This window comes from Struthio camelus, chromosome W, assembly GCF_040807025.1.
Source record: "Struthio camelus isolate bStrCam1 chromosome W, bStrCam1.hap1, whole genome shotgun sequence".
NCBI classification, from domain to species: Eukaryota; Metazoa; Chordata; class Aves; order Struthioniformes; family Struthionidae; genus Struthio; species Struthio camelus.
In genome coordinates this window covers 22,176,337-22,320,515 of record NC_090981.1, presented here as the reverse complement: position 1 = coordinate 22,320,515, position 144,179 = coordinate 22,176,337, and the positions used below count along the sequence as shown (strand labels likewise).

The 144,179-nt window shown below is 37.3% G+C and overlaps 3 long non-coding RNA genes across 3 annotated transcripts; 2 read left to right on the top strand and 1 right to left on the bottom strand.

The window, feature by feature from the left end:
• The first annotated feature begins 29,982 nt into the window (after positions 1–29,982).
• Positions 29,983–43,244, top strand: LOC138064049 (uncharacterized). Its single transcript, XR_011137260.1, has 4 exons — positions 29,983–31,107; positions 36,757–36,786; positions 36,913–37,086; positions 42,671–43,244. It is a non-coding gene; the product is annotated as an uncharacterized lncRNA (long non-coding RNA).
• LOC104142029 (uncharacterized) lies at positions 31,436–141,110 on the bottom strand. Its single transcript, XR_693646.2, has 6 exons — positions 141,038–141,110; positions 132,453–132,504; positions 44,959–45,032; positions 44,476–44,622; positions 32,613–32,705; positions 31,436–31,598 (listed from the first exon to the last, which is right to left on the bottom strand). It is a non-coding gene; the product is annotated as an uncharacterized lncRNA (long non-coding RNA).
• On the top strand, positions 47,325–50,344 carry LOC138064050 (uncharacterized). The gene is made up of 3 exons (XR_011137261.1): positions 47,325–47,464; positions 49,472–49,819; positions 50,274–50,344. It is a non-coding gene; the product is annotated as an uncharacterized lncRNA (long non-coding RNA).
• Positions 141,111–144,179: the final 3,069 nt, after the last annotated feature.

Here is a 144,179-nt window from a genome sequence, read left to right as displayed (position 1 = left end):
ATATCTTTTCATAAACAACTCTCAAATTAAATTGAAGAGAATTTTCATCAGCTAATTATCTGCCTGTGAAATAAATCTATTTTTAAGGGCTTGCAAAACAGTGCTAGAGATTGACAGGGAAATATGTAAACAAGCATAAATGAGAATAAGGAAGATCTTGGTGGTTTTTTTTTTCTTTTTTTTTGGCATCTTAGCTCAGTTAAATAATATTTACCAAATGTGCAGGACAACTATGAGAACTAATGTTTGCACAGTGCTGTGTTCGGCAAGTACCAAGTGTTATCAGAAGCCATGCTCTATCTTTCATCCACAGATGCAATTTTATTCTCCTTTCCCTGGGTCTCAAGTTGGCAATGAATCTTTGCATATTTAAAGTTGATATCATACCAGTGTTCATAATAAAGTAAGACTTAGTGCTCCAACCAATACTAACAGAATCCTTCTTTCTAATTTCAGGTGGACACCAAAGGTGTTATTTTAGGTGGGTAGATTTATAATGTGAAGTTATTTGTTCAGTTTTGTGTTGGGTATGTTCTGATACAGTTGCAAAATCATGCCTGTTTATGTGGATTGACCTTAACTTGTTAATGTAGTAGTACAGAACACCTTGAACTAATACTTTAATGTAGAAAATTGAAGTCAAAAGTCAGATTAGGTGTACATGGTAGGGTGAGGCATCTCTCGGTATTTAGATTTCTATAGAGTACATCCTTTAGGAAAGCTTAGAAATATATACAAATAACTTAAAATCTTAAATAAAAAATACCCTCCCTCTATAATGAGGTACGTGCCTGGCTAGAAACTTGTCTTGGGAAGTTTAAGCTGCTTCCAGATAGGCTGCCTGTGGAAGGGTTGCAACCTAGGCTGCCTGTGGAAGGAAAAAACCCTGCCAGGGGACAGGGCAGTGTGCCCAGGCAGCCGTCAGGGAACGGGCTGGCAGCGGCAACTGAGAAAAAGTGTTTGTGTTCAGGGCAACAACCGGTCCCTGTCGTCGGAGCAGCACCGGGATACTGTTCTTGCTTCTGCTGCCACTTTGAGTGTGTGTAATGGCGCCATCTGTACCTGTTCTGTGTGAAAACTCTGTTTTCCTACTGCTTTAATAACTCAGCTGCATGGCATGTGCTTCACCTAAAACAGTCATGTATTTTATTAGGGAGTCTCCCAGTTCACAGTTCAAGAAAATCGGATTTTGAAGAATGGCAAATGGCATAGGGGAATTCTCTGCTATTTGGGACCTACTCGGTAAGGGTTGACTCTTCACCTATAATATGCTATACCTTTGCCAAGGCTATGATTTGGGGGGGGGAAGGAAGTGGGAGGGCAATAATCCTGATCTTGTGCCAAACTGCAACAGCCTGAGTAATCCTATTTGGGTGAAAATGGCTTGCTTACTTATTCAATTAAATCAATGGTGCTGTTCACGTTTGTAGTTGCAGGCCTATCTCTTGCTGGATACCAGCTTAAATTAAAAACTTTATAGCTGAAAAATAGCAAGTGAAGACATCCATACACTCCAAATATCTGGGTTTCATCTTCGTGAGCCTGATCGATATATGGAAGAACTTGCTTATGCTTATTTTTGTAAGTTAACTCATTTTCCCATCTTTATGAAAATAACTATCTATACAAACTCTAGCTTTCGCAATACAAGCAAATATTTTAAAAATGTTATTGAAGTACACCGCTAATGTTTTTGTCTTGGAGATGAACCTGTTTGGTCTTAATTGATAGCACAGTGAACCTGCAGAACAATGAGTAAAGATGAACAGCTTTTAACAAGCAGCTTTGTAACAAGTGCCATTATATCTTGAAGCCTTGCGGTTTTCTGCACGCGGTTCAGTGTCTATGATTGATTGCCCTCTCCTGCTTCCATAATGCTAGAAGTTGCTGACATGATGTAGGCTGTGTGTTTTATAACTCTAGAGTGGCAACACCGCTCAGAGTGTTTGTTTAACAGATAACGCCACCTTATTCTTGTCCGTTGTGGCTTAATACCTCGCAGGGAGCTTGTCTGGAGGACACATGATAAATTTGGAATTGCGATCCAGTGGGGTGTACTGGTTATGAGCAATAATCTCAAATGCAGAACACAAAGCCGTGTGTTTAGAGTAAATGAATCCCTTGGGGAAGCGAGAAATACTGATCTACTCACCTTGCTGAATATGCTAAAATGATAATAAATAGCTCGCTCTAATGAGCTGACCTGAAACTGAGTATGGGAAAGATGGTGCTGGCAAACTTGTGGGGGAGAGGGGGAAACAAAAAATGAAAGCAGTCATTATGTGCTGTTTCATGATTAAATATCAAGATTATCTATCATAACAATTAGCCTTCTAGAAAGCCTGTGGTTTGAGTACTTTGTTATTACAAAGCTTCCCTCCGGGGCCTTTCATTTCTCTTACATACCTAATTCCTTTTCTAGCCAATCTTCTGGGTTGTCCATTTGCAACATTAAGCGTGGCATATTGAGGACAAAGTGTAAAGAATGGGAAGGAGTGAAGTATACGTTGCTTTTCACTTTAACTGCTAAATGATGACAGTTCAAACATATGTGTGAAGCCAGGAGGAGGACGGGGGAAGCCTTTAAAATGCGGAAGGAGAAGGTGATTTTGGCCTCAGATAAGGCGGTCTGTAAGTAGCTACTGAGGCCTCGATGCCTGGGCTTTTGCCTGCCCTGCCCATAATTGCAGCTGCATGAGTGCAGACTGGCTTGGTGGACAGCGTTCAGTTCTTAAACCCTAGCGATACGGACTGCGCATGCTTGAATGTCTAGCTGGATCACCATCGTCCTAGAGTCAACTGTCATTTGGGTCTAGATTGAGAATGTTGCGCTTTTCATTCAGAAGGTTAGTGAACAGCTGCTAAGACTTGTGGCTAGATCTGGCTGACCTACTTGAAGCAGCAAATTGGTTTATCAAATGGAGCTTTTTTCGCTGTTTGTGATCTATTCACGAAAGCATATTGCTATTTCACAGATGCTTGTTATTTGGGGTTTAAGAGATTTTTGTGTTTTTGGAGAAAAACACCTTATAAGCAGTTTAAAAACTATTCATTGCAATTATTGTGCTTGTTTAAAATTTTACCCTTATAAAAGTTGTCTTACGAGGAATATAAGGATATTTCCCGTTTCAATGATATATAGAATCAACTACATATTTGTAACTAAATTATTTGTAACTAATTTGTAAATTTTTTTGAGTGAATATTCTGTAATGCTCACTCTAATGTTTTGGTATTTGCTGAAGACTCCTGCCAATTGATTTATCCCTTAGGATATTAATGAAAAGCAAATAAATGTGGACAAGCTCTTAGATGAGAAAAATTAGACTTTCTTCTGAAATTTATTTTCACAATATCTTTTTTCCCAGAATTAACTCTTTCTGATGAGCAATTTTGAAAATGATAAGCTACAAGCAAAACAAGATCTGTGTTCTTGCCTCCATCATTCAGCTGTAAGATAGGAAGGCAGTCACCAGGCTTTGCTTACGTATAGTTTGTAAACTGAACATTGAAATACTGTTCAAGTCTGAAAGGAGAAAAACAGTTTCTTTTTTTATCATTGAGAAGTAATTCTGTCCTGTTTGCTCTTAACAAACAAAAATAAATGGGAATGGCTTAACTACAGAGGGAAAAACCCCAAAGTCAGGAAAAAAACCTGTATTTCTTTTTTCTGTTCTCCTTTCAGACATCAGTTCTCCACAGTGCAGATCCCTTTGGGTTGGGATTGAACAAATAGCGGTTACAGTTCTGGTGGTAATAACGTCCCGGCAGTTGCTGAAATGCCTGTGAATTTGGATAGTTTTTCATATTAAATGTCATGCTTATTCATGAGCAAACATCACACCAGTAGTTGAAACGTACTGGTGCTCAGGCATAGTACCGGCTCTTTCAGTGAGGGGAAAATAGGGAGAGACTGGGCCAATCTGAACGTTTAGAAGCACTTATGTGGAAACAAGTATGTGTGAAATTTCATTTAAACTATTATTTGTTACCGCTTTCCTGTATTTCTGAAATACTTCTGGCATTTTTTTATTTTTAAGAGAATAATGGTGGTTTATTAGCTACAGCAGCAGTTACAAACGTTCTACGTGAATCCTCTTGGAAAACCAGATTTTCTTACAGGTTGACGATTACTCTGTGCTCTCCAGAGTGTTGGGGTGGGTTTGGTTGGGGGCGGGGGGGAGGAGGGGAGCAGTGAGAAACTTCTTCAAAACCAGAATTAAAAGTCTTTTGTAAATAAAATGCATCTTTAAACAAATTATTGCTGTAGCACATTAAAGAAAGCAGGGAGATAATTTTGCTTTTTGTTTAGAGTCCAGAAAAATTTGGGAGGTATAACGTTTAAGAAATTGTGTGCAAGTCATGCAACCCCAAACTAGATCTTTGCTTTATACTGCAAGTTAAGTATTTATTCAGTTCTTCCAGCTAGTGTGCTGATGGATCTCTCCATAGCAGCTACTATTGCCTATATTTGCTTGTCCTTTTGCTTGGGACATGGACATCCTCTTAATCCTGAGGGAAGAGGATTACTTTAGACATAGCAACTAAAGGACATCTATTCCTGCATGGGGGGTGGGGGGGTGGTGGTGTATGGTGTGTGCTTGCTTTTTTGTTTTTTTTGTTGTTTTTTTAACCTTCCAAAGGGGAGGTAAAAGATAGCTAAAGAGAGTGATGATACCTGCGGGATGTGGATTATCTTCCTTTCCTTCCCTCCCTCTTCCCTCTCCTTCTCCTCCCATTTCATGTTTTAGTCCCTTTACCGGAGAGTCATGCTCTAGAGTACTTTGGTACGGTTTGATATAATGGAATTAATTGAATTCCTGTCAAATGGACTCTCTTGCATAATTCATTCACTTAGACAGTTGTATATTAAAACCACAAAAAAAGGGTTTGACAAGGAACTGGTATTTGGGCTTTAAGGAGGAGTGTTGATTCTATTTCATGCGAGAGAAATCTTAATTTCTTATTTGAGCTCCTCCAGTGTACAGCTTGGTTGTGATCGGTGTGGCAAATTGATATCCTGAGAGTAAAATGGACTACTTAGTCATAATACGAGTGCCCAAGGGCCTTCAAAAAGCTTTTCTCAAGATTCAGCGCATAATTATCTGTGCACATGTTCCTCCTTCTTCCGAATGTTCAATACAGGGCAATAATAAAAAGTGTCATGGTTCTAAGGAAACATACAATGGAGCTGGTATGCTGGTGAGAAGCAACAGATCTTGGAAATAATTTGCAGTTTTTAATTTTAAGGCAGTAACCTGTGCAGAAATATATATATTTTTATATGGAGATTCAGTGTGGTTCCAGAAGTCTATATTTCATGGCCATTGCGGATTGATTTGATGTCTTTTGATACTAGTTCATATTGCATTAGCAAAAGGCCTGCCCTCTTGTGCTTGGTTAATCTCTTTCCTGTTTGTTGCGAAGTTGGTCTCTCAATGAGAGCTGCAAGTGAACTGAAAGGCAGGGCTCTGGGAGCAGAGAGGCCGTGGATACACCTTACGTAAAGGCCTGTAACTTAGTAATTGATGCTTTCAGTGATCGTCTAAAACCCAGGCTCTAAGCTACATATATTTAATTACACAAACGTGTGCAAATAAACATATATGTAGTCATATGTACACAAACACATGCATGCTATCTACTTCACCCCAGCTTATTAGCTATTTACATTTGGGCACTGACATATCACTCCTGTAATAACTGTTTCAGATAGTGTATTTAAAGTATACTGTCTACACCCTGGCTTTGGTATGGGAAATTCAACTTGGGCTCCTCAAATCTCCTGAGGTTACAAAAGTAATCTTTCAATGTTGCCAGGCTCTTTCTTTAAAGAGTTAGGTACATGCAATACGTGATACAAAACTGAAGTTATACTCCCTTTTTCTGTCTTAATATTCTATTCTAATTGCACCATGAAGCAAAATTTTAGGATGTCATTACCTGTACGATATGACATAGTTGTTGAAGAGATGGCAAACGTGCTTTTCACTTTTCTTATGAGTACAGCTTGTGCTACTGAACTGTATAGATGGTTTCTCTTTTGCTGTGTGTGCCAGGCATGGCAGAAGAGTAACCACTCAGTGTCAAGGAACAGAGCAAAAGAGGGAATGTGAAACTTAGATGGGAGGAAGTTGAGAGGAAACGAATTTACTATACTCATCCATAGGTTAAGCGCAGCAGTTCTGCTTTGTTAACACTTACTACTGCTGAGGCCTTCTGCTTGCCTGTGCCAGCTGGTTGATGCACAGGGGAAACAGGAAAACAAGGAATAACAGGAGGCTGCTCCCTAAGGGACGGTCATAAAAAAAATTAGAGCAATTAATTTAGGGAGTCTAACAACTGCACCATATGATCCAAACAAAAAATCCATCTTTTTATTACTGTACTGTATAGTAGTTTCCATTAACATATATGTGCTGTTCAATGGCTAAAGCATATTCAGAAATATGATGAACATAAGAACACAGAGGTGCATATCCAACACCAAATTACAAGAAGCTGGATTGGTCTTGATTTCCCCTTCTGTAACAAATGCAGAATTTATTCAGCTCAATGCAAGAGGGAATAGTGGGTTGATCAAGTAGTTGTTGTCGTTCAAAAATGCCCAGCACTGCTTGCACAGAGCAGACAAGCGCAGTCAGCAGCTAATTTCCTTTTTCAGTTATTCTGTTTTTTTCTGCTTTAGATTTTAGTACTTATGTTGTTGACTTTGAACATAAGCAACATAAAACCTCAGCAATTCTAATGATGCTTACTTTGATTAAAAAGTTCTCTTTACAGTTCATACGTTTTTAATGTTTCTTTGTGACAAGGTCTTGCACTGAAAATTCACTAAAGCTTTACAGAAGATCTGAGAACCTAAAAATTTTGTAAGCTATATAGGAATATTTAAGGAGGAATGGGAAGGCATGTGGGTTTTCTGATAATCGTAGGGTGACTCAGGCTTTTAGCAGCACAAGATGATTTTTCTCCCTTTTGTGATTGGGGTTAGTGAAGACTTGAAAGTTTTCAAAGAGGGGGGGCGTATATTCTTTTCCTCCATCCTACCTACTCTACAGCAGCCACATTTCCCACTGCATCTTAGCTGAACATCTGCTAGCACAGCAATAGAAAAATATATTGCATGGCCATTTTTGTCAAAATGAGCAGTTAGATTACACCGAAACAAAGTATCGTCTCCACGATTCAGTGCTTTTGTACCTCTTTTAGTGTTGTTTCTGCATGCAAACCCCAATCACTTTACATGTGGGAATCATACAGCTAGAGAAACTTTTCCTTTGCTGAAGATATCGCCTGTAGATCCGATCTGTCTATTAAACTCCATAAACCTCTAATATAATTTATTCCTCTTAAAATAAATCTGTACAAATAAAAGTTGTCCTTGCCTGCAAGTGGTTTCCAGTTCACGTTTCATCAGTTCAAGCCCTGTAAGTCAGGGGGCAAGACAGGCCACAAGCTTGAGCACATCCCAGTATGATGGGGACTCAAATTGTTCACCAGATGGCAGCTGGCCCAAGTGGATTGAGGTAAAAGCACATCTGGTGATGTCAAATAGCAGTGACATCCTCATTGCTCCCAGCATCTTACTGGGCAAGGAGGATGAAGAACAAATGAGAGTCCAGGAGTAGGACAGTATGAAAATACATGGAGCAACGCAACAGTCTCTATCCAAGTAGTCTGCTTGGAGCGTGTACCTTCCTCTTTGCTATTCTTCAGCTTAAGGTTTGGAAACTGCATGTTCTTGTCAAAGTAATTCTTGATACACTGAGTTAGAGAAAAGCAAAGGAAAATTTTAATGTATCAGTTGTGGGGGGTGTGTGTGTGTTCCCCCCACCCCCCCAGTGTAACTATTAAGGCATCCAGCTAACTATGGTATTATTCACACAGGAAAGCTTATTTTATTTAACTGTGTACTTCAGTATAATCAATACCCAAAAATTCCAATTCTGTCATCAAATGTGGGAGTCACACAAACTCATGTGGAAAATATTTCAGAGGAACACTTGCCCTGGGGGGCATCCTGTTTTGATGGTATTGGTAAAAGACCCTGAAATAGTATAGCTTAGGAAATGATTTTATATAATAGCTTGCACCTGGAAAAGTTATGATGAAAAGTTAGAACAGAGGGAAATCAATAACATACCAGCAAAAATTAGTATGCAAATGAAGTCCCTACCCCTTGTTTTTTGTATAGCCTTTGCCAACGCTTACTTACACCTGCAAGTGCCCTCCAGACTGCTACGGGTTTGCAAATACCAGATTATGAACTATTGTTATATTTGTAGAGAACCCCTGAAAAGTATGTGGGAAAGCAAGCTGCCAGAAGAGTAAGTGTGCTATACAGGAATTCATATCTCCACTGGAAAATCTGTAATGGGTGATGAAATCAGGTTAAAAAGCACTGTCTTACAGGCAGTGCAGTACATTTTCCTTGCACTTACTAAGGAAGCATACAATAAGCCAGTATCTGGCATTCCAGTTGTTTATAGGATTCAGCACATCTCTGCAATTAGTTTCTTTTGCAGAAATGGGACTAGAGATTGCTTCCTTCTTCTGTCCTGTCAAGCTGACATTCGTTTCTCTATAGTTAAAATCTCTTACCCTGTGCAGGCTTCCACACAAAATAAGTCAACTGCTTCGCACTTACAGTAGGTCTAATGCCTGGCAATTGATTTCTCCCTTACTCCTTATGAGCTGCCTCCCTCCTCCTCTCCCTCCCCCTCCATCCCACTGAGCGAGTCTTCCCTATCCATCTCATATGTCTTTATATGCATCACTTCTTTGTGTGGAAACATAGTTGTGGAGGCAGAATGTCTCTTTTAAAAATAAAAAAAAACAAACAAACCTAACTTATTGGGATCTTTGGCATAAGGAGAGCACTCGCATGAGGAATCAAATCACTCTAACAGGATGGTCAGTCACTGCCTGGATGGTGGCAAGGGTCTCTAATGCAAAGGTCCTTGCAAAGGCAGCTCCATAGGGATTGGATGAAAGTTCCAGTGAACTCTTGTAATTCAGCTGCCCCACTCTACCATGTGCATGATCCGTTGCTATGTTAAGTGACACACAAAACATCTCCTAACTATCTTAGCTATGTGCAAATAACAGTCCTGTGTGACTATTCCTGCATATGCACAAATAGTTTTTGCTGAGTATTTTAACCTATTTGTGTAGAGTTAACCAGGAGCTGCCTGTCCAAGGTCTCTGCTCCTGGGGTTACTCAGCACCTCACACACATACGACTGTCCCCTGTCAACCAGGCTGCACGTGGCAGCTCCCTGCAGGAAGCTCTCAACCCATCTGAAATCCTCACTGGCAGAGCTCCTGTAACTCTGATGACTTTGTTGAGATGCCACCATAGGCCATTGTCTCCGGGCACCTTGTTGTTTTGGGGCAGCCCGTTGTCTTGCCTGTGCAAAGCCTGGCTGGGGAGTTCCCAGCCCCCAAAGGACCTGATAACCAAGTGCACTGGGTGTGCAGACAGGCACCGCCCCAGCACCTAGCTACACCACAGTTGGAGCTATGGGACAAATTGAATTTCATCCTTATGTCTTGATTATAATTTAAATTCTGCGGATCTTGCCATAAGTTTCCTAGGAAAATATCTTCACGGGGGCCCTGGTGAACACCTGTGCTTCTGCAGACAATACGCTCTTGACCAAGGTCTCCTTCATTAACAGAAGTTAAATGACGTTCTTTAATAAGTCCCATCCCTCAAGAAGGTAGTTCTGATGACAGCTTCCCTTCCTTGTCTTCCAGATCCTAAAATCCACAGGTGTCCAATTTTCTGTTATTTTTACATACTGTGTACAAATTTAACACTTTATACTCTGTGGATTAGGAAATCCAGAGATTGCATCTAGCAGAGTGTTTTGGTGGTTCAGCATCTGCTTTTGTTTTTCCATATTCAAACAATCTGCAAAAAAAAAAAAAAAAAGACCCAGATCTGGGTTTCCCATATCCCAGAAAAGTCCATTGTGTCTAGCTGAGAAAGTTTTTAAGCTAATTTTTCTCCATTGTGACGCTTGGGCTTGTTGAGCAATTTCTCAGTAGCTGTTTTTGGTCTCTCCTGAGCCAGGGATGCTGCCTAAAGTGCTAGCCTCTCAATGAAACTGTAAAGCAGCTGTTACTGCTTGCACTTGTTTCAGGTGGCAATGAGAAATTCTATATTTTTTCCTCTTTTTTTTTTTTTTTCTGTCATCCTTTTCAGTCTCCTAGAACTTTAGGTTTTGTTTTGGCTGTTATTGAGTGCCTGATAGTAATTGTATTTGTTCAGAATTCCTTCATCTTGTTATATTGCACTTCGTTTATTAAGATTTCTGGATAACCTCAAATTGTGTATAAAACCCATAATTTGCTGTGTTGTGAATGTTGGCCTTGGTTATCCTGCTCAGGAGAGTTTTTATTGTTTAGTGTTGTTTTACTCCGGATTGATTTTTTTTCAACAGCTATCAGGGTTTCAAAGACGGATTGTTTATATGCTGCTTCTGGCTCTGCTGCCTCTTACTTCGTGTTAGTTCTTTCTGTCTCTCTCTCTCTCTATTTTTTTTTTTTAAGTCTTCTTTCCTTTCTTAAATGAATTTACATTTTGTGAATTCTTATAATCCTTCTTGAACCTTCTCACTTCTATCGAGCGCTTGGTATTTTCACTTAGCGAAACTCTTTACAGTGCCTATTTAGAAAGCTTAGGAGTTTATTGTTACGACTTTCAAATACATTGCAGAAATGGCTTTGATTTCACATTTGCTATGATTTGGTCATGCCAAATTGCATGTTTTCTTCAAATAACAGCACGCACTAGGCGCTGTGCCTAGCAGACTGTCACTAATGGAAATAAATAACTCGGTCCTGAAAAGATTTTGACAATACTATTTGACTGTAATGGAAGAAAAAAAAAAAAACAAGCTAAGCTGATTGAGCTCAAGGAAAGACTATGCAATATCTGTGATGAAAAGTAAGCACTGAAACTCTATTGATTCCTAAGTCCCGATTGGTTATTTATCCTGAAAAAAGATTTTAACAACAGGTTTCCTGTGTTTAATGTTTTTACTTCTAAAAGTCACAGCAAAAAATGCTGCATGATATCATACTGTTTTTTTTTATTATTGCTCAAGTATTCATGGTTTTATTTGTAGCACTAATTAAAACTTTCTTAAACAGCCTTTCAGGGTTTATGAATGCAAAACCTTAAAGGCTAGAGGCTGTATTTGTTCTTTGGCTACTTTAGGCCATTCTGATTGAATAAAACATCTGTAAGACTGGCAGATCTGTGTATTCTAGGCCTTTATATTATGACATGAATTCTTAAGCGATGTAGACTTAAAGTGCTGTTTGCAATGCCGTTGTTCATAGATTTCCAGCAGCCTGACACAAGGTGTGGGAGCTGGCAAGGAGGAAAAGGCATCCACACGCTGCCTGGTTGCATGCTGCTCGGAAGTTGGGGTCATAAGTAGCGAGATGTAAAAGAGTGTGGAGGTCGTCTTCTGCACCAGTGTTAGCGTGACAGCTGAAGAGCTCCCTGATCTCGGAGAGTAATGTAATCTCCAGACAGTTTTGCAACGCCCTTTGTCATGTTGTATCAAGGTTAGTTTGAAGGCAGCTCAGCTTCCTCTTTGGGAAGACTGACAGCTGCAGACCTGATACAGAAAAGTGCAGGAGGGAGAATCTGTTTCACTGCTGCAGCTCAGTAGTTAGTGAAGAGTTGTTGTAGGAGCTTTGCAACTCTTTGGACCCAAATTAATAAACACTGCATTTTTTGAATTCTAATATTTTAACCTATATAGTATATGCATAGCATTCACGACTAGTTATAACGAGGGGCTGGTGATTGTCAATAAGGGGTGACTGTTACTCTGAATCTCCGTAAAACTCTTTGGAATGAATCTTATTTTAAAATTGGTTAATAAGTGCTTTATAACATGGACTGTATAAATTTACCAGTTCTCATGTAGACTTCTTGTCATCTTTCACAGGAAGTGAGTTTTCTGGGCTGAACTGGGAGACGAGAAAGCTTTATATAAGACATAGTGCGTGAGTCTGTGTAAATATAAAAACTAAATCTTGGCTGTTTCTTCTCCTGCAGAACTTGCCGTTTAAAGGTGGAGCAGAGAAGATGAGGGGGGCATTGGGAAAAAGGCTAAGGACACAGTGTGTGCTGGTAGAAGTTGATGAACCTGACTGCACACAGACAGACGGAAAAACTGACAGCAGGAAAAACTGAGAGAACTTCTCACAGAATTAACTTGCAGGTTAATGCAGGCTGTTCAAACTGCTAAATGTGACCTCCATCAGCAAGTAAGGGAGCTTCTGACTGTTCACTGAGGTTGGAAAATGGCCTAAGGCTTCTTAAGAAATAAGCAGTAGGAAAAGAAGATCTCGTTCGTGGTCTTATGATCTAAAATGGCAAAGACTTGGGCTGTCAGGTCTATGAGTGTAAGAATGAAAAAGAGGAGGATAAACTAATGGTCCATCAGGTTACAATTTAAGAAGAGTTTTGAGTATTGCTGCTGCTGGGAAAATGAAAATCAGGAGTGAGACACCTGGTTGCTTTGCATTTCATTTATAACGTTTGAGGCACAAAAATTAGATTCTACTAGTCAGCTGATGCTAAATTTACCACTAAATGCTTTGCAAAGGAGAGCAAGTATGTTAGTAAATCAGCTGTCTTGTTTTGTTTTGTGATTACGTCCAGACTAGCAATAGCCTACAACTAGGCGAAATGGAAACAAAAGGCTCATTATTTCTATTTGTGGAAATTAATATTCTTTCATTTTGTGCCTTCAGACTAATAAATAACTGTTAAAGTCTACTCAAATTATTTTGGCAGGTGAATAATTAAAGGTGTAATTTTCTGTATATGCTAACAGAGTTTTTACTGTGTTTGGAAAAGCTATTAACACGTATAAACAGAACTGTTAATCTGTAATCTGGGGCAGATTATGTTGTACTGATCTGTAAATAGTTGAGTCCCAAAGCTAATTTAAACAACTCTGGAGCCTTTAATGCATCCATCTTGCTAAAACACTCCAATCTAGGTTAGTGGTACTAATTCAGACTGCAATTACTGTGTAAGAAAAATTAGTTATTAGATGATCAAATTGATACAATTTCAGAGCCAAAGAGCTTTTTTTAATAATAAAGATGTTAAACATGCAAAAATCTGCCATGTGAGTCACCATTCATCATTTAAAGAGCATGCTCATGGAATAAAAGATCCGTTATGGCACCTTGTGGTACCGGTATGCCTTAGACCTCCAGCTGGGACCAAGTTTTGACAAGTTTTGCTGCCATGGCCAAATTTTAATCCCTTTACTTAGAACATGGAGCATAGTATTTGTTCCTGATTTCACAGAAAGGCACCTCCGTATAAATAGAGTATTATGGAATCTGTCAATTTAAAGTAGAATGTGACCGACGTCTGTTCTTATAACTATTATTTTTCCTATATCTTAGCATAATTGAATATATAGCTAGTGAAAAAATCAATAAACGTTTGCACGTGGGTTTTATTCATTGTAGAGTTAAGTCTTAAAATACTTCTGTTTTTTTTCATACGCTGTACATGCTTTCGTGAAAAATCTGTTTGGGATTCAAAAGAGAAAACAATGGAAAGAAATTGTTTCTTGCTCAGTGGTAATGTGCTTACTTGGTAAGAATTAAAGTAAAAAGTGTAGGAAAACACATGAGTACGAGAAAGTACCAACTCAGCTAGATTTTCAGCCTTTAGAAAATGCTAACTAGTGGCACTGGAGACATGCGTCATATATAATTATTAAAGCAGGTAGAAAGTTGGACTAACTTATGAATGTCCTATATATCATCATATTGAATCTATGAATCTACTTTGCCTTTTTCTTGATTGCTTTGGTTTTAAGCATATACTTTTTAATAATCATGCTGATACGCTGAAGAATATATCTGTGAATCACTATTTACTGCTTTACTTCTGTTAGTCTAAAAGAAGGATTAAACAAGTTACAGATTTAAAAGGTGAGGTGCTGTATGTCAAGTCAGATGACACCAGTGATGTAACTATACGATGAACGATACTTGACCGAGCTTTAGGCAAATTCATTAATAGGTCAGTCTTGCAAAGGCAACGCTGCTGTCTAATGGGATACATATTTAAGCACTGTTGTACCTCGTTGTCTTTCCTGCCAGCCAGAAACCTCTTCCACGCTAAAAGTTTAACGGATTTAGTGATTGCAATAGAGAGTTTTGACAGGCTAGCCTGTACAGTTGAGAAAGAATACCTGGTTTAATACTTGGCTGTGTACCTTGAGGTTTGCACTAGAATCCTCTTCAGTTCCTCTTTCTGCTTTTCACTTTCATTTTAAAGGGATTTAGGGTAGTTTAAAATTAAAGACTTTAAAGGCTGTTGTTACTAATTCGTTTTTGACTAAAAAAAAAAAAAAAATCCTTCCTCAGAGAAGGACTTTTCTTAGCCCATCCTCCTAAAGAAGTAAAGCTTATGCAATTATAGTCTTTCATCCTCTCCATAACTGAACGAATAATTTTTATTGATGGCCCTTAAGTTACTAAATTTTTACTTATCTTATGAAAATCAACAGACCGGTTTGAGAGAAACTCAAAATAATGCTTCCCTCAGCTAAAGACACTTCTAACTGTTGACATCGTACTTGTAAGAGGCAGCAACCTGCTGGGTTAGTCAGCCAACAAACTTGTTAATTCAAATCAGTTACAGGATGTGCTGCCACTTGCGCATTGAAGGAAAGAGGAGATCGGGAAGGGAGTTGGGGCTTGAGGGGTGCAAAAGGCTGGTAAAGGGGATGGAGAAAAGGAGGAGGCAATTAATGTCGTGGGAAGGCTTGGGAGACACAATTCTGTACATAGATTTTATTAGTTTTGCTGCTCATAGAGCAGTATGCTTTTTAGTATTGAGGATTATTACCTGTATGTCGAGTGTTTTGCTCTCTGTTCTTGGTAATATTTTCAAGGTCCTCTTCAATAAGAGAGTGGGCAGGCTTGAGAGCAACAGCAGATAAAGCAAGTTGCAGTCCCTTGCTTGAAAGTATAATCTTAAATTAAATGCAACATGAGTAAAAGGAAGGAATTGGGAGGGGAAAAAATGAGTTCAAAAGTAGCAAAATATATAGATGTATGATAAGTAATTGTTCTACCATACCTTAGCAAGCTAGTTCATATTAACTTAGCATCGTGAGTATATTCTTCACTAACGACAGCTGTGGCATAAAAAAAAAAGTGTTAGCTTAAGGTATCGTGAAAAATTAGTCACAAAATCCTCGAGATAGCAGTGATTAAGTAAAAAATGCTTTAATCTAGATACTTCCCTTCTTTTAAACAGGACTTTCATCTGTCTTCACTTTCACTCCTATTAGTGGTTTCTTGCAAACATGTTTGCAGAGATGAGTTTTCAGAAGGAATTTGAAGGACAAGAACAGTTGAGCTGTAGGTAACTATTATGAATTATATAATGAGCTTTCAGTCAAATGTGGTTTTTAGAATTTATGTCTGTTCTTATGTAAAGAAGAATCATTACAAGGATTTTCCATCTTGCAGCAAAGTGGCAGCTGAGAAAAGCTGAATTCCAATTTCATGCTGTACCACTACAGTGGAAAAACTGCCTTTTGAAATGAATTGTTTGTAGAGTTCACGCGTCCATTTTGCCTACTGTTAACATACTCTGGATATGGAAAGGTTTTTCTAAATGCACCCTAAAAGACAAAATCTGAGCACACTTTCTATTCAGAAAAAATATTTTAAAGAATTTCTACAAACCTAGACCAACTAATCAAAATGCTAGTTTTGCAAAAAAAAGTATCATAATAAGCATAATTAATAGCTATTTACATGCAAACCAGTATTTACTAGCTTGTGGGCTGCTAGCCTATGGGATAGAAGCAGCAATGTGGCTTAGAAGTTTACATTTCACTGACTTTTGCTTTGAAATTATGCAGAATAGCATTTAATTAGCTTGGTGTAAACTGTAGAGGGCAAATGCAGTGCAATGGTGATTACAGTCATATGATGCACACAGGTAAAAGGCATATTAGCTTTGTAACTCTGATCTGGTTTCTACTACTTACAGATCACAGAGTAAAGGATACACAAGCTTACTGATATTTTGCTGTTTATTGTGGTGAAATAGCGCAGGTATATCATTTAACATACTTTAGGACCTCAGATGCAACATCCTGAATCTCTTCCTTCTACTCATCTTCCAGGCCCTGACTTGCTACAGCTTTCATGTCTACTATCTGCATCAGAAGTTTAGACAGATGTTAAGGGTAAAGATGTCACTGCTGTTGCTGTGGGTAGACGTTGCCCTTAGTAAACCAATAGTCCGTCATCTCAGGGACAGGCACCATCTGATTTAAAGGGGAAAGAGGCTGTGAATGAGGCATTCTTGTACTGTTATGCTGCTGTGATGACATGTTTGGGTGCAGCAGCTTTTATCCCTGCAAGCAGGCTGCTGTTCCCGATCTCCTTTGCTGAGTTATTCATGCAACTTTCAGCCAACGAGACAGACTGAAGGGCCTAAATTCTCCTTGAAGGCTCATAGACTAGACTTCAGGCAATCCCACAGCTTGTAAAAAAGGAACAACCCCTTGTCCAAAGACCGAGCTGTTGTTGAATTCTCTCTGTTGTATCTTAGCTGTGACCAATACTCTCTCTCCCTGATGCATACCTACAGGAGGTGGGCTAGGAAAAAGGTGTTTTTGGCTTACTATATCACCTCAAAGTAGAAATACGACGACGCTGTCGCCTGAAGTGTGGGTTTATTATCAACAACTACAGAATAAACTGTCTACTACAAACAAAAAAAAAAACCCCTGTGATTGAGCAAGGCTCAATCAGATTCTGTGCATTACTGTTAGGGGAGTTTGGGTTCTGGTGCTTTTGGGTCCTTGATGATAGATTGATAGGGATGATAGGTTCCTTGATGATAGGTCACAGCCTTCAGTCTCTTGTTTTCATCTCTCTCTTCCACCTCATCAGTCATTCTTCTATGCTGTACAGAACTTACTACTTCTGTCTAACCCTGAGCTTTGTCACAACCACCAGTGAGATTCAGCCCTCACTTTATATTTCCTCCAATTTGTTCTGGTCTTCAGAACTGCCTCGGTACGGTTTGTTGCTAGGTTAGATTCAAGACTAGTAACACGTTCTGTTACAAGGCCATCTGTTAATTAGCTCCTCCCTTAGCAGCTTGTGTGGTCAGATGGTTTTTGAGGCTCCCAGCATCATTCCATATCCATGTGTCTTCCACAGATTCTTTAAAGTGCCTGTATAACTTATGGGGTAACTGCTTTCAGCAGTTTCCTTCTACCCACTGCAATCTTCCACCGTAAGGGGAAGAATGGAAAGGGCTATTGAGCAGATAGGACTCTCTCTCCTTCTGATCTTGAGGCCAGACAAAAACATCTTTGCAAATTTTGTCAGCTTCTACTTCAAACAAAATTAGTATGCTTCGTATTGTATAAAACATGGCAGCACTAATATTTAATTTCATAACTTTTTTCTTTCCCAAGGAGATGATGAGAGGGCAAACCCCCAGTGATAGAGGTGTTGTTTAGTATACTACTGGAAGGCATCCTGACTGTCTTCCTGAGCTTGGTTTAAGAATCTCCATCAGCTACAAAATTGCCTGCACGTATATCTAATAGGGAAGGAAATTTAAAGGGAGCCTAAGAAAATAATTGTACTTAAAAAAAAAAAAAAAAATTGAAAGCACTGAACAACTAGATAATTCTCACCACATTCTAGAAGTCAATGGGTTTGTAGGTTCCTTTGACATCAAAATAGAAACAGATAGTCATGGTTTAGTTAGGCTCTACATCTAATGGTTCATTTAGTATTTACTGGATAAATTATGTTTTGAAATATTTTAGTAAATGAACTTTTTAAAATGAGTTTTAACTCTTAGTTTTATTGAATCACAGATCTATTATTACCGAAACATGGTATTTGTTCATAAAATTTGTTGTATTCATTACAATACTGCCTTTCCATTTAGTCATGGATTTCAAAGGGTGATGGATCTCCACAGTAACTAACTAGATCCTTGGTATCATTTGACCTATTTTGTTGGCACGCTGACCTAAAGGAGCACAGCATTTGGGTATTGTAACAACCAGCTTTCACAACGTGAGGCAGATTCAGGGGGGTCTGCTGCCGCTTCAGGACATCTGCCACAGCCACTTCACTTTCAGTCTGTTGACTGAACTTTCTCTCAAATGCAAACAAAAACAATGGAGTGTTTTAGCTCAATCAGCTAATCACTGAGGGATTTAGCTCAGTGAAGAACCAGGACCCCTAATCTGACTAGGAATGGTCCCTCTTGAGTCAATAGCGTTTAAGCACCTCTTCTGGGTTTTTATGCTTCTTACTCTCCCTATCCCTCCTGGGCAGCAACTCTCTATATAGCAACTCTCATTCAGATTTCTAGCAATTTTGCCTGGCTGTATCTGCATGAGACCAGCTGATCTACCGTTTCTTTGAAAGGCTTGTGATCCCTGTTATAGCTTTGAAGTATTATAAGCAGATTAAGATGGAATGTTTGTGAAGACTATATATGATTTAAGCACTGTCTTTCCTTTTTCATTACTAATGAAAATTGTTGATTTGTAGATTTATTTGGATTACACTGTAGTTTTGTTTTAACCACTCCTTGCTTATTTGAATCTTTTCCATGATTTCTCAGATCTATAGTCGTCCTTGAGTGCTCTATGATACATTAAAAGAGAGATGTAATACTGTAACACGCAGAGAGGGCGATGGTGATCTTTGTTTTGGGTTGGATGTAATTTATATTACATCTCACTTAACAATTTGGCAACTTCATTTTAGTCATTTCAGCTGAAAAGACTCCTCTATTTCAAAAACGATCAGTGACAGCTACCTCTTTAGGAATTTTATCTAGGTGTATATCTAGGGTTTTGGGAGGCTTTTTCCCCTTTTTTTTCAGGGGCTTTTTTATGAACTAAATCTTTAACTCCATTTAAATGGACTCAGTGTTTTGAAATCCTCATCTTCAGATATATCCTCTAATGTTGCACCCACAATGTAATGCAGGGTTAAAATACGGAATTCAGTTATCTGAATGAGTTGGCAAATGTTTGTCTACATGACAGACGCTTACATGTGCCATTGATTTGTTAGCACAAAGTCAGAAGTCGGGTTAAAACAGTTAAACCCGATTTGTTTAAAGGTTTCCTTCAAGTGTCATAGCACTTTGTCAACACAGTCCCACCTTTGGGGAGCTCAAAGGTCTGTTTTATTGCAAGCTGCTTTTCTATACATATGAAAAAAACTCCTGGGAACTGTTATCTTTGAAACATTTTTGAACAAAAATTATCCTTACGTTTTCATAACTTCAACAATTATTGGAGAGTTCATAGAAATTACTGCAGAACCTAACATTGTTCGCACTTCCCAGATGTATTGAAATGATGACAAAAAATGTTTTTCCAAATCGTGTGTTTCTGCAGTCTTTACTCTTTGCTCGTCACAAGAAATCATCTGTCAAAGCAACGCTAGATACGCTGTAGGTAAATTCAGACTAGAATAATATCATGACTATAAACATTTAACACAAAGCATGGAATATTCTCCTCAAAGCTTCAGTTTCAAAATTACGAATTTTTAACTTTTAGGAATTTAATCCTTCAGTTCAGCTTCAGGCATGTATAGGAACAAAGAATTACCCAAGTGTTACTAAGTGCTAATTACTAATGACAGCCAGTAATAGATCTGTAATGAGCAAAACGTACTGCACTGATCGACAGCAATACGTTTCAGGTTGCCTCATGAAATTTTATTATTCCCTCATCACGTTCAGACAGACAAGCATACACAAAAATAGCAAAGGGCCCTGCTTCAGTGAAGGTTTGCTCTAGTTCCTTGCTAATGTGAGATCATCAGAGATGCTGTAGTATAAACCTGAAAGGCAGAATTCCAGGACACTCTTAGCTCTATGGAGCTTTTTGATTTTTCTTCTTTCATTTGACAGTATGTTCTAAAGCACCTCCCACTAGTTCATGAATTTCCGTAAAAATTAAATACAATATTTCTGCTTAATGATAGCAATATTGCTATAAATATGAGAGTCCTGTATAAATTTGAACAATATCTGCTCTCATTCATACGGTACAAAGAAAGCTGATTTTTCATTCAAACAAAATTTAGATTACTTGAAATAAAAAAGGAAAAAAAAATGTAATATAATAGAGGTATTATTCATGCTAATTTAACCTGACAAAGAAAATGTTCTGCTAGCTTGCTAACATTGAATTCAGACTAATACACCTCAGAAAACAATGAAAAGAGAGACAAGAAGGACCAGTTTTGTTTATACACTGGCAACCTGATGACTTTTGCAGGCCTTGTGCAATTACCCTCAGAGTCCTTTTGGCCCCAGATTGTTATTCTTTACAGAAGCAGGCTATATCTTAAAATTAGAAATGAAAAGGTGTTTTCAGAATAATTGTGGAGGTGAAGTTGACTCTGCTTAGCAGAGAGAGAGCTTCTAGGGCTGCTGTTTAGCTACAGTTTGATATTTCTCTATAATACAGGGCAATTGCCTTCTTTAGAGCACTACTATGTTGGGGATACATGACTGTGAAGGGGATTGGAGTATAAGGACAAGGGAGTAAATGCACTGAAAAGCAGCTGAACTGTACTGGAGATTTATTACAGTCCCAGAAACCAGTGCAGACCTGAAGTTGCTGTAGTAATCGGTACCCATAGAACTGCCTTCTGTACGACTATTTACAATGGCAGCCTATAGGCCCTTGGTTATCCTGAATTTACTAATAAAATATCAGTAGATGAACTTTACAGAATTCTATAAACAGCCAAAACATTCAGATTTGTGATGTACTGAAGAACTTGGGAGGTCTGAAGCAATGGTGTGCTTTTTAAAGTCTGCTAACTTGAGTTAGTTATTTGAAATTTTCCTAAAGGCAGAGGCCCATCAGGAAAAATAGCGTAGAACTAAAAACAAGTATTACGTGTATGAACTGGCAAGGAGCACTCCTCGCTGATATTTGTCCTTACCTTAATGCTTGGACTTCCTTTTGCAAACAAAACTTATAATTGTGTTTTATAGCTATGCATTTTCTCGGATGAATCATTTCCAACTCATTACATTGGAACAGTCAAAGTCATAATAAAAGCAGTTTTTTTCTATCTGTCAGAATATTGCAGTAAATTAATGTAACTTTTTTCTTCAAGAGTCAGTATCTAATACCATGATGAAGCAGGAGTGAAAAAAATACATATATATATATAAAATCTACTGCCCAGAAGCAGTCTAGCTATGACTCTATCATTTGTTCATCCAGGTCTCTGTCAGAGCTGAGAAGGTAAGTAAAAATGAGGAAAAAAGCCGAGCAAAAGTTCATGTATAAAGTTGATGAATACCTTCAAGTTGTCCTAATTTTAACCTTATTACATTTTGCAACAGTCAACAGTACCAAAAAGTTGGAGAGGTGTACTCTAAGTGGAAATAAATTTGTGTAAAATAGTGTATCGGGTAGTAAGCTCTATCATCTGAATGCCACCCTTTACTTTTATGCATTAGTATAAATTTGGGCAGAACTGATGTGTCAAGAGAAGCAGAATGGGTTGTTTTTCCCCCTCTGATTTCTTATAATCTATTTTTCTGGTTTTGTTTTCTTATATGGGATGTTTAGGTCATCGTGCATGTTTTTCCACAAATCTTTCCAGAATATAAGGCTATAAGTGCTAAATAACCTCAGTGATGTGTGTTCTTAAAGATGCCTATGCTGGAAGTGTATTTACTCAAAGTCTATAGGAGCCCAATGTATTATTTAATCCTTGCATTAGGAGCGTATTATTGAAGTATTATTCAATACCCAGTATTCAGTTATTATTTATCCTGGCTCTGCTGGAATTGATGGAAAAAATTGCGAATGATTTCAAAGACGTCAGGTTTGTACCTTTAGAATTTGACTGAAGAAAGTCATTGAAGTCTGTTCCTTTAAATGAATTTTAACAGCGTCTTATGGGAATTTATTTAACAGCAATGTATATTTGGATGTAGAGAGCACACTATCACTGTTTTTTGCATACAGAAAAGAACTTGGGTTTGTTTTAGAATATGAGTGAATGCAACTAATTACTCGTATATGAAACTATATTTTAGCCATCCTTGAGCTTCTACTATGTTTAACTAGAAGCATTAAACTGTGATGAAGGGCTCTCCACTAAGCAGTACAAGAACCACCATTCAGGAAAGAGCTAAAGTAGTTTTTGGAAAGTATTACGGACTGCTCTATAGGGAACACATTTTCAAAGTGCAGGAAGCAAAGCCTGTAACTTCATATTTTATGTTTTGAATTTCTTTGTTTTAGAACTTAATAACTCGTGCCAGAATTGAAACAAATTCCATCCACAATATTTTTTCCTCGGAAGAAACTGCCAAAAATATTTTTATGAACATGGTACATGGGCCATATGGCACTTTTATTGTTTTTGGCTCTCCAAACGTACAGAAGAAGCAAGGGACATGAAAAAAAATTTGGCTTAGGATGCAGTGCATACAAGATAATATAGGGTAACAAACTGCTCTGTGTTTTGCTCAGATTTTAAAGTAGATATTAATACTTTTAGCATAGATTGCCAGCAGCAGCTCTGGGGAGACTTTGGCAGGATGTTGATTGCCTTAAAATGTTTAAGCTAGTCGTTCCCAACGCGTGACTGGCAGGCAATATGTTACCTGCAAGACCTTCTGGAATTGCTTGTGGCCCCCGAAAATTCACTGAAAACGAACATATAACTGTTCGCTTCACACTGTAAGCAGCACAGTACTGTTATCCAAAGACCAGTAAAGGGTAGAGGCTGCTGGTAAAAATCAGCTTGTACCCATTTTGCCCATAGTAGTTCAAGTGAGGTTTTTCTGCTAAAAGAGTTATGAGTCAGTGGGGCTGCAAATGTCACCGAGAGCACTGGTAATTAGCTGCGTCTACTAGAACTGTCTACTGATTAGTAATATTGCTGTTAAGCAGCAAATTGCCACTTTGGCTTGTTGATGTTGTTTCCTAATAGAAGTGTGAGAATAGAGAAGCTGAGCCTAAAACTGTCATTTAAAATATTTCATGCGAGTGAACTGACCTAGGCAAACCTGCCCTTGCCCTCTGCTCATCTCTCCACGGCATGTGGGTGGATGCACGTTGCGAAGCTGCTCAAGGCAGTTGGCGGGTCAGCTCAATAAGCGAAGGTGTGCTGTGCCTAAGGATAACCATCGTTAGTGCACGGATTTGCTTACTGGAATGTAAAGAGGTCACACGGCTCACGGCAGAGCACGTAGCTGGATGTGTTTAGTGCAGATAGCCTTAGGAAGAAAGCGTGAAGTCGGATACTGGTGTAGTGAACAGTATCACTGCCACGGTGGTAGCAGAGGCAGAAGTATGAAGGTCATGTTAAAAATAAAGATGGGGAAGGGAAGGCTCCTGTGGGGCTTTGAAGGTGAAGGTATTCTGGAGAAGAGGATGCTGAGGCACTCAGCTGGGTCTCCAGAGCCTGAGGTTTATCTCCTATCATGCTTCCCTGTCTCTAAACCGGAGTTAATAATGAGGGGGTAGGAACTCCTGATATAGATGCAGGCAGAAGGTACTGCAGGCATACAATTGTACCCAGTACATTGCCCACGATGCAGAAACAGCTCAGGAAAGGCACGTCCTCCTTGGCTGCTGTTCAGTGACGTTGCTCCTCTCTTGGCTTTGGGGCAGCGGTTGCCTGCATTGGAGGCGGCTGTTTGGCCAGAGGATGCTGAGCTATGGCTCCTCACGCCTGGTGAGGAGCCGCAGTGCTGCACCGGGAGGCCTGTAGAGCAAGTAACGCAGGCGAGCAAGCAAGGAGCCCAAACCCTCTTGTCCCCGTTCCTGTTCTGTCCCAAACAGGACAAGGTGTCTTGCTCCACGGCAGTATGTCCCTCCCTGACCTTTCCCCATTCAGGTAGCCGTGTGCCCTTGCAATCCAGTCGGCTTTTGGCCATGTCATGGCACTGCATCTTTGAAACTACAATAGGAAAAAAGAATAAATACTCTATTAATAAGCAAACGAGAGAAACAGATTATATTCTCAGAACAAGGGCAAGAAAGATTATTGTCAGAGCTGAGATTTGGGGGGAGAAAACTTTCTAAAGGATTAGTAATACTGCTCCATTCTGGTTTTGAGTCTGTCAGATGCTATCTGGTGATTTCCAGTGTCTTTATGTAGATTAATTTGTAAATGAATCTTAAGTTGCTGTGTATTTGGACAGTAATGGAAACAAACAGCACAAAGAGCAAACCTCAATTTCATATTTGTCATACTATGTATAGCAGATGCTGACTGCAAGCAAAATTCACTAGGAGTATGGGGGGAAAAGCAATAAATTTTTAGCATCTCTTTTTCATTCTCATGAATAAGTATTTAAAACACAAATGAGAATCAGTGGATTTAAACAGCAAGATTTAGGTGATTATTAGTACAACTAAGTGTAGTAAACATATGTGAGATGGTGAATCATCTTAGTCCAGTATATTAAACCTATAAATTAAAAACAGATTGCCTTGCATTTAATATATAGCCATTGTTCTTGCGTCACCACTTATTTTGTACTTCTTACCATTCATATTAAGCATGTACTCAATTCTATTTATTTTAATTCATATTAAGTGGTAGGCAAAACCGCTTGAAAATAGATAATGTGCTTTTTTAAAATTTGACAGGTGTAATTGCCTTTAATTATTTTGACATTCATAAAGTAGTAGCTTCCTAATATTTACTACAGATTAAGCACTGGGGAAACTTACTACAGAGGCATGATGTTAAAACTTTACTAAGAAGTAAGCATTAATTAGCCATAACTTCAAAAAAGTCACACCAAGGAATAGAAACTTCCAAGAGGAGGCTTGCAAAGAAAGACTTCCAAACAATAGAAGTAGCCGCTATAAAAACTAAGTGTGTATGTGTATATATGTGTGTATATATATATATATTTTTTGCCAGGTGACTTCAAATGTGACAATAATAAATACTAATGCAATAACTTTCTATGAAAAGGCTTTCAACACCCTAGATTTTGAAAATGGTGCTCACTCCTCCTTGCTATTGGTGCTAGGTGTGTTAAAAGACATTGTAGCCAGAAAGAGATATGTATAATTTAAGTCTTTCTTTTTTGACGACGTTTTCTTACACAAATTACATTCCCACACAAATTGTGTTACCTTTCTATTTACAGTAAATCTTTCACATGAAGACTATTTTTATTTGTGGACTCCTTTTGAAAGACAGGTAAGAAGACAAATGAGTTTTAACAGTGTCCATACACAGAGCTGAAATATCAGATTACTGGACACTAATTAGATGTTCCTCCTCTCTGTGTCACGTTTCGTTGATGAAGGCTAACCCAGTTTTGTCTCATGAGGAAACAATAGCCACTCAATAGCCATTACTATTAAATCCCTTTTTATTTAATTTTTTTCTTCTCTGTGTATTTTAATATCTGCATACGTACTTACATAATTATGATTTGAGTGAAAAGGCAGCAGTATCAGAGTTGTAAAACTGGTAATTTAATCTCTTTGTGTCATCTATTTGTAAGCCTACAGGCTGGCAAGTCACTGACAGACTAGGAAGCACTGTGAATGAAATGCTGTAATTTGGGAAGTTTTTATTTTCACTTTAAGAGAACATAAAAACGAGCAGAGGAAAGGAAGGCTCTATGGACATGGAAGTAAAATAAATAGCGCAGCCTGATTGAACTAGTATGCAGCATGTGGTAAGAAATCTGGTTTTGAAAATGAAAACATGGCCTTTATGTTCAGAGAACTGTTTATCAAGTACTGCAATTTTTGTTTTCTTCTGAGAAGTTTATTTGAGCTGTCTTGCTCTTGAACAGACAAAAACTGGAAGCTACTGCTTTCTAGTAACTGCTGATTCAAAGCGTATGAGGCACCACACACACCTTTAGGGTGTCACGTTTGGTAACACAGGAAAAAAGCCATGGAAGGTATAGGCTTCTATGTCCTTCCCAAGGCAGAAATTCTGGAAACAGCCAAGGTAGAGGAAACTACCTCTAAATCACTCTCACTTTTCATTATGATTTTGAAAAGAAATGTTGTAGCAATGCCAGCCAGTCAAATTTAGCTGATTACAGTACTCCGGCATTACAGGAAGGAATTGCTCTGGCATGCTGAGTAGTTCTCAAGAACGGTGTGAAGTCATTGCAGGAGTGGGTGATTTGCTCATACCCAATTGCAGGGATAACAGAGGCCAGTACGTTGTTGCAGGGTTATGCTGGTCTCCTGGAAAAGCCGCGATCTAGATATGAGATTGCGTCTTGAAAGAATGTGGATGAGCTGTAGGTTTTGCGATGAAATGTTATATATTCTTGGGCCTCCGTTCCCCATCTGCACCAAATATTAGTGCTTCTCTGCTTGCTGTTAAGGAGATAAAACAATTGTGAAATTGCCAGAAAGTGGGGACGTGACCTATAAAACTACATAGATGAAGAAATCTGTGGGATTAGTTGATTGGATTAGCTCGATTGGCAATGAAGGCTTTACAGTGATTTTTTCATTTTGTCGAATTCTCAGCTGATTCTAATGAGATGTGTCAGTTGCAATGCAGTACGTCTATATTTTAATTAAGGTCCTTTATACAGCATGGATTTGTTGCTGCGCATCATGCTGCTTTAGAAGTACTAATCCATTTTTTGTTTGTTTTAATAAAATGTGCTTGAGTTTTTTATTTTTTTAGCTTGTCTGTTATATCCCTGCCTCAGCATTCACACGATACGGTTGAAAGAGGAGAGAGTTGATTGATCAGTCGATTTCAATACATTATTTGCTTGGTTTTGAGAAGTTTTTTTTCTTCTCTCTCCCTCTCTCTCTCTCCCTCCGTCCCCTCCCCCCCCCCCCCTTTAAACTATGGTGTGGTATTAGCAGTTCTGTTCATGAGACAAGAGGAGCTGGCAAGGAGGAGATCTGAGGGGGAACCATTTTCTCCAATGTTATCATCTGAGTGTGACATCTGACACAGCACAGACTGTACTGGAGACTTGCACAATCTCAAAATCCTGTTTTTAAACTACTTTATTATATAGAGTATTAGCAATTTTTTCTCGGGAGATGTGGAGAGACGCTGTTTTACAGTAGTGTATTTTACTTCCCAATTTTAATTGCTGTTTCCATGGAGACTTCTTCCATTCCAGCACTGTTGCGACTGTTGGGTCTTAATCTGCTACTAACAGGGATAACTAGCTAGGGAATGAGCTAAGTAAATATGTCACGCATCTGACTGAATCATTTCCGAAGAAAAGTAGGCTCCTATTTTGTTTATCCGAACTTCTCATGAAAAATTTGTTTTCTAAAAATCTCCAGCTTAAGGCCCCCTACTTCAAAATTTCATTTCCAGAAAATTAAGATTTTCTCTGCTTTCCTGCCTGTGTGCATCTTCGCAGTTGTGATAAAAAGCCCATTGTCTCTGTTTTGACTTTCTTCTTCCAAGCAAGGCAGAAGTCTTGTTTTTCCTAATACTCTTCAGGTAAGAGACAGACACAAATAACATGCCATTTCTTTCAAGTTATATATTACTCACAAAGTGCCTGTGGGGTGCAAACGGGTATTTCAGAGTTAAGGACTGTTCTTTGTTAAGAAAGTTTCTAAATGCGTCGAGTTTTCTGGTCAGCGTTAAACACTGTCAAGGTTCCCTCTAAATAACTTTTTTAATCTTTTGAGTGACAGCTGCCTGCCCTCCTGCTTTAATCTCTTGTTTCGTGATCTGTAATTTAGTCTTGTCCCTTTGCTTGACTCTGTTTCATTACTGAAACTGAGATAAGCCAGAATAGGCCAAGCATGATCTATGATCCTCTGGCCTCAGATCAGGTGCTAATAAAAAGGAAGCTAATGCGTCCTTTTCATAGCATTGATGCCGAAAGCCATCTTCTTGCAGAATGACCCTGATGGTTCTATGGTGAAAGAAATACTTTATTTTCCACACTCTGCTTGTATCACTGCTTCAGGCTGTGATCTCACACCTTATCTTCCAATATGCAGCATTTAATTTTTATTTGACTTTCAGTTCTCCTACCAGCTCTTGATGGGGTTTTTTTTTAGTCTATTATGAAAGATTCTGAAACTGTTAGAAGGCTGCTAATTCTGTTTTTGACTTTTGAGGGGAGAAAAAAGAGGAAAAGCCTGAACCTACAACTATTTTCTATGAAAACTGTGCGCTAATACCTCATCTTTTTGACATGCTTTTCGTTTTGTACCTGGGATTTTTTTCTTTTCACGTAACTGAAGATCGAGCAAAGAGTGTGTTCTGGAGTGAAGTTATCACAGATACTTTGACACCGGACTGAGATAGATGAGCATGCTAATGATGTTTATGATTGCTCACTGGTTGCTACAAAAGGCATGTCGTAAGCTGGAAAATGAAAGGAACAAGCCATTAGCGTTTTTGCTTTTGGTATTTTAACATCCAGCATACATAATTTATCTGTGTGCAGGGAAAATCATTTAAAGACCGATTTAATTGTACATTTTAAATAGGTTAAATAGTATTAAATATTAAAATTTAAACAGTAAACTTTCACTGAAATCTGCCACCATTTTGAATTCATTAATTTGCTCGGATTGCAGCATATCTAAAATACTGAAGATTTAGTGATTTTTTTTAAAGTACAAATTAGAAAAACTCCTGTGAATAGCTTGTGTTTTAAAAAAAAAAAAAAAAAAGTTTGAAATTCTGTATGATAGACCAAAAATTGCTTGGCTGTATTTTCTCCTACTAATTGTTAATTTAAACTGTTGATATGAACAGGAACCCATTCTTTTTGAGGACAAGTCACCTTTTCCTACTGCTTTAACAACATATTAGAACGTGTAAGACAGAGTATAGCTCAATACTTCTGTACGTTTCTCCTTTAAGGCAAATTTTCAGATTTAAATTTTTAAGAATAAATTTTTATGAAAAAATCAGTGTAATTTTAAAAAATGTTTTACTTTGAACTATCGAATCGGATTTTACAGAAAAGTTTATGTTCTGGTCTTTTTACATGTTGTTTTAATTAGAAGAAAAGAGAGCAGGGAAGATATGGAAATCAAAATTATAATTTTCTAAAAACATAGCTAATTTTGAATTACACAACTTTTTTCCTCAAGAGTAAAAAAATTGTTGAATCTGAAAAGAGTATTATCCAGATGTTGGGAGATGGGGTCTGTTTGCTTTCTACTGAAACTTTTGTTTTAAAGAAATAGTAAATGAATTGTGGTCTGTTTCCCCACACATCCGAAATTAGGAGTAGCACGCTCTACACCTGTTTTCATACACTGAACGATGAATATTTAACAGACTAGAGAGACCCCAATGAGTCCCTTCCAACAGCTCTGCTTAGGCGATTCTCTGCCTTGAAGATTTTGTTTGGCTGAATCATTTTGATTGACAAATACTGTGTGCGTTAGTTCCTGGTCAGTGATACCCAGCAGGTAACCTGTAACAAGGATTTCTACGTTCTCTTTCCAGTGCTGTGCTGCAAGGGTGACATGGCAGTTCCACTGAACTTAAAGATTTTTTTTTTTTTCATGTTTTCCTTACAGCAGTACGGGTTGAATTTAAGGATCTTAGTCTGCATTATCTTTATGTCCTAAATATGCTCCTCTGGAACACAGAGATTAATGAACTAAAATCAAGAACAAACGTTTTCTTTATTTAGCATTTTATTCTGTACAAAAACATGTAGTAGAAAGGGTAAGTTTGTTCATGCCCTGATTGAATCAAATGTTTTGTACATAGTTTCATTTGTGATTTTCATTTGCCAGAAGAATGTTATTAGGGGAACATTAGCAGCTGAATAAGTAATTACAAAAAACTAAAAGCTGAGGTGGAAAAAAATGTGTATGTATATATAAAATCATGTATACATATAGTAAATAAAATACTATATAATATAAAATTTATAATATATAATGGTATCTTTTCCTTACCTCCTAAGACATAGGATACTAAAGACACAGACCTCTTCAGGTCCACGTATTTGATAATATAGGATTGCACCTCATCCTGTTTCTCAAAATATTTTCAACAAGGACACTTAAATCAATCCTCCCACTACACATGTTTACATATTTTCAGATATTAAAACGCCAAAATATAGATGAAATAATTTCACTACCTGTTCCTCAGCTGTGTGGAATCTAAGTAAGCTTGAGTCCTTGTTACAAAACAAGTCCTTGTTACTACAGGAGCAAAATTACTTTTTGGTTTGCTTTTAATTGCTCCTAACTCTTTCTTACAAAAGCATCAAATATTTTGTCACCACTGTTACTGATTCTATGTATTATTTGTTTTCGACCTAAGTGCATACTGATTTTACTACTTATTTCCATGCTGTACTAATTATATATAATATATAATTATATATCCAGGAACATCAGGATTTGACACAACTCCTTATTCTAAATATTCTAAAAATTCACCTCTAGATGTTCACTTACTCAGCTCTCCTAGGACATCTAAACAGCTGGTGATACTTAGCACACTATGATGAAATAGGTTTTCAGTGGAAATGTTATTATACGGCATCACTATAGTGTTATTCAGACTTCTCTTATAGCTGCTCTTTAAATTTGCCTTTCATGTTCATCTGAAATAGGAAAGACAGCATTATCGGAGAGTTGCTAGAAGCGAAGGACAAACAGTTCTGTTGACTTTTGTCATGATTTTTAACAAAACACTGATGGAAACGACTAACTGAAAAGGAACTTCATGGTGTAATTCCAAACAAAGGCAACTGTAATAAACGGCATTAGATGACTTCAACTGCCTGAAAAAAATCATGATCTTTATCCTTTTGGAAGTGAAGAAACAAATGGGCCTGAAATGGCTTCTTTTCTACTGTGAATGTTTTCTCACTGAAAATGAATTAGCTCTTGAGCAATGCCTAGTTGCTAATATCTAATATCTGCTACTTTACTATTAACAGGGGAGAATGCTAGAAACATTTGTGCCTTCTATCAGTGCTTAATGATACAGGGCTATAAACGTGCTGATCTTACACGACTTTTGCTTTTTTCACAGAAGTACTTCTCAACGCTTGTAAAGGCAGACTGGGTAAGTTAGAATTGTCATGGGTCAGTTCCAACTCGCACGTCTAATTTTTCTAAGATGCTCACTGCTTTTCATTTTTATGTTTTAATTAGAAGAAAATATACTCCTTTTGACAGATTCATCCATTTAAAGTCATCTCCTACCACTTTTCCAGATTGTAAACCTTATATTTTAACAGCCAAACTGTCTGAGATGCAGATGTTTGCAAAAGCCAACTATATTTTGTCTGTCCCAGAAAGTGTACGATACCAGTACCGCATTAAGCTACGCTTGTAATGGAACAGCCATATGAATACCCAAAATACTCTTTAGTAATAATAAATCTCTGTGATGTTATTTTGCTTTTCTCAGTGTGCAGTAGTTTCTTTGTGCATTATATCAACGATTATGTAAACTGCTTTCTGTGACGAGGCCTCTATGGCTCCTTGGAGTTGCATCCCATGAGGTCCAGCATACTCTCCTCTAAGCAACTCTGGAGATTCGGTGCAAAACTGCTATAGAAAAGAGATCATCTTCATTTTGTGCTGTGCACAACACTGAGCATGTTGTTAAACAGACAAAATAATTTGTTTCATATAAAAATTACATTACAATAGTTTTCAATATAGTGTCAATAATCCTTAGGCTTTATCAATGAAAATTTAAATTGGTAATTTCCATTATAATGACAGTGGAGCAAATCCCAACAGCATGTGGCAGCTTTCATGAACTCTGTTTAAGCAACATAAAGAAGTATTGATTTTTGTTAAGATATTCATAAAATTTGCAGTAAATAGTTATTGTATATTTATAATGGCAAATTGAGAGCAGCTTATCGTGTTTATACTTAACTGCCAGTTACTTCTGTCTTGCTTAGTTAGGTCATATAATGGAACAGAAATTGTAAAGTATGTAACTGATCATTAACACAGGATGAATCACAAATAGTCGTGTATTTTACATGTGAATCCACGCAGCAAATGTTTTAATTTACTGACCCTCATGCTCAAAATCATCTACTACGTAAAAGTACTGATGATATACTAAGAATATGTTATTGCACAGAAGAGCAGAATTGCTTTCTTCTTAATATGCTTGTTATTTATGATTCTATGGATATTAAATGACCTTGAAAGGTATTACTTAAAATTCTTGGTAGCAAAGAAATGTTCTTCCAGAACACCTTTGTACCCTAGCAAGATGTTTCCCATTCTATCTATTATTAAATGTTAAAAAAAAAAAAAAAAAAAAAAAAGCTAGGAGGAACTATAAACTATTACTTCAGGTTCAAAAGAAAAGTTGCAGGTACTGGAGGGTTCTGGAGATGTCTGCAGATGTCCATGCTGTTAAATCTACTGGTTTCGGACCAGAGATGATGTGTGCTTTTCCTAAAGATTAGTTGATCTAGAGGGGCTGCTGTGCTCTCATTTCCTAAGAGCACCAACTCCCAAAGAGTAGCGAGAGTAGGTGAATTATATTCCTGACCTGGCTGTTTTTGGAAACTGGATCCTTAGAGCATAGGTACAAACCTCTGTGTCATGTTCTCTCCCTTGTCCCTAACCAGGGCATGCCCTGGGTCTGTGCACAAAGCCGTCAGATCCATTTAGTTCAGATCCGTTTTCCTGTAAACACAGAAAGATCTACATTTTAATGTAGATTCACTTCACTTAAAAGAAGTGTAGCTCTAATGGATAAAGATGGACATAAGGAAGTACAAACAGCTTTTCATTTGACTGTTAGCAGGGAAAAACGATCAACACTTTACTGACAACGTTATGTTAGAAACAAGTTTCTGTCCTCTTGGCCACCAGTTGTTTGAAGCAAACTGTTGGCTTTGGTTAGTGAGTTGAGTTTATTTGATTTTCAGGGCCAGACACTTTCTTAGCCAAATCTTTCTGTAATCCTGAGCAGCACCCTTCTCCAGACTCTAGCACAGGACCTGGGTGATTCTCATCTGCTCCTTCACCTACTGCCGCACCAGCAATTCGAATAGAACCGGCCTCCAGTGGTTATGTTTTCCCCCTCTGCTGCCTTTGTCATACCAATACAGCTTTTCTATTTCTTTGTTTACTTTCTATGCTTGTCTGGTCAAAATGGCTGTTTTATTGTCTTTTCCTATCTTGCTTTTTCCTCAAAATGCAGTGAGTGCATGTTCAACCTTTGCTTTTTGCCTGAAGCAAAAAAGTTAATCTGAATTAGTAAGTGTGGACTCCTGGTTATATCCATTTGCCAGGAGAAAAAAGAGGATAGAAAAGGCTATATGGTGATTACCTATGTTAAAAAAATCTTTACTAAATGATAATACACTGCATGACAATACACTAATGTATTAATGAACTGCTATACGTGACACACCATCAATTGATGAACCAGTGAAATTGTGAAGCTATCCTGTCTTGTAGATATATTAATTGTCCTGTTCTGCCTTCTCAGAGCTAAGTATCTCAAACTACTATTCATATCAGTCTTTGTGCTCACAGATTGATTTTCTGCTTTGATTGATCATGCTTGCAATCAAAAAGTACAACTATACATGGGAGAGATGATGAAGACAAATGCTTTTTTTTTGAGATTACTTATGCTGCAGAAGAAAAGAGCACAAGATTTCCCACAGTAATAGAGAGACCTGTGAATATTTTATCAGAAATAGTTAATTTAAGCCACCCATAACTGTAGATGGAGGGGAAAAAATCAGCAAAGCATCATTGCTGCAATTGAATTTTCTATAGCTGGGAATTTTTGAGACTAGAGTAGGGGATTCAGTGTTCAAAGACTAGTGTCAGCTGTGCTAACGCAGCAATATAAAAAAGGCTAATTATATTGTACCGTCCTTATTAAAAGTAAAGGCCAAGTAGTACTGCTGTAAAAATCTTCTTCCCTAGCCCATGAGGGGGAGGTGTACTTTTCTAAGTATAGCTGTATAGCTGTGGCAGGGCAGCGGTGACTGAAGTGCCAGGAGATTCCCAACGTAGATGGGTTGTCACGTTTATAGGAAAGGAAAGCCGCAACTCACTTTCCATATTGTGTGACCTTATACAAAATTCTGGAATCTTGTGAAGATCTTGCCCCGCTGACCTCCCAAATGGAGGTTATCCTTCGAATCAGTTATCCTTTGGCTAAAGAGAGAAGGGGGGAGACAAAAGAGCCATGCTGTGTACATCATTAATAACAAAGGCTTTGGTTTTGCTTTGCAGTCTGTCTATCAGTGTCCTGGTATTACAATACTCTCTACAAACCCAAAAGCGTAGCTCCTACAGTTAGGAAGGTACAAAGCCAAGATTTTCTGCAGTGATTTCTGTGTTTAGGTGTGTGTTTGAATGTATATCTTGGATCACAATTCCTCAAAGCTAGGTTCCTTAACGTACTCTGAGGCCGAGGTCCTTGAAGGCCCCTGCTGCTGTGTGTCTGCCTGGGAAGACCAGAGCTGGCAGTTAGCGCAGAAAGTCCTGACCGACATGTTGCTACTCTTTGTTCCCGTCACAAGAACTTCAATATGTATGTATGTCCTTGGTGTCAGCAATGCTGTCTTCAAAGACATTGTAAGTGCATGAATACAGCAGCTTTTTTTTTTTTTGTCATTCTAAAGATAAATGGCAAAGATCTCTATTGAGCTAACAACAGAACAATGCTCCTTTCAACGCAAAAGCTATGTACAGAAAAGCTATGTAAAGCAGAACTATCAAGAACTGTTGTAAATATCACTGAAAAAGTAAAGAATATCTTTAATTCTAGGGCAAGAAAGGGCAGTAATAAAAACTTACTTTATATGCGTTGATAATGTGAATTGCAAATGATGAATTTGCACTATAATCTTGAATGACAGCTATGCTTTTTAAAACCTTGGCTATTAGGAGGCTTGAAGAATGCTTTGATCTTACTTTGCCTTGGGTACGTGGTATTAGAGAGGAGTGTCAACAAAATTCACAGCTCTGTTGATTTTTCTGACTCCTCTCTCTCCCAACCATACCTGATAAAGAGAGGAAGTCATTAGTAGAAAGATTTTGTCTACTAGATCAAGGTTTGCACAGAATGCTTTGAAACCTCTACCACCTTTTAGGAATGACAGCAACTAGTTCTTCTTTTATTCCTTCTGTTTGTTCAGGTGTTAGAAAAGGTCTGCTTTGTGCTCGCCGCTCTGTGTGAAGCGATTCAGTACGTCATTTTTAGAATGCTCATGTAACCATTTTTAAGGCCATTTGGGGAAGTATTACCTGCTTCTTAAGTTCAAACTTCAACTAAATGAGATAAGTAATTGAAGCTCCCAGTCCCTGGTAGACTGGGTATTTATTTCGCAGGCAGCAGTTACTAATATTCTACAGTCCTTGGTTCCAGGCCTCACCCTGCTCTCCCTTCCCTACCATGATGCCCAAGGTTCAGTTTGTTCCTTTTCCCTCAAGAAGCCTGAATTCCTGCCTATACTGTGAACGAGCAGTAATGGGTACCCAGCTGCGTTTGGGCAAAATGGAGATGATGTGCAAGAGTGAGTTTGTGCAAAAGGTCTATACAAGCCTCAATGTTTGTTTCTCACGTAACTTTAAAAACTGCTGGCAAGACCAAGTTATATATTTGATTTTCATAAATGGCATCTATCATTCAGAAAATGTATCTGTTGCTTTTCTAAGTGCAGTTTAATTGATTTTTCTCAGAAACCTACAACAGCAGCAGAAGCAACCAGAGTTGTGTCACTTCTGGTCTGAAAATTTTTTATCTTCTACAAGTTGGCAGAGAGTCACATTTAGAATCACAGAAAGTAGGTGCTTGCAGCACGTTATATAGTTCCTTGGAAACAGTAACTCCAGAGATATAAAAAGCACGTTGCCACTCCACATATAGTTGTAATAATGCAAATATATTCCACGCTGCATGATGGAAATGGAAGAACAGCCATGAGTTATGCATGTCAACCCAAAGAGAGTGCATATAACTGATATAATTGATTTAGTATATTGTACTTATCTTTGCTTATTAACTTTGAAATTTTCATAAGCCAAGTGACTTCTATAAACTCTACTGGGGCTATTTTTTATCTGCTTCTTCCAACTTTAAATTGTAGTGCCTCAACTACCATGATGATTCCAGGGCGCTCAGAAAACTAATTAAAAACAGTGAAATAATTTCAAGTAGCCTTTCACAGCTAATAAAATCAAAGTTTCAAAATTTAACTTATTCCAGTAATGACTGTTGTAGCCATCTGAAAAGTCAGAAATAGCTTTCAAATGTGAGATAGCCTCCTTGTAGCTGTGCACACGCCAATTATTAGTCCCTTATATCCACCATTTGTGCATAGCTAGTCTAGACCTAGTTGAAATTATTGAATCAATTTGTATGCAGTGGTTTCGCCTATGGGAAGAAGGAACATTTTTGCTGCCAGCTTGCAGCATCCTGTCCTCACTCCAGTGAGTCCTGATAGGAGCAAGGCCCCATCGTAGGAATTTACAGAGGGTTAAGTACAGTAGTATTTCTAAGTTTTTATTAGCCTGCCTGTATAAGTAAATGTCAGCATAACTTAACTCCTAAAGCCTCAATTAAAAAAAAAAAATCTGTTCAAAGCTTTAAATACTTGCATGACTGTATGAATTATACCCTAGGTGAAAAGAACTGGAGTGATTTTGAAGGAATTTCTATATGAATGCATCTACATTAATTTATTTTTCCCTGGTTTCTGTCTTGTAGATATCATTTCTTGAAACAACATTGCTTTCTGTGAGTACATGTAAATCATTTCACATTCTTTTGTTAAACTTCTCGAATCTTCAAGTTTTGTTCCATACTCAGCCCACCTCTCTCCACCTCAGCAAACATGGTAACGACACTCTGGTAACATTGTAGGATGAAAAACTTGAGGATGAAGAACTAGAGCCACAGGGATAAGAAATATGAACAGATGCATTTTGTTTTCATTTGCCAGCGTTGATATGAATGCCTGCAAAGAAAACGTGAAATGTCTATGATGATGCTCTTCTGCAAAAAAAAAAAAAGGGATCGAAACAAATACGTACTGGGGTAAGAGCCTTTAAAGCATATATATTTTTAAAAAGTATACCACTCTAACAAACAAAAATGCAAATGCAGAAATTAAAGATTCTTATGCTAAAGCTAGTTTTTCCTGTGCTGTTAGCCTGCTTAATAAAAGAAGTTCCACGTAGTATAGCATAATCTATTTGTGTAACTGTAATTAATATGGTAGCACTTCTCATCTAAGCTAGAAGTTTAGTTTGAGGAGGCATTTTCTGAGGAAAAAAATTAGCTTTAAGAATGTGAAAAGTTTGACTCAATCTATTTGGAGTAACAGAAATAACAGCAGAATAAATAGGTGGAAGAAATGCTGCTTGTTTCTCTTTGAAGGCTGTCTAGCTGGTCTACAAAAGTAACTCGTTAGGTGACGAATGACTTGATTTGGAAAAAATAGTTTTGACTCAGTTTTGGAAAATCTGAGTACTGAATATGCACGTGTATGTATTGGTGTTCTGTAAATTTCTGAACTTGAATATGAGGGGATATATGGGGGCATATTAATATACAGGGCTGATTTGAGTCGTGAATGTAATTATTTGAACTCGTTACTCTCTGTCATTTTTTTTCCTTATTCTATCCCAATAAAATGTTATAACATCTTAACGTTAGAAGTATCCTAAATAGCCTCTGATGTTTTTGCATGGAGAATAATCGATGCATATGTCCTTTGTGAACAAACCATGTATAAAACAGGAAGGAATCATGCGTTTTATATTCTGTGTGGCCATGCTTCTAATACGTGCTAATATGGCCTTTATACTTCCATTTAGAGAGGACTGTTGCAAGTATGTGCTTGAACATTTGAAAGTAAACTGAAAAAGTCATCTCAGATAGCCTCAGATTTTGGCACTCCTTCTGCAGAACGGCCTATCTGGATCTCATTTTCAGCCTGCTCCTTCAAAACGCAAAAGACTTTCCTGATACTGAACATGCCTTGTCCCAAACTCTAGTGGCAGCTGGAAGGTGAAATGGAGAGACTAGTATGCTGTGTGGTATCAGACACCTGTACTGTGTTCCTTGTCAGGGTAAACCCGTGACACGGGATTGTGAACATCAAGAATGAATAGGCTGGCTAATGCAGCCAGGGAATCAGTGCTGTCCTTATCTTTTGCATAGATATGAAGAGCGAGAGCAAATTCAAAATGCTGCGTGATGTAGAAGGGAGATAGGAATTCGTAAGGGAGGCTGAAGCTGTCTTATATCCGTGCCTGTAAAGCAACTTTGTTCTGTATCATTTGGCTCATCTCGCCTCACACCTCGCATATTTCAGCCTTTAACTTTCAGTTGAAGTTCTTCTGGTGGCTTCCTTAGAATCTCATCACCATATTGTTTCTGCATGATGTAGCCTACAGTTTCTTATGTCCTAGAGTACAGAAAGGAAAAATTGTAATGCCTAAGTAGTTACGGAGGAGATGGATGGAATGAGGGGGAGTGCTCAGCAGTTTCAGATTCTGAGTTATAAGATCAGTTTCCTTTTTATGTAATACTTCCTGACCTCTTGTCATCTTACAATATTTCGATGTTTTGGATTACAGCGTTCCTCATTACAGAAGTGACTGTCTATCACAAAGATTGGTAGTGTGATGTCAGAATTGAGACAATAGAGAAGTTTGATGAAGATCACACAAGTAAGAATATACATCAACAAGATGAGGAAAAAACAGAGGAACCGTAAAATCCCTGTTATGTAGAATTTTAATCAAGCATTTATTGGTATTACCAACATGGGGCCATCTCTAAGGAACAATGAACCTTTCACACAATGGCACTGGCAGGTTTAGAGGTCCTGCCATTAGCGCTACTGAGTTTTGCACCTACTGTACCTACCACTACAAAACAGTCATTTCCAGAATTTATCTAGAAGTATTTGCACTAGTGGCAGAAGGAAAACTGGGAAATCAGACTCAGCACTGCAACCTGAAATTATCTGTAAATGAGCAATAGCTTAACACTTAGATTAAATATAGAGGTCTCTTTCTATAAATGCTTTGAAACATTTGATTTTCATTATTCTTAATATAAATGCTAGAAAAGAGGAATTCAGAGATGTAAGAAAATTCTGAAGAGTGCACTTGAAAGAAGCAAGGTTGTTTATATTTCACAGTGCATACTTACTTAACACACACGGTAGTCTTTAAAGTTTACATTCACAGGGACACATAATAGAAAAAACTATTTTCAGTAGTACAGCTGGTAATCTAGGTCACACTCATTGTCGCTGAAAAAAAGAGGGAAAAATACCTTCAGATGCATGGAAAAGATTGGCTCAGTGGAAGAATTTTTGTTTGCAAACCTTAAGCAATGTTGATGTTAAAGCTGGCAGGACTTCTTGAAGTAGTACTGCACCAACTTCAGTCCTCCAACACTGCTCTAGCCCTGTCTCTTCACATCCTCTCCAGTATGAGGTGTTGTGTCAGGTACCTTGCAACTCGGCTTGTGTGTCTGGGACTCTGGTGTTGAGGGGATTAACGTACAGTTATAGAAAACAGCATAAAACAAGTATAAATTGACTGTCATAATGTTGAGGAATGTTAGATAGCTTTCTATTTTTTTTCCTCTTCTTCCTTAGCGTTAGGATAGCATTTTAATTTGAATTTTAACAAAAGAAAAGATGAAGATTAAAGGCTGTTAGGACACTTTAGGTGTCTTCAGAATTACATGAATGCTAATAAATTTTTATATTGTGACACAGTACAGCTAAAATTTTGGCAATAACTCTTGTCATGATTTCAAATGGCATTAAACATGAGAAATCTGGTTATGAAACAACTATCTTTCTTCATATTATTATACAATTTATATCTGAAGGTGGTTTTTTTTTTTTCAGACTTCTCCCTTTTTTATAGCCATAATCTACAAATACTCATGCAAATACATGTCACTCAAATAATATCATTAAAATCAATAAGAATTCCTTTACATAAAGAACAGGCAAGGCACCTCTACTTATGCTCAATATTTAAATATTTTGTTTCTGTTTCTGGGGGAGAACTTCTTCCTCTACAATAGCATTAAAGATGTTCAGACATTACTTGCTCATTGATGACCCAAGGGTGCATATGCAGTCTCAATCTACTGACACAATTAGATGTCAATCCCCTCTGACTCTGTTTTTTTTTTTTTTTTAATGTGTTGCAATGGTGTTCCTTTAAGCATTATTTATGAGAAATAATGCTACTAGCATTGAAAACAGAAGACTGTATCACTTCATCGTAGAAGATTATCAATGCTTTTTCAGGCCAGAGAGCAGCCTTATTTTGAAACATAACGTATCTGAATCTGCAGAGTAAAACCCAGAGCCTCTCTCTGTTACGTACAATGATAAACACAGGCATCCACAGTCCAGGGTCTAGCGTAACGCATTATCGTAACCTTACAGCTTTCATATACACTTTCATACTTGAAATGGGAATGATGAATTATGTTTCTTGTATAGTGATATTTCTGTATTACGTTGTCCATGAAAATGGTCTCAAGACCTACATGAACTTTCTGCTGAGGGCTTTATTAGTCTTTCGTGACAAATGTATGCAATCCCATCGAGCTGAACTAAATTGATTATGCTAAACTACATTGATTTGTGCTAAGTCAAAAACTTTCTTCTAAGATTGGCTTCATTCTCATGTATGACCAAGAGTGTGTCGCAAGAAAGCAAATTAGGTAGGTGACCCTATTGCAGAGGAACAGACCAGTAGGCAGAATGGAATAAAGAGCTGATCCAAAAACTAAGCTTTCTTTTCTTCTCAAAAATAATTCTAGTAATTTTGTTGTTTTTGTTTAATGGGTAGACCTTCAGTTACCTGTTTCCTTTAAAGACTGTGGGGTTCATTCCCTTACTCTTTTTTTAATTAAAAATTCAGTTCTATATTTTATTCATATATGACAAAGGATTTCATATTGGTGCATTCTTCTCTTGAATTTTCATTATTTCTTGGCTTCTAACTCTAGTCAGTATGCAGTGTAAAATATATATTTACCAGCTCCCTGTATAGGCCCTTATTGCAATCTGTGTATAAAATGACTCATTCCACTATCAAAGTGTCGCAAGTTTGATCAGACGCATACATTTTTAATGTGCTCCAAGCATCTACTCTGCACAATGTTACCTTTGTTTCTGTCAGATGTTCTCAGTACAGTGAATGAAATTAATTTCTGTGCAGAATTGCGCTCTGTAGAGTTTTAAAAACTCAGAAAATGTCATGCCTGTGTAAACAGGGAAGCTAAATTAGTGTACCCTGACCCAGCTGCAGAGAGCACTTGACTGTCAATTTTCAGTACTTCAAAAACAAAGATTTTAATGAGATACATGGATTGTCAAGAGCGGGTATCTGTGATTTTTGTTGCTGCTAAGCTTGTAAAGACCTGAATAAGACATACAGCACTGATCACTGAACAGGAAACCTCATGCATAAAGGCCATGTTTCACTGGAAATAATCCAAGCTGGTAGCCACATACTTGACGTGTTTTACGTATTTATTGATTTATGTGTTAACTGATGTACTGGGAAAAGCTAAATTCAAAACCTCAGTTGGTAAAGAGTGATACATCAGTTAAGCTTTTTTGTTTTAAAAAATGAAACTAACTATACAGTTGAAGCAGTATATTCTTATATTTTGATCTTAGATGTGCAATGCAAAGATTCAAAGTTATGAATTGGACTGCTGATCTTAACAGCATCATAGTAAGCTCTCTGGCATATAGCACTAAGACTAAGAAAGCCAATTAAGAAATAGTTTCAGAACCCTACATTTGTACTAAAACAGCTGCTGTGTTCTGGTTCTGAGACGTGAATGCAGGAAGCAGTCCCTGTGAGGCCTCTCTACTGTTCCTACCTGCCCACAGAAACAGAGCTGACTTTTTTTTGATAGTAATTGCTATATCTCAGTTATTTAATATAACGTCCGGCATGAATTTTGCAATACTAACACATATTTCTTCTTCTTCTTGTCCAATTCTTGTGCTTTATGCTCTCGGCTTATCCTCTTGTGCATTAGTTTCACCAATATCTGTTTCATAAAATTTGGTAATGCTTTTCACAAGCGCACTGCAACTAAAATAACAGGAATAGCATGTTCATCTCTATATCTCAAATGGATATATTTATGATATTTTCAGATCAGTTTCTGCAAAGGCTAGTTTCCATGTTTTATCAATTTAATAATGGTCCACACATTTTTATTGTCATTATTTGGACCTGTACGTGTTTTTGAGGGTTTTTTGGCATTTAGACTTTGTCTTTGTGAATGATTAAAACTCTTACGGTAAGATTAACAGAATCTAAAAGCATTCTAATGTGTTAAAAACATTTAGATAATCAGATGTATTTCTTTAATGAATAACTTTAGGAAACCTCAAGAATCAGGAATGCAGCTGCTGCAGTGGTCTTTGAAGCAGTCTATTATAATTCTAAGTTAGACTTGAACAACATAGTCATATAAGGTGAAGAACAAAGATATGAGATGACTGAAAACTGGTGTTAAAAAGCTGAAGACTTTTCACTCACAGATATTATTTTTTCATATGTAATAAAGAAATTCAAATAGAATCACAAATTTGCTTATTTTCCTCTAGTTCTCATTTCTAGTTGCTATAGAGCAGAGATTTATTAAGGCAGCTGTCAGAATTTTATAAAAATAAAGGATGGTGACATGGATTTCTGACATATTGAGGAATGACTCGGACATAATACAGAGTTGCTCATTCAGTAATCAGCATGTATTCTGGTAAGTAGACTTTTCTTCCTTTCCTTTTTTTTTTTTTAAGGCCCTCAAGGAGGCCTTCAAATCTGATGTGTGTGCTGTCAAGTGTTTCGTCTATGAATTCATTAATTTTGAATAAATACAAGCGTTTCTGCTTATCCTGTTATATGCTGCTATGCTTTGTCAAGCACAGAATCTCTCTGTGTGTAGAGGACATCAAAGAAGATCCTCAGCTAGAACAAACCAGCAGAAGTACGTCATAACAGAAGTGCTGTATGGTTCATTAGTGCCATCAATACCATAAAAATAGCCCGTCTCCAGTATCTTCTCACCTAAAGCCATCCAAGTTAGGCACTTCCTTTCTCGCTCTCATGACTTAAGCTCTTGTTCCTCTTTTCAAAACTCTTCAATACAGCTGTGCACTTTCCTGTTGCCTCTTCCCTCAGATTCTTTTTGATGTTAAGAATATATAGTACAATATATGGTAAGATTATGTTGCAAATTTCATGCATATTTAGTGTCTGCGTGTCTCACACGCATGCAAGTATTACGGGTAGTTGCGTCAAAGTTGGTTAAAAATCTGGTGCATAGCTTTTTTTAGTTTTGGCATGTAACTGATTCATCTAAAGAAAGCACAGAATCTACTGCTCCTAAATGTACTTGAGACATTTTAATTGTGGGCATTAAATCTTCCTTCTTTGAATTGGAGAGCCTTAAATTTTTATGTCACTGTCTTGTGAAAATGCATTTTCTTGTAGTACTGAATTTCTGAGGTCAAGTGTTAATAAGTTTTCTTGCTGCTTATTATTATACAACAGCATATTGTCTATAGGGGGATCAGAGGCCCACTGTAATAACTGTGTTATGGAATGAAAAGGTATTTCTCCCCTGAATAGCCTAAAGACTTCATTAGTAACTATACTATCTGATATTAAATGCACTCTTATCATAGCCGTTTGTATCGTCATTGGCCACAAATGTTATTCTCTTTTTAATGACTCCTTTGCTTCATGAATTATTTTGAGCTGTAGGAACAAATTGTGCTATTTCTATTAAACATAGTGTCTTACAAAAGCAGGGAACTTTTCTGTCTCACAGTGAGTCACGGAAAGCCTGTCTTGAAATGGCAACATTTGGAGTTTATGAGACTAACGAGACAATCAAAGCAAAAATTTGTTAATGTAGTTCTTTTCTTAGTATCTTAGTTTCTAGGCAACAGATATATTAGCTACTTTCCCAAAACCATATTTTAAAAATGGCCATCAGAATATATGAAACATCATCGAGATGAGTTAGATAACGGGACAAAGAGAGAGATGTTGCTCCACCTTGACCTAAGCCTCTTTCCACCACTGAGTTTTCTTGAAAGGCTGAATCATTTCCCTCTCACTAATTACTGCTTTATTGGCTATCTCCTCCCTATTAGGATTGCATGTTATGTGACCATTAAAAGTTTCACAATTCCTCTTCCTGTGCTTCTTTCTGAATTGTCTTTACTGTTTAAATTGTATATTCTTGAGTCACTTTGTATATTGCAGAGTGTTGCAAATCAAGGACTCTATGATCCTTTCCCTATTCTTCATCTTTCAGGTTTTTAAAGAAATCTGCCCCCCCAACCCCACCTCTCAGTGTTTGCTGGATTTGCATACCACCATTGTAAAAGGTTCTCTTCCTCACCAGTCCCAAAATAATGCTGTAGCATCCCAAGAAGACCTCATCAGAGCTGTTCCACGTGTGACCGAGGTGGGTATGATCTGCATTGGTTTCTCCAACTCTCTTCTTTTTCCTTCCATTTGGAATGTCAGTGTTCAGGCCAGGTCCATTCTGCAAGTGAAAAGATTAAGAGCATTTGTTTTATTTGTTTCTCACTGATGCTTTCAAGCCTTTTTAGCCTTCTACCTTTTCAGGAAAGAAAAAAAAAAAAAAGAAAATTCTGCATAGAAATGCTTAGCATTATAATGACCAGGTAGGTCAAAAGGGGAAGAAAATGAAAACCTGCAGAAAGCAGCTTCAGTAGAAGCATAGTGTTAGTGTATGGTGTCCCTGAGCGATGACAACTAACCACCCCAGTGCATGGAGGTAACTTGCAATTCTGAGTTCTAAAAGGCCTTTAAGCTACTGGTAGCTGGTACTTACTAAACAAAACGCTCAAGTACTTACTTATGCTCTGATATCAGTTAGATTTCTATATATTCTGCTTGATGATCTACACTTATCAAAGTGTTTCACTGAATCTGGAAAACAAAGAACAAAAAGTAAACAGTGGTAAGGCTATTAAAAAAAAAAAAAAATTGACCAGGCACTGAAGAGCGATTCATCATTGTGTGAAAGCACATAGAGAAACACATACTTGAGGCATTGTTCTTTTGACAAATCTGAGTGACAGCACTTTCTGACAGTGCAGTCTGGCAGTACTGCATCCATTGCAGCTACGGGTATTATATTAACTCTTTACAAACCTGTATCAAGAGATCATGAACCTCTGGTGCCTCATGAAAGACCTTCAACAGCCCAGTGAAATGGCAAAGGGAAAATGTTATTTAGTACTGCTCCGGCATGTTACATCAAATATCTTCTTTAGAGGGTTGACAAACTTGAAAAAGTATTTTCTCCTAACCAAAATATTTATCATCAAATGTAAGGAGTTTAGAAAAAAATTCTTTGTCCCATCTTTTTAGTTAAGTTCTTATTGCTCTCACCTCTGAGTAAGATGAAAAAAATTGCTCCACTCAGTTTAATTAATGTCAATTAAATAGCTTAGAAAGCTGAAAACATTCTGAAAGGGTGTGATGCAAATGTGTGCACATCTAATTGCTTACGCTACATTGCGCTCATGTCCAAATAAATACTGGCATTTGTGGCCAAAATTTTTTTACAGAAAGGAAGCTTATATATGAAGTGCCTAGATTTTCTAATTGTTAATGAATTAAGATGATTTCTAGATGATTTACTTGAAAATATGTTATGTGTTATGACAGTACACTGTGGGGCTACTAATGGCAGTCTTCACCCGTCTTGCCAGTTCCACGAGAGTCTCTGTTAATGAGTCTGAAAGTCTCATTCAGTACGGACTCCATTGAGGCCAGTGAAATACAAACGGAAATAAATATTCCATCCTCATGTACTTATTTAGAACTGTATATTTCCTCAGCAAAAATTACCAATACAGTCTTTATTCTGTATATTAAAAGGAGAACCAGGTTTATCTGTACTCTTTTATTCACACTTTCTCTCCTGTTAATCTTAGTCCTCCTGATTTTTTCAAATGCAGGTAAATGATTTTTCCTTCTTTCTGAATACTCACAAGCCTCTTAAATACACGTGGTTTGGTGTTACAGGCAACCAAGATAAATGAACGTACGCTGTTATCCCTGGCAGAACAGCATAACACCATTGGGCCCAACTGCCTACGTTTTAATATACCTTCTATATAGCTTTACACTAGCATAACAAAAAATTTATATACTCAGTGTGACTTATAATAACCAAACTGTATAAATGTCATTTTTCTGTCTGTACAAAACTTCAAGCTCAACACATATTTCCTCATCTAATATGTACCTCAAGGGTACACGAGACACAAACACTTGTCTCAACTCCCTCACTTGTGGACTGAAAACTCATTCCTTTTCTTTGCTCTGTTCTTCAGCCTTGGCACGTTATTACTTTCCCGCTCTCGTTCAGAGGGCTTCCCCCCAGACTACAGATCCTTTCCCAAAGATCAGTTGTCACAACAGAGACTGTTATGATTATTCTTATTTTTCTTAACATCATCATGAAAGTACCTCTTGAAAGCGTAGTGGGGAGTATTTTCTCAAAAGCTTTTTAGTGAAACTCAGTAACCTCACAGAGATGGCTTTTAAAAAACTGTATAAAAAAAAAAAGAAAACTTAAATTTACTAAAATATTTACTCAACTTTTCTTCTCCTGTCAAAAATGTTATTTAATTGAAACTTAAATCTACATGTGAATTTTAACATATCGGTCTGGTCTGGAGATTTGGAGGAGGATGCAGGGGAGTAAAACTCTCTCATTTTTGGCCTTAGCTTGTGTGATCCTGCTTCTCTAGATCTTGATGGTTGGGTTTTTATTGGTGTTGGTTTTGAGTGGGCTGGTTCGCTTGATCTACTTGGAGTAAACAAAGAGGTAGAACAGCAAAAAGAGCAGGGGCAGGGAGCAAGAAGAGTATGCAGCTCATGCTGCCACTTAATGTTGAAAGACCAGATAAACATCTTGCCGTGCCAGGGAAGAGTTTCAGCTATTTCACAGAGCAGGAATTTTTCTTTGGGTGGATTGTGAATGGAAATTGAAACAATCTGGAACTAGAACTGGGATAATACTTATTAACTCTTCCCAATAAAAATCTGCATGAAATAGATATTTTGATGACTAAAAGGTTTTGTAACCACTGCTTCAAACTTATGATAGATTTCAGGTACTGACCTGTGAATTTAAAGCATTGCTGTGCTTTTTCATAATAATAATAATTCTGTACTAGTAATATCTGCTTCCTTTTAGATTTTGTTTAGATCTATTTAGATTTTGAGCATGATTTCTGCCGGTATGCCAAGCAGTCTTGCACTTGCACAGCAGTACTGCAATCACTCTGCGCACCGAAGGACTCAAGTCCTAATGAGCTTCCTCAGAGGAGGTGGTGGTTTAGGAGGTGAGTGGAACTTAAAAGTAAAAGGTTAGAAGTGAAGAGAGAGATCTTGCTGCTGGCAGAAGGGTGATGCAAGCTAAAACATCTATTATTGGTTTCAATTGATGTGGAGATGACCTTTCTCCCCAAGAATACTGTGGACATACTTAAAAGACTTATCTTTTCATGTGCTCTGGAGTAACTGATGGGCTGAGAAATAGCATGCTAAGAAGTCTTCTTGACGGTGTTGTCTTGTTTATTTTCTAATTTCAAATTATTCACACGATTAAGTGTAGCAGCTACCATTCATTTGTGGAAAAAGGACAGCCATGGGTTGGTTTGTTGTTTTGGAGGGAGAAGGGCTTGTTTATGTTGCTTGTATTAGCGACACAACCTTCAGGTTATCTCTTTATATAAGCTTGCTTTAAAACCTATTCCCCACTGACAAATTCAGACTGCCAAATTCTGATGTCAATAAGTTAGAAATATTTTTTCAAAATATCATCTGCTACTGCTGATTTTTCTTGAAAATTTGTCTCAATGAGCTACTGTCCGTATGTTTAAAAATAATACAGTTCGTTGCATATACATGTGTTCAAGGCTAAGAATATGTGAGACAACCAGACAGAAGTGAGGGCATGTCTGTTACAACAGAGGTCTTTATGGTTATGTTTTAATTACGATTATCTTTTTATGTTTATGTTGGGATCTGACTTAAAATGGAGAGTTACAGTGTTTATGGCCAGATGTAAATGGTTCTGACCTCTTTTTTTTTTTTTTTTTTAAATATTTCAAGAACTCTGCCCTCTATAAACAATGATGTTTTCATAGAGTATTTTCTTTGACATACTTATTATTGTAATACTTATAGAGAAAGCATCTGCTTTATACAATAAAATGACTAGCCTGACACTGGCACAGACTATTTGCTCATTTGTTTGCTATCAGTGGTCAAGAAGATAAGCTCCTTAAAATGGCAATAGGCACAGAAGCTAAAGTTGGTAAACCGATTTTCCAGATCTGCATTGCTGGTGAAGAGTATTGCAATATATGCTTTAAAAAAAAAATCTGTTTGTGTCAGTTTATAGCCTTTCTATTTATTTAATTTTAATGGTAATTTCTGATTATTGTTTCAAAGTCTTTGCTCAGTAAATAAGGAAGGGAACCATGCGTTCCTGCAAAAGTCAGATAAACATGCAGGTGTGCATCTTCTGCCAGGTGTGTCTATGAGAGAGGGACATGCACAGAGACAGGTGGAGGGAAAAAGAGAGAGAGATGTTAGGATAGTGTTGTAGTCACAGCAGTCACTGGGAACAGGATGAATGAGATCCAGGTACTTATATACCTTAGCAGTACGTAAGCACTCCCAGGTAAGTGCTCTAATCGTTGCTCTATCTATCCACCCTGGAATGAAACGTGTATGAAATGGTACTGCACGGGCCAGCTCTCATGGCCTAGACGGTTGTTTTCTCAACCATCTTGTCTCTTTCGCTGGCTAATAATTGTTTTTATACTCTAGTCTGAGCCTACTTTATCTGACACAATAGATACCCAGGTTTTCATAAGCAGCAGAAAAGCATGCTGTTCGGACTCGATGGCATTTTCTGTCTGTCCTTAGCAAGTAAAGACTTGATCCAGGAAAGCACTTGAGCATATGTTTAATGAATTAAGGCTTATTTTCTTCCCTTTGGTGAATATGCTAAAGATTAATAATCAGATGCTTATGTAATTATTTTTTCATGCAAACATCACAACATACGGTATACATAAACATGAGCACAACGTGCAGGGTCTTGAGATTTAAATTGGATCTAATAGTCTCTTTGGGGAAGAGACCAAAGTGTATGTTTTTTTTATTTTTTTGGTAAGAATTCTGGTTTGATTCAAATATCCTCTGTTGGGGAATCTCGCAGAGTGGGTAAGAATTTTGATACAAGACACTTACTGGAAGATCACTCATCAAATAAAGATATACAAAGCTAAAGTAAAATATTACGCTTTCCTAAAATATCTTTATGTATTTTCTTACAGGACCTACCAATGAAACAGTTGAAACTCAAGTATGCTTACATAAGATATAATCATGGAGAGTTTAAGAACACAAGTTCATGGGGAAAAAAAGTCAAGTCTGGGGAAAAGATGGTGCATCCAGTTTTGCCTCAACAGCTGTGTCAAGGAGACAGCGCTTCTGTGGCAGAAATAAATCTGATGGCTTTCCCATAGTTAAAGAGTGCTTCAAATTATAAGGATATATATGAGGATATATATATAATCCTCAGTTACTAATGCAGTGAGTCTGGCACCTTTGCATTAAGTCCAGTGATGATACATGGGTGAACTAAGAAGAATTTGATCACAAGAACATCTCATTATGCCAAGGTATGTTGCACTGCTTACTTTATGTGTGATTTTGGTTCATTCTCGCTACAAAGCACAGCTGTGGGACATGCACAAAATCTCACTGCAATCTAAAAATGGTTAAAATTTGTAATTTTAAATTATTATACCTGAAATGTCGTATTTAATAAATGTATTGGAATCCCAGTGGTTAAGCTGTCTGCGGAGAAGCTGTGAATGCACATCGTTAGTGCATCACAGCTGGAGAAAAATAATTAGAAAAGAGATGTCTATGGCTTTAAAAAGTTTTTAAGAGTAATGTAATACACTTCACATCAATAAGATATTAAAGATTACCCTTTGGAGGAAAAGGGAGAATTCACTGCACTAGAAGGGGGGGGGGAGGGGGGAAAAAGGAAAAAAAAAAAAAACCCAACACAGTAAAGGAGCTACCAATGCCTAACAAAGGACTTTCTTCCCTTATTTTTCTTATTAGTACTGTTTCTTTAGAACTGAATACGAGCAGTATTTTCAGTATATCATCTTTGTGTTCTGTTTAAAAACTGGGACTTCTGGCATCTTTAGACTATGAACAGAAAGGATTCAGAGTCTGAAGCAGCATCACAATGGTATCAAGCTACACGCGACATCTATTTTCATAATGACTCAAGAAAAAAAGACATTAGCTCTAATAATTTTACTTCCTACCTTACAAAAACTGCTGGATTCCCAGGTCGTCAAGTCAACCTCGATGGTGCTTTTGCTCCCTTTCATGAACACTGGTAAATTCATTGAAAGGACCTGGTATGCCTCATTCCACAGCAAAATATTTATTTCCATTCCTCCTAGGAGGAGTTATTTAAAAAAAAATTGTCTTCCACATGTATTAGTTGTAATATTGTATGTTTGGGGATTCAGCAAAGCACACCTCTGTTAGTAAACTTATTGACTAGAAAACGCCTACTAGCATCTCCAAAAGCATACTTCAGTGCTTTCCTGAACTGGGGCTTGAATTCGTAAGCTGAGCCACCACTGTATCATGACAGTCCCATAAAAGCTGATCCTTCCAAGAGGCTCTGCTTTTTTTCTAGAAGATTCCACAAGGAATGCATGGGTTTGAGATGACCACTCTTTCAGGCTAACAAATTTTGCAGTAAATTTGACCTTCTCGTCCTCATTTATGCCAACTTCCTGGGAGTTAAACTAATGACTTTGCAGGTGGATTTGTCAGGCGGTTCCACAGAGATTTATGTGGCCTGTGCTGCACTGTGAAGTTTAAAGAGTGGCTACACTACGGGGCAGAGGAGAGGAATACATGAATGAGAGAGACGAGGCAAAATGTGAAAATAAAAGAAACAGGTAACTGTTGCCAGAAACGGTAGGAATGTTCCTACTTGAATGAGATAAAAATGGAATGAGGCAATGCTACCAAGAACGAATAGCATCGTTGCTGGTTATGATGTTTCCCGTCTTGCCTATAGCTTTCACCTGACCTGCTGCTCTCGTTCCCCACAGTATTTCCAAACAGAAACAATACTCTTCAATAATGCGATCAAGCGATAAATAGCGATAAAGCTCTTCGCAGGGGTGGCTATAGTAACCTTAACTTTGAATTACCTGAGTTCTAGACTTCTGGAACTCAATTTCATTCTCCATGAGTTATCATTTTTCACTAAATTGAGCTAACTTAATCCTTCTATTTTTGTTATTAGATTGTGTTTTATATCTCTGGAGAAGACCTGCCAATTTTTTTCTGAATTAATAAAAATGAGGGAACTTTGTGGGAAAGCTGGGACCTTCTTAGTTATTGCATCTCTAGCATGAGACATTCTTAAAGGACTTCTGGCACTTTGAACAAGTTCTAGCTCTTAATGACATTTTCATGAATTTAAATGTAGAAGCACTGCAGGGAACTTTATCACAGCTTCAAATCAACTTGATTTTTTGGATGGATTTTGCCAGAGTAGTAATGAAATATAGGCTTTTTGAAAATCGATTCTGGGTCACTTTGATTTGATTTTAAGTTAAGAACATTAATTTCATGTAGTTCTGTAAATGGTTAATGGCTCTGTTTTTACAAAATCATTGTGATATGAATTACTTATGAATACAGTAAACCCTCTATTTTCTTAAACAGATAGAACTGATGATAATTAAGACTTTAAAACTGGCTTACTGAGGAAGCAGCTATTAAAAAGATAACATTAAAAGCACTATGTACTCAGGTTATTTTTGGCATTTCCTTTTCTAAATTCTGTATCTACAAATTTTTTACATTTAATTGAAAATGATGTCTCACTTGTAACATTGTGTACTTGTTATGAAAAGCTAAAACATTTGTATAGAGATCAGATCAACTTGAACTGGGAAGTACGCCTCTCCCTCCAGGCTACAATATGACTGAAAAGTAAAGTACTTCGGAGTTCATGCCAATGGCAGTAACAAACTGCTGTACGTTAAGTGCAGATGATATCTAACTTGCCTTTTGCCCACACTATTAAAAGCTTGGACTGAGGCTTATTGTACCCAGATCTTGAAATCTCTAGGGCCCTTAGAAACAAAGGACACTAGCTTGCTTGGGCTCACCTTGATATCTAGTGTGATGCTGCAACTAATTGCCTCTCAACAGCTAATTCACCTAGTAGCATGAGGTTTTTCGCAAATATCTTGTCTAGTTACAACTAGCAGAAGCCATCGCTAGAGAAACCTGTTTACGCCTTATGTAGCTATTGTGCTATAATACAAAAGGCGACTGTGACAATTACGGCTACTTATATGAATTGCCAGTATTTAATACACAGAGAGCTGTAAGTATTTCTCCAGGGCCTTATCTTGCTAGCATGAACTAAATCAATTACAAGCTGACCTGTCAAGCTGAGAATGTGTCAGATAGATAGACAGAAACTGTGTCACCAAGTTTAGGGACCCTGGGAAGTAGTTCTAGTACAAAAAAAACTTAGTATTCCTAAGTACTTTCACGTCAAAGAAGGAGGTGCCTGCTAAGTTAGAATGTCAGTGAGAAAAGGATTATGGGGACTAGAACTATGCAATTATGAATGCAGGCACCTGAAATTCAAAGTCCTTTTTTTTTGGATCTCATTCTTAATGTGTCCTCTTAAATGTGAGTTAATTTATCTGAGGAAAACTTTTGTTGAATTTATTGCAAAACGTACACCACGATGTTTCCATCAACTCGTTCTAATGTATTTGAGTGATGGCTAGTTGTTAATTCACAGCCCAATAACAAGTAAAAAGTAACAGACATCAGTCTTGTCACTGCCAGAACTGTGACTCAGCAGTTAACCTATTTTAGTTGCATATTTATTGCATACATTTATTCTTTAAACCTTTCATAGAGAAGTTTCATCTGCAGGAGACTGAGCAGTCCAAAAATGTCAACTCAAGATCACTGCCTAATTTTTATCAGTTGTTACTGTGTTAGTTAGGAAGATTTAGGCCATAGATTAGTGATATGCATCTGCTAACGCTTCAGAGAGTTTTCTGCCTTGATTAGTTTTTTGGTAGCCCCAGTAGATACTATGTAGGCTGAAATAACCAATAAGGATTCGTGTTTGATCACGATTAAAAGTGGATCGTCTTGTAAAATTGACCATATGTTCAGCCATTTTAGAACTGATGAAAATAGCAGTTACTGCAATGTTCATTTTTCGTTGAAGTACAAAGACTGAAAAACAGTGCCTTACTGGTATTTAGTGACTTAGCTCTTGTAAAACTAAAGAGTAGCTGTGGAAGGTAAATATCTTTCTTTACATATCTGGGCATAAAGAACTTCTTTTCTACGTTCATTGTAACATGTATATATTCCAGTCAGTGAGCAAGTTCTCAATGGCTTTGAATCTGAATGAGTCTGCAAAGTGTACTTTTACAACTGGTTTTCCTATATATAATGAATAGTATCTATACAGTAAATATATTCCAGGATCATCAAGATTTTCTGTGTTGTACTATAAGAAAGAAAGATCGGTCTCCCTTACAGAAAAACACCTTTTCTTTTATTTTATCTTGTAGACTTTGCTTCTATCAGCTCCTGTTCCTTCTACTAGTGTGCTGTTGAGCAGATGGCCCACAGGAACAATTATCTAAGGCATGGGCCTCAGTGGAAGAGGAGAACTTGATTAATGTGACATGAGCTTCATTTGCAAAAAGATCAGAATTTTCCTGATTGATTGATTTTTCTGTTCAGTGGTGGAATTCCTAACTTACAGAAGGCTATTTAACTTCTGTTGCATGAATTGTTGGTGTTTTCCTGCCTTTGAGGATGATGCAAAAAGAAGCCATTCTGTAACCGCTGCTGACACAGAATCTACTAGGATATTGAATGTAGGGTGCAGCTCTACAGTCACATGACAAAATCTGTAATTTTAATATGTTTATTTTATTAGGCCTTTTGTCAATTTTAACCATTACATATGGTATCCCTTTGCTTGTGTAGTTATCATCCAAACTATACTTCTTATCTGTAGATGTGAGAAAAGAGTAGAAACAATGTCAGAGGAATAGCGTAGTATAGTATTAAGGTGTTCTGACTGCATTTCTGCTGTATTTGACTGAAATTGGAAGGGGTTCATTCAGTACTAACAGTTGCCTGTATGTAGCAGCCGGGTGACTGGTGACTCGGCTTACCACACACAATCTGGCATGTTAGAAAATGAGACCTGGCAGGCCTGTGTCCTTAGCAGGGGGTATCAGTTTCAGAGGCCTGACCTGTTGTGAAACTTCAGCAAGATCTGTTAGAATGAGAATTACATACATGTGTGTTTATCAATGTATGTGTGTGTGCGCACGCGCGTGTGTGTATATGTATATACATACACACATATACATACACACACATCCATATCTATATCTATATGGATGTAAAAATCTCATAAACCCTCCCCCCCCCCCCCTTCAAATTCAAACACCGGCATTTCTCCCCAGAGAACAACCTATGCTATTTGGAAGAAACAGAGAACGGCTGCCTATTGTAGAGCACAGCATTTAGCAAAACTTCAAAAAGCTGAAAGACAAAAACTGCATGTTATCACGCATAACTGCAGGAAGAGCTGTCACAAGACCTCTAAGAAACTGTATCCGTAAAAACTGAAGTATCAAATTTCTGCACACCACAAGCAGTTAAATGTAGTGCTTAAAAGAAGACTCAGAATCTTATGACCATTCACCTTTCTCTCATTAATTAAGGCTACAGGGAAAGAACTGATGAAGGAACTGAGCCTAGACATAATTGCCACTGATCCTAGCCATTACTGCAAGGGCCTTATGAGGACAAGGAATCAATAGGACCTAATTTAGGACTTTCATAGTCTCCGACTGTTGCAAAGAAAATGCAATTATCCTCTAATAATAACTATTATCTACTTTTCTCTTGACCTTAGTATTAAACAGGGATCTTCCAGATCCCCTTTTGAGTTTAGCTGGCATCTGTGCTTTATAGTTGCCCTTCAGAATTTTTATTACGGCATTTTTGGGTCAGTAGGTGACTATGCAGTGACCTCAGACATATAGAAATTCAGTGTCCTGGCACCTCAAATTATTTTTATCAGCGCAAAGCTGTCAGTATCAGATAGCTCACTGACTGCTTATGAATGATGACAGACAACAATATTTGACGTATGGTGTCACCATGAAAGGTGACAATTTTTTTCAGAAGTTGTAATGCATTCTTGAATAAAAACTATTCTATCACATAGTCTGTTGTCAGTACTTTCACGAGACTAAAAATGTTTTTAACGACTTTGGCAGCTGTTCAGGTCTCAAAGGCTGGAAGACCTACTAAATATATCTCAAATAATTTATTTTCCACGTTTAATATGACCAATGGCAGATCCTTTGAGGAAAAGTAAGTATCTGATTTATTTTCCTTTCTGAATATTGGCTGTTTTGGCTCGTTTGTTGTACCCTGAAGAAAACCCAACAAAGTTAAGTAAACAAGTTTGAAAACTACCACTAATATTGCTGTAATTAGATAGTAATAACAAATAGTTCCAGAATTTGTATTTTTTTTAATATGTGTGTGTATATATATATATATACACTTTTAAGAAACCATTGTTACGTAGCATGAAGTATTGCTGATACTGGAGTAAGACTACAGTAGAGCAAACAAGCACTATATTAGCACATACCCCTTAGAGGACAAATATGGAGGCCTCAAGGCTGTAAATACAACTGATCAATTATTGGTAAAGAATTGTGTAACAACCTATAGAAGCTGCCCATAACTGATAGCATAAGTGGAACTGTCTTTATAATGTGTAAACTGCCACAGAAATAAATAGCGGCATGGGTGCAACTGCTTCAGAATCAAGAAATGCTGAACTGATCACTGGTATCCTGAAATGCCACATCTGTAAGTATTTTCTCTTTACCATTAAAAGAAAACACACACCTAAGGCTAGTGATGGGCCTAGTTATATTGCCCTCAAGGCTGGGCTGTAATTTGGAGGCAACATACTGTGGAACAAAATAGCAGAACAAAGGTGAAACTTTAATAAAGACACAGAATAGTTATGCTTTCACTACAAGGCTGTTTGGTATCATGTTGTCTCAACTGGTCATTTCGTATTTTTCCTTATGCTTCCTATGTCCAAACTGAGTGGAACCGAGCATCTTCTTCTATTTGATTCACTGTCCTTCAATGAACTTCACCTGACTCCCACTGAATCAGTTTTTCAGTTCTGCTTAAATTCTGTTCTCATTTTATGACAAATATAGTTCTTTTCTTCCCCAACAAAAGTGATCCATGCACGACCTTTTTATACTGCTATTGCATGAATTAACAGTATAAATCATGTTTGTTCATCTCTATTATCATCACTGTCAAATACATGAATTTTCCTCCAAAGGTTCACTTGGATACCATGTGTCAGCACGTCACACTTTCATTGTAAAGTAGTAGTATTTGCTACGCATTACATAAGTATTGACTATTTTAACTAGTATTTTAGTATGCCAGTGGTTAAGTTTCTTGGTACCTTACATGTCTTCCAGTTGTAAATCCTTTCAGCATTACTACCGGTGACACTTTAAACAGCACAGAAGCACTGAAGTGCAGCCACTGATAATACGAAGAAAGGTAAGCTATGCCCTCTTGCACTAAACTTTTGTTCTGCAATATAATGTTCTCTAGACGTGTTATTTTCCATTAAGCTTGCTTTCAGACAGTCCTTTTAATCACTCACTGTAACAAGGCTTCCACTTCTGAAAGGCTGTCCTTTAACAACACAAATGAAAGCAACCTGCTCTGTTGGATTGCTAAATATGGTCTAATAATGACAGTTAAGAAGGAGGATTTTTTTTTTTTTAGTGTCTTTCAACCTTCCTGAACTTGGATATCTGCTTAATTTTGGTTTTAGTCATTACAGTTGTTTGGTGGTCAGTTTTCTACACATTCTGTGTATAGAGTTATAGGCTTCCTTTCGCTATGACGGTATCTTTCTGCCAAAGTGTCTATAAGTAACATAAAGTACAGACCATTTTAAAACGAGGACAGGTTGTTTGCATTTTCTTGGGTGACACAGTCCCAAAGGGAAGTCTAGGTTTTAAATCTTCTACTTGTATTGTAATTTGTACATTTATTTTTCAAGCGTTATGTAATGACATGAGCCAAAGACCCAACAATCAGACCGGAAACCCTGGAGCACTTCCCTCCTTGCTTCAGAACAGACGCCTTAAAGGAAAAGAGCAAAACTGACTGCGTACTAAATTATCTTTCCTACAGATAAGTTTTGGAGCAGCCCAATTCTGATAGGAAAATGTCTTTGAAAGTCTGTAATCACAGCTGAACAAGCTGGTTTAGGTAAAAGATAACCTGCCCAGTTAAAAATGCCTGAAATCTAAACATTTATATTTTTTGTCCCATCCCCTGGAAATCTAGTTCAATTTTAGACAGAAAAATATCTAGTTAATCTAGAAGTATTTCAAAACTCATCTCAACGTGGACAGACTATTAAACACCCTTAAAGTATCATTAGTGCTAAGTTTTATGTGCCAACTTCCATTCATTCTTTCCAAATTCATGATGCTACTTGTTTGCCTCCAGAAGTGATGGAGAGCTAGGAAATCTTACTGTAGAATATACCACTTTTCCATTTTCTCTTTGAAGAAAGAGAAAACTGCTAGTGCTGTCTTATTTTTAACCTACCGTTCCACAGACAAAATTTACTGCTATAATGAAGTAGCAGAAAAATTATGAAATATAATCATTTATAATGCACAGATCTTTGACTAGAATTCATAATACTTCCCTGTAAAATAATTAAACCTTACTTGTAGGAACTATTAGAGCTAAATCGCCACATAGCTGCTGTTGATTTTTTCCTGGTAAAGCATATGTAGAAGCCATAAAGATATTGTTCTAGCTGCTTTAGGGTTATGGTGCCTAGGAGTAACAAGTGCTCAAATTGCTCAAGGAAGGCATGTAACTTTCACGCTTCCCTTGGCCGGAGGAGCATGGCTGTATACAGTACTGATTACCAGCACACATATGCGGATCCTTCACACACATGCAGATGTTGCATCTGAGAACGGCCATATGAGCAAAATCTGCTGCTCACTAAAAAGGAAAAATGAGATCTGAAAGGAACATACAGAGCAATAGTCTCTGAAGGTGCATCTTTGCTATAGACTTTTAAACTATCTATCTCTTCTCAGATTTGTGCCTGAGAAGTTTGATGAGCTTGAGGGAAAGCAGTCAAGCTGCAAAGTAGCATTTAAGTAAGTAGCACATACTATTTACAGAATGGCAGATTTATTTTATTAGTTGCATCGCATAGTTGAGTTTCTGCAATATTACTAATAAAGCTGTATGATTTTTCTTTTTGACATAGGGATTAACTTGAAAAAAAAGGTTTGAATTAAAATATATTCACTCTAAAAATAAAATAATTTCTAAAGTATTTTAATTTGTTAGCTTAATCTCAAAACATCATTCCAAATCTACGCATCTACCCTTTCCCTTTGAAAATGCTGTAGTAAAACATGCATAAAACACATCTAGAGGCTTTGCTTTAACAAAAACGTTCACAAGGTCAAGCTGAACTGAGGGATTGCTTCCGGTTGCCCTTAAAGGACCTACGCAAATAGCATAATCTAGCCTAAATACTAGCTCTCACAGGTCAACAGCACTTGAATTTTAGTCTATGCCACTTGAGAGACGAGTAAAATTGAATTTAAAACATTTAACACAAAGAAAAGACTTTTGTATATATAGCAGGAATTAAATTAGGGGCAGTACCGAAATTGTCTCTCCAACAATGGAAAGAAACAAACAGTAAAGCTTTTGGTAAAGCAGTGATCAAAGTAGGACATTCTTTGTCAAGTACATATATGAACACAGCCAAATGATGCCTTCCTCCTTATGTGACGGGTGGAGAACTTCTGTTTTACCTAACTGCTTTCTGAAATTACTCTGTTTGGACAACTGGGAGAGCACTGATGTGGCGGACAGGACACTGTAGTGAGAGCTTAGATGTGTGGGATTTTTTTTTTTTCAAGACAGTACAGAAATTTATGGATACTTATGGATACTTATCCTTTATGGATACTGAGAGAGAAGAGATCAAAGCTCTCCAGAACATGCCCACGGAGTGGGGGGTGCTATTGCTGGATGTTTTTTGTTGGTTGGTTGATTGGTCTGTTTTATCCTATGTCTTGCTTCTGACCTTTGGTTATTTATTTCATTCTCCTATTCTGTAGTATTTTCATTTATAAAATGAGAATAATTCTTTTTACCTAGTTTTGTTAAATGCCATCCAGTGGTCCTTAGACATATGAAAGTGCTAGGGCATTGCTGTCGTTTGCCGTCCTTTGGTGTATGGTCACATGAGAATAGACATACATTCTATTAATATCACAGAATTTTATTCATAATATTCAAAAACCATAATTCCAATAAGTATTTAAAAAGTTTTTAATAACAGTTTAAATATATAGTTTAATAGTTTAGTTTTTGTTTGAAAACAAAACTATACTTCTCACCCAAGAGCACCTGAAAAGACCTGAACGTCTAAATCTATTTTGAATAAATATCATATAGTCATATATTATAGATTTGATTCTCTAGACCTTTAAATGGGCAAGTTCATTTTTTTCCTCTATATATGCAAAGTGCAGTTATTTCCAGTAGCTGGATACAGCATTTCTGGATGAAAGATAATTTAACTATTTTCCTTACGAAGGCTAACACTTTTTCTGTCAGTCATTTCCTTCTTTAAAATCAGTGGTGGAGAGAAGAATCTATCTGTGAAAAGGGCTGGAGTTTACACTTATAAATTGATTGTAACACTGCTTTCTGGTTTATTCAATGTCTCTCTGTATTTATGCAGTAGCAACGAATGTCTGGGGGTTGCTTTTTTGAGGGGATAACGGCTCTCAAATGGCTCATTAATGCTCAGTGGAGATCCATCCTTGATTTATGATGTTGTTTTTAATCATCATACTCGACTCCTAAACCAGGCAAAAGGCCACATTTTTGAAATCCACGACTATTGGTAGAAGTCTTTCTTTCTATTGACTTACTTTAAAATTCTGGAGATTTACATTACCAGGTTCTATGTGTACAGACCAACTGGGCAGTAACATTTCTATTAGTTCCAGCACAAGTCTTTTAAGGAAGATTCTGCTGCTGTTTGTTTCTCTGAGTTCGCTGGCTTTTCTGACAGCATATTTATTTATTTCAGTATGTATTAGTCTACAGAAATTAAGTGTTTATCTGAGGCTCTGAGCAGTATGTTCTTTAAAAGTAAGGCTTACCCCTACACTATGGTTTTTTGTGATATGCTTAGCTATAAAGGCGGACTTTAATTTTCAGTTCATATGTAAAAAGTGTGTGTCCTGATCGATGGCCTGCTCTAACTAAATATGCTGTCTAGACATGAGAACGTTTCTGTCAGACTGATTTAAATAAACAAGGTGTCTTTTCCAATTAAGAGAGTCTTTGTCAAATGAAGGTCGAAGGTATACAGCCTTATTTATTAGAGGATTATTTTTACCTCGTTACGCTTTCCTGTATATTTTGGCTTAAAAAAATGTACCATCCATTGCCTAGAATAACGTGGAATTGAGGAACTGCTAATTTTACTGTGGTTTTCTAACTTTGATAAAAGGTTCCTGAGTAGCTTTACTGCTTTCAGCTGAGGAGTTTTCAATATAGCTTATGGTAATGGTGAAAGCATATCTGCAATTGCTGTATCTTTCATTAGCAACAGTGTGAACGATTAGCTGCCAGCCATACAAGGGCATGGGGGACACAGAAGGATAATATTTTTCACAGATAAATTCACATGACCACTACACAACAACAGCTTGCATTTCATTAGAGAAACCTAATGGGATATATCTAGAAACAATGAATAATACACACCAGCAAATGCTATTAGGATTCATACAAAACGCTCAGTGAAAACTAAGGCTGACTTTGGTAAACAGTGTTAAAAGACCTGACTGTGGACAAGGTCATGTATTGGGGTTGCAGCTTCCATGCAACTCACTCTCTTTGTTTTTGTATTATCCAGTAGTTTACTTTTCATACTATGTCTCATTGAGAGGAAAGACTTTCAAAGCCTTCCTATTATAAGATCTGCTGTAACGTCTACATAATGGTTTAGTCCTACCTCCCAGCTACAAATGGACAGAACATTCTGATCCTGGGCAAAACCAAGACAACCTTCTTTTGTGATGTGATGAGATTAAAAGTATTTGTTCTCACTGATACGTTTTCCACAATAACGGCCACACTAAAAATCAGCAAGATGTATTATTATTTTGACATTGATGAATGCTGTTCAGTTTTCATTGCTATTACTCAACATGATAAATGCTTATTTCAGTCTAAAAGACAAAGATGTTTCACACAAAACGCGTGCTCCAGTGTAGAGCAATTATTTAAATTGTGCGCTTTTGTCTTGCAAGGTCTTTGCCTTTGTCTTTGCTACCCACTCACTGCTGAAACTTGGGCTTCATCTTCTGTTTCAACTAGTTTTAGCTAACAGTCGGCTGTCCTACAAAAATAATGTCATTGGGTTAAATGTCTCGTAATATATGAAATATGTTCTTGGGAATTTTGTTTCTTTTTTTCCCTCCCCAATCAGCCTATTTCATTTAGTGATTTTCTTTGACTTGAAAAAGAAAAGTTGGGTGATAAATCCAAAAACTCAGAGGTAATGTGCTATTAGTTTTGAGCAGTAGAGAACATAGAAGAAGAATGAGATTTTCATACAAGGGGAAATTTTTCTATGCAGCACTCTCTGAGAACTGTTCTAAAGTACCACAGTTGAACTAGACTGAAAAGACTGGGAGGCTCTTACATTTCAGAAACTGAAATGGTTTCAAAATATTACTGTATTGTAAGATGTTGTGAGTATCTTTGAGCACTGTAACATCCTACAACATGGATTCATAAAAATAAACACATATGTTCCCATGAATAACCGTTTAAACAGTCTGATGTATTGCTAGGAAGTAACCAGTCCTTAGTATTGTCTCCATCCTTTACAATCACTGGTGAGTCCCGTGCCCCTATGTCGGTCAAGCAAGTTTTCCCTTTTACCACAGAACGCTGTCCAATGTGAAAGCTGGTGGAAGACTGTCTTGGAATCAGTGCTACCCTTCTTGTCCTCAAAGTCACCCTCAGCACCCAGATCACACCTGGACTGCTTGCACCTTGTAACAGAGTGGAGGTGATGCGCTTCTCCCTAAGCCTGCCTGCTGTTTTCCACACTATCCCACTACAGCACGAGCACAAGGTACAGGGGCTGGAGACAGCTACTTCAGTATATTTAATGTCTAGTGTTAGGCCTTCCTCGCTATGTAGAGTAATTGCTGAACAGTTTAGAAATACTCAGTTGAACTCATTTAGGCTTTGAAATAAAAGGGACGTCCCAAGTCCCATGTATGGGGAAAATCTGTGAGATTAGGGCTTAAAATATTCTTCCTTTTAAACGTTACAAAGAGCTGAAGCTTAAGTCAGAGTCGGTTCTTCTTTTGATGGCATTTAATAGCTCAGTCTAGTTATCTTATAAATCAACTTTGTCTCTGAACTGACCTAAACAGAGATTATTTTTAAAGAGGTATTTATTGAACTCGCAATCGAAGTGCGGGGAAGAGGAGGTTATATCAAAGCGACCCTTCAGCTATGTCAAAACCATACCTGCTTTCAAACTTCTAATAGAATTCTATCTGTCACTATGATAGAGTGTACCTATACACTGGCTAAAGCAATAACATGCAATACAATTATAAGAAGCAATATAAGCTTTATATTATTTTTACCAAGCATTTCAGGTCTCAGTTTTTCTACTTTTTAAGTTGTTTTAAATGTCAGAACTGTTAGCTGTGTTAATCATTTTGGAAGAAGATACTGCTGCCACATAAAGCTTTTAAAATTAATCAGTAATACTCATAGAAATGGCTGATCCCTGTATTTTAAAATGCAACACTGATTATTTTGACAAATTCAAAGGCCTATTTGTTTCTATTCTATATCCAGAAAGGCATTTGTTAGAAAAGATAACAGAAAGATAACATCAACCAAACGGCCTACTTGAGCAGTTATCGTCTTATCTCCTCTCTTTCAGCTGTTCATGTGTACCAGACAGCACTGTTTGTTTTTCTGTATCATGCTAAACATTTATTTGCATCACAGTAACTTGGAAACATACTGGACTGAGTATAACAGGAGGAATGCAGGAAAATGCGCAGGAAAAATGATCCCTGTCTTCAGCAGTCTTAAAAAACAACATACCCCACCCCACAATACCAACAGCAGCAACAATAACAATAATAAAAAGACCAAAAGGGCTAAAAGTGCAAGATTAGATTGTCAGAACAGTTACCCAGCTTGGTTACACATCATCTTTACCAACAGCTGTCTTAGTCCCCACTTCATCATTTCCATACTAAACTTCTGTTTAGTCTGTATTTTTTGCCACTTCTTTTTATATTAGTTCATAAATTACTGGAGTCCTGAGAAGTATTCAGCAATAGACGATTCAGCTCAAAATATCTGTCCTAATGATCTGCCCCCTGCATGAACTGGGGAAGAAAGTTGTTTTTAATATTTTCTTTTCAATACCATTTCCTGTTATCAGCTCTCTCTGACAGCCTGTTGCATCTTTATCACACTTTTGTAAAGAACAAATAAATGTCTGTCTTTGCTAACTGTACACCAATATAAATGACTTTTCACCATGCTTAGTGTTCCAGTAGTTTTTTTTAAATGCCTCTCATTTCATATTAAACCCCGAGTACTACCACAGATCTTGAAATATCTTAAAAGATAATATAACGAATTGGTAATATGCCTACTCTTCTCATGCTTGTTTGGGAAGTAGCACTGTAAGGGACAGCCATCTCGAGAAAGGGGGTGGAGAAGATGAAAAGAGACAACAGTTTCTTTTCTGCTCAAATCTCTCTCAACCACAAGACAATTGTTGATATACAGCATATGGGATCCAATTTGGAAGACTCTTCTGCCTTTGCAGAGAACCAACAGTAAGGAACAGAGAACCACCTTAACTTACTTACTTAAACAAAAGCGCTCCAGATGCAATCACTGAATTTCCAATTTACCTAAGTAACAAAAAACATGAAACTAGACTGAGAGCAGATGAGTGCTGTTCAGAGCTGTCAGAGTCTTAGGCTTGTCCATTATTCCAAGGAAGTTACACAGTCCATTAGTGCCCTTTTTTTTTTTTTCCCAAAGGAGTCTTCTAGGAATTTTTCACTTGTGTAACTCAGTTACACTTTCTAAAAGAAGTGAAGTTCATCATTTGATAGATGATGTCCCCCATATTGTGCACAGCTAGATAATATAATAATTAGGCATTTTTATTCTTTCCCCTCTTTCTACTACAATGACTACAAGGGCTATTTAATTTTCTAAAATACTGAAAAAGATTTAAAGTGATGAAAATACTAATCATAAGAGCTTATTTTTGGCATTTTACTTGTTATCTTTACTCCTCGTTAGTCCTGTTGTTGTACCTGCACTGCAAAATAGAAAATATAACAACCCCCCCCTCCCCCCCATATACACTGCGGCCAAAATAGGTATTAAAGAAATAAAAAGTAATAGCCACACTGAGACTTAAAAACTGTGAAACAAAGTGATTCAGAACATAGGTCTCGGAAGCTCCTACCGTACCCTTAAAGATACTGAAAATATACATACAATTCTTCTCTGGTTTACTCGTTATGAGCCTGAACAAACCACTGGTTACTTACATAAATTAAGGTTCAGGAAAATCAGGATCAATGAAAGAAAAATATTCCAATAACAAAATGTATGCATTCTCAGCTTCTAGGCATTTCTTGTAGCAAACAGGGATAGAACAGGATGTTTCAGAGGCTTTTATTTTCTTTTGCCCTACAACTAGCTATGGTAAGGTAAGCTACATATAAGAATCAACAGCTCCTATTCAGAGTTCAAGCTAAGCACATGTAGTTTCAAAAAGCATTTATTTCATAAAAATGACAAAAAGAATGAATTGTAACACAAAGATATGGAGGAAGTAATACTATTCTTATTTTACTATGACTAAAATATGCAATACTATCATCAGTCAGGTAAATTTTGCACCTCACAGCAGCAGGATCCGACTTTGGACACCACCACTGCTGCTGGTGTCGTTTTTAATGTTAGAAGAAAGGAATGCAATCACTAGTCAGAGAACAGGCCAGACAATTACCAACACAGGTTTTATTTCTATAATTTACTGCGTGGACATGTAATTTCTGCCATTAGAGATTTAAAAAAAAAAAAAACTACCTTTATGCAAAGGGTCACCACTAGCAACGTCTGTAAAGAGTTTGGATTATTTTTATGAGGCGCGTGGGAGTCACTTGTTCAACTCATGCTAGTACCTGGTTTCATTTTTACTGAAGTGCGTGATGGATATAGCGACAAGATTTCTATTAAAATTAATAATTACTCAGCTAAACGTAGCTTGCATTGCTGTAGTTTCGCTGAATTGCAAGGCAAAAATATGGAAACTGTACATATTTTTAAAAAATAACACATTGTTTCAGGAGCATGGGAACCACTTGACCCAGCTATACTAATGCCCTTGAGCTACTGGAAACATCTGTGTGCTATAGCGATAATTTTCATTAATAAATACATACGTTCCAAAGGCACTAAATAATGACACGTTGTTTACCATACATACTATTAACAATTACTGGCTGTTAATGGAAGAGCAGCATCTATTTATTTGCATCAGTACTGAAACTTAATATAACTATATATTTTATTTAGTGCAGTAACGAATCAGCTTTTTTAAATTATCTGAAAGAGCATCTACTTGAAATAAACAGTTCCCTTGTTTAGTAACTAACTTTGTTAAATCATCAGTCTAATTTTACGGTTAAATAAAAGACAAATTGTGGATGATTTTTTACTTTTTTTTTCCCCTCTCATGTCATAAAATTAAAATCTGCAGTCTGACAAGTTTTTCTTCTAGTTGGGGGAACAGGAGGAGGAGGAGAGAGGAAGAAAGTTTTATCTACCTTAGAAATTCTGGGGAACTCAACTCAGATTTTCCCTTCACTTTTTCAGAAGACTTCTGGGAGGTCGCAGGAAGATTTAAAGTGCTTTTAGTACCTTATAAAAAAGGTCTCCAGAGTTTGTAAAGAGTTCTAGGTTGCTCAGATGGGAGGACATATTATTTAAATCATGTAATATAAAGTGGTTTTACTTTTATTACCATGCCTAGACATTCAGTTACAAACTTTCTATTAAAATGAACAAAAACCAACTGCCTAAATACTAACAATTTGTGAGGCTGTTGAACCCATAATATTGTATTTATATAAAGTATTCATCAGTTAATAACATTAGATTGTTAATAAAAATAGGTAAAGCAAACTAAAACCTTGCTAGCTCAAAAGTTCTTTAAGCGTTTCTTCCTCTCAGTTCTTATGACATTGACATTTCACTACTCAGCCTAGAGAGTCCTCCAGAATAAAAAGGCCATTCCATAAACTTCCAAAGAAATTTTCCCATCCCTGCTAGTGAATTAGAGAAAACCACAAATACTGCATACACAGTGAAAAAAGCTAACAAAAATAATTTAGATCCTGCCTGTGTTGTAAATAAGATTAATACCAGGAGTACCCTTCCTGTAACAACATGAAATAACCTTTCACGTCGCGGCTTTTAGAAGTTCGGCACCACATTCTAATGCTTAATTTTCTACTTAAAATTACTTGCAATTAGCTAAAATAAGTATTTATATTGAGCCAAGGAGTAACAAAGTTTTAAAATTTACAGAACTGCTAGAAATGTATTACTGTTAATTTTCTGGCTAACTGAAGGTTTACAACAAAATTAATGTCCAAACTCCTGCACAAGCCTGTGTTTTTTTAAGCAATCGACCATGCCAGATCTTTATATTTAGTAAAGCTGTTTTATCAGAAAAATAAACTGTGTTTGTGCAAGCACATGCTCACCTACAACTGTCCGGTCCCTTGCAAAAATCTGTATTTCATGCACAACAGGCTGAATTGCATGCAGAATAGGTTCTCTTCTTTTTCCACGCATTACAGAGTCCCCGTTTCAATTCAGAGAAGTTAGACAAGCTGGATGTTCACATTTCCCAGGAAATTTCAATTGCTACAGATTATACCCTAAGGGTGAAACTTTCAAATACATATGTTGCTTGTGAGTCACACAACTCATACCACGTTTAAGACAACTGCAAGCTTAATTTCTCCTTCAAAATCGCGTCTATGATTTTCCACCATTTAACACTGACACACCATAGTAGAGGAGGGGGAAGGACTGTTTTGTTTTTTGCGTTCTGTTTTGTGGTTCAAGACTTCCATTAGTAGTCCTTATTTCCCTTCACTTTGTTTTTACACTCAAACAAACATTACTAGAAACGGTCATTTTGCTAACTATGCCGAACACAAGTATCATAACTCTAATTTTCAGCTAGCTACTTTTAAAAAATACGGGACCAACAAGAAGCTGCGCTTCATCTTCACGGAGCTTCTGGACACAGTTCATTAAAGTCAGTTCTGGATCCATGCTGTACAAAGAGTTTTTCCTCTCTGGGCTATGATAGTGACACATGTCCAGGCAAATGGTTAAGCATTTGACCCTGATACTTGACTGCAGAGCTATGTTTAAAATTAGACTTACAAATCTTCTATTTTCTTAGTGTGCAAACCACAGGGTAATACAACATAAAAGAACCTGGGGTGTCAAACGCCATGATGTTATTGGTAAGACTACGAGCTGGGCAGGATTCTGAAAGTTATTGCATGTGGCAAATTAACACAGAAAGATAACAGATGGAATAAAGACTTGTAAAATACAACATTCTGGAGGAAAATGAAGAGCATGAACCTAATTCTGACTTCCTAAGAGTATGAGACCATTTGAATCAAACATTTGTGTTACGGATGGCTGTAAACAAGGAGAGGAAAAAGCTATTTAAAAATAGGAAAACCGAAAACATTTTAAAAGCGAAAGGATTACATCTAAAGCTGTGAAGTCAAGAAGCTGGTGTCTGCTAGGTATACAGAAGACTCGGGAGGTGGCTACTGTTTATATAGAAGACAAAATACCAAAGATTTAGGGTTAGTCTTCCACTTCAGATGCTTATTCAAAAATGTTAATTCCTATCAAATTTAAAATACCTTTACCTTCAGTTTCCTTTAAGGATGTTGACCTAGACACTATAAAAATACTTACTGCAGCTTAATCCAATTGGAGCTGGATACTAAATAGACCTCTTCCCGCCACCTCCTCCTTCCCCTCTTTAATATAGCATCAGATTGCCCTACTTTTCAAATTAGCTTGCATTCTGGGCTACTCTCTTCTGGTGTACTAATGAGGCTGTAGCTTTTAAAAATCCTCTAGCTGCCTGTGGAGCACCTTTTGTGACGCAAATGAATCCAATCTATCTTTGATTTGCATACTTCTTTGTAATGTCAAATACCACTGTCATCTCCAAAAAGTAAAAATACTAGAAGAGTCAAAGTGTTAAATAATCGTATCCTTTTCTTTCAGGCTTGAAAACATTTATCTGAAAGCTCATCTATTTTTTTCAGCTATGTCAGTGGTATAATAAAAGATACATTACTTCTTCCTACAAAACATGCCACCCTTGATGAAAAACCAACTATCCTGATGCTCTGTTTATTCGTCAGCTTTACTGAACTGACATTGAGTTGCGTCCCCGCTAGCATGGCAAGAAAAATAAAGGGCAAAGTAATATGACTAAAGGGAACTGCTCAAATCTTCAATCGTAGCTGTATCATTTGGAGGGAAACCAAGAATGCTGAGTGACATTTGGTTAGCTAAACTTTCATTGTAATGAATTTCTGTATGTTGAGCTATTTCTGGCTGTTAGACTACAGGAATGTTTGTGTCAATAATTCCAGCTATCATCACTACTATCACACAGAATCACAGAACAGGTGGGGTTGACAGGGACCTCTGGAGATCATCCGGTCCAGCCTTCTGCTCAAGCAGGGTCAGCTGGAGAAGGTTGCCCAGGACCGTGTCCAGTCGGACATGCTATCATTACCTGATGGTTAGGCTAAGGCTAAGAATTATTGCAAAGCACTGAGAGTTGGCTTAAGTGTACACCTACTTAATCTTAGTGACATTTGTTCCTAATTTATTTCATCCGGGGCAGAGTGAACCTGATGCTGAATACTCTGAAAGAATTCACTCATAAACTTATAGTTTAGCTTCCACATGTTTATATTGTTGGTCTTTCACTACAGCTGCACAAGACTAAGACTGTGAACAAAGATGTATTTAACTGTCGAAAGCACTTACATGAAGAGGGGATTAATAAATTTTAAGATTCCTTCACATAGCATTAGGGATGCAGAAATTAACAGAATCATTAATTTGACACTCTAATAGTAAAAAATAATTAAGTATTCTTTACTGTTTTGGCAAGTACTTATTGTCAATGATTAAGGATCTAATTAATCACTAACGCTGTGAGTAATACTCCTTATGAATATCTTAAGTTGTATGTCAATGTAATTGCTGAGTGTTTTTTGCTTTATTGATTTCACATTTGTTATGCTTTCTAAATTAAACTGTGGAATTAACACGAATGTCACACTTGAAATTTTTTTTTCATCATTTGTACTGTTTTATCATTTGGCACAGCTAAACCTTGTCACTAAACCAAACAGCCTTTTCCAGTGATTTCCTAGATTTTTATTGCTGTCCACCATTAAGATGGATCTCTCCCAGAGATGCTTTACACAGGATGAGCTTACTACAGTGGAAAGACTTTATCAGAAATTCTAGTTTATTAGCGGAACTTGGCAGGTCTGATTCACATGAGTTTACACATTGAGAGACAGAAATATGACTTTGTGTTTAACTGTAGTTCTATAGGTCTGTATCAGACCTACAGTATTTTTCTAAATTCAGATTCTGCAGAACTACACAAAAAAAAGATCCATTATAGAAGTTACCAGCCTGGGAATCTTGTATAAGAAACCTGAGCGTTTCTGCATGGATATTTAAATATGGATTCAACCCTACTGCAGATGCTGCTGCCACCCATTACAAATACACCTATGCCAGATGCCAAGTTAGCCAACTTCCAAGATGCTACTGAGAGCTAAAGCTCAAGGTATCCAAGTTACCATTCATGCAGCCAAGTTATAGTACAGCGGTTGAACGAGATCTCATGCCTTCAAGCTCAGCCTTACGCACAGCATGAGCTACAGGAAGGCTACCAGATAGCAATGTAAACAGATAGTGCACATATTACAGCACTCAAGTGACCTTCATTTGGCTTTTGAGCTGATCACTTCAAACCTGAAGGAGGACTTCTGGGTCCAGGAAATGTAGTCTACTTTTTCTAGATATGCCATTTAATAATAACAATAATAAAAACCGTAATGAAAGATGAGCTCTAGCTGTAACCCTTGCTGTGCTCATATCCTTACAACACATCCAAAGCAAAACGTCTCACACACAATACTGAAGAGGATCATTGGTTTCCCATTGCTCTCTTCCCCAGAACTACTAGTACGTAACTGCATTTTAACCAAATGTTTCCGTTTCGAGCAGTATTTCACTCTTAATCCTAACCACCATTCCCATCCTAGGTACCCTGAACTGCCAAATTGCCCCCAACTGCCAGACAGTGAACAGAGCAGCTATTGAATTGCTCCATGACTGCAATTTCACTCAAATAGTCTGCTGTAGTATTTTACAAGAAGCTGCTGTTGAATCCAGGAAGCTGAAAAACTTCTTAGCTAGGTTCAACCAACCTGTACAGGTGACTACAGAGGGCCATTCCAGAGCTGCTCTCTGTAACATGAACAGCAGACACCAACAAATGTCCTGACAAAATCAGTGACTATACAGAAGGGTGACCATCCTCAGAGACCTACTCAGAGCATCAGTTTTCAGTGTGTGCATACGTAATTTCCCCGGGGATTGCACTGGAATTAACTAATGCAGTATCTAACATGTAGAAAATGTAATTTTCCTTAGGAAATGTGTGCTACTAGTTCGCACAATTTTGTCTGAATGATTCAAACCAGACTGACCTAGAAAAATCAGCAATGATTTTAGCCCTTTGTAAAACAGCTAAATAAATAAATAAAACCTCAGTATACAACTTTATCATGAGAGTAACAACCTTATTATGGTTGTCTCATTTCTTTAATGGGAGCTGACAGGGCTGTGTATGCCGACCAACTACTCACTACCACTGTAGCCAGAATGATAAAATCAGCCAGAGATGCATAAACTACTTTTTTCAGTACAGTATTTACAACTAATGTGGGAACCAGAGAAGAAACATTGCTGCCTGTTTTCATGTTCAGCTATCCAAACCATGAAAACTGACTTGGTAGTTAAACAAAGGTCTCTGACTATGAAATGTTAAGAATCCATCTTTTTGTGACAGATTGGCTTTAAGCTGTCAATAATTCATTTTCATCCATTTTTCAAGGGATTGTAAGAAAACATAAACCTCTGTCCATTTAAAGGGTGACAGCGAGCTGGATTCAGATTGACACCTTTAGGCAAGACAATAAACCTGCGCTACTGCAGACACTGCTGATATAGGAGGGATTCGTCAGGGAACGCAATACGAAAATACAGCTGGTAGCCAACTGTAGTACAAACACACCTTCAAATAAATGTATTTAACATGACCAGAAGTATTCAGTTAGGAGAGGAAATAACGATTTGAATTATAACTGAGGATGGGGTCAGACTCTTCTCCGTGGTGCCAAGCGACAGGACAAGAGGCAACGGGCAGAAACTGAAACACAGGCAGTTCCATCTGAACATGAGGAAAAACAACTTTACTAAGAGGGTGCCTGAGCACTAGAGCAGGTTGCCCACAGAGGTAGTGGAGCCTCCTTGCCTGGAGACATTCAAAACTCGCCTGGACGCGATCCTGGGAAATATGCTCCAGAGGACCCTGCTTGAGCAGGGGGGTTGGACTAGATGATCTCCAGAAGTCCCTTCTGACCTCAACCATTCTGTAATTTTGTGATTCTGTAATTACTAAAGGCTAACCTCCTTTCAATAGTCCTTGATACAAACGAATCTCTATTTAAGTAACGAGCAACGTTACTGGAAAATCTGACTATCTTCAAAGTATTAACTTTGGAAAAAATGACAAAAGTTATCATTCTCTTCCTGAAGACCTAATCTCTACTCATTTTATTTGTCCTAGTTTTGAAAAAAAGAAGGAACACCCCAAAACTTCAAACAAAAAAAACCCACCTGAGTAAAATGTAACCCCAAAGCTCCAATAAATATTTGATAAAAAGCAGTAACTCAGATGTTTCACAACCAGAATTCAGACCAGTCCCCAAGATGGAGCCTACTCAAGAAGCAACAGAAGAACTCTTCATTCTGCAACAGTGTACCAGTTTCCTCGAAACTGCAATATACAATGTACTGCTTACATGCATACATGATTTAACACGGAACAGGATTAAGCACTAGAATGGTTCTAACTATCTTGATTCAGTAAAGCTACAAGAATGATGATGGCTACACTTTCTCCTCTTTTAAAGCAATTGCTTGCTTCTAACTTGCTTTTTTCCACTAATTAAAAATAATCATTGGAAAAGATGAGTCGTCATGATCTCAGCTACCAAGGGTGTGCTGATGATGCCCAGCTACATATATTGTTTTCAGTAGAATCAATACTGAAATTGAGATGTCAGAACCGCTAAAAGGAACAAGTTCTTGCATGTGAGGCAGTTAGTTGGTCTGAAAGGAGATCTTCTGTATGTTTTTCATCACTGACACAGAGGCTCCATTCATCAAAACTGAGTGAGGCCTCAGAGTCCTAGCTAAAAGTACATAGCTATGTGGAGTCTCAAGATAGTTAAAGCATCTAAAATGTTTTCCTCGCTAAAACTGAATGAGCAGGTACTTCAGTATTTACAAATGTCTTTTTTCTATTTTGTTAGGAAAAAAGGTTTCTCACTCCTTAGAAAAACACAGTGATTCCTGAATGAGTCATTTCTCACTCCAATTAAGCGCGTCTGCCTGCCTTCTCCCTAGCACAGGCTTCCATAAACACACCAAGCTGTGCTTCACACCTACCTCCTTTCAGTCAGGTTCACATGCCAGCTTGAAACTCAGACCTAAACTTCACAGCAATTGCTACATCAAGCCCTGTTTACATCAAAGATAAAATGTTAAGCAATAAATCACCAAAACAGCTTCAGACTTTACAAACATTTGAATCCCAAAGCTCAGAACAAAACTCAGAGTGCTCATGAGAGACAAAGCATCTTCCATTCCATGGATTTATAGTGCTAGAACTGTCAAAGGAAGCTGGGAACCACAAAACTTTCCTCTTAAAACCTCCTTCCACCATCAGGCTGGTGTAGCATCAATCCAACTTTCTAACAAGAACAACAAATCTAATCCTTTTTTTTTAAAGCAGTATAGAATAATTCACCTAAAAAGAAAAAAAAATAGAGATTTTTTTAAGAGACTAACATGCCAAAACTTGTGGATCAATTTAACCATTTGCACCAAACAGGTAAAACGGTTAATTTTTTCACGGCCCTCTGAAGTCTAATGCTGACTTTTGCTGCCACTGAATTGCACAGAAAATATCCGTCAATATTGGAAATACATAGCTTTTCAAAAAATATATAGAGATAGATAGTAAACGCAGAGAAAATACTGCTTATCCAAAGGAACAGAGTTCCAACTTTTCTTTTGACATATTCAGTAGTATAATGGTTGTGCATCCTAGCACGAGAGGTGACTATCGATTTTCCTGGGTTATTGGGATGTAGCACTAACGTTTGATCCTGACGAAGGATTCTATTCCAAACGCAAGAATAATAATTCAACAAACATTGAAAGAAGATGGTGTATTTGAAATAATAACTAAAAAGTGAACAGAGAAATTTTTGATTAGTCATGGCAAACCACTGACCAAAACGTTCATATTGTGTCTAATATAATTATGCTTGGAAAATTCCTCCAGAAAAATAATTTTAAAACTTTATTAAAATATATAATTGTGAAACTGCCAGCATATATTTTATTTTATAAGTCAGGTTTCTTGCTTGAGTTAATTTACAGAGGCTGTTGTAACATGTACTGGAAGAAATACTGAATATGTTCTGCAGCTGCAACGCCTTCTATGATTAAAAAAATCAAAATGCACCTTGACATCCCCCTTTCCATCCTCTTACAAACTGCTAATAAGTTTCTCACATAAAATAATTTTCTTCTTCAGATGAAATTGCTCATTGATGAGGTGAGAGCAATAGAGGTTAGCAGAAAATAATTTCTTGGAAAAACGTGAGAAAGATCTTTTTCTGAGTTTTACATGTGATAGAGAGAAGTCCTGACACTTGTAAAGACACTTCTGCTCAGTCTGATTAAAATACTGAAAAGAGTATGAAGCTCAATTTTGCCCAACCAGTTGATAATGTAGGAATAAATACAAAAGTAAGGTACAAAAGTAGGTAAACTCTATATTGTCTTAAGGAGAAATGGATAAGCTATCTACCTTTGTTTATCCTTAACATCTCTGAGACTATTTTGTTAAAATTTTGCTAATTTTGCAGCTCTAAGTAAGATCAAAGGATAAGTCAGAGACAGACCAGCAGTTCCAGAAAAAATGATATTCACATTTTCCATAAATGGACCATTGGTCTGATTTGCATTTAAACTATTTTTTTTTTAAAAAAAACATTTTCATAGAAAACAAGGATCTTGTAAAGTGTCTAATTCACTGTGCCATGGCAAGAGCAGCTACACTGAGATCATTCCTGACAACGTACCTGTCTATCCACTTATAAAAATGTCCAGTGACAAAAATTCTACCCTGATTGACTCCATAGTCGACCTTAACTACCCCATCAAGCTTAACTCATTTATTCTCTTTTAACTCAGCTCCTTAGTTGCAAAATAGAGCAAAACCTTTCTAGCCCACAGTAATGTTACAAAGTTACATGAGGTGAAGTTAAAAAATAAAAATCACAACCTTATTGGGACAAATTGTACCAGTGAGTATACAGACCAACAATGAGCTGTGAATTGGTAATCCTTTGCTGCAAGGAAAACGCTGCTTCTTTTCTCAGGCTGGATGAACTAGGGCTGCTTTTTAGTAGCAGATACAATAAACTATGTTGTCCCCTTGCAGAGTAAACCGGCGCGTGAATTTGTGCAAAGGTAGACAGGGTGTAAAGGAGGATGTGAAGCCTTCCACTCCAAGCCCCCTAGTGTGCAATTTTATATAGGAACTGTACTAGTTCATCGTATGTATAATAGTCTGTGCCATGGAGCAAAAAATAAACTCTTACTTTTATTAAATATAATTGTTAGTCACAATGAAGTCTTCCATATTTTCTTTTAATTTGGTAAGTACTACTGTTCTATACTGTTTAGAATAATATAAATTTCACTAAATAGAATTTTCACAGATTAATCATGGGGAAGGGGGGGGGCACAGACCTCTCCAGATGAGTTACTTTGTTTTAAAAGTGTTTATAATAAAACCACAGAAGAAACTCTTTCATTGCCTTTACTTACAAAACAAATTGAATGCTCTACAGTATCATCCCTTGGATCCAGTGCTGTAGGTCAAAGATGGCCTTTCTGCCTTTTTGTTTCAAAAAAAGCAAGAGCAAATTCCTTTTTTGATGCGTGGGAAAAACTCAAATTTTGAATTGCCGCTTTTTTTTTTTTAACTTCATAGTATAGTACAAACTTTTTAAAAAGCAGCAGTTTCAAAATAGAAGATCAATAGACTTTGTAAAAATTATTACTGATTTTTTGCTGATAAATTTAGGAAAGTAATTTTTAAAGTATTTTAGAACTATTTTGATTTGTTAAGAGTCATGTTTTCCTACAGAAACAATTCTATCAAAGATATTTCAACAACCTCTGTTTATATTTTTATCTGAGCTGTAATCCATTCAAATCAATAGAGATTATCTTCAGTAGGTCTAAGCACTAGATGAGAAACCGAGTTATTGTTGTACGCAATTTTCTTACTTCTAATTGTTCATGGAACTGCAAAATTGAGAGTCTTTATCCTCCTCATATATAACTTAGAATAGTCCATTCTTATGATGCTTTACGTCCATAAGTTTTGGGGAAATATTTTTTTTATATAACGCAATACTACATCAGATCACCTACAGTCACATCTCCATACTAAACATATATAGTTACAGTCTTGCCTGTAATACATGAACATGTAAAAATATTTGCATTTTCCCCATAGCAAATAGTACAAAGAGAAATTTACCGTAACAATTAAAATACTTTTCTTGATCTTCTGCCGTATGCTTTCATTCTGAGTTCACCAACTCTTTTGCCATATCTTTTGAGCAATTTCTTTCATTTCTTTCATGGGAAAGAAGGCCTGTGTGTGGGCATTCAGCAAACATGCTGAACAGTCAATTCAGTTTTAGCAAACTTCAGATACCTTCTGATAACTATACTAACTTATTTTCCAGTAATCATACCCACTTATTATGCCTGTAAAAACATCAAAAGTAATTATCAGTCCCTTCCAAAACCTGACTTTCAGAACTGTGACTACAGAACAAAGTCAAGCACTTTTTGATATTTAACATTTGATACCAGGAAGCCTCGCTTCTGTGCCAGTCAAACTGACAGAAACTGCATTAAAAATTGAACTGGTCAGTCCATGGATAAAGATGCTAGGTCTTTACAGTCAAGAATAGCATTAGAGATGTAAACAGAAAGAAGCGATTACTCGTTTTGCATAACAAAAGAAGTAGGAACACCAAGCAAATTTATAGCGGCTAATTACAAAAAGCAAAACACAAGAGTAAAGAACTTTTCTGCACTTTTTTTTGGTTTGTTTGTATTTGCTTCCTATAGCTGTGGTGGGGGCCAAAATCATAACTAGGTTCCCGAAAGGATTAAGAGGCTAATGAAGCATAATTCTGGTGGTATCAAATACACACCATTGCAGAGGCAGCCTTTTCCTGAAAAGGTTCTATCCACAAACTGCAGCTAGAGATGACTACCAAAGGAAGGTAGTCTTTCCTTTGACAACTATGGTCACAAGCTGTATCGCTACCCGTACTGCTGCCTGTTACGGCACTGTCCTTCAGGGAATTTTTAGGACATGCACTGTGCTCCATGGACACTTGGTCCAACCCAGGATAACTTGTGTATGTTATATTCTTCAGTGCTTCTAATAATCTCTTTAGAAGGAGAGCATGTCATGTCACACTCTACGCCAGCAATAAATATTGCTGCTGAGCCTTACAGTCTTGCTTTTGTACCTGTTCTAAAGGTATACTGCTGAATACAATACAGACATTTTCAAACAATACTCAAAGTTAATTCTTTGCCCCAAATTGGCCGATACTGCTGAATATTCAAATTCCTTATGTCCTATTATAGGACATTAGAGATGATTTAGAAGATAGCTTGTTTGACACTACACACTTAATTTACAAAAGCAATGTAAATATTTCATTTGATTCTGCAGTGAACATAGATAAGTAATGTATTCTTCCTTTGTAAAAATGAAACTGAATGAATAATTTACTTCTGAACTATGATGATCTCCATTAACCATTAGTGAAACATAGTGTTTACAAATAAATGAGAGGAGAAATAAGAATATAACATTATTTAAACTGTATTTAAACAGTCATTGTATTTACCAATACAGTTAAATGATTTCTGCTGTGCAACAAATGGTGATTAAGGCATTTGCTATATGGCCTCCTCGTTAAAGGCCAGATTGTGACCTATGCTAGGCTTCTGGACAGAACAGTCAGAGGTATTTCTACAACTGTTAAATCACTGTTCCTTTACTAATAAAGGTTTAAAAAAAAAAAAAAAGGGGGGGGCTGAAGTCTTTGATCCATTCACCATCTGCACAACACAAGAGCCAGGACAAGTGACCTAGCACTGAATGTGAAGCTGGCTGGAAAAGACCTGATATAATTTACTGCTCTATGAGGATTAAGGGATGAGGATTAAGGGGAAAACAGTGGGTAAATTATATCCTGGTCAGAATTTAACCATGAATCAGCAGTTGGATAAAATATTCAATTGCCCAGAGATCTAAGTCACATCAAAGGCCCAGTAGAGTTCCCCATAAAACATTTTTTCTCCTGTTTGTATTATAAACAAGCATACAGAAGACAGTTAAGGATGCGTTTTGGAGGCAGGATAGTTTGTTGGGTAGGAAAAAGGAGTCATAGGAGAAAGGCGCTCCATCACAGTAATCTTTGAACAAGTGGTTCTGCCTTTCTCCTCTGCATTTTCTGGCTAGTATAGGCTATATGAATTTAGTTGTGGACCCTGTTTTTCCAGTTATCTTTACTGTTTACGTCTAAAGCGTCATGGTAGGGCCCCCACCATGAAATGATTTTTTAGAGATTTAGTTTTCAATGATTATCCGTGCTTTTTTAAAAAAGAGAGAGAGCACGTGAGTGAGAGAGGAGTACTTTTTTCATATAGGGTCCAATTCTGCAGTCTTCACGGAGCAATGGCATTTCTACAGATCATGTTTGCCTTTATCACAAAGACACAAAATAAAATCCCAACGTTATACATCATCGGCATGAGATGCAACAATCATTTCTTAAGTAGGCACATTGGGAGTTAAGTACACAAGGCAATTACGATTGTCTTGTGCCTAGCAGGGAATTTCATCCTAAAATGATGCAAGCTGGTAGCATTCATTTTCATTTACCCATTATCAGGCACTTTATCAGCTCAACTATTGGATTCTGAAACATAGCCAAATAAATGCTAAAACATGACTGCCCCAATCCTCCTTCACCACAGGACAGAACCTGATCAACAAGCAAGCGTCTTGCACTGCCCTGGTTTTGAGCTTGGCCGACTTTGGCGGTAGTCTCAGGTCTCCCGACTTGACCCTTGCTCCAGCTCTCTACATCCCCCTGACTAGACTGAGGAATGACCACAGCTAAGCGTTACATTGGGCACACCATCCTCGATGCATCACCTGTCTTTCATGTTGCAGCCAGCATGACTTGAGTTGAATCCTCTAGTTTTACTCTCTTTAATACCACTGTGTCACTAGAAAAGGGACATCATAAAACTGCACATTTGCAACTTATTATGTGATGTTTGTGGGTACACTGTTCACCAGTTACTTTTGAAAAGTCTTGTAATTAGTTTGTATAGAGGGTTATCTTGCAACAGGAACGAAATATGAACAGGTAGAGAGAAAAAGTAAAGACTGCGCCTTGAGAAACACCAGTTAGAAGGCATAATTCACAGCAAAACACAAAGACAGACCAGTAATTCTCAGTCACTTTTGTGCCTTCATTTCACTATCTTTAAAATGATAACAAACTGATAATAAATACTTTGCAGGAGTATCACTATTTAATAATTTAGAACTAGCTCTGTTTTATGTCTCATTCTTACAACACAAATGCCTTGTTTACTGGCCAGCTGCAAAAACATAACTAGGAAAACAGTAGGCTTTTAGTGAAATAGGGAAGATTTAATGAATAGCATGCATTTGTCCCAGAACTGGGAAATAACTTGTACTAGTCAACAGTGTTTCTTACAAGTGCTCTTTCTCCCAGATCTTAAGGCATAGTATCTGTCATTTAGTTCAGCGGTTGCTATGGTAAATAGTCATGTTATTGTTTTGATAAATCATCATCTCACTTGCATTTTTTGGATGCAAAATAGCTAATTATGTATTATCACGTGCAAAAAAGCAGCACGTGAACGAGGCAGCTTTGCTCTGAACACCCTCTTCAACCAAGCTGTTGTTGTTGTTGATCTGATTTCAGCTATCACACTAATATTGTCACGTTCTCATGTGATGTTGATACTGAAGCAAAATATTGCTTCATTGCTTCATCTGGCAAAGAATAAAACCATTCTAAAGTTTTCACAACTATAAATTTGCGTAACTAGGAAGATGACAAGCTTTGTGGAGCAGTCCTTTTGTTCTACTCTTCAGAAGACGCTTAATATATAAAATGACTGCTCAAGAAGGCTGTGAAATCTTCCCTGCAAACTGCAAATTAGACAAGTATCAGGAAAGACAGATGAATCTGATCCTATCTTGGGCTAGCTCTGAAAGATCCTTTTAGTCCTACGTTATATATAAAATTCAGGTGGCTACAAGATAACTCTTACGATTTTTATTTGCAGTACATTCACGTGTGTTCCTTTTACTTCCCCCCAAACAACATAGGTTTTAAATATGTCATGCATTTTAATTCTCTCAACATGAGACTAGGAAAGCTAAAGACTTATGATGGTAAATGTTATTAGGGAAAAGGAAAAGAGTCATTGAAGAACACAAAACAGACGAAGCTCAGAGAAGATGGCAAGTTTCACATTGTGAAAGCACCATGACAAGCGCTGATATAACAACAAGGTCTACAGGAGTAGACCATGACTCCAAGTTTTTTTCAGAAGCACTGTAGGAAAAAGCTTTCGAGTGACAGCTTTTAAGTATCATGTCTTGAATTGTAGGGAATTTCAGAGCTAGCCTCTAATTTCTAAACCTAGCAGGAACTAAATCCTTCAGAAAACATATGGTACTTTCTCACAAACAGCAGCAAGGAGAAAGTAGTGAATCCTAAGGAACCTTGTCCTCCTTGCTTTTTGTCTCCCTATTCTTTCCTTCAGGAAGAATTGCTCTGGGACTTTCTTTTTATTAGCACAGTTACGTGCCTTGGCAGACGCAGAACTTTCATAGATAGGAAACATACAAGACAGCCAAGAAGTGACACTGGCTCACTGAGCAGAAGTTACTCAGGCAGACAAACTCTACAAACTTCTAAAAGAAGAAGAGATGTTTTAAACTTGTTAAATTTTAGAAAACAAAAGCAATTTGAGTTTGAGTTATCATAGAGTGAGGATGATACTGCTTCTACTTCAACATGAGCTAATTTCTCCCTCTCCCTCTGCCCTTACAAACACAGGCGGAAGAGTATTTAAGAATCACTTTAAAATACTTTTTTTTTTTTTTTTTTAATATGAGGCTTATACTGGAATGCTTGTTTCTTAAAATAAGAAAGATTAAGTACTGATTTCTATGCCCCTCTACCCTCAAAGATGCTTTGTGATTTGTGCAGTGAGCTAGCCTATGTAATAAGAATACTCTCTTAGCAAAGGCAGAAGAGCTATTCCTTCTCCTTGGCCATGTACTCAAATGAACTCTTTTATCTATTGATGCACTGCACACAAAGAAGGGTGGGAAGAGGAGGAGTGAGCATTCCTTTCAAAGCAACTAGTATTATCCAAGTCCTTCATTAAAATATCCTTGAACCTGTCGCACCTGCTGACGGAGCAAGAAATAAAAAATAAAATTATGCTTCTGAAAAAACAAAAAGAAACCTTATTATGAAACCTATCTCAAGGTTGACCTACATTTTTCATTTTCAAAATGATCTGCTTATAAAAGAAATAATAAATATTGTACCATCTTTTTCTCATTGTCATCTTAAGTGTCAAAAGCACATAAGAATTTATGCTGCTGATGCTATCTTTTGTTAATCTTTCCATGCTGTGAGACTGCTGACATTTTAAAACCTGTAATATATAATGAATTTGTTTCATTTCTCAAGAGTCGTGCAGTTGGACCAGTTACAGAACCGATCCCATGAGATTGGTAGGCAGGAGAGCTTTATTTGGAGTCAAACAAATACATTATATGACAGTTCTTCTCATTCCATTGTAATACTACTACATTGTAATGCTACGATAAGGAAAAAATTAAAAGCCAAATCGTTACTATTAAAATGGATGTGAGTACTGTTGCCTCATTTGTGATCACTCAGCCACGCTGTGCTGTGTATAACTTAAAAATGTAAAAGCAAATACATTGAAATGTAATGCAATCTGGAAAAATTTAGCCATTCAGTATGGTTTATAAAAAAACAGCACTACTATCCTGAATATGTAACAGAAAACAAATTAACATATTTAATTTTATGGTAGCAAAGAAAACACAAATGGAAAGTAATTTACTTGAGCAGATTTAGTAACTCATTTGTGATATAGTAATTATTTATGTTTTTATTTAGGGAAGTTTTGAATTTTGCAGGGCTTCATCATCTAGCTGTAATGATTCTAATGTCTACATGTATCTAGTACTACAAAGGTATTTGTACAGCAATATGACCACTGTCCAATCAGCAAAGTACATTAGCATCTAGACTATTACTAATAACAATTTTAATTACTGCCTCTGTCTCCTTTTCCTTTATAATAAGATGTCAATTATATGCCTTTCATCTCCTTCTGCTGTTTCTACAATATTTATCATTTTAAGTTAGAAAATAAAGAATAAATGTTGAATTTATGTGATGCTAGGCATTTATTTCTGTTTTACCATTCACCAATAGCATATAAAAATTTGAATCCCTAAAGTCCAAGCCCAGAAGTAGTCAGTAAGCAAACACCACACGTTCTACTGAAAGGTGCTTCTGACAGACTTAAAGACTGACAGAGTCTTTCTGAGGAGATGTCCTAGTAAAATGCAGTTATTTTTAATTGATCTTGCAATTTCAGTTAACAGAATTTTAGTTTTGTAAGTCACAGACATTCTGCCATTCTAGGGGAACATCCTCAACAAACGCATCTTCTCTGTGTATCCATCATGTGAGTAAATTTAAAAATAAAAACTTATGCACTTTATAAGCTCTCAATGCTTGCGTTAACAAGTCTATGATTCAATGTAGAACAACAAAAATATGATTTTACTGACCTGCTCAAATCTCAAAAAATTGTACATGACCAACCTACTCTAATGCTTCTTTTGTATTATCTAGGCTTTTTATTTTCTCTGTGCACACCCTCCCCACTAGCAATTGACCAGAATAATTAACTTTTCCACACAAACAACAATGCAGTCCATACCTTGACATACTAGCCTATCAGGAACGATAACATTTGGAAAGACAGAAGTGAGCAAGCAATGTTGTTAAACAAGGATAACCAAACACTGGTTTTATATTTTTAAAACTTTTCAGGAAAAAGTACACTGGTATGAATCATTCTTACACTTACAAGCCCACTAAGCATACAAAAACACGTAAGGTCTAGCTACATGAACTCTCTTGCTCTAACTGGTTTCCAGACTGCAAAGCCGAAACCTCCTCCTCGTATAGTTATCCTGCACAGAAGTGATAAATCTCTTTAGAACGTTCTTGGTACCTACAGAAAAATAGATCAATAAAAACTGAGATCGTCAACTCTGTGTAAAAGTTTTAAACATATCTGCTACAAATCTCTCAAGTAATGTATTTTTAAGAAGAGAAGCTAAGCTTCTAGAGGATAAGCTTTTCGCAAGCATGCTGCTACTCCCCAGGTAAAGCCAGTAACATTTATGGATGATGAAAAGCAGGTGAAAATTGACAATGTAACAATATTATTAATAACTAATTTTACAATGGATGAGCATTTATATTGAAAGTGTGAGAAGAAGAGTTATTATTTAAAATGTTATTCGTATTCTAAGAACTACATTTCCATTCTCAATGAAGCATTTTCTTTCTATTCCATTTGCGTTCCTCAATCAACGGTACATTTATTTTCCTTTTTTTAGCACCCAACACGAAAGCTTTCTATGCCTGCTGATCAGCTGGCATTTCTTGGCATCCCAGTAAATTGTTCTCACCAGTTTATATCACACAAGTATCTCATCCCCTAACGTTCAGCAAATGCTTCTTCAGTCCTTTTACAAAAGGTGTAGTACGTAAAGGTAAATCTTGTAATCTAACTTGAACCAAGATTAATCTACCGTTCACTATGGAATCGTCATACTAGTATTTGCATGCTATATGTTTTCCCCCACTCGATGATAATACTTCAACAGCAAGAAGAAAAATAAAGCTGTTATCCTCGTTCAAATAAGAAGAATTACATATACTCTTATCCATTTAAGCAGCACTATCTGAATAGCAATTACTTAGATAATGAATACAGGATGTAACCTGCTCAAACTACAATACGGTAGTTTTGATTTATTACTATCTACATGTCCCGACAGATTAAAAAAAAAAAACAGAAAACTTGCAGTATTTACTTGAGCAGAAGAAAATGAGCAAATCCTCAGCTGCTAACCTGGAAAGGGGGGGTGTAAGAAGCCAGAAAATACAGAATACATCCTTTGTAAAGTCAACAGTCAAGTATTAATACTCAGAGATTGAAGTGCTTGGTATTAGAAAACTATGAAAGACTTCTGGATGTTAAGTGAGAAAAATGAATTATTTACTGCAGGTAGCAACTTCTTTTTAGAGGTACTAAGAAGCTAAGAGCTGGTTAGGGTGATTTTTTTCTCACTGATACATTTATTCCTCATTTACAGAGTTTGAAAGAAGAACTCTATGGCAGTCAAGAGATGGAAAATAATTCTTGGTAAAACATTTAAAATGGTAGAGGTTTGTGAACATTTGGTTCAGCTATCTGCTGCATTAATTAATCTGCCAACAAAGACAGTGCTGAAGTACTCAACAAGAAAAAAACTCGCTTCATATTTTTAAACAGCATAGCAACATCTCAATTTTTAACAGAGTAGTGAAAAACACGCCGCATTCTCTAACGACTCAACGTGTCACCGTTACATCCCTCAACAATGATGCTGGCTTTTCTCCAAACCTGTACTTCTGCCAGCCAAGGACTCCCACCACAGCTTAACTAGCCGTTCCTCCTATTCAAGCTGCACAGCGAGCATCCAAGCGCTGTCACATTGCTCAGGCAGTAACATGCAGGGAGGAGCAGATGAAGCCCAAAGACCGGCTGCCACAGCTTCCCTCACTCACATATATCATGACACATTATGCCATGCTAACTGACACCACGGTCTCTCCCCACGCTGTCAACGCCAATCACATTTCTGAAATACACATCTACTCACACACTCATTGTCTGGAGAGACCGTATTTTGTGCTTATTCTTCACGCCATTAAATAACAAGCGCTCTGTTTTTGTTAATTCCTCCTTCTATTAAACTCAATCCTGTCAGCTTTATTAGAGTGAGTGTTCTCAGAGTTCAACAACAGCATCTGTTAATTCAGTTCATACAGCTTTCCTTTTCACAAACTAAGCGCATACAATCAGCTACATCCAAGCCTGTACAGGGCACTGAAAAATAGTTTATGCAACTCCTGGCCTGCTGCCCTCCAGCTGGGAAAGTCTGAAAGAGCGCTGCAGCAGATGTGCTGCGAGTCGGCACTTAAGGTAAAGATGACACATTATCGTGCTCTGTAGCTGCATTTCACATAATGAAAATCACAAAGAAATAATGCTCAGTCTAAGTGATGCAGAACTAGGCCTCTATCAGTGCGTTGTTGTAGAGTGTTAAAGGGACTTCTGTGTGGACACACCTTTCCCTACAAGGAGAATTTCTGTTTCGCTGGTTTATTTTGGTTAAACATGTTTTATCAATACTGTTTCTTTTTATTGTCTTCCTTTTTTAAGGCGTTTATATCAGCATCTTTTTTTTGACTGATTTCATTCCTAATACATTACGTAAGTAACTAACAGTGTTGGTAATATCTTACAGTTCATAAATACCTCAACCCCATTAGATAATGCATTATCAGCTTTATTGCCTATCTTTAACAGTATGACAATTATAATTTCCATAAAATACTTATTTTAACTTTTTCTAACATTGACCTTTTTATTCATTAAAATTTATGAAAACTCAGCTAAGCAAAGCAGAAAGTATTACAGGACAGACCTTATATTAATTAATTCATAAAAATATCAGCTCATGAATTTCTTAAAACCATGAAAGATTAATTATAACAATTAATTGACCATATTAATCTTTGGGAGGTGCTGAAATTTAAGATTATTTTTTGCTTGAATAATAAATGTTAATGTTTCTGAGCCTCCAAGTTTAGTGGAGACTTTCTGCTTTAAAACAATTTGAATGTAGAGAAAACAGAAAATTTTACTCCTTTTGACCCAACTAACACGCTATAACTAAGGGAAACTGCATTTTGAAGTTAAAGGACGGAATACGTTACTAAATTAAAGTGTTACATTTGAATTATTATATTTTGTTTAGGCCATGTTCTTACAAGGGTAAGCTACTATATTACAGCATTACATTCCAGCCCTGCATTGCCCGGGATGTTACTGCCTCTCCTTGAGCACAAAATTCTTGTGCAGATTACCAGTCTCATTTTAAAGGAAGGAAAAAAAAAAGAAAAAAGGCAGCTCAAACGTAATCCATTTTAGTTCACACTGGTATGGATCAGGAGGTTTGTACACGGCTCCTTCCTACAGCTGACAGTTGCTGACTTCTGGGCAAGTAAAAAAGGAGGAGGACATGGATAGAGAGAATTTCTTAAATTATTCCCGATCGCTCACTACTAATTGTTTGCCTGCACCATTACCTAGTTATTACAGGATAATCTATATTCAGCGATTACACAGGTAGAATACAGTCTAGTCACCTTGAAGTTTAACAGGATCGATTTTCAAAAACAGCATTTTTCACATATAATTTTATGAAACAGAGTATCTTGTGAGAGTGACCTTCTATACTCCATATGAATTTGTATCAGTCACTAAAATACATCTTATGATAATAATTATTTCTAATGAATGTTTGTAATATATCTCCTATTTTAATGCAACTAAATTTCAAGAAGTTTCTGGGTTGTTTTAACTGAAAATTGTAATTATACAAATGAAGTGGAAATCAACAAATACATCTGTTTTTTCAGTCCTGAGGTCCAAGATATTTTTGGCTAAAACAGAACTTAAATCTAATGATTTGATCAGATTTTGCTCCTGTGAGTGATAAAATCTGAACAGAAAGATAGACATTAAAAGAGTAAAAAATATGTGCACTTAAGTACTAAATGCTTTCCAGAACATCTATTTGTATCATGCTATTTTAGTACATGCGCTTTTCAAAAAGCGCCTACTAAATGAATCATTATGCAAATGTTTACTATTATAGTTACATACTGAATTTGTCTTAATTATGTTGCTTCTTTTCAAACTGATTGCAAAAATCCATACGCTATCCATCTGTTTAATAGCTCCATAAATGTCACGCAAATGCTTTGCATTGATGGCGGTGGTGTAGGGTCCATTCCCATTATTGTTCTTGTTTTTTCTATTTCCTTTTATGTTCTGAAACAAGCTGTCGGTCAACTTTCTGAGCTTCTGACTTAAAATCCTAACCTTCCTCAGGCTCACACAAGGATCGCACTTTTTGCTTCAGAGAGGCGAGGCAGAATTCTGTAGCACATAGTCCATGATTTTCGAGTGATAGGGCTGCACCTAGGCTTGCTGTCCCCTTGCAAAACACCACCATGCATAAATGGACTGGGCATACAGCAGCACTTCTTTTGCAGATAAGTAGGAATGAAAAAGATGCTGGGCAACGTAGTCAGAGTTACTGTTTTACTCAAGCTTCCACAATAAAGACACCCAAAAGAATGGGCAAATGCTACTCCCTCCCCGCCCCTTGTGGATATTTCCATACAGAAATAAGACCGAGGAAATGAAAACTTGGGACCTGCAGCAGCCTCAAGCCTGTATGTATATTGTATTACAAATTCCCCTGGCACTTTCACCATTCATTCCGCATGTAATTATCTTACCTATAAGCAGCTAAATGGCTAGTCTTGTGTAGAATGGCTTATCTTAAACACTGTGCGCGCCCTACTGCAGGCGGAGCTGAAGCAAGAATGACTTCCTTCAAGAGGACTTGGAAGAATCAGTGTGTCTGCTCTCACATTTATGCTAGCAATGCTGATTATTTTTTAAATAGTCTACTAGAGGATGTAGCAAACAAATCAGAAAGTATCAGTAAGCAACAGAATTACACAGAGACTACTCCACAAGGTCAAAGCTCTGCCATTTCACTGCCAGTATAAACTGCTTCGTAGCTATGTGTGCATGATATAAGCCAAGGAGTCTGAAAGGGAATGCAAGCTATGAGATCTTTTAAATGGAGTACTCCGCAGTAAAGAGAAACGTTTGATATGGATTGTGCACTGAATCCTGTTTAAATAGGAGGAGCTGGTTCAATTTTGAACCTAAATCATTATCTGATTTGATAACAAGGCTGTTAACTAAAATATGTTGTCCAGAATCCTCTGCACCAAACCTTTAGTGCCTGTTAAGCTGAATACCTACAGCAAATTCATTTAATTAAAGTGAATGCTTTACACCCAAAGAGCTTCTGTTAATATCAGAATTGGGGAGGTCTTGAGTTTGTCACATAGTAACATATGACAGGCCTGTATGAGAAACATCCTATTTGTCTTGCGCCCAGATACAAGCCTACTTAATTTAAAGCAGAAACACAAAACGTTCTGTTTGCTTTGCACACAGATACACCACAAGACTGTCTTATATACAGTAAGAAATGAAGTATTTTGTTCTATCTGCCTGTTTGGCATAGTTGTATAGGAACAGTAAAACTAAGATAACAGTGCCCAGTCTGCAACTACTTGAAGGAATAAGATGATACAATATGCAATTGGGTACCCAATCTGAAAACTGGTAATACTCAGTCGAAGAGGCCAAACAGACCAGCACTGATGAGGTAACATCCCTCAAGACAAGCCACGTTCTGACCTATGAAAAGGTCAGTACCTTTAAACCAGACAGGTCGTGCTCCACACAAAAAGCATATATGAACACTAGCTCCAACACAGCAGAGCCTGGGAGAACAGAGGAAACTTTCACTTCAGTCTTGGCCTCCCTTGTTGAAGAGCTCTCAATTGTGGCCATCTTGACCTGGAGATGAAGAACCATTCAACACTGTGACCATCAGAACCACCAATATGGTATAAGACTTGAGGTATCATATATCTAAGGCTTGACTAGTATGTTTGATTAATACTTGCTTTTTCACTGGTAACAGATAAATTGCCTAGTAGCTGTCCATAAGCAAATGCTTGTTTGAAGTTTTGAGATTTGCCTGGTGTCTCTGTCTCAGAACACTCTCAGGATGGCAGTCCCCAATTCCCAACATCATCAGCTCCAATACTGACCTTAGAGGCAAATGATATGCTTATGAGACTAAGTAGATCGATAATAAGAACCTCAATTATGAATCCCCTCTTTCTGAGCTCACTGTTAGGACACAAATTTCACTGTTATGCTAATTATGCTTTAAGTTCTTTAAGCATTTTTTTTTGTTAGGTTTGATATATTTTCTGAATTGTAGTATTTACTGTCTTACTACTATGTATTTCACAGTCTCTGATACTTTTAAGGATAAGACATTTCAGTTACTATGAGGGAAACATTCAAACTAGCCATCTAGTTGGTAAGAAAAGCTTCTTTCACGAGTCCCCAGGCTCCTCAGAAGAACTTCCTCTGAAACAAATGAAAATAAGCGGCTGCTGAAAAATGCATCATTTTCCCTGCATTCTCTATTATCTCAATCTATAAAAAATTCTAAGAATGAACATGGGCCCAATACCACCCTTACCCTTGAAGGGTATGGCAAGACCCTGCTATTTGCAAAGAGAACAAACTGCATCCTTCTTGTATTTTTATAACACGGATGTTCTTAACTCCCCGTTACAGGTCTAGTTCCCAAAAGACTGCTTTTTAATTAACCTTAGCTATATTGCAGATATTCCTAATTTCTGTTTTCTCCCTCTCTTTTCTGTTAGCTGGGGTAATAAGTATCAGCAGATTCCAGCAATAACCCACTTAAACCCAATACAGTTCTAGTACAGGGGGAAACTATCTGATCAGACAACATTTATGACTAATGTTTGATTTAGTAAGTCAATCATGAACAGATCAAGAAAAATTAAATAGAAACATTAAATGAATATGATTGAATCGCTTATTGCCCACACAAGCATAAGGAAAATATGGTGCTACTTCTCTAGCAATCCATTATGCTTGACACTTTTAATAACTCACTACTACTAGAAGAAAATAAAATTCAAGGTGTGCAGCAACCTCATTAACATGAAATCCCTAAAGAAAAAGATATAGCAAAAATAATTAAAAGAGTGGTAGTTTTGAAAAAAATGCATGGGAAATGTTCCTTTCATAATTTCAGTGCATTTTTATTTCATTCTTTCTCTACTTTGACAGAATACTGAGATAAGAAATTCATATTACATCAAAACTCTGATTCTTTCATCCTCCATCCTCCATCACAGATCTTTGCTGAATATACCTGCTGTTATCTACTTATAGAAGTTTGCTTTTTCATTTAGTTATTTTTGCCATTTGAAATTTATCACTTATGTTTAGTCATAACTGAAGGCTTCTGTACAAATGTTCCTCATCGTAAAACCTAGCAGGTCTAATTAAAATAAAATAAAGACTTGTAAAGAGAGGTAACATACAATTTTCCTCTTTAAGTACCAAGCAAATTTTGGCTCACTAACAACATGGCCATTATCGAAAGAGCTTATTTCTTTCCATCTTGTTAACAAAGAAATGTATCTACCTATTTGCCTGTTGAAATAAACTATCGAAATATTTGCTTGAAGCCTGAAAATTCTTTTAAGTGCACTAAGCTACCAACGGAAATCCAAAAATACTGTAACAAATTTTATATGAAGACACTGAGCATTCCTGATGAAATGTGTAATACCAGTAATCAATATTTAAAAAAAAAAATCCATTGGGAGACTGAATAACTGGAAAAAGTAAAAGGGAAGCGATTTCTGTATTTTCAGCAACTAAACTTCTTAGGTAGTTACACTGGTTTTCATATATTTGTGACCTCATCTTTTAAATTGCATCAGGTAGGAGGACACAAACTGATCATGCTGAAGTACTGGAAAACCTCAAGCATCATCTAATTTCCACACTCCCTCAGACTTCTCTTTCATAATCCTTTCTTGCTTCGTCTTCTGCTTCCAATCCCCCCCTTTCCCTCCTATACCTTCCCACTGGCACACACACAAACACCTTCACTGGCTTTGCGTAGAAACTTCTCTATCTACAGCGCATTTTTACATTCACTGTGATCCTCTGATTTTTGTGGAAAAGGAGATGGACTTTTAGCACTCCTTCCTGTGAGTACTCGGTCTGTTGCATACAGTATTACTTCTTTGTTGTTCTATGAATGCTCAGACTATCCTTTCAGTCCTTCCATATCTAACTTCACTGCTGTCTTCTATAGACAAATCTCAAGCATTCTGTATACTTCATGGCCTGCCAATCTCTAAGCATTGTCATAGCCTATTGCAGCTCTTGCATCGCTCCACTGTACCATGCCACCTGAAGAGTCTTTCAGCAGATTCATTACTTGTTTGACACGTTCTTTAAGCGTACACTGTTACATGCATCAGGATCACTACTGTTATTGATTACTTCTACTTTTGTAGTGTGCAGATACTCCAAGTGAGATGGAGGGCTACACCTGAATATATGCTTTCTCAAATGACTGGAGGGCAGGGAGCGAAGGAGTACAACCTCGCCAATAACAACCAGTGTACAAAACCTAGAAAGAAAAATAAGAAAAGAAAGTACTGAAAAAAAATGATATGAACCTGCTATGGCTCTGTATTTTATGCCATGCCATCCACTGAATAGTGGAATAGATGTAATCATGTACCATTTGGAGGCTTCACAGCAAGTACTGTTCTCAGTATACATCTCTGTTTCTCAGTAACATCTTCTGTTAACATAATGCAACTAAAGTTTGCACTGGAGTAACTGAGAGCGGTAATTTATCTTTTCATTTAAAAAAAAGAAAAATGAGAATAGAAGTTAAAAAAAACCCGGTTTTTGGGGCAAGCAAAAATAAATTTATGTACAATTTTTTCCAGGAAAAAAAAAAGAGCATTATTTGGAAAACTTGCAGTGATTAAGAGGCAGCTTCTCTCAAGAATGTAAAATCCATGTGGGAAATAAGAGTTTGGTGAAATTCTTTCTAGGTTTTTCTTTTTCACTGTGTAATAATGCTAGTTTGCTCTGATGGAAAAGAAATTTGCAAATCTTGAGTCACTTCCATCACGCAGTTGTGCTCCACTATGTTTTATGGTTTTTATGTATACACACACACACAGACACACACACATACATACATACATATATATATATATAAAATAAAGGTTGCACTACTGGCCATGCACTTGTTAGTTTAAAAAAAAAAAAAAAAGAGAGACTACTGTCTGTGTCTGAATACACATTTAAATGAGTTACAACAACAGGGTATAATCAAGACCAAATTAAATTTAGATCAACTTTCTAGCCTGTGGCTGAATCACTGAAGTAGGCCTTCAAAAATCATTTTTCATCTGTAATACCCAAATCTCATGTGGTTTGCTTATTGTTTTCTAGTCAAAACAATGAAAAATTCATGCAGCTAGATATTTCTGAGATCTCTGCCACCTGACACCAAAACTTTGTATGTTAAGATTGTTACCACATCTGAATGGGAACTAAAATATATACACTCTTTACTTTCAGATATGAAGTAAAAGCAATACAGCCTAAATCTACTCATTTAAATTTTGGAAAGCCTACATCTTTGATGTATCTGCTTCATTTGACTGCCTGAATGGCCAGACTGCCTCAGAACCAGTATAGTATAGTTATTTCAAGCACTTATCTCTTTTTTTTTTTCCCACTTAAACACATTTACCTGTAAAATAAATGATAGGAAAGTTTGTTTGTTCTAATTAGCATTTTTAAATGAAATAAGAATTATTGACGCACACAAAACGATAGCATCAGGAGGCTGATGCAAAAATAATGAGAAATGAAATGCAGTTAATAGCTGCTGCTTTCTTTATGCAGATAATTTCCACCCAAGGCAAAGCATCTACAAACACTTCCTCCATAAAACATCTGCAGTAATAAACAAATTCTATCAGCAATAAGCTTGTCTCTTCCAGGGAGGTCCTCATATGCTGTAACAAACTTTTCAAATATTAGTTCAGAGTGATTAACGATTCATAAGAGTAGGGGCTGTCCTATACTTTTCACCTTAGAAAACAAAAGTAAAACAAAAAATCATTGTTTTTCTAGAAAGGAAAAACTACCAAAGAAATTAGATAAAGCCATGAGAATAAAAAAAGGAAGAGAAAAAAAAAATTTACTACAGGCCCTATCTCTAAATCAGTATATTTTTTACTGATTCCAATTTAATCTTCTAGTATACTAACCTTAAGCTATATGGACTGATATGTCAGTTTTAAAATTAAATGTAAGCTGTGCAGCTAGAGTCATGTAGGAATCTGACCCACTACCCTGAAAACTGCTGTTCAGTCACAACAGTAGTTGTCATGGCAGAGAAAGCGTTAGAGAATTTTATATTCACTGAAAACTGTTAAAGTGGGTTGGGCTTTCAAACGTGCAAGATGCAAGAAGCTTCACAGGTAAACGGATCAGTTACTGAAGAGAGAATCTTAGCTATTCATAACTGCTATTTATGTAAGACAAAAAAAGCTTTAAAGAGGGCTCCATGGAAATTACTCATTTCAAGATAGGCAAACAATTTGTGTTTGAGAAACTCAGATAAATAACCAAATTGTGGCTGCACCAAATACCATTATACAAAGACTGGCTAATACAACGCACACTGGACAGAGAAGAAGTGTAGAAGTATGTCTATAACACATTTTCCCTGGGACACCACAATAATCCTAAAAATCACACACATTGGATTGCCTGCAGTTCTGATCCTCCATACAAAAGCGTGGAGATTTTATAAAGGCAAACAAACGCTAAAAAAAGCCCCAACGCATCAACTAATGAACCTTAGCATAGCTGACCGTATTTCAATAATTAAAGTATTTTTAAACTACAACAAAACCCAGATCCTCATTTGTAACCAATCTCGCAGTATTTTCCACTGCAAGTCATATCATGTCCATAGTTTGCAAAAGCAAAAAATACTTATAAAAAGAGATATAAAAATATTTAGCACACAAGTCAACACAGCGAATCGAAAATATTTTAAGAACAAGTAACCAAAAATTTCTAAAAGTTAATGCAGCACAACTGGTTTGACACTGTTTGGAAAGAAATAAAATTGGTAGTTTCTGCGAAATTGCTCCAGATTCTACTTGCATGTGTTTTTAAACTACAGATAGCATTACATAACAGACTATGATAAATCAATCTTTTACCTTCATCTGAAGCAAAATAAAACCTGTACAAAAACAGTGTGCATGAAATAAAGAAATGCCTTATTTAGTTAAGTGAAATTAAAATACATAAACTAATATTTAAAAGATATTTTTCTGCAGCAGCCATCTAAATGTTAAGTTTAAAAATTGTATTGTTTAGGATGGTTTATGCAGAGCATTTTTTTTTCCCTGATGAAACCAGAAAATGAAACCATTTTAGTGTGAATGTTTATTTAACATTATTTTTGAGAAATGGGACAAATTTCTTACTAAAAAAAATGATTTGCCATTACACTGTAAGAAAGATGTTAAAAAAAAACCCAGAATGAAGAAGCATTTGGAAAAATTACTACTACCTTGCACATGCATTTCTTTGAAAGTGAATAAATAAACTGTAGCAGCTTTTGCTATTGCAGGAAGCTTAACACAGGACCTAATTTCTAATGACAATTTCTAATTTCTAAATTTCTCTCTGTCTGTAAAAAGTAATTGGTAATCCTTTCAGACTGATAAACATTTTAAAATCCTTCCCCATCTTTCCTAAAGGTGCAAAAATGTCGAAATCTTCCTGGAAAGTTCTACTTATAGCTCCCGCTATCCTCAGTGAAATTCTTAGTTTATCTTTGTGTACCCGTCTAACTATCCGCTATTTAGTTTGCTAAAAGTGCCCCTATTCAAACCAAGAAACAAGGATCACTTTAAATCCTGTCACGCAAATCAAACAGAACCTCATGTCTGCTGGTCGGAGGGCTTGGGATACAGTTGTCATTCTGGGTCCTGTTTTGGTGATTACAGTGAGATCCGTGGCCAAGGGGCATTCAGAAAATTGAAGTTCCATGCGGGAACTGTACATACGCTCAAAAGCAGGGCAAAAGGAATGCCCTGCCGCCACTACGGCGTGTCCTCTACTCAACCTTAGGTTCATGCTAGATGCTACTACAGCAGGTGAGGCTTGGGTGCATTTAACTTCTATTTGGCAACTGGTGCCTCCCTCAGGAAGAAAATACGCTGTCATTAAAATCCTCTAATACTTTGCTCTCTCCAAGTGTGGGATTCTGTTAATAACAGCAAGGCAATTTGGGCTGGCGGTACATAAGGCAATTAGATACGAGATACTCATCATCAGTTAGATATAGACATATTGCACAAACCTAGGACCAGAAAGAGGCACGAACTTCACTGGTGGTAAAAACAAAAATGTGGATATGTGGTCCTAGAAGCGTAACAGATGCCACCAAATCAAATCCCAGTCTTTCTTCCTCATGCCACATCACTTGCTGATGAAAATATAACTGTAGATACTATGAAAATAATACTATAATACCATTATTAACATAAGGGAAGAAAGCAGATTGTCATTGCTTCTTAAACCTACCACAACAAATTCACTGAAGCAGAGAGAGTGGTACTGTGCAGAGACTAATGAAGCGTACAAAGTATCTTTTCTCCTGAGATCCTGACAGCCTGAACAGTACTTAATCCGTGATTGTTTTCTCTGCGCCAATATGTCACATTTTACTTAAACATATCATTACACAGAAGAGCTCTTATTTGTTGGTTCTTTTATTTTGCAGAAAGATCACACTGAACTGAAAAAAAAAGTCCCTACATCCTTCACGTATTTCATCCTCTGACAGTTATTGTTATCACAATCATTTTGTTGCCATGTGATTTTAGTAACATAAGTACATATCAAAATGGAGGTTTTCAGTATTTTAGAAGGATGAAAAATTATCTAGAGTTGGATAATCAGAGAATAATTCAGGTTCTTTGAAACCATCGGGTTCAACCCCCTCCCCATAACAGGACTAACTTCAAAGTTAGAGCACATTGCTCAGTGCCTTGTCTAGCTGAGCTGTGAGCATCTCCAAGGATAGACGTGTCAACACCCCCTTGATAATCTGTTCCTGTGCCTAACCACCATCTCTGTGAATTTTTTTTCCTCTAATGTCTAGTCAGATTTTCCTTTACTGCAACTGGTGTCTATTGCCTCTTGTACTTCTGCTCTGCAGCTCCAAGAAGAGTCTGGCACTGTCTTTTCTATAACTACTTGTTAGGTAGTTGTAGGCAGCAGTATGATATCCCCTTAGCTTTGTCTTCCTCTGGCCAAATGAATGCACCTCTTTCAGCTTCTGCTCGTAGCAGCTGAAGCTGTCTAGCACAGAACCTGCCAAACCTGTGGCACAGCTGCAGCTGAGGTCTCCGCTGGGAGAGAAGAGAGACCACACACAGCATCTTGAATGAATGAGCGGGACAGAGTGCCCTGGATCTTGACTGAATGAGTGGGATAGAGAGCCTTGGAAGATACCTGCTTAGATACCTGCTCTGACTTCTCCCTATTGCATTGCGGTGGGGTCTTGTAAACAGTAGGTCACCAGTTTGAGACAAAGGTGTCCAGAAATTTCTTTATTACTGAACCAGAGACACCCTCTTTAGTCAAATGCCACAGACCGGGATGCTCTTTATAGGGGAACAAACTATTGACAACTCACTCTGGGGGACAGCTGAGCTGCTCTAAAGTTTTCTAAGAACTACATCTTCAGAAATGAGTCTATGTTTACAAAATAGAAATAACAAAACCAAGAACAAGCAAAACATATTGTGTGGTTGAGCTATCTGTGGAGAGAAGTTGGACCTTATTTCATAAAATAGTTTAACTTAAGGCAAATGTCTCCTTGGTGATTCTCATTTACTGTCTCCCTTTTCCCTTCCCGCCCCGATTGCTTCCAACTCGCTCTGTACATAGCACTGTATTTGTGCCATGGCAAAACCAAGTGGCTCTGGGACCTTTTCACATTTGGGAATTGGCAAATAAGAAGAGTTATTTTTCTATCGGTAAGTGTGATGATGTGATTCATCCCACATCCTCCTTGGAGCATGGCTCACCATGCAGAATCAGGCTGCCAAACACCGCTTCTCTCCAATGGGGATGAAAACGCATGATGCAACCCAGTCAGTTTGCTATCTCTCCTGGTCAGTATCTGATTTTACAAATCTTGCTCAGATATGATCAAAGTGCTGTTCCTCTTCTCATCTTTCTTAAAAATATTTAAAAACAAAGACATCATATTAATAGGGATAGCTTATTTCAAGCCTTGCTGGAAGAGATACTGTTACCCCACCCTGTTACCAGATCCTAACCCTGCTGTCTACCCCCCAGGATTTAACCATGCTACAGACTTGGTTTTGCTATGTACAGGACAAGCCAGACAACACATCACCTTACAGCACCATCCCCCTCACCACCTATAATGGTTGAATCTGAGAAAATTATTCAAAAAAAAAAAAAAAACCCACAGAAATTATAAAGCAAATCCTAGACACTGAATACGGTTCACTACCACTGTCTAGGCCCAGGCTGGAAGCAGTTTAGCACAACATAACGTGAACTGAGACTGACAGTATTCAGAATAAGATCTACTGCTAAGTAACAGCGCACAGCTTTCTCCACAACAAAGCCTCCCTCATGGCCTCCTGTCTAAAACCAGGCTCAGTGGAGGCACGAACCAGGCTAATGCTTCTTACCCTTCAGAAGCAACCAGACAATAGGGCACAGAATTCATTTTCTCATCAGTCACCAAATCTGAAAGAGCCTACTTCCATAACACTGCAGATGCTATCAGGTAAAAGCCAAGTGAAGCAGAAATTGCTATTTTATTTTAAAAATATGGCCAGAGGCAAATGAGAATGCAGAACCTTTTTTCACATTTTGACCCTTTCTTTTGTATAAACTTGGCAACTTTAATATTTAAACAAAGTTAAGCTGCTCTGGTAATAAACACTGCTGTACAGAAGAAATTAATGAAGGAAACACTTAGACCTTCCGCACTTGTTCCATGCACAAAGTGTCTCCTGACAGGAATCACAGCACTGTACAGGAAAGAATATGCAGAAGAGGGCCAAAGAGGAAACTGGAAAGGTGAGTCTCTAGTTGTGATGAGTATTTATGGTTTTTGAATTCATATATCATCTGACATCCTCTACTACACGATTTTTTAAAATAGAGTAAAAGATTTTTCATGCAAACACCCAATAAGTCAATGAAATCAGCCGCCCAAAGGAAGACAGCCTTTAAAAGATTAACACATTTTTCACAGGAGCAGCGTTTATATTGCTAAAACATGTGGGAAAGTTAGCGAGCTGCCTGCTGAAGGTGATGACAAAGAATCTCCAGCTTGAAATAAAACAACAGAAAGTGCAGTATGTAAGAACAGGGCCTCATGATTTCTGTCACTATTAGTCATATCTACTACGCCAAACAAAAAAAAAAGTACCAACTGTCTCCTTGGTTCCATGCAGAGTAAGGTAACACTGGCAACAGACTCACCTTCATTACTTATACCACTTTTACAAAGGTAAAAGAAGCAATATTCTTCCCTCTCTTTCAGAATTTAATGGGCCTGATTCTAGCATTTTTCTCAGTGTAAATATTATTTTAATTCATAAATGAATCATTTTATTTCTCTGGAGGCAATTAGATGTCAACCAGTGTTGGTCAGAGTTTCAGAAAGGGGCTTTGTGTTTCATGCTATTTAAAACCTTTTTTGGATAGGATTATTTGGAGTAATTTTGTTTGCTGAAATGTACCAGAAAGCTACAAGTAGTATTTGGATCCCAACATTCACAGTTACTAATTATTAGACATGGTTAACATTTTTCTAAATTTTAAAATATCAGTGCTCACAATAAATGGAAAGTACTCATTTTTGTTGAGTGAGCCCTGCTAATTATCGCTCTGTCAACACATTCTAATTCACCAACTGCAAAACAATAATACAAAGAAATACCGAAAAAGCAATGGAAAAGGATGAATGCAAGTATGAGCTGCAAAGCACAGAGTCTCACTGTAGTTATACCACAAACTGTCATTTAGAAAAACGTGAGTATAGTTTTATCATATGAAAGAATATCAAACAATTAATATCATCTTGACTGACTACGGTATTTACTGAAGAGAGCGCTGATCAGCAGCTATCACGGGGTCGGGGAGGGTGCCACCTGAAAATCAAGTGGACCGACTTTGTTATCAGAGACTCACGTTCTCTGACTTCATGGCCGACTAACGTGACCGGTGCAGATGACAACTGGTAATACATTCATTAATTTACTCAATATATTTCGGTTAAACATGGCAAAAGGTTAACACCTCTAACCAGACCTGTAAGTCAGGCAGGTATCAGAACCACATCTCATATTGTTCAAGTTTGCAGCATTTTGTTCTTTCTTTCCTCGTTTCTAAAGCCAAATCTTCTATTCACAATGTTTTTATTCGTCCTGTAATTTCATGACAACTCTTGATGATTTGTGCATGTGTTTCAGAATAAACATTGTACAACTTCTGCAGCTGGAACATGTATTTTAAGTCTGCTTAAGACCAGGATCTAACATCCTATAAGTTCTAACTTAAAAAAAAAAAAAAAAAAGGCAATGTGAATTTTCTTCTTAAAGCCTTCTCTAAAATGAGAGAAAGCATTCTAGAAAATGATCTAGAACTATGGCCAGAACTGCAGTGTTACCTTCACAATCTCTTAGAAAAGACTGATGATAATGGACACACTGCTCCTCTGCACATCATCACTCCTCTCACAAGGCTCCTTCTATAGTTGCACTGCACACATAATAATGAAAGCCCTGTTAAGAAGCATGTGGTACAGAACATGCAGGAGACTTCAGAAGAGAGAGTAAAATCTTTAGTTTGCTGAACAGACCATGCAAGATGAACTTGCTAGATTCTTGCTGTCAAAGCTATTCATAACCCCTTTTTCTAAGAACCACATAAGGTGCTTTCAAGTCAGTTATTTTCAGGGAGTAAGTATTTTAATTCTTTCACTCCTTCTTAGAGCACTTGGTCTTCATCGGGTCTGAAACTGTGTAGTATGTGCTCTATAACTTTCTTTGGATATATCTCACAGACTTGATGGCATGTCCTAATATTCCGAACTACTGGCATTACCCAATATTCAACTATCTTCTGGGCTATGGTTTGAATTCTCTTCAGGTGAATTCTCATCACATTCCTCAACTGAACAACCAAACATTAAAGATCTGTCAGTCAAAAGAGGTGCTACATCCTTTCATCGTAAGAGCACTGGAATTCAGGAAGTGTACTTAAAGAATCAATTTAAATTACTCATACCTAATAGATATAAGCCACACATCTCAGTTCACCTGATCTATTACAAGCTGTCTTACTGAAGCAAAACAATTGTGGTTTACCCAGGAAGAATGTCTCAAGGCCACTCAAGTTTCTGTCCTTCGTCCCACGTTTGGGTGATCATGTGGCATTGACAAGAAAGTCACCTAATTCTAGCAGACAGAACACCACACAGGATCAGGAAACCAGCAGTGGGCATTTGGTACTTTTTCCTTTTCTACATCAGTACTCCTGATCCAGTTTGTTACTCGAAGAACCAAGTTACTAGCTCTTGAACGATTAACAAACAATAAACGCTGTTCAGTTTGACTCCTAATATAACCTTTTCCTAAGGCCTCTGCTACTTCCTATTTCCTGACTCACATTAAGAAAACATTAGCTTTCTACGTTTCAGTGTGACTGTGTAGTTTGATTGTCACATGCAGGTCTATTTTCAAATGAGTTCAATGCAGTTAAGTTGCCAGACAATGCAAGAGCACTCTGCAGTTCAACCAGGAACTGCTTTGTTAGACGTGCTTTTGCATAGTAGAACAAGCGCAGATTTGCTGTACGCACGCACTGTTTGTACCCGACAAGACTTACTGGTTTATCCTCAGCAGTTGACTCTTTCCACTTTTTCCTCATGTGCTAAATTACAGGACCATCCTTCTATTTATAAAGATAAATAAATGAAGAGATGTCTCATAACATTGCCCACTTCCAAGCTGCCACTGAATTCCCGAGCTGCATCATTAGCATCGCGATCTTTCAGTTTGCGTTAGATTAGTTCACTGCTCCTCTCAGAGGGGTACTAAGTAAAGCCACTTACTACAGTGTTTGAGACCAACTATAACTGTAGAGGGAAAGGAGAATGTAAAAGCTATTGCTGAAACAGCCAAATAACAAGTACAGATAAACAATTCAAATAAACGTATTTTCATTTATTATAAAAGCATGTCTGAAACTGCACAGCTCTGAATATTCAAATGTTATATACTGTATTCTCTTCAGCATGTTACTTGGCTTTCTCCTGTAAAAAAGTTGTCTCATTAAAAAAAAAAAAAACAATCCCCAAACTGCCAGTAGACAATCTTGTTATATTAGAATAATTTTTCAATTTCAGCTTTATTAATAATTCTTGCCCTCAGACATACCTGCTCTTCACTTTTAAGGAACATAAAAAATTAAGATTTAAATCCCTGAATATGATCTGTACCAGGCAGCATATGATGGCTGGAAGCCATTATTTCAATATTAATTACATTTTGCCAAGCATTAGGGACCACAAACAGTCAGGTATACACTTTTTTGTTACTCACATTCCCTTTGTGCATTTATTATGTAAATTACATTCTGATTAAGAGTATGACATTTTATAATTGAAAGAAGTATAATTAAGATTCAGACTACTGTGTTCAGTTACAAATGGCTCATGCTGACTAACTGGAAGGCATTACTATTATTTGATTTTATATTCTATTTAGCTTTTGAAATGTAATTTTCAGAGTCCTTTAAAACCACTCTCATGTAAAAACTGAGAGCAACACAACCTGAATTTCTGTACAATTTCTGTGTGAAGGCATATCTGATCTTCACATACAAAAATCCCAGATTCTTCACAGTACTGAGATCAGAATCAATTTTTTTCACTCAAGAACAGATAAAAGCCAAGGAATAGCAGAAGGTACAAGAAATACACAGAAAGAAGTCATAACTTCAGCTGAGAAACAGTATCTTTGGTTCAAAAACAGGGCAGACAGGAAATGAGCATTTTTCTTTTTGAAATTACCAGAAAAAAAAAAAAAAGAAAAACACTATATGGAGTTCAGAGTACGGGAGCACAAGTTTTTACCAGTTAACTATTCAATGCTATATAATCATTTATATTTCCTGCAAAGTAATCTGCTGTGACTTTTTTAACGACAGATGGATGAGTAATCTGCATTTAGAGTAGATATTACGTGAATGGCTAGTTGTTGAACGGTTGATATTTAATAAATTCATACTCTAGCATACTATGCAAGAACATCTTCATATGCCCATATGCTAACATAGCAGCTGCTAAAATTTTCACAGAGCTTAATGAAGACTCACTAAAGACGCTATCACTCTCTCGACCCATTTTAGACTTTAGACGTCAGCATGAAGAAGGATGGCTGTTCTCATGTTGTTGCTGTGTAAACATATCACTGAAAACTGAAATACAAGTATCAAACGTATGGATCCGCCAAGGCACAGGAGGGGAGAAAAGAGGGTCTTCTGCTACATTTTAAAGCTATATGCTGAATATGGAATAACGTAGGCTTATAAATTCAACTACCATTGAAAACTTCACTGATTACATTATAATTAAAATCTCTTTGGTCTTTTAAAGTCCTCTTAAGTTGTCCACAATATATAATTTATTTTAAAATATATTGGGTACCGCAATCTAAAAAAAAAGGTAAGGAGTTGTGTTAATTTAGGAACAGAAATAGTGTATTATGAAAACGTTTTAGGGTGAAATTTTGCTGCTGTTTTGTCAGCAATATACCTTCTATGTATGAAAATGCCATCATGGGTTTTTAAACAAGTGCTCTTTGTAAAAATTTATTATTGTATAAGAAAAAAAGAATTGGAAAATTTCTCAGAGTGGAATATAATTTTTTTACCTTAAGGAAGTGTATTTTAAACATTCTGGTCTACAAAGTAAAAACAGCACTTCTCAATGCAGCTACATTAACGCACAAGTCACAGCCACCCTGAATTGTTATTTCAGTCTGATTAGTAAGCATCCTCCACTTTTTCCCTTAGTTTTAATAACTCATAGTATAGAATTGAACCTGCCTGTAGTAGCTAAAGTAATATAAAGAGGATTACAGTCTTCACTTATATCTTTTCAACTGTTTTATTTTTGACTCCTTACACACTAACACATTCCATTAAAGAAATACTGATTTCTCTGTCCTACCTGCACCCTCTGGAAAGGTCTAGCCTGTAGGTTTTAAAACAGTATGTGAATGTTTCACATAACACAAAAGACTTCCTGAGAGAAGCTGCTTTGCATAACTAAAGATTTCTAAATAATTTTCAGGTGTAGAAGCTTGATTGCCCACCAAGATTAGTTTTACATATGCAAATAGTAGCACACCTTTCTACACAGCGTTCTGAAGGCCTGTTCTACTTCTGGAAATAATATACATGAACTCTGTATATCTTCTTCTTCCCTTTCCTACTGAATGTATTTACCGAATACTCTACATTGCAGTTACATATAATAACTAATTATCTGATATATTGTAGGAGTCAGTATCAAATGATCATCTACCTATTTTTATTTTTAGTGAGCCAGTAAAAGAACAGGAAATTTATGCTGATTAAGGACATGGGGACATTTGTCTCATCTACAAATTTTACGTTTGCCACAGCCTTTGCAATTAATTGAGAAAACGTGCAACTTGCATTTTCTTTCTCTGTCTGTTTCTTTACAAGAGAACTACTGTATCCAGGATACAGTTGTGCTTGCAAGGAAAATTAAGTAAAAGCAAGGATTACCAATCTGTGAGAGTGCACTTTCATTAATGGCTTTTTAACAACAGAGCAAACATTAACAAAGAAAAAAGTCTGGGTCTTCCTAATATTGCTGTTAAGAACTTAATGAGGTATCACCACAAAATAATCATACAGCCATTTCAGGGTCTGTCTCTGGCGGTGGCCAGTAACACATGCCTCAAAATGAAGTATACCTTGTGACTGCAAGTCACAGAGCAAGCTTGGTAAGGGTAATTTTTCCCTACATGCTGTAGGTGGAGGAGCATCCTTCCAGAGCCAAAGCAAGCAGTACCCTTATTTTCCTAGTGAGAGCTTCAAAGATATGCTTTCCATTCAGTATCATCTAGGTCTGGGGTAAAGGCTAGCAATGCTGTTCAAAGACCCATAAAAGATGAGGCTACCCCTGCAGCTCCTCAGAGGAGCTAACAGGGAGTAAAAAGCAGGGCTTTGCCTTGAGCAGGTGGGTGGCAGAAGCTGTCATTAAGCCAAGCAGAGATAGGGCAGTCCTAGCAAATAACAAGATACAGTGAAAGTAGATCATGTAACTGGGGCGATTTTGACAGGATCGGACCAAACCATCTCTAGCCCAGTTTGGCTATATAGCTTATTATAAGCTTTCTCAGGGTGACCATTAGCAACCTTACAAAAATACTGAAATTATATCGACAGTCCCATCACCTCTAAAAAACTTGCAGAAATAGCCGCACTTAAATATTTCTGATTATAGTAGATTTGAATGAACTGTGACACAACAAATGAATAGCACTGTGACAATATAGCAAATGATTTGGTGTACAGGAAAATACTATTTTCACCAAAAATAGGTGTTCTTTAACTGGCAAAAAAAAAAAAGATTTATCTCATGATGGACTTGCAGAGTATGTGTCTGAACGCTGAAAACCTAGCGCTCCTGCAAAACCGTTTCATAACGTTTTTATCTGATATAAAATTCGTTCCAATTTCAAATAGCTGCCTTGCCTTAGAGCTAAACATTATCTAATTATCTCTTCTGTATCATGGAAGAAAAAGAATCTCATAGCCATTTATTGCTTTACAATTTGTCTGTATTGGTAGGTCTAGTAACTATAGGCAGAGATGTATTGAGACAGCTATAGAAGGAACCTTACTTAATCCAAGACTATGACTTAACTGCATAAGTATCTCCTTACAGACTTTTCATAAATTAAAGAAAAGAAAATATTCTGATTTAAAACACAGCCACCCTATACTACACTTAAAACTGCCGTCAGCATGCACTTGGCATGGTAAATTTCATAGAGCAGACAGCACAGTGCTACTATGTCAACTCTTAGCTTTTCTGGTAAAAGGAGAGTTCTTGCACTCTCCCAGTTCTAGACTGGCACTACCCTCCAGAAAATCATTACAAGTTGATATACTTTTCAAACAACTTGTGGGCTGAAATAGCGTCCATCTGCCTAAGAGCCTGCATAAACACCAAATGTCTTAAAGCCCCCTGTGTAGAAAGGAATGACTGAATTAAGGATCCAGCCCTACAAAACATAGAAAGATGAATGCAAAGACAAAGTTTTCCTCTAACGTGTTCGATCTAAATGTTTACTATCTCTTTCAGAATTAAACTAGACACATAAGAAAAGTTTAGTGTTCTGCCTTCTTATCCAACATGTAATTAACTCAACTCCCCCTCCACTAAATTATTAATTTCAACACAAAATACTAAATAAACTCTGATAAACCCTATCCTACAACTCTTTTGAATGGAAGTAGCAAGCGTAGAGTGACTACAGCATTAAACCTATTTTTACTAGTAAACTAAATTCTACAACTATTTGAGAGCATTTTTTCTGGAAAACTGCTCCAAGCACTAAAATCTTAGATGTCTGGTGTTAAATATGAGCCCATAACTTTCCTGTATTAATAATTCTTCAGATTTTTCACAGTGTAGTTTATTTCTTGTGAAATCTTCACGTGTAATTTCCTTCTCAGAATCCTAGCTGTGATTTCATGTCTTTTATGTTCCAGTTACAATACTTGATTACATGAAAAAGTAATAGTAGGACTTCAAGGAGCACATTGTAACAAGAGTTACAGCAGAAAAACTGACTTCTTTAAAACAACATATACACTTTCTTGTTTATGTTCCCTTTATTATTTCTTGTTGTTTAATGTCTTGTTTTTGAGAGCAGAAATTTATGGGTTAGATTCCACCGCAGTCATTAGGAATGTGAACATCCATTTTGCAAGGGCAGAGGTTATACAATGCTGAAGATCTCTGAAATCTAATCTTAACAGGTAGAGTCAATAATAGGTAGAGCCAATGTAATGGTTAAAAGAAAAAAAAAAAACTGATTCATGATTCATTTCAAGAAGATGTATATTAAATATGCAAAGATATGTACAGAATAATTTTAATTGGGTATCCAAACAGTTGTGAATCCTATGAGCTATTTTCTGCTATCTGTGGCCACTGCATAAAAAGTTAGCATTTACTTGTTACAGCCAAAACCAGTACAAAGGTTTTCACTGCCATGGAGGGTAGAAAGAGTAGCTACATCCCTTATTAATATTGGCATATCACTGATTAGGGCAGTATTCTTCCTTTGCACAAAAACAGTGGCTCCTGGCTCCCAGGGCCCATGGATCAGACAGGCCCTCTGCAGCAGTGGGCCTTGCAAGGCCGCGAGCTGCTACTCTCACTCTGCAGAGCACCAGAGCTCATGCACTGGCACGGGGCAAGATACCATTTTAGCTATGTGCAAAATGGCCCAATCCACTGCAGTTAGGGAACACCTCAGCTCCTGCTTCCCACTGTCCTACAGGTATAGGACACTACCGATACTCAGCTGTCAACCAATACCAATAATCAGCCAGTACTAGAAAGCAGAACTGGCTGTACTTTGTCTATGCACAAGACAGAATCTGTTACAAGGACAAATAATCAATAATCAAAATGTATGAAAAAATGTCTTCCTGTGTCTGCTTGGCAAGAATATTCAGGGTTGTCAAGCATCAGTTATCAATTCTCTATGATAAGCAGTTTATTCATCCAAACTGAGTAACACATTCACATTCGCCTATATTGGCATCAGTCTCCACCTTCTTCAGGATGATTTACTTCTTGTTCTAATAAAACTGAAAACTAGGCTTGTTCACAGTGGAGATCTTTGGGGCATTCCTTTAATAATGTGATAGAGGGCCTTCCTTTTCTTCATCTATTGCCACTGGCTACGGGGAGAAGAGTCTAGTTGAATACAGAGGGCTACAGAGTAGTGCCAGAGTTGAGGCCGAAGATGAACGCCACTGGGTTATTTTTCCACAACACACGGGGAGTTAAGAGTCAAGAGATCAAGAGCAAGTTGGAGAAACTATTGACAGAAGCTGGCAGATAAAAGAAGAGAATGAGAATGGTTTCTTCATCTGATGGTCAGATGGGAAGTAGAGAATTTATGAGCTTAGCCAAGGTCCCTTCCAAATTGTATCACAGCCATCTGACTTACAGAGTTAGATTTGTAAAGTGGCACTTTACTGGCTCCTTGCCTGAAAACCTTTTAAGTGCAAACTAAGCAGTCCCATGCAGGCACCAGTTTATTGAGACCCAAGAAGGTCTCAGGATCCTATGGCCCTCTGATCTAAGCTGTCTGTGCCCGGCCTAGTTTGGGGAGTGCACGTATGACCCAGTATATTCCATGAGATAACTTAGCATTACAACAGTCAAGAAGTATTTCCCTGGGAGAACTGGATTAGCTCACACTAGACAAGATTTTTACCTTATTCACAGTATCACAATGAGTCAGTTTCTTAAAGCTCAGGGATACTATTTTAGAAACTCTCCCAATTTATAAGTTTATTTTTAGACTTAAGTCTGTTGCGTTTGGACAGTGAATTTGTAGGCTTAAGAGCCACAAGAAAAGGAGGTAGATCTGAATGTATAGGAGTTCTTAATTCTTTAATAAAGACAGTCCCACACTGGAGCAAAGGATTTTAATATCTCCCACCAAAGAGGCACAGGTTAGAACCCTGCACTTACGCACTAGGCATATGAATATGCACATATTCCATAACAATATATTTGCATCCTACTGTTCAATCCTACTTCCTGTGTCCCATCTTTTCACCTGTGTCCGAGTCAAACAGAATTACTACATGTAGCATTATTTAAATGTAAAGACTTTTTGGCTCAGTTTTAAACTAAAGGATTTACATTCTCTACTAGGAGGAATATTTTAGCAACTGTAAAGTTATTTTTCATTATACACCTTATTGAGAAAGATTGAGCTAAAGCTCCTTAGAGATTACAGCAATATAAATGGGACACTTCTGAAGGAGAAGCATGACTGACACAAGAGAACAAAGCTTGTCAATTGTTGTTCTCACAAGGGCAGAAAGCAAATATCTCAGTTTACAGATAATATGCATGCTTGTAGCAAATACAGCAAAATATATTTAAACGTAGATGAAGGCTGCTTCTGCAAAAAGACCTGTATCACACATCTACAATAAGAAGTTACGTGGTCTATGTTTTTAACAACGGTATAACATATTTAATGTATATCATTTTTCCTCACACTCAGGATCTTTAATTGCTTTCTTTTCAGGTTCATTAGTGAAACGGGAAATGTTCAGACTACTCAGAACACTTCTTTTTTCTCTCCCGGTTAAGAGTTAATTAAAAATTCAACAACTGTAGGATATAAGCCACAGCATGGTTTCCTAGAAAAACACATTTGCGCTTTAACTTACTTCTTTAATTAGGGTGAAAGTTGAGGTACGTGTTAAGGTTCTGTTCCTCAAAAATTACAGTACATAATGAATGTCAGTTTTCTGCACTATCCTTAAAAGAGCAAAGTACTTCCAGACATACTTTCAGATAACATATTTTCATCAGCATTAGAAAATCCTAGTACGGGTCAATTTTTCCCTGTGTAACTTCACTGATATCCTGCTACCAAACTTGAGAATGATCTTGTACGACTATTCTAAGAATATTTAGATTGTCTTTTTTCCATTACATAATCTCCCCCCCATCCCCACCCCCAATTTCAAATAAGTCTACCTTTGTTAACAGAAAACTGCTTTGAGGATGAACTTGATGGAACTGAAGCAAACCCTGCTTTCTCAATAGAATTTCAGTACTTCCCAAAACAGTCTGAATCAAAGTCTGAATATCAGAGTAGTCAAACACTAGGCTTTTTTTTCTTTCAGGCTGTTCTTTTCTGGTAAAAGTGGTATATATGACAATTTCTAATTGGACGAAAATATTACACTGAAGCGTGGACTGCATTTGTTATAGAGTTAACCAGATAAAGACAGTAAAACAGAGAGTTACAAAGCAATAATAAATTTCATTGTGTAGTATACAACGAGTAATGTTTTTAATAGATGGAGAATAAAAAAAGTTCATAATTATTAAGCTTGCTGCATTCAGTTAATTGCACACAAGTCTGATGAGGCAGATGTGCATCTTCAGGACCATTTAAATGATTACTTCTCAAAGCATTTCAGACCAGCAACTCCTATCGCTTCCCCAAATGAACTGTAGTCTACCATGCATCTTTATAACCAATCTTTTAACTGGAAACACTATAGCAAATCCTATTTGATACGGTTATGCAGAGCAATGTTTGAATGATCTCTTGAACTATAGTTTGGGAACTAGTACTCTAGACAGAATTGGAAATGTAAGTACTTCTACTAGCAAAAGAAAATTTGATGTATGTAAGAGAATATGAAGAGTTTAAGTTGTTTTAAACTTACTTTTAGTTTACATGAGTCATGAAAGCAGAAGTACCAAGTTGGAAATTTTTTGTGGTATCTTGAGATTCATTTCACCTCGACCCATATTCTTCTCTACATCTAAAAATCATCACTAAGGTGGAAACTGAACTTTTGATTCAGTTTGATAATGAAGTGAGCTGGTGGCTAAAATGTTGTGCTGTTCATGAAACACAGGGAAATCATATCATTTGCAGATGAAAAGGTATTCGTGCCAAGCTAACTGATTATAGCAGAATTAGAAGTCCATGGAACCTGAGACCACTTACCAAAGTTATCTCAAGTTGACGAAAATAACATTAACTCAATCATTGTGGATTAAATCCACTATTTCTGGGGTGCTGCCCCAATGCTACAGACCTGTACTTTCAGAGTTTGTAGTGATGCACAGGCTAGTGGCTAAAGCTTACGGCATCTTAGTGACTAACAAGTCACAGATGCTGCTATTCCAGGCAATGGTTCAATAAAACTGACATTCCTACCAATCCCATGTTGCTGTTAGCTCCTAAGCGCTTGCAAAAGTGGCCGTGTCTGCATAACGAAGGGCTTTACAGTCACTTCCCTAAACTGGCAGCCAAAGATACTATTGTTCCATGCATGTTCCTTCACAAGCCTTGAGACAGGAGGAGTGGCTTTTTCAGTCATTTTTAATAAACTGGTAAGTCATACAACCACCTTTGGGTTGTTACGTGATAGCTTTTTCCATCATAAACTGAACTCACTATCACCTAATTTGGAAACAGCTCAGTTTATTGTTGATAAATCAACATCATATATACTCAATATATATATATATATGTATAGCTCATATATACTGCAACTTTTAACCTCCTTTTATCACGACAGAAAGTGAATTTCCCTTTTTTTGTGTGTGGAAAATAACAATTGCATGATTTTGCTCCATTAATTTTTTCTTATTTCCTGAAAAAGGGAATTCTCAAAGTAGTACACCTAGTATCTTGCCTGGATGAGCTCCAAGAAGTTGCCATGTATTCTCTGACTTGCTCTAATTTTACCAGTCATGCCACAGTTGACTGAATCACTTTAGACACCCACAGATCTTAAAGAACTGAAATAGTTCTCATTCATCACACTGTTCTGACCCCTGAAACATACCATCTCATTCATAACCACTGTGGTGCAAACTCTGCAGTTTGTCAGAACGTCATATTTACTTTTAGCTTCAAACTTTTGTCTTATTTTACTGTTATTCAATCTTCAGTACTTACCAAGCAAATACCATTATTATTATTATATTTGTTAAAATCCCTTTTAACAGAAAAGGAAATTCTAGAAACATCACTGGCATACTTCAAATGCCTATAATTTAGGCCAGAACTCTGCAGTTTACAGGAGATACATATATTTCAGGAACACTGAAAAATTAATGAAATGGGGTTGTGGTCAACACTACATAGACAAAACAAATAACCAATATTTTCCAAAAGGATTATATATTGCTTTTGCTTTTTTTTTTTTTAAAATGTTTTCAAAATTTACATCTCTCTCTCCTTATATTGTAGATGACTTGTTAGCTTTATGTAAGTGAAAAAAATTTTTTCAATTTTTTGAAAGCTATGTTTTTATTTTTCTGACTACTTAGGAGAACTTGCCCTAATACATTTTTTTTCAAACTAATAACTTTTTTCCTCAAATTTTAGCAATGACAAAAACTATTTCTACATAGCTGAGCCATATCCTAAGCCTGTTGTTCACTTTTTGATCATGTTACATGTCCCTAGTGCTGGTTTTGTACAGTACTTCTAGTACTGTACTAGTACAGTACTACTTAGAAGTTGCACCAAGTAGAACAGCTCTATCAAGTGTTTCTACGAGAATAAAGTCAGAAATTTGTATTAGAATTTCGTGCTCCACAAATCTCTTCATGCAATTTCAGACAAGCAATTTTAGCTCTGAAAGCCTCACTTTTACTACAGGATGGACAGTCATTAAGGAGAATGAAACAGAAGCTTGCCACAGAAGAATCACCCTAGCAAAGAGCAATTCTGTATTCAGTACCAGAGCGAAACGAAGCTTTTCATTGGTTGGGAAATATACCTCTATTTTGGCCTCTACTATGTCACTTGTCTATTTGAAGCAGTCCTCACAAGAATAAAGAGCTCCTGGACTTGTCAGGGTTCAGGGTTCTTAGAACACACAAGCTTTCCCACTATGGCATGGTGAATCACAGGAGCATTGCATCACCTTTTTTTTTTTTTTTTTTTGCGGGGGCGGGGAAGGGAAGGAGGAGGATGGGCTTTGATTTAAAAAAAAAAAAAAAAAAAGCTGTAAGAACAGAGTGACTGCTCTGGTGAAAGTGCTCCAAGAGCCCTATGTAAGTGCAAATTTAGAGCTGAACTAAAAACCAGAGAGAAGCAGCCCCTCTAACACCAACTTTTGTTTCGGCTCTCAAAAATAAATGCACTGTTTCAAGTCCTGGGCTTTTTATGTCAAAAAAGTCTGCGTATTCCTCCGTTCAGACAGCTGGTTAAAGTGAAATAAAAAGCTTGTTTCAGGTTAAGATGCAGTCAGATTTTATTCTCTCTGAGGTTCTCTTGTGTGAACATAAACTATTTTGATATGAAAAAATCAAATGCAAGAGCAGCCATCATTGAGCTGACATTTTTTGTCAATACAATAATTTAAATGAAGAAATTTGACTAAATTGATCCAAGAAAGTAATGACAGTAACAGTAATGACTTTAAGGGAGTAAAAAATTATTATACAGTAGCTTTTCAGAAAAATTAAGTAGTGAAACTGCTTAATAGACGTGCCAAAGATTTGATGGAATAGCGAAGTCTGCATAAATTTAAAGAGCCTGTTAAAAGCATAGAGAAAAAAAAGCAAATGAAATTTACTAAGGTTTATTTATTTCTTTGGTGTGTCTTCCTACAGCAAATTAATCAACTTGGAAATGAAAATATTGCCATAGATGGGGAACAGGCAAAACAATGATGTCAGGACATCTTTACAACGTTGTTTGAGTGTTGTCCTTTCAGAGGTTTCGCTGAATCAATGATCTGCAATATGGATACAGAACAACTATGCAAACAACAAGCAAAGCAGAGCAATCTTTCCGGACATCTTATTATAAGGTGCAACGAGAAACATCTTAACCCGAATCACAAACTGCTTATGTTTCTCAGTGGCTAGTCATGACAGCAAAGCTCTGACTATTCATGAACTTAAAACTTGTTCACAAGAAAAATTTTAGAAGTACTTCTAAGAGAAACAATACCGTACTTGTAGCAGTGAAGAAAGACAAAGGACAAAAGACGGCACCCACCAACATTGGCACTGAGGACTCAGGAATCCTTCAGGAAACTTGTGAGAACAGCAGTAGCAAAGTGTATTTGAATGTATGTTTTTCCAGAATCAGTAGAAAGGACAGGTATTTAACACTCAAAATTACTCCCACAGAATGCACTTTGTTAACATTACGTAAGTCTTGTTTTGGGCTCAAGTGCATTAACTTTCAAGAATGAGGGATTTGTACCCTCAGAAGTAAAAGGAAACGCAGAACTGAGATTACATTTCCAAAACTCACCAGCTGTTCAGTGTTCATCTGTCACCTTTCTCATTAGCTTGCATAGCTGAGGCTGACCAGGTCTTACTGTTATTTCCTAGTACTGTTTGTTCAAAGCCACAATGACTGGGATATCTATTGTAACACAAACATATAAAATAATACTAGAAATAGTTTCCATGCCCTCCTTATCGTTTGTACCGTGAAGTCCTATCAACTACAATAATTGTTCAAAGTTGCTATTTGATAAACTAAACACCCCCAGGAAGCTAAAGAAGATATATTTTATGAAGAACAAAGTCAATGGGTTTAAACAAATATCAAAACCTATTCTCCTGAGTCAGTAGACAGTGCCTGTGACAGAACATGCTGTCTTTGGAGAGGTGTCTTATACAGCATTGCAAATACAAAACGATTACAGGAACTCCGTAAGGCATTTAAGGCTTGACCTAGTTTTCCACTGCAAGTTGCTCTGTCGTGCCATCTATACAGAGCACTAGCTAGGCTACAGAGCCAAAGATGGCTGGACTTCAAGATTAGAACCTTTTCTCCCTACACTGCCACCTTTAAAAATGTTTTCCCCTTATCCATGATAGCTCCAGTGAAACGGTGAGGCTCAGGTAGATCGGAGCGGATCATACAGCAACAAGAATAAACCACAGTATTTGAAAGGAAGTAATAAGGCTACCCTGAGGAATGAAAATAATGATCTTCCTCATACTTTAAAAAAAGTTTTGTCTTTTCAACTTAGCTGCCGGGAGGCAAACCACTACAAATCTAATTTTTTGTTTCTTTTTTTTTTTTTTTTTTTTTAAAAAGAAGTCAATGAAGACTACGAGACAGTAAAGCACAACATAAAATAAGGGAAGAAAGTATAGTAAGCATTCAGATTTTGAAGTCCATTAATATGAACAGAAAGACTCTGCACAAGATCAGTCCCAGAACAATCACTAAAAATTCCTGCAGAACGTGGCAGAGTTTAACTGTCAGTTTTCTGAAGGTAATAGTGAAATCAAAGTTGTAGTGACTTCTCAGGCTTTTTCTCTACCACTCTTATTTGATAATTACGTGGGGAAAAGAATTTAAGATGTGAGATAAAACAGAAAACACTGAGAAAAACAAAACCCAAATTATTTCAGGGAAGGTTGAAATCTAAAATTTCCGGTTTTACTATAAAATAGAATATATTTAAATTTGAGAGATCCTGATCCAAACACCTCTGAAATTGATGCAAAGACTGCTTTTAACTCAAGGAGGATTTTGAATCAGGGATTTTCTATTTTACATACCTGAAAGAGACCAGGTAAAGCATGTAAAGTACAATTAAGTTATAATGAAGTTCAATTGATGGAAATCTATTTGTACCCTACATCAAACCTAGCCAACGTGACAAGGCAAAAAGCAATATTCTCACACTCAGAGCTCCATTCCTCTGCAAGAAATAGTTTGGGCTTCTTTCATTTCTTTTAATGTCACTGATGTTCTTTTGCTGCCCTCATAGAAAACCTGCTTGACTTTTGCTTAATTATAAGCTTATAGAAAAATATCACAGTTTGCACGTGCTTAGAAGTAGCTGACCTCCTAAAATAGGTGAGCATACTCTGCTGAGTTTGTTCAAGCTTCTCATGAGTCCTAAGGCTAACCAGCCTCTATAAATCCAATATACATGGAATAACCAAATACACTTCAGTCTTCCGTAGATTCTCCATTTGCATGGCTTGTATATAAAAGTGTCTTTGCCACAGCACAACTGAGAGTATTCTTTAAATGTGCATTTTTACTCCAGGCAATCATCTGTGTATTACTGTGGGGTTTTTTATTTTTATTTTTTTCAAAAATAGAATGAGGTTGTAAAATTATTCTCAAGAATTGTCAAGAAGGAAAATATTCCATTTATTTTATACTAAGTGGATTAGTACTGTAATTAGGAATTGTGGTTTTGGGGGAATAAGTTCTTTCCAAAGATTTCACTCAAACTAATCTTCTGCCACACTTGCATGTAAAAACCTAGAAATACTGTCTTCCCCAGAAAATCTTCACTAATTTGCATGTGGTTTTACTGCATAAAAAGCAGTCCTGCTACAAATAGGAGATGCAGTATTAACCTGAAGTAGTTAACATCCCTAAACATTATGTACCCAACTATTACCAAGAGCTATCCTTACAAAATTCTGACTTTTCGTCAATAATTAATACAGTTATTCAACCTGCCTCCTGCAGGGAAGCCCACATAGGTCTGAAAGAAAGATTTACACACTTAAAACACCTTTGAAGGCATCCTTCAGAAGAGCAGCCCTGAGCAGGAACAGACCTGGCATCTCCTCTAGCACACGTGATATGTTTAAGAGCAAAGAAAAAAGTTCTTGACGCTGTGACTATTCTCAGCCCTGCAACTGCTTTAGTCCCCAATCTCCTCTTTTCCTTTCACCCCACTTGCTGCTGGGTATTCAGCAAGAAAAAGCAGGCAGTACCTGCTGGACCCCCTGACACATACAACTTTATTCACATTTCAATCCTGTTCTCTCTGAAGCTCCCAGAGCCCGAGAGAAGTAACAGACGGGCTTCCCTCTTCCCATCTCTCTTCTCTGCAACTGAAGCGCACAGTGAGCAAGGGAGAGAAGAGACAACAGCACTCACAGTAGTCTCAGCTAACACCAGAGTGGCATTACACGGTCTCCTCATCAGATTTTAATAGCCAAAATGTAAGACCGTTACTAACTTTCATCAATGACCCCCGTTTAGAGCCTAAGAGCCAGAAATATGTCCTGCAAGTGTGGGTCTTAGGGGGATCACTGTATATTTGCATGTTGTGTCAAACACAGTTTTCAATAGCACTGGAGAGGACTCGCAGTATTCTGTGGCACACTACTGCAGCAATCCAGGATAACAGGTGGTAAAGTCCCTCGGAGTATTTAAGAAACACAAAGTTCAGATAAGTATGTCTAATCCACCACATAGGCTTGTCAAGTTACTTTGGTAAAATGTCCTCATAACTGTGATGAAGAGCACATTTCTATTTTGTCATCAAGGAAGATGAAAATTACAACAGTTTAAGCTAGTAATACAGAATCCAGGATCAAAGTCGAATTGCAAGGGCAAGCTAGAGAACAGGTGTCAGAGGGGGCTGCAAAACAAGTAAAGCACAGAGCAAGCTACAGAATAATAAAATGCAGCAATAAAACGCAACATGAGTGAGCAACGGTTTATCATCCAACAGGGCAACAGCACAACTGGAAGATGAAGAGCTCAGTAATAGAGATAGTATCTGAGGAATAGATTTGGTAAGTGAGATAGAAGTGAAGAAAGGAAAGCAGTAAGAATGAGAGAATTTCTGTCAAGTAAGAGAAGCGACCAGCAGAGTTATACCCCTTTAGAAAGAGATTCAGAAAGAAGGCACTCAGAGAGGATCCAAATCTTGGCACCTTTAACATAACTGTACTTGCAGTTTACACAAATATCTGCTTGCTACCTCTAATAGAGCTACTTCTCACTGACAGGCAGAAAGAACAGGATCAGAACCATGGCAGCAGCAGCTTCAGTCATATGCAAAACCATAGTCCTTTGGTAACAGTGTTTACTTGACACGAAACACACCCGATAACAACATGAAAGATCACTTGCAAACCTTTACTTATTCAACTACATATAGTAGTGCACAACCACTTTGCTTCCTATTTCTAAATAAGTGAAGAGAGAGGACAGTTAACTGTGTGGAGCATGACTGGAATCAGATTATGATAGGAAAGTACATGAGAACTTATGAAAAAATACAATGTTTTCTTTCCCATGTTCCCCCGAGCTTTTTTTTTTGGGGGGGGGGGGGGGGGGAGGACAGGGAGGAACTTCAGCAATATTAAATTTATTTTATTTTCTCCACCTGCAGAAGCTTACTTCAGGTTAAGTAGCAAAATCAGACTGTTTAGTCTTACTTATGTGCTTTTCCAGTCTAAAAATTGGCAGGGAATCTCACTGAATTAGAACTCTTCCCTTGAGATGCACTGTCTATTGGATATCAGCCAGGCTGTCAGTTATCCTGCAAATTAAGTCCAATTTGTTTTTACTATATCAAGGAAGTTTTGTTCTTAACACAGCAATGAGAGACACATTCTACAGATATGCAAGGTTTTTTGTTGTCCTGGGTAAGCAAATAATGGATTGCCAAAGACTAAAAGAAAGGGGTCTCAAAATTTTACAGAAAATACCTAGTTGATGCATGAAAACAAAGACTACTCATGTTTGTAGCTCAAGTTCTGTGGCACAGCGACAAATTCCATGCTTTGCCAAATACTAAAGATCTATAAATAAGCACAGGTGAACACAGGATTGGGAGAAAACACTGTGGCCTAGTTTTATAGCACTCAGCTCCGAGCGCAGAGCCCTCAGTTTGTTTTCTTCTCTGAGCCTTCGGCCCCCCATCTAACATAGAAGTCACATATAAAGTATATTGGGATGAGGGCTCTAAACTAGAATTTCCTCTCCTCAAGACAGGATCACTAGGCTACAAAACAACATCCCTTTTGCTTCCTTTCTTTAGGCTCATTAATCTTGCATTTCGGCTCTACAAGGCCAAATACGTAGTAGTTAAGCTCCTTCTCCCATCCCTTTTCTTCTCCCTTTAGTCTTGCAGCGTAGGCAGTCTCCTGGACTACGAGGATTTAAACTCCTTCAGGCTGAAAGGGAACTAAATCTAGAGATCTCTCATCCCTGGACAATTTCTTTAATCATTAGGTAGTATGGACCAGGAACGGCAGAACTCATCTGGCTACAGTTCAGACTGTAGGAGGCAGTGCCTGCTGAGCTTTGTGCTGTTCCATGCTGTCACTGCATGCTAAGATTGCTTGAGTTCAGATCATCAAGATCTTCAGGGAACTTAAGCAGAGCTCTGCTTAATTTGTAACTCCAAAATAGCCTTAGGCATGTGAAGGGTGCCCAGAGACTCATATCCAGTCAAGAGCCCATATGTCTGGGTGCACAGACATCAGAACCCTAAGTGCGTCTGTATTTATTTGGGAGGCACAACCACGCATCACCATCACCACAACTCTCTACGGTTAAGTAGCTGTGCAAAGACTATTCTGCTAGGTGTATAAATTCTAACAAATCCACATTCAGACAACCAAGACACCTTTTCCTGATTTCATTCCAAGAAATAACACTTTGAAAAGGTCTTCCCCTGCCACCATACTTGTACATTCATAATCAAGCATTCTAGAGAAACAGGATTGAAGAAATCTTATTTCCACAGATTTCAAAGATAAAAAGCACAGGTAAGCTCAAACTAATACTTTTGCTTTTCTAGGCACAAACAGCTTAAAAAAATTATAGGTTCAAAAAGACAGACTATCGATCAAATTTTGCAAATTCCCATTATTAATGAAGTTTTGACTACATTGAATGTAGACTACACTGAATGTAGTAGTGACTACATTGATGGAGTCACTGAAATGAAATCAGTTATTTGGGACACTCAGAAACGGAGTGGGTTAAAGTAACGCGTGTAATTGTTCAAGTATATTTAATCTGTTTTCTTCAAACATGGAACACTCATCAACTATTCTCTTTATGTAAAAATATCACTATGTTCAAGGGCATTTGTCCTTTTTTCTTACTTAATACTGGATACTTTGAGTGGGATAATTACAAAGTCAATAAACATTTCAGGGCAATTGCATCCTGTAAAAGGAGCACAAACTGCTATGAATTCTGAGCAACTACAAAGCCATTGCTTAAAGATCAATTTTCTACACCTGTCATTATTCTTAAAATGACAAGCAATAGATGCAAGGTCCAGAGGTAAAGCTCTGCACAACACCCAATGTTCAATATTCTACAGATCTTCAGGCTGGCAGCACATACATTTACTCCTCCTCATTTCACCTTATTTAGGTGTCTAGATATCATGTTAGAGGCCTGTGCCAAGGCTTTGTTTAGAGTAGTTCCTGAAAAATATTTATATAATTCTCTGTGACTAAATGGTAAATACTGAAATAAATAAAAATCAGAAGTTACTTTCTAGTGACATAACACAAATACAGAAAGTGGTTCTAACTGCTTCTATTGACTACTGAAAGAAGTTTTGACTAAAACTTAGAAGAAACTAACCTCCTCTTCTCACTGGAAAACTGTATTTCACATTTTGTTTTAATTTGGTGCATTCTTTCTCGGCACAGCACTTTCTTTTCAAATAGAAGTAACTGCCTTGCTCCAGTAAAATGTCAAGTTTTAAGTTGCACATGACTCCTGACTTGCCTGATTTAGGCTAGAAGCTACTGCTTCTTTTCTAATTGTGTGCTGGAGTTCGCTGGCCTTGCGCCTTACTTTATGATTTTGACTTCTATGTCCATTGCTAATCTCTAAAAGAAAGACTTTATGTTTCATCGCATATTACCCAAGCTTTTATTAGCATTATAATGACCTCTTTGAGGGGAGCTGTTGCCTGAACTCATTCAGAAAAGATGCAATTCAAAATATGCAATAAGAATTTCCTTTGGAAAAAGGGATGGGGATTGCTGGTTGAGTTACTCTTCCAGAATACCCAAAGATGAAAATGTTTAAAATGGACAAAGAAGAAAATATTTCTTATACGCGTGTGTGTGCATGCGCACAACCAAATTTGTAATTCGGGGTAAATGCTTCCTAAGGAAAGGGAAAAGCTTTTCTTAGACTGTAGTATTAACTCCAAATTAATATGTAGCAATGAAAAAAGTAATGGAGAGTCACAGTTGGGATCACAGGATGGAAGTGAGGATCAAATCCACAAAAATAACCATGTATGCATCACATAGCTTAGCAAAGTCATGTTAGAATTAAGGTAACGTCCTTTAAAAAAAAAAAAAAAAAAAAGTAAAAGAACATAGCATGTTGGCTCTATTTAGCCAGTATTTTCTGGAGAGATAGAACTGAATACTGCCTGCATTTTGACCCATTCGAGCAGCAGTCAGTTACAAACCAAAGGCGATGCAGCTATACGGTCAGCGCAAGGCTGAGCCTGGGCTAGCAAGCCCGTGAATGGCAAGGAACACTCTCCTGAGGTCCCAAGGCGGCTTCTAGCTTGAAGTTCCCTGGTGGCCTCACTTGTAATCAGGAGGGAAAGATGCTGCCAGTGCAAATATGTCTACATATTATTTCACACTAACTCTTCTCATAATGCAAGCCAGTGAGAAGAACAATCACAAGGGACCAACGGCTAACAAAGCAAAACACTCTCAGTCGCATCTATTTGCATTTTTAAGAGTCTGACTTAAAAGTTTTTCTGGCCCCTGAGAGCCACAGCTATCACTGACTTCAGCCAATAGCAGACAGGCCTAAGATAAATTTATTGTAACTGTACTTTTGCCACTTTGGTGTTTGAGTTGGCATAAATTTTGCTGACCAAAAAAACCACACTGTGAGCAAAACTTTCAGGCTGATTATCTCCAAAGATTAGCAGCAGTCAAATTTTATACTGGCAGATTTTAGTATGAGTTTATATGTTATGCAAAATAGATAGGAAAATCTTATCCAATATGCCTGATCTATGATATCAAGCAATGCAGCTTTAATTTTGAATATTCCTAATACACTACAGTGTAATATACTCCATAAAAGATTACTGAAACCAATCTGAATATTTTATAAAAGTTGAGACTTTGTCTTTTCAGAGATATTCCATAAAGTGACAGAGTAATAAATGCATTGAATAAATTACTTGCTTGGCTTTAATATTTGCAACAGAGTTAGGCCATAAATTAAATCATAGAAGTAGCTTTATGATTCCCACATTATCTATTATCCCACATTCTGCTCCATAGAACTGAGGTTCAGGAACAAAATGTCAACCCTTGAAATGCAGTTAGGAAGAACAAGTGATAGAAATAATATTCTATACAAATAATTTGTATATAAGAATAGCGATATTGAAGAGTAGTGAAAGAATACATGACTATTTCTGAGAAGAATAATAACGTTGTCATCATGGGAGTTAGCCTTAATCTAAGAAGTTCATTCACCAGCAAATAAATGAAAATATAAAACTTACTGGGATTAAAAATCAAACAAAAACACAAACACCTTTTGAAAGATCTCAGTTCACTGATGTCTCTCCTTACAAAGGTTATGCTATTGAAACAGGTAAGAATCTTCTACAGTTGTGTTTCAAGTTGAAAGGAATGCAAACTAAGAACCAAACCAACCTCTCAGCTAGTACTAAAGAAAAGGGCTTCCGTTTTTTTGTCACTTACCAGAGAAATCTCATTGTGTATAATTCAGGTTATGTTTCGGGGGTGGGGGGGAGAGAGGAGAGTGCCTTCATATCCCCACCTGAATAACTTACTTAATAAAAAATAAATCAAACTATAATGACTGTGGATGTATGATATTAGGATAATAATGAAAGAAAGAACCTGTCTTACAATATATGACTACATATGACCACAGATCTTCTAAGTCTGTCTAGAGGACTGTACTCTGTCAGACTGAATCAATGGACAGGCAAGGCAAGGATATTGACTGCTTTCAAAAAACATCAAGGGATAAGCACCAGGAAGGTGGAAGATCTGTTTAAACAAACTTTTTACAAGAGCAAAGGCCTATACAACCCTAACTACAAATAAATTAGGTAATTGTAAGGAAAACTCTTCAAATTACTAAAATAACATGCATTCAGAATGTCCTTCTAATAGAAATATGTGGGATACAGCAATTTTTGAGAAGCTTGAAGCTTTATAAACATAGCAGCATGGCTTGCTGTAACCACTGATGGGGTCTCATGATAGAGCAGCCAGTGGTATGAATTTGCTATTTCAGTAGATCTCTCCCTATACTTCCATTTTCTTGCATAGTTTCTGAGATCATTTTGACATTGTGCTGAATCTGGATTTGATCCCTTGACTGGACTTGTAGTCAGTACAGTGTACAAAGCACTGAGGTAACCTCTTCTCTTCATGGTATAAGATCACTATCCCAGATGGAAGGAGAAATACTCCCAAACTGAGTCAGAATCCATAAATCATTGTGGCTTGAAGAATATACAGGAAGGATATCCATGAATACAGAACTTTAAACACCATCATCACTGGTAGTCTTTTTGTTCCCATAATATTAACTATGTCCTTTTATTTTGATGCACTTTCGTGAAAAGAGAACTATGAGCTAGTTGAAACGACTCGTGCTATAATTACTGAATTGAATTACAACGTTGGCAGATGACATACATTACAAAGCAGATTTTAGTAAAATGAGGTGTCTAATCAGTTCACTGTTAATAGTACCTACTTTATAGAAAATATAAAACGTTTCAGTTAGAAATCTCTAGAAAGCAAGTAATTTTAATATAAAAATATATTTATCTCCCACGATACTTCTATTTGAGCCAGACTGTCCCAGCTGGAAAAATAAGATACCTAGCCCCCACACATGGCAGCCTCATAAATAAATACAGTCTTTTAGACATGTCAAGAGGCAAGAGAAGTTGTAATAACCACTGCCAAGAAGTTAAGGCGCTAAATATCTTATAAACATATGGTATTTTTTTTTAAGATTCTATACTCTGACTTTTAAACATAGCCAGTGTTTCTGATGATGGACTAATACTTAACGCTTTGCCACATTCAACTTTTCTGAGATGAGGGAAATCAACACCATATATCCTGCGTTCAAAATATCTTCTGCTTTGCTATTACAACTACTACACGGAAAGCATAAAGACTGCAAATAAAGTTTACTGTTAACAAAGACTACAAAGATTACAAATTTTACATTACTGTAAAGAAATACTACTTCACAAGCTTAGAACTACACTTGTTGAAAATAATGAAAAAGCCCAGTTAAGGTAATAAATTACATTAAAAATTCATTTTAATATGTCCTGTTAAATTTGAGCAAGCAGAGAAAGCAGGTACTTTTAATCTTGAGGACTGTTGTTAAAAAAAGCTACGAGAAATCAGTATGTATATCCTAAAAGACACGACTCTACACAGAACAAATCACAGGAATCAAATATCTGTGTTCTCTACCAACAGATGCCCCACAGGAAGTTTTTCCGAGATTCGCCTTACCAATTCAGTACTGCCCTCTGTAAGGAAAACACTAAAGGTTTTGAGAAAGAGGCAGCGCTAGAAAGAACAACCGACGATCTTTCCGTATTTGAATCCACTGAAGACTTCATGGAACTGCATCATGCAAGCAGCATGGCTTGGCAGCAAAGGTAGCTAAAAGCCTCTCAACATGAGCATAGTAATTATCCTCTTCTACTCTGCACTCATTAGACTACATCTAGTGGCCCAGCTTTGGTGCCTTAATACAAGGCAGAGATCAATGAACCAGAGTGAGGTCCCTGGAGGGCCACCAAGATGGGGGGGCTGGAGCCCTCGCCGTGTGTGGAGAGGCTGAGGGCTGGGGCTGGTCCAGCCTGGAGCAGGGATGGCTCTGAGTGCACCTAACAGTAGCCCGCCCCCCCCCCCCCCCCAGCGACAACCCCCATTAACAAGGGGTTATCGGGGGGATGGAGCCAGGCTCTTCTCCGTGGCACATGCTGGGGAGGAAGGGAAGCGGGCAGAAGCTGTGATGAAAGAGGATTGGGCTGGCCGTAAGGAGCCCTCTTCCCCTCCGAGGGCAGGGGCGCAAGTGGCCCAAGGAGGCTGGGCAGCTCCCTCCCTCCTCAGGGAGCTTCCAACCCCGACGGGATGAAGCCCTGAGCAACCTGGTCGGACCTTGGGGCTGACCCTGCCGTGAGCATCAGGTTCGGCCAGAGATCTCCCGAGTACTCTTCCTACTTCAATTATTTTGTGAACTTTATGAAACTTTTTTCATTGGTTATTCTGATACTATGCACCAATTCTGGCTCCATCAGTCAAATAAAGGGACAAGCCTGACACCAGAACTATTTTGATAATGCTGAGGGTACAAGCAGAAAAAGCTTAAGCTCTTATCTATGTTACATTGCGGGAGTTATATAAAATATTCAAGATTGGAATTGGCAATGGAAGAGAGATGTCAGAAAATGTGTTTTTGTAAGGGTCTGAAAGGCCCCTGGAAAACAATAAATTACTGCATTATTTAAAAATTTCCCCATCTTCCAAACTGTTTAACGTACTATTTCTATAAAAAATGGACAATATCAGATTCGTTTTTAACTCTCGTTCTATGCACACATTAAGAGCTTAATCTTCCCTGTACAGAAAGGATTCAGATACGTCTTCCAAACCTGTTTTGTCATTTCACATTCAATTCAATTGAGTTCAATAATATAGTTAAGTAATGAATAACAAATAAAAAAAAGATAAGAAAAAATGTTTACTGCATTTTGTCATGTTATTCTCAACTAATCATAGCTTTTGTTTTCATGTAAAATATTCTGTTAAAAAAAAAAAAAACCATCATCTAGCACAAGCCCCTATTGTGGAAATAAATAGTATCTAAAATTATATTAAATTTTTTACCTTGTCTGTATAGGATCTACCTAAAGCAGTATTAACCATTTTACACTGATATAATTAAATTGATACAATTTAGTGGTTACCAAAAAAAAAAAAAAAAAAAAGGAGAGAGATGCAAAGAGGTTGTTTATCCTTACCACTTGCACTGATTTCAGAAAGAAAAGAGGAAGCTTATCACTTGGATAATGGAAGCAGCCTAATATTCAGTTCAGCTTACTTCAGAATTAAAGCTTAAATTATATTTATTTTCCTTTTTGCTCATCTCACTACTTTTCTGTGTTTCTTCAAACCCATTATACTTACAGATCATCATAAGAAAATTAAGTATTTAAACAAAAACCAAGTAATAAGGAAAAAGGTCATAAAGATCAGTTCAGGAGAGAAAAGGGGTATCAGCAAATAGTAACTAAAAGCTGAAACAAAAAGTAAACACAATGTTTTCTGCAAAATTTCAGTAAAAGGACTGCAAATTTTATGTTTATTTCACTTAGTTTTCCAGCATCTACCGAGAAGTTATACTTGAAAAAGCTTTGCTGTATCAAAGTTCATTATTGTCCCTACTTCAATTAGCAAAGCTATGCTAACAAATTCCACCGTGAAACGCAGAAAAAAAATCAAAGCGAAAGTCCTTAGCTTTTTGTGTTTAGACTGCTGCTGTAAGACACTGAGTGCACTGTTCAGTTGCCGGAACACAGATATAGTGCACCGTTTTAAGGGCAATGTGGGACACTACTAGCCCTCCAAGAGGTGTGTCTGTACAAGAAAACTTGTATGGTATTTGCTAGTTCTATACAGATGTCCTGTTTACCACACAGGAACTCAATTGGCAATTGCTAGCTGCTTATGGCTAGACAGATTAATCCTATCCCTAATTACATTACTGCCGGGGCAGCATTAGGGATATCAGGGATCCCCTGGTATTGCTCCCCTAGAACAGTCAGCACAAAAGTCTTTTCAGGGTAGGCAAAGCTCAGGGGTTGACCTGTTGGCCTGGGAAGAGACATGGAAGAGCAGATACTGGTATCGGCTTCAGGCTGTGTTTACATTGACAAGTAGGGCGGTGCAACAGCAGCAAATAGGTAGGGTGAAACGGTTGCTACTGAGGCCTGACATCCACACATAGTTGTAGAGCTTTCTACTTCGGACTAGGTCTAATGAGGTCCCAGCCAACCAACGCCCATTAGAGGTTGGAACATATTATGTCCACACTTGAAATGCATCTTCTGCTTTCACATGAAACTAAACCAATCTTGTTCACGCGCTGCAAGGCTGCTTTAAGATGTACATCAAAGTGCCTAAGTAAGCACTACCAAAAAATGTTTTCCAGAGGTGCACTCCTGGTCTAAACGAAAATGTTAATGCATATGCACTCTCACTCACCAAGCAGAGGCATAGCTTTCTAGGAGAGCGAATACTTTTCCAAAAGTCAACGGTGTTATTCATGCGCTTAGAATTATACATGAGCTTATGCACTTTATTGCCTCTAGGCTCTATTTTCTGAGGCATCAAATAAAGTGAATGACAAATGTTGCTTCTGTAACTGACTGAGCGATAACAGCACTGATGATTTAATTTGACCCACTGTATTCAGAGGAATCAGCCGTAAAACTGAATGTAGCGTTCTGTCTACTTTCCATAAACTCATAAATTGGGGTGGGGTTTTTCTGGTATCTGTTAAAGACAACATAGAAATGACAGTGCAGGAAGACCTCACGTGCCAGCACGAATTCAAGCTGTCCTCATGATTTCAGGGTTTCTCTGAGAACTAAATGGTCCCAGGAGTCAAGCGATGAAGCACTGCTTCATTTATAATTCTGTTCCAGCAACTTTTGCTTCTAAGCAGCCACTGCTGCTCAGCAGACTTAGTCCTGGAGATTGTGTATTATAGAGAAAGCTGCTGTTAGAAAGCTTGATACTAGACTTCCTGACTCCTGTACCAACGAACTCCCTGCCACCAAGGCCCAAACCTTGAGATTCCTTCTTTGTAGAGCTCTGACTCCTTTATAGTGCTATTTCCTCTACTCCAGGGAGCAGTAAAAGACTGGGAAATATTCACGTGTTGGGAAGCTTTAGGAGTCATTGTTAAGAGCTATATCTTCCAACAAACAAACAAAAAAACCCAACAACAAAACAACCCACAGCAAATCCTCTTGGCATTCCATACTTCAAAAGATCTTTCTTCCATCTATCCTTCCAACATTTCAGGCATTAACATTGGCTCATACATTGCATTTAGTTGTAAACATGATATTTCTCACACAAACTCTGACTTATGTTGTTACACATATTGCTAGTCCCGCTGTGATTAGCATACAAACAAAGATAAACTCTTAGACTGAAACACCAAGGATACAAATAAAAGTGTATCCAATAATCCTCTTCATCTTTTAAACTTCTTCAGAGAAAGCAAAGTACATTATTAGGCTGATCTCTTATCAGCTGCTGCTAAGGGCTGGCCTTCTGTCAACTGTGGAAACAGGATTATAAAGATCTTAACTGGAAGCCTATGATTCACTGCTGTTATGTCTGAAATTATACAGGAAAGAAACAGCTTTAACAGGCAGTTATCTGCTCAGGTTTGGATGTCTGCAAATTCCCACGTGTCCTAGATATCGGAAGAAAAATGCTATCCCCTTCCCCAAGATCAGTTCAGAACCAAAATGTTGCACTACATAGGAATAAATATTTATCTGTTATAACACTCTTCTCCCTAATCCAGACACATGCACCCAAGCTGCTGTCTGGCTTACTCTCTACATTGAAACAAATATATGTGCTATAAACAAGATACAATTCTTATTATACATTGCAATCTTAAAACCAATTTGCTGAATGTGCAAGTGTGTTCCCTCAGGTCCAAACAAATGGCTAAAGTGAGCCAGTATTCTGTAGATCAAAGGCCATTGTGACTTTGCTGGTGAAAAGAAAGAAAGCAGAAGTGCTTTAGCCTTTATTAGCCTCACTCAGCGTTTAGTACCTGATGCCAAAAATTTGATGTAGTTACATATATATAGTTTTTTAATAAATACATATTTCTCTCCATACAATCTGCAGGCTACTCCATCCCAGTTCTAGCGGATAAGTGCTCACATGATTTGCCCTAAAAATGCCAGTAAAGATATATGATTTCTAAGACCTGCATTCCTACTCTTTTCATCTTTGATCAGAGGGTTAGATTTTCCTTTCATTATTATTATCTAAAAAAAAAAAACCAAAAACAAGTCTTTCTAAATTTGTGACAGCTAGTCACTATGCCAATAATGTGGCACTTGGAATAAATTTCTACTGAACACTGAAAAAGGCATGCAAATAAACATGAAGTAATTTAATATATATACTAACACAGCATCCTCTCCACATCCTGATTCTTTAAAAGAGGGTATAATCAGAATATTATCAGAGCTGACGATCAAAAAAGTCAATGCTGACAAAATCTACCTGCTCTAATATCTCGGCAAAATTATCACAAATCAATCCTCAAGTACTATTTTTTCCCTAGAGTAAAATTTTTTAAAACATCATAATTGACGTAATTTAGCCAGTGATAACGATTTTCCCATTTGCTAGTCTACTTACTCCTCTATAGTTGTTGTTCTTCTGAAAAACAACACTAAAGCTTGCTATTCAACTGGAGACACATTATTACATTCCAGTCCTCTAGAATTCGCCACGAAAATTGCAGCTTGACCACGTAAGCGATTTGTCAGGCTCTGATGTCCCAGTGTTCACTACATAAAGTTTAGTGATAAACAAACTGCCTAGATAATGAAACTGACAATAAAACGGCATGTAGTCCTTTAGTACAAAGGAAGACATATCCAGAGAATAAACACACAGCTTTGCAACTACGTATTTGCCAAAAGCAGCAGAATGGAAGATTAAATCCTATTTTTAATGCTACTGGATTAAGGGAAAATAAAATTAAAAAAAAAAAAAAGGCCTCTGGCTCACGAGACAGCAAGATCTAAAGTCAAACGAAGAAACTTAAGAGTTGCACTGACAAAGGGACTTAGGTACTTCGCTGCTTCGTGGTACCTGCCATACAGTCTCAGCTAAGCATCTGAGAACTCTGTACAGTGCCTAAGAGCTGTGTCTGAGGTTATGTTTCTAGCTAGGAAGGGAAGGCAGGGAGCAAGCTAAAGCCTTTCAAATTGGGCCTAATGCCACATTTGAGCCTAAGCTTGTCTTGTATCCGTACTGTTTGAACATTAAGTCTGCATCCACAAAGAAAGAGGCCCGAACTTCTTGTCAGCCTTATGCCACCCATATAAGGATCCCTACAATATATATAAGGTTTCTCAGCATTTGTAACTCAATTCCAAACAGCCCTTATAAAAGTGTACTCAGGTAGCACTGAATCATAAACATTTTGCAGATGCTGACATGGGCACTGAAAGCTTCCTTACCCATGCATCCTAAGCCCGAGAATGACATTTGCAAAAGTCAGAACAACGGGTAGAGAGGCTGGCAGAAAATGCTGTGGAGAACATCTTCATCAAGGTCTCGGTCAGCTTCTGAATATTGAAGATGTTTCACTTAAAGGGAAAGGGAAATCATCGAGGAAGAGCTGGAACTAGTCTTCACAGTGCAATAATCACATAGTAACAGCCATTCTTTGATTCTCAGTACCCACAGTCCACTGTTTTAGCTACTCCCCCAATTAGTAATAACTCAACTCCTATCCAAATCACCAGGAAAAGAGGGACCTCATATCCAACACACTGATATAAGACTCATCTCAACTGCTGATCTGCATTTACTCTAAGGCATAACTTATTAAATCTTTTTTTGGAAAGGCCTACTAGGAAAGGTCCTGCAGTGAAGAGAAGCCCAGTTTAAGAACCCTGCTAGCGCCTCAGAAGTGAGCAGTTTGCTACTGTCAGACTAGAAAGTTTGCATGAATTCATACCAGGCAGGAGAAAACACAGAAAACTTTGTGAGCAATACTTTCAGTAATTTATGTACTGCTAGGAATGGGCATAGATGAATAGTGATTTGGAAAACAGGAATTTTGGACCTAGGTACTGGAGTCCTGTCCGGGCTTTAAAGCCTACCTATAAATAGTCTTTGGAGTAACTAATTTCTTCTGAATACTTTGGAGAAAGAATTTCCAAGTGGGCTTAAAAGCGGAGCACAAAATGCCCTTTGCAAATTCCTTGAACCTAGTTCTTCCTTATGGAATGACATAATTACTTCTGCCAGTGAAACGTACAACAGTCAAAGCAAGCTGTTTTTTCCCCCCTTAAGGACCAAATTTTCTCTCTAATTTTAATGAAAGCCCATTTTGTGTGGCTATAATTACTTTCAGTTGCAACTTCTTACTTAAAATTTTCATATACTAAACTGAAGGACAGATTTCTAATCCTGGTGCAAAGAGAGGTATTTCTTAATCTTACGATCCTAAATGAGCTCGTTTCTTTTCACCTGAAAAATGTGAAGTAATGAGAAATAAGAATAAATATTAAGTAAGAATACATTCAAAAACACAAAGATATGCTTAAGTAACAATATTTGTACCTGGAATTACCTATTCCTTCAACATCAAAAAAAATCCCTAAAGCTCCCTTCTTGAACTGGCATTTTAGAGTATGATGGGGGGGAGGGGAGATTTGAACGTTTTACTAACTGACAACATTCTGGGGTTTTCTTATCATTGAAATAAAAAAAATTAGCTCAGATGTACCTTCTAAAAATTATGGCCAAATTCCCCTTTTATATCTGAAAGGATAAACATTAAAACAGACAAAGTTGTTCAGGAATAAAGTACAGACTTCAATGCTGCTCTGTTATAAAACTAAAGTAAGGTATACAGGAATTTTACCAAGCAAGTAGAAGGAAATGTAAAAGTCTAAACGTAAAGGAAACCTACTTATCAGAGTATAAAGCATTATCATTGCTAACATTTAGATGCCTCATCGTGTAAAAGAATGGAATTCATGGTATTCCAAACAGATGTCCTGTAAGATGTTTTGCAATATAAACATATCTTAAGAAACATGACGCCAGCAGTATCACCTACATGACTTTTCCATGAAACAAATAACTAAAAATTACTTACTTTAGGAAAAACAGAGTACTCAGCAGAATCTTTAATTTTGATATTGAAAATCAACTGCCTTCTTGAAGGCAAAAGATACACAGGCTAAAAAAAAAAACCCATAGATTTCTTTGTAGAAGACTTCTTCTAAATAATGACATACAATTATTACAATCTTACCCTCTTAAGTAGCTCCTAAGATACTAATTTTAAACAGCTTAAAGACTGTGATAGTAAAATCCCTCAAGGATGTCCCTCAAGGAAATGTTTATCATCTTCTCTTTACACATGAGTAAACATCTGTCCAAGACAAGGGTAACCACTACAATGTATAGTGACGACTATAAAGCTACGTCTGGAGAGAAGCATCAAATCCAGGGAGAACACATGGCAAAATTCACAAACATTTGTTATTTCACTCTCCTGAGCATGAAAGGCCCCATTCTGCTCTTGATTTGAAGTTCCAGAAAGAAAAGAGGTGAGGCGAGGCGAGATATAAGAGACACAGCATGCAATTATTCAACAATTTTGAGAAAAAGAAAAAAATTCAGGCACCTGAGGTTTTTCCATTGCGTACATATTCCACCTTGCGCCAGGCGGAGGGGGAACCTTACCGCAACAGCGCTGACGGAATGCCATCCTTGCGACTGTGCTGCCCCACCTACTGCTGAACAGCTTTTAGACAAAGCGTTCCTCTATCTTCCACAAATAAAAATTCCTCCTGTCCAACCAGGATACTCGGACTGGCAATGAGAAATAGATTTGCTACTAAAATACACACAATCAACCACTTACATCCCTCAAAACAAATCAAACATTTCCCAAAAGGTTCAATTATAGAAGAAGAGAATGACTGACATGTTACTTCCATCACACATTGTTCATTCCAAACTAAAGTCAAAGTCGCTGAAAAGCCTTCCGGGTTAAGTAGCAAGCTGAAGATCATCAGTGTAATGGAAATTGTTCGGGTTATATTTACAAACATTTTAAACCTTTTAATAGCAATTGAGAAAATAATAGCAGAATTCAAGTAAACCGTTGTTCAAAGTTTTCTGAAGCATTAGCAAAATGTCGTTAAAACAAAGATTGACATACTGTTATCTAAAACTGGAACACCAAACTCACGAATATTTTCCCTATTTCTTGAGGTACGTTTACAGGTGAACTGAGATTCATTAACACTTCTGCCCTAAATGAGGCTTTGAAAAGCATTCCAGCCATTCAGCTTTCATTTGGGAAACCCATGGATTTTTCCCGAGATAAAAGCGTGATTATCAAATTGGCTATGTTTTCAAATCTACAAGTGAAAAACTTTTACTTATTTCATTAGCTACTGTTCAATGAACTGAGTCCAATATTATAAGAAACGTTCTGGAAACGGCAGAGTAAGTTGGTTCCATTAACTATGCATACAGTACTGAACCAGGGGGATGACTACACATAGCATCCCAACACTCATTAGCAGAGCAGAACTGCTCCAACTCTGGTGTTACACTATCTACTTAAATGAATAAATTTGTATTTTTGATTACTATAAAACAACATTTAAATGAGGAAAATGTCAGTTGTGCTCTGTTTCAGAGAACAATTTCAGAAAAAACTTTGCAAAGTTTTATTATTCCTGTATTAAAAAACAGGAACAAATCGGTTCTTGGAAAAAAAAAGAGGGATGCTGCATGTACCTTAGCTTATCAAAACCTGGTCATAGTTTTTTCCACTAATATTGCTGATGTACCTGGCACTTCCTGGAACAGGAGACATCCATCACCACCCGTGGAGTTCACAACCTAAACCAAAAACAAGTTGAACAGGCTGATTAGCTTCAATGTACACAGGCCCTGTTTCAAGTTTTCAGAGGGAAAGAAAATATCTGTAAGTATTAGGAAACCAATTTTAAACGCCACCTAATTTTTGCCAATGGCCTAAAAATTTCATGCTGTTATGGCCCATTTGCAGTGGGGCACGACCATGGAGAGAAAATGCTTGTTTCATTATTACTGTTAGCAATACTCACAGAATCAAACAGAAATACAGTCTACCACCTGATCCAATTGGATTAATCAAGGAAAGACCATAAAGAATAATTGTCTAGGAATCCTTTAATTAAAACTTCTACAAACCTCCTTTCTCTCCCAACTTCCCCTTCTGGCCCTGTGGCACACTGTCAAAAGATATTCTAAAAATGATTAGACTCAAACTCCAGTGATACTCATGCAGATCGAAATTATGCCCAACTAGAAAATAAGAATTCAAAGCAAAATGAAAGCAGGACCTCTCAAGAAACATCCACGAGGAAGCCAGAGAGCCACAGGTTTAGAGACAACAGTCTTTAGTTGGTTAGACAGCTACACAATTCAGTTGAATATCTTAATACAAATTCCTTCCCTGCCTGACCATATAAAATACGCGTTGGCTGCAACAGTGTCAAATAATGTGAGCTTAAATCTCCTACACCCCAAATGAATATTCTGACTGCAAATCTGCTATTCTAGAACAGAGCATTCTTGATCAGCAACTTTATCAGAAATTTCTACATCAACAAATCTTTTGTTGAAATAACATTCGAAAGGTCTGGCTTATTAGCCTTTCACAGCATAGTTTACTTCCACTAAAAAAACTTCAATACTGAGCTGTCACAGGCTGGTGTGCATGTCACCATTAACGGTATGGAAGTAAGAAGAACTTAACTGGCAAAAAGCAGAAGAAACTCCATTCTTGGTATGAAAATCCACTTTATAGGGGAGGATTCATCATTCATTGACTAAAAATATCAAGGAAATGATGGTTTGGCAAAATACTGATTCACGTTAGGAAATTCCTTCATAGTGCAGTCAGAATCAGAGAAATGACACAGGCATGGATAAATACGTTCCTTGAGCTAACCATCACTGAACAGAAGTTCACTTATGTGACTCCAATACCTAACTTCTGTGCAGGAGGAGATAAAGGCTCTTTTACCACTGACTTAACTCTTACTGAAGAACTTCCTATTTCTCCTCACCTAGGTCTGATGGTACCAGCATATTCTCCAGAAAATTTTCTCTTCAATAATTGTGACCGTTTATGATCCAATTTTCTTCCTAGTGGGCCTAATGAAACAAAAGGTTCAGGTATCATAGTGTCTGGGGAACAGATGATGAATAGGCACTTCTAAACAGAGTGGGCTCACTTCTTGTTGTATTTTTCCACCCTTATTTTATAACACCCAGGGAGAAATTATTCTAGTTTATGTATCTAAAATATTCTCTCAAAGCGTAAGTAGCGGGGCCAAGAATTGATACGTAAACTATATAAGAAAATAACGTAACGCCACCTCGACCTTCAGCAGCTATCAAGGAGAAAAGCCTGATAGCAAACTAATGAATTAGTATCTGGCTGCTTGTGGCTAGAGCAATTTCCGGCAAGTAAACAGAAGTTTGTCTCAAAAAATTTGACGTTATTCCAACTGTGCAGTAATCAAGACCAGAAATCAGTTTTCCAGTGCAGACTGCTTTTTCAGTAGCGAGTAGAATAGATTAAAATTTCACAGTATGACCAATTCCCATTAATTTTAGTCCAGTATTTTAAAATGGTTTCCTTGAATGCCTCGGAAGTTGAGTGAATAATGGTGTAAACACATGCAGTGCTTTCACAAGTGCTTGCACAAGCAAGAAAAGAGGCAGAGAGAGGGAAAAAATCCAATTTCTAATGGAAAATATCAACTAAAAACTTCAAGTTTCAACAAGTTAGCAAAGATATAATGGTCACACACTGGAGACTATAAAGCGTGTTAGTGAGGAATATAGCAAATTAGCAAAAATGAAATCAATGTATATTGGCTTGATTAATATAGAAGAGATGCAGATGAATTTCATCACAAATGCCTCAGTTTTAGAAACAGTAAAATAATTCAAATCTCTGGATCTGAATTTCCAAATATTCAACATGGAGCTTTCCAATTTGATATAAAGCTTTTCCAAAAAAATTTTCAAGAACAGGACAGTTCTTCAGGCTCAGTCTGTCAGGACTTCCCCTAAGAAATCTGGAAAGCTTACAGCATTTCTAAACATAAGATCTAACTGGTGAAAGCCTAGTTTCTTCCCAAGCAAACTGACACATGTGAATAGTGGAAAACTGATGCTGCTGCTGAAAGCATGCAAGAGTAAAGCTATTCAGCTACAACATACGTAAAGACTCATGCCTTCCTTTTTGGTATATAAAAAGGACGATGGACGTTATCTGTTGATTTCTGACAACAGAGTCCACTTTTCTTCAGCAGTACTTAACAGTTACTGTAACAAGTATAGATACAAAACCTCAAGAACATAATTCCGGAAAAATTATCATGGGTCCTTAAATACAAAGCAGCCAGTGCTAAGATGGACATTTACACAAAAATAGTAGAAAATAAAATCTTCCCAAAAGGTGGCAGAAATAGTAAATGATGAAAGAGAAAGACATCTTAATTTTATAATCCAGGACAGGGCTCTTCATAGTTCATTGAGGACAACTGCATACACAGTTCAAACAGTAAAATAAAGGAAATTCGAATTCTCACCATAAAAGCAATAGTCAACTAAACAAAGTTTGTATATTTTTCACAGCCTAAAAAGAAAGTAACCTAAAGGAGATTCCACCGAACAACAGTTTTCCTTTCCAAGGACTCATTATATCATGCAGCGCTTGGCATCATTAAAGCTACTGAGATATGCTACGACAAAAATGAACAGAAATTACTGAAATTACATCTCGAGTAATCATGCTGCAGTCCAAGCTTTTACCACAGCTCAAAGCCTGAATGAGCTGTCTGAATTACGTTTAGGTGGTGTCAGGATTACTATAATGAAAGTCAAGTGTATCAGAGCATTTTCACATGAAAGCTTAGGTAAGCCTGAATCAGACGCTTTGACTATGCAGTCCCAGTTGTTCAAAGCTAAAAGTCAAAGTCCTATATAACTTTTAGATTTAGAGAGGTTTTTGGGTTTTTTTCCCCCAATAGCACTAACTTTTTATTCACGCATATTTGTCAAAAACACTATCTAAAGGAGCTTTGTTAAGACCAAGTGAAGTATAAAAATTCCCTACTCAGTAAATTTATATTTCTAATTCTGTTCTCATTGCTGCATTTCTCTATCTAGATTTCATATCTCAAAATCAAAAACCAAAGTAGTGAGCAATCAATTCAACACTCTTGATTGTGAATACCAGCCATAAGCAGAAGCACTACACTGTTGTTACTTAGTCTTCATTCATTCAAATACCTCCTGCTTTGGGACCTGATATCCGAAAGCACAGGTCGGGATTCAGCTTTAACGACATGGTAAAGACCACCCTGACCAGGCAAAAAAAGAAATCCAAAACAGATGCACATAATACAAAGCCTGTCCTGCACCACCCGCAGGTGCATCAGATTCAGGCAAAGCCACAATAATCCATGCTTTCACTACAGCAAGACTCAATGAACTACTGCAGTGAGTTTTCTCCCTAAAGATTGTCTAAAAACCTATTCTTGCATACAGTACATCTGCTTGCCTGCTAGCTAAGGCAAAATGCCAGCTACCTATATAGTATGCAGCCATTTCATTGCTGACATCAAACCCCTTGTGTAGACTTTGGGGGGTGGGGGAGAAGGCTGCATTTTTTGGCTTGTAATTAAGAAAAAAAAAAAGTAACCCTTTTGTATTGAGATCTCCTTCTGCATCTAGAATAGACAAATATTTTTGGTTTGAAAACAGGGTAGTTGGATACATCCATTTGAAGGGACAGGATGCTTCAGAGCAGTCCTATGGCTGATGATAAATAGCAATCACTGTTAGTACAGCTGTTAAAATCCATCTCCATTAATACCTTATCTACGTTTTGCATCCCTCACTTCCCTGCTTTCCTCCTTTCTCAATATCCTCGTTTATCATTTTTGTTTCGTTACCTCGAGTCTTCCACTGTTTTTTTCATCTGTTTTGTAACCCGGGTTTTCCAATGTTTTTGTTCTTTTCCCAGATGGCAACTCCATCATGGTTTGACCTAGCTGTTGAACTTTTTCCTTTACAGTGTCATCTACTGCATACTGCAGATACACTTAGAACTTTTACTCTTCTTTCTAAATAAGGATTTAAATATATATTTTAAAAGTGACAAATTTCTGCATCCCATTCATGCATCATGTAACTGGCAACCATTGACATTAGTTTTCTAATAGGGTTTTAAACTCTTAAGATACGAATTCTACTTTCAAAGGTCAAAACAAGTCTGGCAATTAAAACTGTGGTTATTAAAAATACGTACAGCCTACTTTCTATTATAGAAAGAACCGTGTTTCACATTTTTAAAAAGTCAATAAAATTCACCAATGCATACTTCCTCTCAGTGCAAACCTTAATGAAAGGATGCTTAGGAGTCATGCTTGACTCTAATGCTGTTAATGGCCCAGTTCCAAGAACACGGATCCTGTTCTTTACTCTCCTATGACCTCTGTATTTTACATAGTCTCCTATCTATGATCAGTAATTTATAACTAATAATCAGTTATTTAAAAAACTATTTTACATGCAATGAAATTAAACAGGATGTGTATCAAAGCTACATGGAAAACCTGAAAGAACGCACCACTTGTGCTGTTACCACACACAACTTGGAATACAAGCGGTTTTAATAGTAAGTGGTATCACCTTCCACAGTTCAGCTCTATGTGAGTAATGAGGAAATCGCCAAAATGCATTGCCATTTTTCACAACTATGTAGAAGAGTTACATAATGATTCCCCAAAGCAGTCCTTCTGAGCGTACTATAGGGACCAAAAAAACTCCAGGATATTAACCCCCAGAGTCTCATCAAATAAGAATTCTGAACAGAATCTTGAATTCAAAGAATTTCTTAGTGATATTGCACTCCCCCCAAAAAAGTGCAAATTCATTGGAATAGATCACCTTTTAAAGGAATTAAGTTGTTTTATCTGGGAATATAAGGGAAAAAATAGGCCCAGAGGCCAAAAAGGTACTCTGCGGTTCTGCATTTACGTGAAGGCAGCTTCAGGTCGTAGTTTTCTTGCTGACGAGGTCACAGAAAATTCCATGACCAAAATCCAGCTCTTCATTAGGAAGCTTCATAATTCGTAACAAGAATAATACAGGAAGAATAAAGCTAAAAAAACCCACAAACCAAACAAACCAACAAAAAACAGTGCTCCCTAAGCTTTGTCTAGGCAGAATGTGCTCTGGGACCTGTTTAGGAAATATAGCGTGTGAATAGCAACATTAAACCTACGTTTTATTTAAATCGCAAAGCAAAACATAAAGACCCTCTGAAGCATCAAAAGATAGACAACTTGATAAGCTCCTGCACTACCTGTTCCAAAACTTCAGATTTTTCAGGTCAGTTTCTCTTAGTTCCCCTCTTTCAAATGTGGTAATAACTACAGCTATTTACATTCTTTGCATTTATTTCTTCTCTAGGTTCCGTTTTCCATGTCCTTGACACGTAATTACTAAATATATTTTTGCACAGTGGAAGGGAAAAGCAGGAAAAAACAAAAAGAAAGAAAAGGACAAGTCAGGTATTCTACACTGTTCCTGTAACGTTGTCTTATTTGCCTCATTGAGCTTCCAATTTGCTTCATTTAGGTTCCAAATTAAATACAAGTTTTAGCATATTTTAGAAGCTTGTTGGCACAGTGAAGCAATCTGCCAGATGGATTGATGTACACAAGCATGTGGAGAACTTGACTTTCTGAGCTGTCTCAACTACACTCATTTACTTTGTATATAAGGCAGGGTAATTCTCACCATTGTCCTGTGCATCAATATTTCTTCTTTCAAGAGAATCAAAGTACCTTCTCTGATATTTTGAGACTGAGATGGAAAACCAATTTTGCCTTCACTTCTAACTGCTACTTTTAATATATCATCAGTTAAACATTTTTCTGTGCTGCAACAGTATCTTTCAACAAATCTTAAGTAATAACTAGAGATATTGCTTTCATTTACTTATGCTGTTTTCTTCATTTTCTTATTTTGCATTGCTTAGGTTTTTTCCTTCCCTGACATCCCTTTTGAGACTTTCATTATGTACAGGCTTTACTGTGTTAGAGTTTGGCATTTATCTATGCTTTAACAATATGTGCAATTACCTATAAGCTCTCGTGAGGTAAAATACCCAACAATGCCTTATTCACAGTTTTAATATATGTTGGCATAGTATCATGCCATGATAGAGTATTAAGCCAAAATTATGTTCTAGCTCTATAAAAAACATAATTCAGAAAGTCTGTAAACTGTAAAATAATAAAACAGCAAATTATAACTGTGGGTATGATTTTCGTATTTCCCGAAAATGCATTAAAAAAATCCACTGATGCATACATTTAGTTAGAAGGCTAATGTCTAATCTCAAGGCTGGTGAAATGAGGAATCATTTTTCCACTGTTTCAGGACTGAACTCAAAATTCTTACTGTAGTGGAAAAATCCCTTATGAGAATAAGAGGAATTTCAAGAGAAAGAATACAGCTGAAAGTATTCATTTGTAGTAACGCATGCTGAGAGACAAGACAGACCACTCCAAGTAGTAAGGCACTGGCATTTTTTTCCTGCAGTATCTGACCACTACCTTTCCTAGCTTGATTCTATTTCTAACAAAATGGCAAATAACAAAGGATCCCCATGTGATTAAAATGTTCACACATGTTCTCTTTAGCTGTGCTTTAACAGATTGATGTTTCTTTCTAGTGACAAACACACATAGACAAAGAAAATCATGTATCACGTGAATGAGAAAAAGTTAATCATCTTTATTTCAGATTTCCTGCTATGTTCTTTGCAGTCAATTTAAAAAATACATTAAAAATGTTTTTTTTTAAATATTCACCTAATTTCAATTACTGCTTAGTGTAAACTTGGTTAATTTCAGAACATAACACATAACAAATTACAAACTTACCTATAGGCAACTGCACAGGAAAGCTAGAAAATCCTATGGCCATAGGTCAAAAGGTACCACCTCTCATAACAGAAAGGGTACGCTACAAGAGGTAATTGTAACAGAATAACATAGCTCAAAGGACTAATAAAGCACTGTATTTCATGATAAGCTGACATTCTTTATATTGAGGCTTTCTCTCCAATTAATATTTTTCTCTCAAATACTGTATTTTAGAAGTGTTGATGTACGGTGCATATTAAATTCTTCTAGACTCTGAATCTTTTCAATGTGTGGTTCCATTAATCAGATTTTAAAATTCCTAGGTACCATTCTGCATCTGTAAGGTGTTCCAAAGGTCTTAAACACCTGCTGCTTCTTTTACTTTGAAGGTCCTAAGAACCCAAAGGATTTCAAGTTATTTATTTTTTAAAAATACACAAAGATCAAATCTACGTGTCTTTACTCAATATAGTTACTAACTCTTAGTAAAGACTCTTAGTATAGTTACTAACTCTATATCTGAACTCTTCTTTATTGCTCCTACAGACTTCCTGAAGTCAAATCATGCAAGTGGCTATTTACATACTTACTACGTACCACAGCTACTCTGAAGATAAAATTTTGGTAAAGCAGCTGAAATTTTAATTAAAAAACAGGCAACAGAAAGGGTTAGAAAAAAAAGGATTTATAATTCCACATGTCATTAGATCATTTTGATTCAGAAACAATGAGATTTTATTTTAAAGCTGAACAACTTGAAAATAAATCAGTAAATAGTATATTCACTTCAGGTCAAAGAAGATGATTCTTAAAAGGGCAATTTAAAGACTGGTGAGCTAGAACAAACTAATTAACATCGTTTTAAGAACTGAAATATTCTCATTTTAGTTCGGCAAACTTCAGGAGTGTTGCTATTATGAGTCTTTAGCAAACATACAAGAACGGTCTCTAATAAAAAAACACATGCAAGACCCTAGTGAGTCAGGCCAGCACCCCATCTTGCCCAGTTCTCATGCTATCTCCACCACTGGCAGAAGATGCTATTTAGGAAGAAGACACAAGCCTGGCCATCACCTGCGGTACATTGCTGTCACACTCCCCTCCGCTTCCACAACATTTTTCCTCCAAAAGCACTCCATAACACTGCCTGCATTGAAATTAAGAACAGTAACATACACAACTTGTATTTTGAAGGCTGCAGTTACAGCAAAACACTCAGTGCTTTCCAAGTACAAAAGTATGCTATATAAATTTTCTTTCTGCCTGCTCACAGGTGCGGGGGAAACAGAGCAACACATCAGCATAGGCAAAAACACGGTATATTCAAACCACAGGAGAAACGCCGTAAAACTAATATTGCCCAGTAAGCAAATCTCAAAACAAGAAATACAGAGGGTACAAGATCTCTCGCGCACGCAGACAGCTCCCACCTTCAAAGGAGCAGGGTTTAACCCAAAACAGCAGTTTGTAACCTCCGGCAAAACCTTCGGCCGCCTTTCCCTGCCGCCTGCGCCGAGCCGAGGCGACGCTCGCAGCGGCGGCACCGCCGCGCACCTTCCCCCCCCGCCCCGCAGCGGCGACCGCCACCCAACGGCCGCACTGCCGCGCGCAGCCCAACGGCCGCCGCGGGCAGCCCAACGGCCGCGACGGCGCGCGCAGCCCCACGGGCCGCGGCAGCACCCGCCGCAGGGACACGCGGGTGGGCTACCGCGCTTCACCCGCGACATACGGGACAGGGAGCCTTTTTTATCATCACCAGAAATACATTTAAGAACTCTTACGCCAAATTTTTTCATCTCCACAGGAAAATACACAGGCATAACGCACAGCAGAAACCTATCTACACACATACTTCTGCAAAGTCATCCAAAGATTTTTCTGCTGCCAAAATTATTTTATTTCTATGCACATTATTAGATATCCAGAAACATTTGAAAGCCTAATAACTAAACCAACACATCCTGTCTTCAGAAATAAGTTCTAATGAATTTTTCTTTCTTTTATCTTGTGATGTTGCATTTTAAAAGCTTTGCATTGAACACAAACCTCTCCCCCACAAGATGGCAGGTAAATTACCTGGAAACACACATCACAGCTTTGGGACCAAGGGTGCCTGGGGGCACCCACCTCCTCTCACTCCCAAGTGCCTCCTCGCCTTGCTGCTTGCAGGGTGCCCTGCACCCCAAAGTTGGCACAGCTGTCTAGCAAGGGCCTTGATGAAGAGCAGGTGCACCTGCTCTCAAAACTAACTCCCAGTGCAAATGAGAAGGTGAAGCAATTACGGTGACAACTGCCAGCTGGGTAGGAGGTGAGGTCTTGCAAAGGAAGAGGAGGGGTCCTCATGGAGTCCAAGAGCTCAGCCTTCCCTCACAGCAATGGCCCCACATAGGAGCACAAGGGCAAAGGGGCAAAAGGGCAGGGTCCTGGCCCCGACCCCGACCATGGGGTGGGCTCGCTTTGCCTCACAGGTTTCCTTTCAGCCAGCGGCCCTGAAGCAGCAAGAGATGGAGCCTAGGTGCTGCCCGGTGCAAGGAGGGGGACAGGACAGATTGGGCAGTCTGTGCCCAGCCTTAGGCACACAGCTAACGCTGATCCTCATCAAGAAGCCTTCTAGGTAATTTGTGAAACTTGCAGCCTTGGCTTCTGTGAAGTATTTCTTTAAATTTCCTTAATGAAGGGGGTTCATTTTCTCTATGAGGCTCTTAAATCTGTGCTTCACTTAAAATGAACATTTGTTTCTAATGTGTTCTAATTAAGTACATGATCTTTAACATGTGATATGTTGATTCAGGAAGAAAAAAATAATCCCTTTTCACCTTCCCATCATATTTTAGTTAGCCAATTAATTACTGAGAATAGAGCTAAGCATCTTTTTTCATCTATATAATATAGTTAGTGCTGGTATCTTTATTTATGGGGTCCACAATGGTCACTAGTTTGTCTTTTAGACGAATAGTAACAGTGGAACAGTGCACTGGAATAGCGCACACTGTATGCTATCTAGTGATTTTTCAATCTTTTGCAATACTAGTTAAAAAAAATGTAATATCTCCAATATCTCAGCATCATGAAACTATTCAGATCAGGTGTCAATGCAAGACTGTACGTGGACTGTAAGGCTCATTCTCTCTCCTTCCTCCCAACCTGGATTTCCCTTGGCTGCTCTGATTTCGTTGGTGACGGAGAATTTGGTTTTGGATGGCTTCTCCTTAAGATGGAAAGTTCAGTAGAGATTCCGTTCCATTTTCTCTTCTTGTGCAGTCACGTGTACCCCACCTCCTCAAGCACTTTTCTGTCAGTTTACAGGAAATCACAGCTAATTTTAGTTTACCAAACTATCTAGCCTGAAGAGTTGGTATCAGCAATGCCTTCTCAAGTCAGGGGCAGCAGGAAGGGAAGCACATGGCTGACCAGTTGTAGGATATGCAGGACTGTGTACAGGATGAATGTCACGGACAAAGATAAACTAGGCATTCTTTGATAAATCAGAGTTAGAATCACAGTGCCACCTATTGTGACCTGATGTGATATATAATCTTTTTTTCCCTTTTTAAGAAGGAGGGAAGAGTCTCCTAAAACACCAACTAGCTATTCCTGCCTTCTCAGCAACACAGTCCCAACATGCAAAACGTTCTAGCTAGGACTTTACAACCTTAGACTGATATTACAAGAGATACAGTTTTACATGATTGTTTAGAGAGAGTTGCTTGTTCCTCACCAGAGAATATTTTAGGTTCAAGAAAACTAGTTTGTGAAGCAACTCTGTATTTTGTGGAGGTAGGACTCGGATCTTGTGTCCCCAGCACCTCTCTTGCTTCTCCAGGAAGGAGTGGTATGGAACAGAAATACCTGAAACAGGAGAGCAAGCATTCTGGCTCTCTAGAAAGACTTTAACTAGTCAAAATTACAGTCTTTTGATATAGTTCAGGTACCTTTCAAAATACAGACTGAACTACCAAAACAGTGGCAGCCTTCATCTCTGAGGACCTACAGCAAAGCCTGTTGAGATATTTTCCCCATACAAAAAAAAAAAAAAAAAGGGCATGGTAAGGAGTGGAACAAAACAAATTTCTGCATGTTATAAGTGCTGTAAGATTTTGTTTGGTTTTTAAACAGAGTTCCAAGGTTTAACTACACTTTTTGAAATTCCATTACTGCCTGCATGTATTGCACTGTAAAAGATGAAAGGTCTTTGCTATCACTGTCTTTAGAGAAAGTGATAAGGAGCAATAATGATTCTGTATCTGTACATGTATTTAGCAAATTCTTTTCTCAGACTTTCCAATGTCTCTCTATATATTTTAATACTCTACTGAAAGAATGTTTTTCTGACAGGAAAAAACTGTGCTTAGGTACACTGTCATTACAGTTCCTGTGGAAGGCCATCCCTTTCATTGAAAACACTGACTTGCAAAGCTGTAGTTGATTAAAAAAAAAAAAAGCAAAGAAAATGTGGTCATCTGGGAATACTACATGGCAATTACCCAGCCATATTCATTTAAGACCACACATGATGGACTGTGACAACAGAATGCAGTTAAAACTTAAGGTTTTGGGGTCTGAAGCCCTTAA